Source organism: Platichthys flesus, chromosome 8 (assembly GCF_949316205.1).
Source record: "Platichthys flesus chromosome 8, fPlaFle2.1, whole genome shotgun sequence".
In the NCBI taxonomy this organism is placed as follows: domain Eukaryota; kingdom Metazoa; phylum Chordata; class Actinopteri; order Pleuronectiformes; family Pleuronectidae; genus Platichthys; species Platichthys flesus.
Genome location: NC_084952.1, coordinates 4,219,690 through 4,341,979, shown reverse-complemented (window position 1 = coordinate 4,341,979; position 122,290 = coordinate 4,219,690). Strand labels below are relative to the sequence as shown.

The following is a 122,290-nucleotide window of genomic DNA, read 5'->3' as shown; positions in this document are numbered from 1 at the left end:
AGTATATTACATAGAATAAAGTTTTTTTTTACTATAGTGCAATCAACATCAACAACAGACACACACATTGTATATTTATTTCCAATTGCATCATTCAAGTAGCCAGCCTTAACTGTGTACTTTGTACTACATATTCGTAGTGTATTATGGGCAAAGGCATAATGAGAACATCTAATATTCCAAAATACAACGCCAAATATTGAATAACAGTCAGGGCTGAATACTTGAATGATGCAATCGTAAATGAAGGCACAGTGTGGGTGTCTGCTGTTGATATTGATTACACTACTTTTTGAGCTCGTATGGCCTGAGGGAAAGGGCTTACTCTCTGGTGTGTGGTGGTGCGAGTCCAACGCTGATTAGTCATTAGTTGTCCATAAATGAATCACGATTACTGTATCTAGACATAACTTATTCATGTGTTTTTATTTATGTGCTTATTTAGACATTTTATTTGGAGCTGTGTGTTTGTGTCTTTACCGGCTGCATGTTTGGTTACATTTACAAAATGTAGAAGTGTTCCAGATTTAGGTGAAAGGGATCTATTGGCAGACATTGCATATGAAATAATCCTATAGTTATGTTCCTACTAGTGTGTTTCATCTAAATTGTTGTTTTTCTTTAGCGTAGAATGGACCCTTTATATTTAAATACTTTATATTTACATCATGTAGCAGGTCCGCTTTACGTAGGCCGCCATGTTTTTTATAGTAAGCCAGACTGGACAACTGACTTTATGCGGAGGGTGAAGTGAGGGGTGTTCTGCTGCAACATGCTACTTCACCACTAGATGTCACTAAAGTCTACCCACTGCACCTTTAATATTTTTTGGAGCATTGTATAGCCACAGCCATAGAGCGAACAGTTGATGAATCAGGGGTTGTGTGTGGATGCTGAACATATAACGGTCACCTCATTATGGCCCCTGATCTAGAAACATCCTGGATCACCCACCCACTAGTGACATGAGCGTGTGGAGAATAAACCATAAAGTATAAAGTCTCCAGACAATAATATAAACCTTCTGCAGACAGTGGACAGTGGCCTGGGACGACCTCTGCAGCTCCGCACCTGATTCATAAACGTCCTTCTCCTGGATGTACCAGTTGTCTGACACGGGGTGAGTGTTTACAGATCTACACCGGGGCAGGAGAGGTGTGCGGCGCCGCAGCAGCGCAGCTTTGTGACGCGCACATGAGTCCTGGTTATGAGACGTGTTTTGTAAGGACTGTGATTTTGTAACAGAGCGACTGTGTCTCCTCGTCTCTCCCGCACCTCGGCGTCCCTGAAGCGGATCTTTAATAACAAACCCACGGTCCGCTAGTGAGCTAACGCTAGCTGACACACCATGTTGCCAGCTAGCAGATACTCCAGTCGAGGTATGTCTGCTGTTAGCATTGTTAGCTAAAGTATTTTTGAGTATGTTTTGATGCTTAAAGTTGTTAAGCTAATTACCAACAGTGTTGTTAGCTCACTTATTCACACACAGGTTTTAAGTTAGAGGCTGAATAATCTTTTAATATCTTTGACATTGGTTCAAAACAGTCCAAACAGTCCAGCTTGTGCTAGCATTATGCTAACATGTAGGTGAAAGTTGAACCAGTGTGTGGGTCACATAAACTGTGTCCTTGTCCCGGGTTAAATGGCCCGTCCACACGTGTTTCATGTATTCACTAACCCTGTCACTGACTTGTTGTTATTGTGAACGTTTGTGTGACGTTATAATGATTTTAACCTGCAGCAGGGAGCTTGAAATTAGCTTAGCAGCAGTCACACATATAGCTTGGCTAGCTAGCATGGTGCCACAGCTGCAGCTTCTTGTTATTCCCACCACGTTAGCCACTCAAATAGCTGTTCAGCTTGTTTCTGTCACGTGCTTACTACAGTGTCATTTGGTTGCATGCATTATGTCACCTCTCTGAACCGCTACGTGCATTTGTTGTATTTCCCGAGTATCTTATCACAGAAGCACTAGATAAGACTGCACCCAACTGGTAAACACAGCCTGTAAAGTACACAGTCTCAGGTCTGAACTGGTCTGATCGTGTGTTTGCAGCCCACAGGTGCATCAGGGCATTGAAAGCAGTGCAGACGGATCATGCTGCCCCTCAGCTGTACACAACACTACACAGCAGATCCTGTTCCTCGGTGTCAGCGCCCCGCATCACAACACACTACACAATCCATCCCAGGGAGAAGGACCAGAGATGGGAAGGTAAGATACATCACTTGGGTTTTCTGCCTCATGATCAAGGCACTGTTGAGTGATCCAGTTCAATCTTATTAATATTTGTGATGTGTAGGTTCAGGAGTAGTAATTTTGTTATCCTACAATTTTACCCGAGAGTAAATTTCACAGGGAAACTCATAAAAAGTTTTTCGACGATTCAAAATATAACTTGCATTACACGTCTCCTTTTGAGAACCTCCTGTAATATTTGGTATAGTCGTATAGTCTTCGTTGGTAAGTTGTTGATTTCCTCTTCATGTCCCAATTGATCTATAAATAAAGTTGTGTTGGGGAAATAAGCCCGTGGCCCTCGCACGACTGTAATAAACACAACTAAAGATATTTATTTATCTATGAATAAAGATTATTGTATCATTGGAACTACATAAAGTTATTCACTGTTGAACCTCTCTGACAATAACCGACATTCCTGCCCGCGCTCTCCCTGCACATGACCAGAGTCTTCAACCAGGAAGCCGAACACTTCAGTCCTGGAATATTGCACACTGAGTCTGAATGTATTACCTCTCTCCTTCATGGATAGCCTCCCTTAATATGTCCCTCTCATGTTCTGGTTCATTCCCAGGGATGGAAATGGAGCGGTTTGCCGACGAGGCGGATGTGGTGATCGTCGGTGGGGGCCCTGCCGGCCTTTCGGCAGCCATTCGTCTGAAGCAGCTTGCCAACGAACATGAGAAGGAGCTGCGGGTGTGCCTTGTGGAGAAGGCCTCTCAGATCGGAGCACACACTCTGTCCGGAGCTTGTCTGGAGCCTACGGCACTCGATGAGCTCTTTCCTGATTGGAAGGAACGAGGCGTGAGTCTTGTTTAACATTTCTTCTTTTGGTATTTAGGTATTTACAAAGACACTGATCTATGTTGTGTATTATATCTTTTGTGACTGTACAGTATATGTTTATCCAGGGATATAGTACTGTTTATTCATCATCATTTGCATACACATACACTTGCTATTTGTATGCTAATATTAGGGAATGTATTTATTTGAATAGCAAAGCGTGTGATTGGATTGTAATTTTATTTATTGATAATCACAAATCCTTGTGAGCTCTCAGTAACACACATTTTGTTCTCAACTCAGGCACCTCTGAACACTCCAGTGACTGAAGATGTGTTCAGCATTTTAACAGAGAAACACAGAATCCCAGTCCCCATATTGCCAGGTAAATAAAACTCTACGGGATTGTCGTATTGATGTCATGGTTTCAGTCGGAGATTAACGACGGGTATGAGTTATTTACATTAGCGAACAGACATGTTGTGTATCTAAAGTGATGGAGAGAAAGATGCAATGATCTCCAAAGGCTCAGCAAACATTATAATCAGTTTTAGAACATATCTGTAATCCATATGGTCAAAAGGAAAATCTCAGAAGGATTATTTAAATGGTTTAAAGATAAATCTATTTGTTTTTATTTCTAATAAAGCAGAACTGTGGCAGCTCTCCATCTGGTGCCACATGTCACAACTTCATAAAACACTTTTACCCTCAGCAGTGTTGATTTACGGAGTGCATGCTTTTTCTGCCTTTGTGTAGGACTGCCCATGGGGAACCATGGTAACTATATTGTGAGGCTGGGGAACTTTGTGCGTTGGCTGGGGGAGCAGGCCGAGGAGCTCGGAGTGGAGCTGTACCCGGGTTACGCTGCAGCTGAGGTGAGACCGCCCTCCAATTTCTTTGATGTACTGAATATTTTAACTCTCCCCCCTCTCATCTTATATCTTTATGGAAATGTGCTATAGTTGGTCAGGTTGAGTTTATGGTTGTGAAGTCAAGTCAAGAAACCAGACTGAGATATATTTTGTCACACTTGTTTTACTTTTCAGTTTCTTCGAATTGGATTAAGAAAGATCGGTCTTTAAGTTTGTAAATTAGTGTTAAATTACCTAATTTGATTTTTTATAATTCATCAAAGAATGAAGGATGGAACATTGTTTTAAACCCTTGAGTCATTTTAATTAAAAATGTTAACAGTTCCCACCCCTCAAATTAAAATGTTAAATTGTATCTGTCTCATTTTGTCAAGGTTTTGTTCCATGAAGATGGAAGTGTGAAAGGAATTGCCACTAATGATGTAGGCATCGCCAAGGATGGTTCACCAAAGGTACCTCTTTTTATTTAATAACATTTCATTCAAAATAATTGTTTCACTGTTTGTTTTTTTGAGCTCTTGGGCTAAATCTTTGACTATTTATTAAAAATAAAAGTACAAATTGCATAAATTGATCAGGTTAAAGTAAGTATCTTTTATAATATACACAAGAAAAGCTTGGATATACAAAGGCTTTAGAAAATCATTATTAAAACTAATATTAAAAAAATCTAAACTGACTCAACAGACTTTGTGCGACATTACATGACATTTTAGTTCCTGTTAATCAGTCCCTGGCATTTACTTTTAATGAGATCACACAAGTCATGATGAGATGGAAAGCCATTATTAACCAGGTAGCCACATGTAGTCCATCATGTCCCTCAGCCAAGTTTCTGCGAGAAGTTGTGACATTAAAATCACCAAGAGTCTCTTTTTCAATTTTTGCTCATTATACAAGTTTCTGTCTTCATGAAATGTCTTCATGCCTCCTTTTCCTCTCGTCCCTCAGGATGTCTTTGAGCGGGGAATGGAGCTCCATGCTAAAGTCACGCTGTTCGGTGAGGGCTGTCATGGCCACTTGGCCAAGCAGCTCTACAGGCAATTCAACCTGCGTGAGAACTGTGAACCCCAGACCTACGCCATCGGCCTGAAGGAGGTAAACAACCCGTAGAAACCACATCAAGATAAAGCCACAGAAACTGGTATCCCCCCCCTTAATCTGGTTTATCTGATCATTCGTAATGTGGAATGTCCATCCTGAGGAATCAGACTGGAGATTCAGCATCACAATCACCATAAAGTAAAGTTAGTGTGTTGACCCTGATGCGTCTGGGTCGTGCAGAGTTAAATGTGCAACTGTAGTTCCACACAAACATTACCCACATAACTATATTGTCTATACCTCCTAAATATGTGTTGTTTTTGTTACAAGAAACCAACATTTTATTCTGATTAGAAATAAATATAATTGTGTGAAATTAATGAAATTTCTTCTGCCTGTTGGCAACTTATGTCCTCTCTGTTCATTTTATAAAGGTGTGGGCGATTGATGAGAAGAAGTGGAGGCCAGGCAGAGTGGAGCATTCTGTGGGCTGGCCCCTGAACAGGAACACATATGGAGGATCTTTCCTGTATCATCTGAATGAAGGAGAACCACTTGTGGCACTGGGCTTTGTGGTGAGTTGCTCTGGAGACGTCCTTGTGAATGATATTTAGATTTGACTGCTGGAAGTCATGAATACAGCAAATGACCAAAGAATAATTATTGAGTTTGTGAAGCAGTGAAGCTGTGGTTAGATTTTAATCATCAGTGTATATTATTCATTCTGCAGAAGAAAACAAAAACATGAAACCTTGAATTTATTCATTGCATTTATCAGTTTATCCATTGGGGACATAAGATGAGGATTGATGATGGTATTCGTGTAATATGTTAACAAAATGTTTGTCAGCGTTAGATCTGTTGAGTTTATTTTAAAATGCTGACATTTAACAGTTAAAGAAACATCACACATACAGGAGATGAGCGAATATGAAGTTTCCTCACACAGTTTGTTTCAGGTCAGACTAAAGTTTTCTGTCTCAATAAACCACAGTGTAAACAGTCTCTCTGTTAAATGAGTCAGTTGAGAGTTTTAACAGGAACCTCACAGGGACACACCGCCATAAATCTCCGGCAGCTTTCAAATCCTCTCAGACCAGTGTCAGTGACTTTGGCCCGACATCAGAAGAGTCCCGGTCCCTCCACACATCTCAGTCTTTAATGCTTCCCTGGTGACAAGGTGACCTTGGGCGACGGAAGAGTCAGTTTGATTTCTTCTCTGTTGACACCAATAAACAAGCTTTCTAAATTAAGATTTCTGTTAGCAAACTTCAAACTTGTTGTAGAGACATCAAAGATGATTAAAGCTGAACCTGAGGTGTCATAACCAATGTGTCTGGTTATGCAAGAGTTTTAATTCAATACTACAGGCCAGGACGTTCGGGAAAAATTACAATAATGAATGCAATTCCAGGTACTTGTCTCCTTGGTGTCTTAGACTCATTTGGTTGATTTAATTAGAACCTTTTCTATTTCCTGCTCCAGGTCGGTCTGGACTACAGCAACCCTTACCTGAGTCCCTTCAGAGAGTTCCAGCGCTGGAAGCACCATCCGTTCGTAGCACCAACTCTGGAGGGCGGCACCAGAATCGGATATGGAGCCAGAGCGCTGAACGAGGGAGGGTTACAGGTAATGAACGGTGGAGAGTCGCATGGCATTGTGTGTGTGTGTGTCTGTCAAACTTGTGAGCAGTGAACCAGCCCTCGCTGTGTCATTAACGTCATTAAACAGACCTCATCTAAATTACATGCGGCTCTGTCACTGGGGAAAATAACAAAGATGTACTCCCAGTTAATTTGTTTACATGGGTAGAGACTGTAGCACACAACTCCTTCCCTGAAGGAAATTATGGACTCAATTTATTCGTGGTTGAAAATTCAAGTAAGAACACAAGGATTTTTAATACGTGAAGGCTTCATATCCACTGGTGTTCGAATTGGGTTTTGACAATCATGGACATTTCATGGTATCGGTATCGACTACAACATCTTTGGTTTCATGACACTCCCAAATCACATTAAGATAATGTGTGACAATGTAGACAGTTTGAAATAATAGCACCTTATCTGCACTGGGTAACCTTTATTCTACGTTTTATTTACTGGAATAAAATTAAAAGTGAGTATTAACTTTGAGAAACGTGGTGAGCAGGAAAGCATCTTAGAGTCCTCTTACAGGAGTTGGAACAGAAAGTAGAACGTGAGAGTTTAAACCAACTCCTCTTCCTCTCCAGTCTATCCCAGAGCTGACGTTCCCTGGAGGGCTTCTGATTGGCTGCAGCCCCGGTTTCATGAACGTCCCAAAGATCAAGGGCACCCACACGGCGATGAAGAGCGGCATGCTGGCTGCCGAGGCCATTTTCCCCAAGCTCACAGCCGAGAGCCTGGATTCAGCGACAGCAGGTACACAACATCCATTCATAGCCAGGATCGTAGGGATTGTCTGTAGGGAAAAAAGAAGAAAAATTATTGCATTCATAAACGTTAGTTCAGGTTCTATGTGCCAGGGATGGAATCAACTTATGCCTAAACTCCAATTCGATTGAGTTGAATATAATTTCAGCTGTGCAGCTCATAACACTGAAGAACAAGAAGGGCACTGAGAGCCCAAAACTCCCCCAAGGCTGATTGGCTTTCAGAAGATATTTACAAGAATGTCGGGGGGAAAACACAATATCGTTCTTTTGTAAAGAAAGTATGGAGATGAATCCTGTATTTGAGACGATGCCTTATCTCGATATGTTAAAGAAAGTAATAAAAAAGAATCCGGGATATGTCGGTTCGACTGCCAAAATGTGAAGAGTTCTTTCTTGGCCCAGGTCCCATCCTTCCATCAAGTGTCATTGAAATGAGTGGTTGTTATTTCTTAACATTAACATTTTCAAGTTCTTTTATAAATATATATTTACCAAGGTCGGGATTACACAAGGCCATGTTCCATAGAATAGAAATCTTACTTTTCTTTTCTTTCCTCCCAGGTCTCCATGTGCCGGAGTACTCTGAGGCCTTAAAGAGTTCGTGGGTGTGGAAAGAGCTGCGCGCGGTGAGAAACATCCGGCCGGCATTCCACAATTACTTCGGCCTGTATGGTGGAATGGCCTACACTGGTATTTTCTACTGGATCTTCCGAGGAAAAGAGCCGTGGACACTCAAACACTGTGGTGAGTGGCAGGGTACAGAATCGAATAAGCTGCTGTATGAAGAGTTAACAAAGAGCTGAGGGAAATGATGGCCGTGAAGAATCTATACTGAGCATGAACAGATTAGTGCACTGAATAGAAAATCGCATGGGAGGCCTAAAAAGAATGTGACCTCCTGTATTTATATAATCTCATTGGGAAAAAAAAGTCTGTTGCTTTCTTTCTCTATTGATTCAATAGAGAAAGAAGAATGCAGCCTTTCCATGTAAACATGATATATAAGGAATAAAGCCCGGTGTGAAGCCTGTGTGGCATTCATGGCCCCAGGCGACTGTGGAAAGAATTCTTATATGTACACTACAGTGCATCAGAAAATACTTTCACCGTGTTTATCTGTACTGCTGATGAGCCGCACAATGCCAGCGGGTTCCCTTCAGGTGAGGTATGAGGGCGTCTTATCTCGGGCAGAGAAAAACCAACATTTCATAACCGGGCTCCGCTCCATCTGTCTCAGGCCTTGATGCAGACCAGCTGAAACCGGCGAAGGATTGTACACCGATCGAGTATCCCAAGCCCGACGGCAAGATAAGCTTCGACCTGCTCTCCTCTGTGGCCCTGAGTGGCACCAATCACGAGGGGGACCAGCCGGCCCATCTGACCCTGAAGGATGACAGCGTTCCAGTTTCCAGGAATCTGGCCATATACGACGGGCCCGAGCAGCGCTTCTGCCCCGCAGGTAACTCCCTCACCAGCACTGAGAAGCATCACACATACAATCTATATATATCAATATAATACATGAGTTATTCTCTTCTCTCCCAGATTGTTTTTGTGACTTGTGGTTTTTCACCAAAATCCCAAGTAAAAAGAAACTGAAGAAAGTGTGGAAGTCCAGGTTGAGCAAAGTTAACCACAGTTTTATTTGGAGATGACTTTTGAAAGAAGGCCAAGTGGCAAACAATCAAAGTACAATAACGGAGCAAGCACTTGAACGTTCAGCCGGGTGCAGCAGTTTGGAGAAGTTCTCTGTTCCACTTGGACAGATTCAGGAAATGAGGGATGGGAACCATTTGATCGCTTATATACCCTGAGATAACTGGGCTGGAGTAGTGGCTGATTTCTAGAGGTGTGTCTCTTTTTTCCGTTTTAAACTTATTTTGTGGTTGGATGTACAGATTGCTGTAGAGACGAACTGCAAATGATTAAAACTTTCCCTCGTTTCACACACAATCTCCAGAAAAATGCTTATGCTTGATTGCTGCAACAGCCTTTGTTCAAAACCATTATCTTTCATTCATGCCCTCAACGATGTGCCGGCGCTTTTTATCAATAGGAGAAAAGCGAGCGAGGGGACTGAGGCGAGCAGACTGTGCTGTCTCGGGTTATTGTCTGTGTTCCCAGCAGCAGTCGTGATTGAAGAGCTGAGCTCTGTATTCTGTCCCAGACTCGGGAACAGCTTGAATCCTGTGGAAACTTGATTGAAGGTTAATGACGTGTGGTCAGCAGCTAAGCTAGCGCGAAACACGGAGAAGCCAAATGCAGCGAGACAGTGTCTGGTCCACAGAGGTGAGCGCTGATAAAGAGCTGAAGAGATTGGATGCAGCACAGTATCTGAAACTGTAACAGTGAACAAACTCCATTGACACAGCAGCTTCGTTTTCGTTCCCCTGGGATAGTGTGTGTGTGGGGGGGAGATCGGTACGTCTGTAGTCTTTTCATTTCCAGAGCAGAACTCGTACCGTTTGTTGTTGTCAGAGGTAAATCTATTGTAAATCGTATAGAAAGCTTTTAATCGATATTTATTTTCCATACATTGTCGAGAGGATCCTGCAGACAAGGCTACATGTAGAAAGAATCTATGAATTTCTATATATCTAATACCCTGCTAATGCAAATTGATGCTTTAAAATGCGTTCTACTGGTTTTGATAGATTTAACAATATCTTCAAACCTGTGATTTCAAACATTCAGAAAGACAGCCTCCGTTTGTGATCTGTGAAAGATGTGTGTCTCATCACGTTCAATCAAAATGTCCTACTTTCAAAAAGTGGGATTTTTCAAAGCCTTCCACAATCAACTGCACCATCTCTCATGTAGACGTCTGGTCGCTGTGGGGAGGGGGGGTGCAGTCACGCCTGCTGTTCAGCTGTAGGATACAAAGCCCTGAGCTGCTTATTTAGGTGGATATATCAGTACCACTTGAAACAAAGCACGAGTTTTGACAATAAAAGGCAATGGTGATGCATCTTTGTCTCTTGAGTAGAAAATAAAACCCTGTGGTGGCTGAGAAGTTTGTCAAAAGCAAGAACAAACATGAATGTGGAGCACATGCGACCACCAAGGCTCAATATCCCCCTTTAAATGTTATGAAGAGGCATATCTTTTTAAATCCCGATCCATAAATCATTTCTCAGGGAAAACAGTAAAAAAGTCAGACCCCATATCTTGCACCGTTGAAGTGAAAAGTTAAACTTCAATAGGCTCTTTCGTGGATCGCTTCCCTTCCACCAAGTTGAATGGAAATCCAGTTTTTTTGCCATCTTGCTTACAAAGACTGAAACCCAGGAACAGACGGGTGGAAACACATCGTCCTCACATAGTTATACTAATGTTATATTACTTTTTTACAGCACTATGAGATATGTAACCATGACATTATTCAAGCAGCTGTCGACCCACTCGTGTTCCTTCACCATTTAGAACCAGTTCATCAATAACACATCAGGCGATCATCTGTTCTGTCCCTCCTGGTCAACTCGGTTCCTTTGGACCTGTTCTCTAACCAGTTTACTCTCTTTTTAACGAACCGTCCCAGGTGTGTACGAGTACGTTCCAGTGGAAACAGGAGACGGGATGCGGTTGCAGATCAACGCTCAGAACTGTGTCCACTGCAAGACCTGCGACATCAAGGACCCGAGCCAGAACATCAACTGGGTCGTGCCCGAAGGCGGCGGCGGACCCGCCTACAACGGAATGTGAACCTCAGGAGTTTTATTTAATATTTTGTCTCGACTGTAAGTACAAAGACATATTCAGGATTACTGTCTGCAGCGGATGTGCCGAAGTGGGGAAAATAATCTATGTAGCTGGTTTTGAGTTTAAACATAAGTAATAAATTATCAAAGAACTAAAGTAGTGTTTTGTTGTTGAAATTCAAGTGTATTGAGTCGGAGGTTGTGAAGCAGATTCAGGATCATAATAAAACTCGCGTGGAAGCAGAGATCACTCAGTTTCTGGATGATTCTCTCAATATCCACAACAACGTGGGCATTTAACAGTTGAAAACATGAGGTTTTTTTCAAGAAGTACTTGATCAGCTGTCATAGATAATAAATTTCCTTCATGATCTGTATAGGGTGTTTTTAAAATCAGGCTTATTACAGTGATGCACCGATCTGATAGTGATATTGATTCAAAACAGCTGGACCGGCAATCTGTGACACTACGACTAGTATGTGTATGAATATATTGACATTAGTTACGCCTGACGCTGCCTTACACACATGAAAGAGCCCAGTTTTTTTCATTGAATCAATAAAACTAAAACCACGTCAGATCGGTGCATCCATGTTTTATTTTAGCATCATCACAGTTATAAAGGTCCACACAGTATTGTACAGATATAAAAAATATGACCGGAGTGAATAAAGAACTCGTGACTGCTGTCCCGTTTGATTTATTGACATCTGTAAAAAAACACACATGATGTACTGGCCGTGTCAGCGAGCACGGATTCAACATTATCTTTATTATCGTCTTTCAGACCCCAGAAAGTTTTAATCCAGTTTCTCAGAGCAGTGGAGTCAAACTTTTCATTACAGTGATAAAACTTGTCATAATGATAACAGGTCAAAACTTACAACTGTTATTCCTTCATTGGAATACACACACACACACAGAGAAAAGTGCCGACTGGAGAATAAGAGAACGCCTGTCAACTTAAACATACAGCACATTTTCACCTGGTTACACACTTAAATCTTTGCCAGTGCACCTTCATCTGTACAGATGATTTTCAAATGTTGATTAACAACTAATTGCATCGTTGGGTGAAATGTTCACGCAAACATCTTAGCGTAGATCTTCTTCTCTTTCTCCTTCTCCTCCTGGATCTTCAGCTGCACTCGCCTCAGCTCGTTGTTGATCGCTGTCGAAACCAAAAAATCAGTTTCACTCAGTTGATTGAACAATGTAATCACTTCTAGTTTGTGTGAGATATTTGTTTTTGGTCCACTTTGGAACATTCTGCCTCTTTCTGCTAGCTGTCAGTTTCATTTTAAAGAAAGCTTGCTCCCTAAGACACAGGGAGAGCATCAAGCTGTGACGGCTCTTATCTTGCAGCCAGCAGCCAATAAAGTGCATATTAAAATATCAAAAGAGCAGCGTGGCACTCTGAGAGAGATTTGCAGAAGCCGGATTCCACCCTGAGCCCGGGAGCTTTCACGTATTAGAGGAGTATTACTTCTTAACTGTTCCCCTGAACAACCAGTGCTGATGGAATATACGCTTGTGCTGAACACGTGAGTTTGTGGTTATAACGCGAAACTGGGAACACATCTTCCAGGCAGCATCGACATGGACGAGTAAGTGATGTCAGAGCACTAACTATGCCTTAGATGTCTCTATTAACAGCCATCTCCATATGAAGGCAGATAGTTTGGTCAATTTTGCTCCTCACGTGGACCTGCTGGCAACTAGAGCCTGCTCAAACGTGATTGGTCAAAGTAGAAATGAAAACCAGAAGCTTCAATCTTGTGCCTCCCAGACAGCTTCTCCACATTCACAAGCACAAAGTGTTTATAGAAATTAGGAGGCGGGTTACGTGCAGTAGGAAACACAAACATATTGTCAACATTTGTCAAGTTAAAGTAACAACAACTAATTAAAATCATTGTAAATGTCAGCACACGAATTTCTATCGTATCAAACTTTACAACGATAGAAATTCTACAAGAGGGAGGTGTTGATTTCTTGTTACCGAGGTAAATGTGATTATTTGACAGCAGCAAAAATCCTCCAAACCAGTAGAACTACTCCAAAGTAGCAAGAAGAAATAGCAACACATGCTCTTACACATGCCAATATTAACATATTTGAGTTCTCAGCTTTTAACAATCATCTGTTTACGCCCTAGTATTTACTTGTTCAATTGTTTATCTCACAGGAAGAATTTATCCTTTTAGAATGTCACTTACTTGAATATTTGAATGCATCAGTCACTAAACACTGAAGAACTGATTAACCTTCATGAGTCACACTGACTTCACCAACTGGCAGCTGAAGCACTTAGAGCGTGTGTTTCTTTAATCCTATTTGTTCTAGACGTGACTTTAAATGAAAGCCTGATCGATTATCAGTTAGCAGCTAATATATGCATTTGTTTGACGATATTAACATGGTGCTTGAGCTGATAGTTTGGATCATGCATGTGCTTGAATCGTATATAGACATGTGGAGGAAGGAGGGAAATCTTTGCAGCATTCTTGGCAGGGTAACAAAACAAGGCTCTTGTGAAAAAGCTGAACAAACAGAAAAGTTCCTCACCTTTGTCTTCCGGAGCGATTTTCTGAGCTTGCTTCAGATCAATCTGTCAAGTGAGAAAACACAGAAAACTGTTTGTGAGCAGATCTGTGCTCAGTTTCAACACACATGGATTCTGTCTGTTCTAAAGAGGCCGTGTCAGTTTGAAAGAACTCAGAAATGTTACATCTGTCAACCAACTCTGTACAAAACAGAACATAATCCATCTATACAGACAAACAGGACGTGTACATGTTGAGCTTCTGTTGTACAATATCTGATTTTTAAATGGGTCGACAGTCACTTCAGTGACAGAGCTGCTGTTGTTGACGTTACCATGGCTTTGCTGTTTTCCTTTAACCCCTGCCACGCCTGGGCCCTCCGGAAAAGTGCCTTAGTGTTCGCTTGGTCCAGCTCCTGAGCCTGTGAGACACAACAGAAATACACATCAGACACCCCCTCCTCGTTGTGAGTTAATTTATTCATTAAGTATGCATCATGTATTCTCTGAGGGTGTATTAAGGTGTAGGAGAGATGGAAAGAGGGATTTGAGCAGCGTCAGCAGTCATCTGGACTGTTATGGTGCAGAAGGAGCTGAGCAAAGCTTTTCGATTTATAAATCAATCTGCGTTACGACCTGCACCCATGAGCTCTGGGTAGTGACCTAATACAAATGTCTGGTCTCAGCCTTAGATAGAAGTAAGTTTTTATTTTGCAGAAATTAAATTATTTCCATACAAGTCAACAATGCACTTGCTTTTATCGCTGCCTGCTCAACAGCTCACTGCTCCATGACTGAGCGTTAAATGCTCTTTTAGATCGATTTTTACCAGTTTACCATTGGACAGAGCCAGACCAAGCCCCCCTTTCCCCTTTTCAGCCTCTGTGCTCAGCTGAGCCAAGAGGCTGCAGACTGTGGCTTCAGATTTAGCGACAGGAGAGTGGTATTGATCTTCCTGTCTAGCACTGTGAAGGCCTACAGTGTTAGAATGGGGGGTCTTAACAGCACATGAGTCGCTGAACCAGTGAGCACCATGTTATTGTGATGCTGTGGCCTGTTACCTCATTGCAGCTCTCCAGGGCCTCCTGCCACAGCTGCATCTTCAGCTTGCATGCTGCCATGTTGAGGAAGCAGCTGAGGGCCACTGGTTTCAGTTTCAGCTGCACCTCCTCCTCCAGCACATCTCCACCCACCTCCAAGTACCTGGAGAGGAACAAATCAGCCTCATGGTCAGTGACAGCATTGATTACACTCACTGAGCCTTGTTAAACCTGAAGTGAACCACAGGTGAAACTGCGGTGGGACGATGAAAGGATGATATTGTGCCTGAAGTCATGAGATGCTGTTACGCCATCAACCTGCTGCTGCTGCTACTTCAGAGTACAAAATGTCTGCAACATTACATGTATACAACTATATAACCTTTATATAAATAAGCAGTTGCTCAATCACAAAGTGTTTTTTTTGTTTCATAAAAAAGTGATGTGATGAAAAATGCGTTTTCCTCCTGAGAGAACATCATTTATTAAAACTTGCAGTGAAAACAGATGAAGATTCCTCTTCTGTTAGAAAAGATAAAAGATGACTTGGAATAAACCACACACACCCACACAGACACACAAACACTATATTACCTGAGGGATTTGCTGTATTTCTCGACAGCACTTTTCCAGTTTTGACTCTTAAAAAGGTTGTTTCCAATATTCTTCAAATCCTCAGCAACCGCCAGGACTTTTTCCACCTGCAAGTGAAAATGCAAGTTTGAATAAATGACTGCCGGCATGAAAAATAGAACTCTTGATTTTGCCGTTATGGCCTTGATTTCGATTGGTTGTGTCCAGCACTGAGTTCAGAGTCAGGGCTCAGGCATGAGAACATGGAGATTGAGACCTGCTTAAAACGTCTGATGCTATCTGCCAAACTTTGCCTGTGTCCTTGAAGATCAAAGATCTCACTTACATCTTTAAAGTCGATTTCGGAGTCCTCGGGGAAGTCTGGGTGGGCGTCCCCTGATCCGTCTGCTGGTGCAACGCCCAAGCTGTCCCCTTCCTTATGCTCACCGCAGTCTGCTATGACACAAGGCTGCAGAGAGACATTCGAAAAAGTGTTACACGGAAAAAGTGTTATTTATAGAAACAGGAAAGTCTTATTCAGAGTGCAGACACAGCTACTAGAAACAGCTAATTTACTCTTTTGTGAGGTTAGATGCAAAGTTTGAACAACTGTACGTACTATTTCAGAGTAGAACTTTTAAAGTAATTACCTTTTCAGGGGCATCATCCTTAGTGTCCACTAATTCCAGCATTTTTACGATACCCATTCCTTTCAACACTTGTCCGAAGACAACGTGCTTACCATCTAAGTGAGGGGTGGGGACAGTGGTGATGAAGAACTGCGAGCCGTTGGTGTCCGGCCCGGTGTTGGCCATGCTGAGCAGGCCCAGTTTGTCATGCTACATAGGGGGGGTAAATAAATCAGAAAAGGATTTTAAATGGAGATCACACATATTTGCAATGAAAATAAGTATAACAAGCACTTATTGCTAATAAAGAAATGCACGTGTTTTAAGAAAAAAACAAAATCCATCCCAGTACACTTAACAAAATGTAAGTGAGGAGTGCCTAAGTATTGCTTGATAACTGAAAAGTAGCTGCTTAGATAGAATCAGTGAAAGGAAACGTATTGTAAAAACCACCATTTAAAAACCACCTGTGGTGGACTCATACAATTGGTTTGTATTGAAGGATTAATATATAGAAGTTAATGGATAGTTTTACCTTGTAGTGGAAATTTTCATCGTCAAACTTCTCCCCGTAGATGCTCTCCCCACCGGTGCCATTCTGGTTGGAGAAGTCACCTCCTTGGATCATGAACTTCTTGATGACTGCCAAAAATAAATTTACAACAACTCTTAACTTCAAGATTAACCAGACTGAACGCCAGCTCCCGAAAATACCATTAAATCAATTAACTTTGCATTTTTAACGATATACTTTCTTATGACGTTAGAAAAAGCCTCAGAAAGTTGTTTTTTTATTCCCTGAATATGTTCTCATTCATCCCCTGTGAAATGTAGCCATATGTAATATATAATTCTGTTCATCACAAAGTTGGGTGAACTCTCATCTCAAAGTTTGTTTTCAGTGGTTCACAGGCGAGGGAGGGTTCATGTGTGAGAACTCAAACTTCAAGGTGTCCCTCCGAACTGAAATGACACGATATAAGCAGATGTGAGGTTTACGTACTTCGGTGGAACGGGCATCCTTTGAAGTGCATCAGCTTCCCTGTCGATTTGCCGATGCCTTTCTCTCCAGTGCACAGAGCCCGAAAGTTCTCCGCAGTCTTCGGGGTGATATCGGCAAACAGCTCAAAAACTATTCGGCCGGCTGTGGACAGAAAACACAGTTTAGTTGCAGATTCGGAAAAACTCAAACACCAACAATATATTCTACCCGAGTGCAGTCTGCACCACTTTATCACAAACGGACAGGTGATAAATCAAAGAAAAGGCCGACCGAAAGTGGAAAAATAGGAGGTTGGGCCACGAAGAGCCGCCAGAACAGCCTTGACATTTATTCGACAAGTCATTAAAACGTTTATGGGGGAATGGAAACCCCTTTTCAACACATGCACTCACCCTCATGTGGAGAGCATAGTGAAAAACGGCCTCATCCGACCATATCACATATCACACATCTCTATAGATAACAGTCCAGGTTATAATTTCAAATGGGCATTTATCTTTGTAGTGAGAGGTTTATGCCCGGTAGCCCTAAGGTCAAATACATCTAACATCACCACATGTAATCGTTGACATAGGAACTGGGAAATAAAATCATTTTCCTCAGTCACAACATGACAAGTCAGATTTTATGAATACGATAGTTAACAATACATAATTCATCTACCTCGGATTTGTAAGATGTTTTTAGGGTTAAATTAACAAAAACAACAATGTAATGTGTATTGTAATAATTATCAATATCGTCCGATCGAGTCCTGCACTGACGGTCGCCTGAGGAACCCGAGCTTGGTCTTTGTCCCCTGAAGCTCCTGTGATCTTCTGAATCAAAGTCTCTGAGATCCTTGCATGCTCTCTCCATCTTGTTTTGGGATCTGAGTGAATGAGTCTGATCCCCATTTTAAATGTATAAGTATTAACCACTCAGTTACACAGAGGCAGTGCAGCTCATTCATGATGTGCCTCCACTCATTCATCCTGGGGTTTGTCTTGTATTGTACTTGCACCTTCAGATGGAGCAAATTATAGATTATTGTTGTCTTTACCCAATGAAAAAGGTGTATTAGGATATTTAAATAATCCAAAATCACTATAATAACCTGATTATCTCATTAGCAAAGAATAGGCCCATCCAAGCTGCAGCAACACAATAAAAATCTAATTGGTGATGTTTAGACGAGTCAAATAGAAGCTGCTGAATAAACAACACATGCGATTGTCAATCACAGACTTCAGTATTGTGTTACGGTGGAAAATGGCTGAATGTAGAAGTCTATAAGGAAACCACACGTGGTTCATTCAAACAGGCAACACATACATATACTACACAACTTAAAGCTGACCTCACGATACACACACACGCGTGAGCTGCTACTTGAACCGACAACTACGTGTCCGTGAGAGGTTTATTATCACGTTATAACATTTGTGTCTGTTGACTAAATGACTCAGGTTCTCCTGGGTGGTGCTAAGCTAACGGGGCTAGCGGCTGCAGAGCTGTGTAAGCTAACAGTGAAATCAAAATGAAAGACTGATGCTGACCTCTTGCTCCGTCGACGTCTACATCGAAGAAGACTCGGGGGTTCTCCGGGTTCGAAGGCTTCTCGGCCGGCGCTGTGTGAGACATGTTTAAAATAATGACTGGACCACTTCACTCACTTGTTCCGGCTAGCCTAGCTAAAGGCTAATTACTTCCGGTTGTAGAACTTCACAGTAAAAGCCTACCGGGGTGGAGTTACCATAGATATCTATGGGAGTTACGGTGTGAATAACGGAGGAATACGTTTATGTTTTAATAAATACCTATTGTATTGGAGATTAAACAAACAATAATGATGCAAATAATAATCACACAGCAAAGTGTTTATCTAGAGTACAAAATCGAGGCTGTGTCCGGGTTCACTTACAATTAGACTTCCGGTCATTACAGGATGATTAATAATAGAGGGAGATTTCTTTTTATTGAACACATTTACCAATGTTAATAAGAATGAAATCTGTGGATAAAACATTAAAATCCTCACAGGATATTTGACTTTATGATCATCATCAGTAATGATAAAGCCTCTGTTCCTGCAGGTCGGGTTTTACATACACCAAGTATAGAATACTGACTTTTTTTTAAATTGACTCGCCAGAATAGTATTGTTTCTTCCTACAGATAATTGGCTAATTCATATTTTCAATACACAAACTGCCAACTTAGCCTTTTGCACATCAATCCGTTTTTACAAAATACATATCCCCTTTTTTTAATCTAACAAACCATTGAGCAGCCACAAAACAGTGGAAAACAAGGGAGCTCATTTTCTACATCTTTGTTTTAAGATTGTCTCTTCCCCCGCTGCATAACGTACAGTCTACTTTCCACAGTCTGTTGTCAGCTAAGCACTCAGGGATCTTTGCTTATTAGATGGGTTATGTACAAATGAGTGATCTGTACCATGTTCAGTGTTTATCATTGTGAGAACATGCAGCTTTTGTTTAGTCCATATGTCGTCCCCAGTTTGTTTTGTGCAGATTTAGATTCTCTAAACACATATTTACCTTTTCACTGTACAGAACAACCTGTGCAAACCCGAAGTCACAGAACAATGTGCATACATCCTTTGACCAGGCATCGTTTGTTTGTTCCAGATAAATATTTGTCTTGTCCACCTCATCCAGTAGATCCTCTGTCATATATGAATCCAGTAACCCAAGCTACCGTGCCTGATTTGCTGCACTGCCCGATGGATCCATACATACATGTATCACAGAGATAATAAAAGCTTACATGCTTATACAAACAGTATAAAACCTCAGCATGCCTTCAAGTTGCTGTCAGACTGAAGGCCTCCTGTTGTTCTGATGGTTTTACCGGCAAGTTCCAGCTGATCCCATAGGATGTCCTTGTAGCTCACTTATAAAAATGGTCAGATTCTATTGTAGTAAACTATACAGTTATAGACTCTCTATATATATTGATATGATTGCCTTTAGCTTGGTGGACGGATACAAGGTGCTTCTCTTTGAACAGGGATGGGCAACCCGCGGCTCTTCAGCCCCTCTGCAGTGGCTCCCTGTGCCACGCATAGTTTTCGCGAACAGTGAACTTTACGAATCTGTTTTCATAAGACGAACGTGAAAACGTGTTAACAGAAGTGATAAGGATTCCTGGATCTGCCCCTTTGTCCAGATCTGCAACAAAATTCGAAGGATTCTTCTTTATTATCCATCCTTCTACCAAGCTTCATGAATATCCATTTAGTTGTTTTTGTGTAATCTTGCTTAGAAACAAACAAAACAACATAAAACGGAAACAAAACAGGTGTAGTAGGAAAAGGAAAGTCCTGCATGTTACACAGAGGGAGACATTTGAAGACCTTGACTGTGATATCGCTTTTGTTTTTTGGAAATGATCTCAAAACTCTATCTGCCCTGTTCCAACACATTGAGCAAATTCCCTCTTTGCCCAGACTTTAGTGCCAAAGCTCCACACGAGTTCAGAATTCCAAAATGATTTGCAATGATCGTAACTAATGAAGTGGCTTCCTGAACTTTCCATGAACTTTCACAGGTGTGGGTGTGTGTGTGTATGTGTGTGTGTGTGTGTGTGCGTGAGTGCGTGTGTGTGTGTGTGTGTGTGTGTGTGTGTCGACTTGTGCAGGACAACAAACTGAGGCTCTGTGATGTCGGGAATTTATGTGAAGTTCTCTTTCATCATTCTGGCTGCGGGGGGAGTGACAAATGAAAGTCCTGAATGCTCGACATGTTACAGGAATTAAAAGATGTTTAATCCAACTCGACAAGTCTCATTAGCAGCCTGCTCCTCTAGCCTCCGTGGGTGGTGGGATGCCATCTGCTGTTCAACCCGTCTCTGTGAAAACTTGACTCGTCGTCAGTTATCTGCCATCTTCTTTCTGGGAGGAAACAAACAGGAAGTCATTGGAAGTGACATGGAGTCCATGAAGGAAACACATCACTGATCTACATTTAAATCTTCAGGGTGTGATACTTTATAATTGGCTCAATATTATTTCTCATAGGTAATAACTCATCACTTTCAGAGATGTGTTCCCCCCTGTGATTCCTCACACGACCCCGGACTCCAACCTTATCAAACTATTATTGGAGGCTGATGGAGCAGAGCTGATTGCACAGCAGGAAATATGTGCAACAGGGTTCATTAGTCATTTGGAATATTTAAAGCACGGGTTGGTAATCCTGGAAAAGCAATGAAATGAAACGGATACATCCCACCTCTTCCCATTGGAACTTGTGTCAAAGCTCCGCCTCCAAAATGATGTAAAGTTATGTCACCTCACAAAGACAGTTAATATTTATTTTTGCTTTTAATTTGTTGGTTACACTAAACTCCACCAGCTACACCAATAAGTTTGAATTTATGTTTTCTCAAGAACACACTTACTTTAAAGAGTTTTATGATTATAATCATGAAAAGTATGTTTTACAGATAAGTCAAATTTAACCATTTGAATTAAGTAATTAATCCGCAGACTTCAGATCTCACAGACAGACAATTATCTTGTAGAACAACTGAGCTTGTCCAGCTGAGATAAACAGCTTTTATATTATGTTGTTCACCTCCTCAGTGGGTTTTTCTACTTAGAGTTGTTGAGCCTCACGAATGCCTCTCAACGGGAGGACATAACAATATACTTCAAACTATGTACTATAATCATTTTTAAATTGTATATTTTCCTACATACAGTTCAAACCTGTTATTTTCACTGGAGGCGGACATCTGCCGCTTTAAGAGGCTGTGCTCCTTTGTGTCGGAGGCCCTCGCTGTGTGTCCTGCTCCCCTGGACAGACACACAATATTGACTCGTCTATTGTTGTGGGTGATTGTGTTGTGCATGCTGACTGCATGGATGCTGAAGGGCGCGATTCCATGAAACCAATTTTGATCTCTTCTGAGAAACTGTGAGCCTAATAACAAGCCCTTTCAACAAATGGGCCCACTTGATGAGCAGAGTGACACTCACATGTTTCTTTGTGAGCTCCTCTCATTACTCGAACACCCGTTCGTTTTATAAAGACAGTCCAGTATTCAGCCTTAGAACTTGGTTTCCTCTCTCAATATGTTTTTGTCTCCCCAGATATTTTGTCATGTGAGGATTTTCTTGTTTTTGTCATATAGGTTATTTTTAAAGAACAGCGGTTGAAAGTGGGTTGTTTTTCTCTTCCTCGCACTGAAGCAGTGACATAGATAAATGTGTGCTGTCTCTGCACAAACCTCACAGTCCTGGTCCCACGAGGCTCTGATGATAAGACCAGAAAACAAGAAAACATGGAAAATGTGGAAAACTTCCAGGGTGACACATCAGAAAATATAACCTACATGACCCATCTGTAAGGTGTTGGGCTGATTAGTTATATATTCTTGAAGTCGGTTGGACTACTGCCATTGAGGATATTAAAATATCTTAAAATATGAATTTGTTAAAGGCATAATATATTGAATTAAAAGGGGCCCGACTTAAATTGTAAACATAAGTAAGTAAAGAATTGTTTTATGAAACATGATTTAAACCACAATGTAAGAAAAGGAACCCAAAGAATGTAAAACATGTATCTCTATCCAGATTTAGTTTAAGTTTAGTGTACTTATTATTTTCCAGTAGTTTGCTTACTTTTTGCACTGTAAATGATTGGGGAATAACATGCAGTGGCTTGTAGATACTGTGTCATTCAAGAAGATAAATTTACGATGTGAATCTTCCGAGGTGTTTGTTTGGGTCAGTGTGTGTGTGTGTGTGTTTTGACAATTTCTGATTTCCTGTCTGCAGCTCGAGGCAGTGTTAGTTCCTGCAGAGGTGTACATGTTGCATTATGAATGGACAAGCAGATAACCTCCAACGCATTCACTCAACACTGTGGAACATGCTGTCACTTGTCAATCTGACACAGCACCAACCTGTAACACGAGTCGAAGCGATTGAAACATGAAGACAAGAGTGAGGGTACGAAATTCTGTCTCACTGTTGGTTCTGAAACCTGTGAGCCACTCTGTCCTCCACTGCCGTCCGTATGTCCGTCTTCTGTCGGGAGGGGAAGACAGGTCTCGGTTATTTCATCCCTGAAATGTTGTTTTATTTTATTTACCTTATGACAACCAGTTTTCCAGAGAAAAAAAAATCCACCTCCGTCCTCATTCGTCAGAAATCACTATTTCTGGGGTCACGACTAATGATCCAGACTTTATAACTCGTCCCTTCAGTACCTCTGCCAATGACATTATGTTTTCTCTGTGTTTGTTAAAGTGTCCGTCTGTTAGTTAGCAAATTAGCAAAAAACTACTTTATGGATAAACACAAATTGAAGCTTGTGGTATGGATCTGCAGAAAACTCATCAAATATTGGTGCATTTCCAGATCCTGGGGCGAAGAAACTGTGTTTTTAAATATTTTCACTGATTTCCCAGGACATATGTATGTATTTATGGTAATGCTTTCTGTAGGTGTGTTTAATTGGCTGCAGGCTGCTTGGATTTCCGGGGACGGTTGTTATTTATCCCAGTATCCTGATTTAAATGAAATGTCCTCCTCCATTAGTGAATCTCTGTGGTGCATTAAGTGAAGATGATGATGATTCCTCTTCATGCTCATTTGCACACAAGCAGTACCTTGATTTGCATATTGCTGAGCAGCGCCCCACTGTTCAACAGCTGGTTGTACTGCCAGCCCCAGCCCACCTCCCCCACGTAGCTCTGCCTGGGCCTAGGAGGTGGGGCGCTGGGTCCAGCTCTGCACAAGTAACTGAGGTCTCCTGTGGCCTCAGGTGACGAGGCGCCCTCACCGATGTGCCGGGGGAAATAATTTGATCTCGGCCTGTAGTCTCCGATTCCATCTGGACCTTGACACACACAGGGGACATAAAGAGAAGACATCTAAATACTTTATTGAAGAAATGTTCATGTGTGTTCGGTCATATGACAGAGACAGACAATAACCTGTGCATTAACAATGTAATGTTACGCCCGGTGTGGGGTAACCCGAAAATAACCCTTTTCCCCACTCCCCAGGATCTCCAACAATAGGTTTTTATTTTTACAGCATAAATGAAAAAATAAAGATATAGGCAACACAAGAAGCAAAACAGTCTGTAATCTATCCCCACAATCGTACCTAAAGGAAACTACAGGTGGTCTTACTGGCCTGCCCGGCATTAAACAACAGAAAAAGGTATTTACAGAAGAAAAGGCCTCCCACCCATATTTACTCTCTGTATAATATTTACACAAACAGAGCAGGAAACTCAGATGTATCAAACAAGTTCATTTAAAATTCACAAAATCTTAATGCACATACAGAATACCTTTTTATTTCTCACTCAAGCCTGAAAACTCACAGAATAGGTCCACTTACTTGTGGCCCTGGTTGAAGCGCCACCGTGTGGCCAGTTACATTCACAGTTGCTCTGACACAGAACATATGTTTTGATATTATATTATTTCAGCATCATCTCAAAGAAATGTAACAGCAGCCTGACAACGCACGAGTCCCAACTAATTAACGGACTTGTTTATAATAACAGGTGTTGCATATTAAAGACCAAACAACCGACTAATTGCTTTAATTCAAACTCCATCCTTATCCGAACATATTTATCTTCCTACCCTCACATTAACACAATACAAGAACATCCTCTCCTACCTGTGAAGATCATCCTTCTTCCACACTGTGACCGTCCCTCTGCCGCTTCACTGTCTCCCATCATTTCCCCACTCTTGCGTACACCTAAATAATGGGCCACCCTTGGCGATAACTTGAGCCCAGCGGTCTCCTCTGTCCATGGGGTCATGCTCAGTTGTCATGCAACAACTGGTTGTTATGGTGTCAGTGCTTGTGGCCTAGTTACATTCTAAAAGCAAGGGGATGTTTCGTCCATTGAACCTTGTCCACTGCACACTTGAATGCTGTTTGTCCCAGATACCTTCATGACATAAATCAACATGGGAGCAGAAATGGTGCCAGTTCTCTTTTTGCATAATAACACCATTATGTTATTATGCATAATGTCATGAAGTTTATAGTTTTAGATCATTTTGTATATTGCACATAGCTACACCTGCATAGGTATGAATGAATGTATTATAATTGTTTTTCATCAGTGTGAATGTGTTTTTGCAATCGCCTTTGTGAGTATCCTGTGTCTGCTTGTTTGTCGAAACACTTTGGGAACCATATTTTCAAAGGTGCTATATAAATAAAGCTAATATTATTGTTATACTTATAATAGGCCTACATCAGCACCTCCTTTCTTATATCATCTTGTATTTATTTAAAGAGATCTTCCTCTGTTTTCTTTTCCACTTAGTCTCTCTACTGCTGTAACACGGGAATTTCCCCTCGTGGATCAATAATGCCTTACCTTTGCTAATCTTATCTCAGCTTTTAACACCCTATGCAGACACTGGGCGATAAGTCAGTCCCTGCAGGCTCTTAAGTTTTAAAGCGATCACTGCAGCCTGAAAATAACAAGAGTGCTTTGGCCAGAAGAAGACTTCTACCAGAGAAATGCACTGACTGGAAAAGCAAATGTATTCATATGAAGTTTTTGAATTCAGTGATTCTTTTTGCTGCACATAATAAAACATTTACATAATTGTTTACTATCTGCTTATATCGCTACAGTAATATATTCTATGTACTTATATACATTCTATGAAGATGAAACATTTACGGTTTAAGGAGAACTAGGTTGCTGTGAAACCACTGACCGCACCTTGCTTTTTACTGGCTGAATCCACCTACATGAGTGTTCCATAATGAGCCACTAGGTGGCGTTATAGCACTTATTTTTGACATTGCACTCGCCCTCCTCGTTCCCATGTCTTTTTCTTTTTTGCTGAATGGACTCGCCCCTTGTGACTAAATCTCTGTCAAGTCACACGGAGACAACAGCCGCCAGACAGGAAATGAAAGATTTGTCCTTCAAATAAGATAATTTGCTAAATGAACATTTAAGATAATTGTTTAAGAAGAACAATGACATTGAAGCACAACAGGACAGTTAAGAGAAACTGATTAATATGAAACGATAGTGGAAACACAGTTAAAATGATTGTGATGCATGGTGGCAAAACTAGAGCTCTATGAGGACTTTCATTGTCCCCCAGGGTTTAATTTACCTTTTCTTAATGGATAGTGAAAGCATCTATTATCTTACCATCCAACCATTTTGTGTGATGCATTGCAAATTGTATCCATAAATCTTAAATACGTCATCTTTCATGGGGTGAAATTGGCACATCAAATACATAATGTCCTGTCGAGATATCAGCAGATTATGTGACCAAACTTAATTACAGCGGAGAAGATCATCTAAATGTATTAGTGCTACATGTATACAGAGATGGTCATTGCTATTATTTTTTATAATAACTTGCTTTTATTTAAATGTAATTATTGCACTGCTGGGCTGACCTGTTTCTTCTCCTCCAACATTTACTGTTAACACTTACATGACAAATACAACCTTATCCTTAAATCTTAAATATTTAATCTTCATGGGGTGAAATTAACACATCAAATATATAATGTCCTGCAGGGATGTGAGCAGATTATGTGAAATACCTACGCTAATTACAGCAGGGAGTTCCATGTAATATGTACGAGCATGTGCACAATGAAACGCTTTATATAAACCACAGACACAGCCACAGACACCGCCCTAATATGCCGTGTCCTCCATTGTCTGTGTATTTGACAATGAAAGCACGTTGCGGTCAATGGAGCTTTGTTCTGAAAGGGACTCCCGGAAGTGTCACATTTAAGTGCGGCCGACTTGACCGCGGGGGTGTCAGTCACCATGGTGGCACACAACAGAGCGGACCCGTGTTCACTTCCAGACCCACCGAGGGGGGGGAGAAAAATGCTTGGATCATGACCGCGTCTCAGTGACTGTTTCCCCGGGCTCTGCCTCTCGACAGGGACCGCCAGCTCGTCGGTTGTAGCCTTTAGCCGCTAGGCGCTACCTGTGTTTTGTTTTTATAATGTTTCGTTCCGACCCGTTGTCTTTCTCTCTTTCCGTCGCCCCGCAGGAAAGCTGAAGACACAGGGACAAGCTTCGGAGACCGTCCGCGGCACATGAAGGGGACATTTTCCGCGTTGAGAGATTAGTTGGAAGAGGCTGTTTTTTGTATTTTATAAGAAAGGGGGGGGGAAAGTAGTTTTCCAGCGTCGGAGGGGACTTGTCGCTGGCTGCCGGTTCCGGCTCGGGGCAGCGGAAAGAGCAGCAGACACCTCCCCCCCACCCCCTTCCCAGAGGAGACTGCTCGGCTCGGCTGTCTGGCTCCAGTCGTGGCCTGGCTCCGGGGGCACTCCCAGCTCATCCGCTAGCTCATCCGGAGAATAGCGCGACACACGGCGCAGAGAGACAGAGAGAGAGGGGGCAGCTCCTCCAGGTTATATCCGCATCCCTGGATACCCAGCACCGCGCTCCCCTCTCCGGGATAAAGACGTGTCCAGGATCCTGCACACGACGTCTTTCCAAAACAATGGCGTCTTATGTGGATAACAGCTTTCGCCAGGCTGTGATGATGAACCCGGCGGAGCGGACGCAACAGGTCAGTGGGAGAGGTTTACTCACTTGGGGTCCGAACTGGTTTAAAATCAGACAAAATGTCACTTGTGTGTTTCTTTACCGGCAACACCCGCTGCTGGTGTGTTGCTGGAGTACCCCCCCCCCGTGTGCAACTGTTGCCATTCAGATAGCAGCTCGGCTACATCCCGCTTAAGCTCCGTATCAGCTCCGGATCATCGAGGCCACTTAACATAACAGGAGCTGCGGCCACGGTGGGACTCTGACCCCCCAAGCCCGGAGTCCGGGTCCCGGTCCTGCTCTTTGCACATGTCCGGGCACTGTGCATGTTTCTTTAGTTTCTGCAGGAGCCTGGACTTTTTGCATTCTGCATAGCTGGCACGTGAAGCCAAGTTGCAGGGATGTTCGCTTCAGAGGCTCAGACTAATCCCAAATTAGCCAGTAGCTCATATTAGCCCCGCACAGCAGACAGATACAGGAGATACACTTTATATTCAGACATGCACATCACACACACGAGTGCACAGTAGAACGAAGAAGTTACAGAGACTCCAGCTCGTGGATGTAATAATAATGCTGGGGTTTCCTGACTGGGTATAAAAGATAAAGTAAACAGTGAAATACTTACTAAAAAATATCGATTTGGCAATATATCGCCATCCTGAAATACAATTATCAATATGTAGGCACTAAACATCGATATTTACTTATACTGTATATAATGGGACAGTGTTTAGTTTAATAAAGAAATAAAGGTAATGATAGTAGCCTGTCAGATTCCCCATAGCCTGTCAGCTTACCCTCAACTTCGACCTGTGTCGTTCATTACAAGGCCACAAAACACTTGAGGACACTGAGGTGCACAACTGAAGATATGTCCCCAACATCCACCTGCTAACGTCTACTGGCAGTTGGTTAATTCAATTATGCAGAAGACCTTCAGAACGTACAGGGGCCATTCACCATCTTGTCCTATATTCTAAAATAAGATATTTGTATAGAGAGATCCGACTTTTATGAATTTGTGGTTTGACATTGAACGGATGGCACACATAGACATTGCTTCAGCTCCATTTGTGTCTGTGAAAAATAGTTGTGTCGCAATATATCGGGTATTGTGATGTTATCGTAATCGCTGGCCATGTTAATCACTTATTTTCACAAATGCCAATTTGTCTCAATTATACCAATCTCCATTTCTGATAGAGAAAGGCAGAATCTAAGGATTTTATGATTTAGATTTCTCTTCCTATTAATCACCATTGATCAAGTAGAGTTTTATTATTGGTTGCTGCAGACCGTTACTGTTTCTGCACTGTGCAACCCAAGCATCACTCTAACTGGATGTCTTCTGAACATGCAAATCCTGTGGGCTGTGGTTTTTGCCCTTGAGCCACAAGCACACCAGCACCCAGTATGCGTGTATGACCTCAGATATGATCAGCTTAGCTTCACAGATACACCCAATAAATCCACTTTGTCTCCTGGGATCGTATTTGTTAATTCATTTCAGCGCTGCCTCTGCTGCACAGGGATGCTGCGAGGTTGTACTGTAGCAGAGGCTTTACACACAATGGACAATCAATAGACCACCACTTAAACCAGTTGGCTGCAGTTAGTGGCAGAGCCATCTGCCCGTTTGTCTGACATTGAGGAAACAGTTACTGGTGTCACTGATGGCTTGTTAACCGCACTACATGAGGTCCATGGACTTTACAGCCGGGTGCAAGGCGCAGGTGAGCGATGCCTCCACGGTCCAGGGGGAAGAAAGATGGAGGTATAGATTTTGGCTCACATCAGTAGGAGAAATGTTCATGTAAGACAGGAGCAGGCAGAATAGTTTGTTGTCCTGAGGCTTCAAGAATTGATCGTTTCCTGATTTATCTTGTAAAAATGGAAAATATCTGAAATATATTTGGGTTAGAAGCGAAGTGATATCTTGAAATGACTTCTTTCATCCAACCTTAATGTTTAATTAACTGTCATATCAAACACAAGAAAGAGATGTGTAACCTTATAGAACATTTTACATCAAGACTGGTGACAGTTGATTTCTGCTAATTAACTAATGAGGTTATTTATAAGTTGCTTCTGTTGCTCACGACATTTGATTGACCTTCAATTGCCAATCTTCAATTTCTACCTCAGAGGAGGAAGCAAAACAACACATAAACAACTGACTTGTTTTTCATGAGACCTGGTGGAAGGATGCTGAGTGAGTCAGGGAAGACTAATTTACATTTTGATAGAAGAATCTTTTTCTTCACTTTCTTTACTTAAACTTTCACCATTTTCCTTGTGAATTATAAATGGAGCTTGATGGAAAAACATCAGGCAAATTTAATGAACTGATATCCTGAGTATACATTTACTTAAACTCCCCTCAAAACGGGATATTTTTCAGAAGGAAATAGTTTCAAGCAGTTTTCATGATATCGACCTTTTAACTGATAACAAGAACGAGCTCTGCAGCGTTCCCTGCTGTGGGTGTGGAAGGGAGAATATGATCCACATCCGTCATACTTCTGATATATAACGTGCTCCATCCTGCAAACACCTGAAAGAATTTACAGTTTGGTGTCAAAGGGAATTCTGAATGCTGTTTTCTGAGAACATCTGAACCTGCCAAGAGAACATATTCTTAATATGAAAGACCGAGGCTTGCATGATCTACGTCCCACTTGGTTTGATTACTGTGGTCCTTCAACACTTGCAGCGTGACCTGGTGCTGAGTCAGTGCGCAAACATTTCATTCAGTGATGAAAAATGAATGCAGAGGCAAACTATGCCAGTTTGAACAATGACTAATTCTCAATGTTTATGAATGGTTTCGTCTTCGGGGGGAAAGGTGGAATGTGATCACAGGACTTATAAATCTATAACAAATGAGCCTGTGGTCATTCTATAGAACGTCCGGAATCTATATGATTTATAATTGAGAAGTCTTGTTTTTTTTACATTAATCTTCACGGTGCTGAATCTCATGTGACCCTGAGTCCCGGTTGCTCTTCTCCCTCTGTGTTTTTTAATAGCAGCACCTTCCCAAGTGTTCTTTTACCGAGCGTCCAGCTCTGTGGCGGCTGACACCGTTTTCCCTAATGGTGTTGGCAGGGCCTCTCGGTCAGGATTAGCCAACGGTCAGAGGATCTGTCTTTATCGCTCAAGAACGGACCACAGTGGGATTTGACCCTCTGCCTCAACCCTATTGTCACACGGCAGGTTAAATAACCGGCCACTTGACAGCTATAGTGTTAGCGCCAGGCTTTGTCAGTTCGCTTCTCTTCGGGCTGTTACTGGAAGGCTACAGGATTTTTGACAACGGGCTGAGGAGGAGGAGGCAGTGGGATACTCGAGGAAGGGGGATGACACAATTCTTCTAGAGAGCGAAGCTGCATATTTGCTGAAGTTGCGATAAGAATTAAGATAACATGACACGGCCGTTTGATCAGTAATTTATTTTTTCAGTATTTGTGATTAAAATTACATCCATTTGAATTTAACTGAAGTATATCTCTAACATGTGGCGTGGTTCTCAGAAACATTGGACTAGACGATTTCTGAATTGGTGATCATCCATGTATTTTTGCTAACTGGCAGACCAGCCTCACATTCAAGCTATTTTTAATACAATTTTAAATTCTGTTGTAGGGTGGACATGGTGTTTGTTCTTACAGGAGCTTCTCTTCTGTTGTCTCCTTTTAGAAATGCGTTTTTATTCACTTAAAAGTCACTGCAGCAGAACATAACAGAAAGAGGGTTATTGTCAGATGTGGAGGTGACACAATGACAGTGAGTCTGCTTCAGAAGATGGTTCCACATCTAAGTCATCTAAATTAAATTTGACTTATCAGAGATATGGCAATGATCTTGCAAGATATTATAAACTCTTTGATTCATATACACTGCCATGAAATGATCGAGTAGAAACTCCAGCCACCTAATCAAATGTGAGGAGTTGCTTCTTATTCTTCTTTTAATATGATTTAAACATTTTATAGCTTGCATTTCCACTATGGTTTAAAAGTTATGTTCTCGTCTTCATTTACAAATCCATCCATAACCTATTCTATTTTTATCATTACTATGTAAGTGAAAGTACTATGTTTTTTTTTTATATTCAACAGAAGTTTTAGTAGATGCATAAGTTGAAACATTCCACACTGACCAGTTGCAGGCTCAAGTCTACAGTCTGCAATTACCTTATAACTCTGAATAGTCGTGGCTGTGTATATGTGTATTGAGAGTCACTTGTTTACGTTCTTGAACATTTAATGTCATTATTTTGGGCCTCAGAGGAAATGAACTAAACCAACCTCGACCGATTTGAAGTGCACGCTTTGCTGCAGCATCGCTCTCTTGACTCAACGGTGTCATACAGAAAGAGTGAAATCACATTCTGTGGTATCACAGGAACTGAAGTCAACATGCACCTGGGCCCTCGGGGCACACTGACAAACTCTTCTGCTTTCACTCCTCCGTTTATTTTCAACTAGAAACTGGGCTGGGGAGAGACGTCTCTTCTCTCTTCAAGCCAGGTGGCAAAGCCAGAGGCCACAAGCAACAGTCCTCTGCCGTGACCCTGGTTTTTACAGCTTCATAGCTGGAGGGACAGGCTGCCTACTTTACATTGTTTCCACATATTCCGGACCTAATGAGGGGGATGAGCACCGGGCTGCAGTGTCTGTACGCAGACAAGGAACATTTAGAGGATATTTATACCCCTGAAGACTTGTCGTGAATAAATAAGGTTTAGTATCTAGATAATTAGCTGGTCGTCAGCATAAGAAAGCAGCAATGAGGAGTTTAAAGCTCATGCTAATATGAGAAACGACTTAAATGTTAATATGTTAGTAGAATGAGTGTCGAACGTGTGCTATAGACAGATAAAAAATAGAAGTGCTGGCATGCCAACATGGACATACCATTCCTGTGCCCTGTTATTTGTCTGTTATATAACAGACAAAGGCTGTTCCTCTTTATTGAAATATTTATTGAAGCATGACATTTAGTTTAATCCTTTAAAACTGGGCAGGATATTAGCAGAGATCCTCAGTTTATACTAGAACAAACTAATTACAGCATATAAATGTTGCAGAGCTCTTAATGTATTCAGCCATATTATTTTGAATTCGCAAATGGCTCGTGGGCATATGTATAGATATGTGTGTGTGTGAAGCAAATTAAATTGTGCGTCGTACTCTATTGTATTTGAATAGTAGAAAGAATAATTTCACCCTATTCTCAATATTTATGCAACACATTACATTTAAAATAACTACATGAAAGATTCTAGTCCATTACTGTATTGCAGGCAAACTTTTAGAGCCCAGAACAGAGTAAAGTACAGCTGATGATCGACCTGTACAGGAACCAGTTGCTACATGTTAAGTGACTGATGAGCACAAAGCTGCCTTGTCTGTCAGCATCCTGCTCGGTACAATCAGGAAGAGGAAAAGCGTCAGGATTTTGTTTGAACTCTGAGGCAGGAAGACTGACTTAAAGTAAAACCCCTTTCCCCCCCTGAAGCTGTTTTTATTTTCTGAAACTGGGTGTTGTTTTGCAGCCGTCTGCCTATTTTGGTCAGAAGCATGTGAACAACTATTTAAAACCCAACTCCTGGACTTCGGCTTAAGCTGTTAACCTGGACTCCTGTCCTCTACTGCCGTCATTATGGTGTCATTTGTCTCCGGCAGCACAGGGTTTATTAATTCCGCACAACTCCCATCCATCCTGTAAACTTAGGTGCCGCCTGCCTCGGTGTTTGCTCGTGCTTGGCAGCACTGTATCCCGGTAGAAATGATGTCACATGTTATTCTTGTGTTGAGAGGGGAGGCTGAGCGCAGGCCGAAGTGGTTACACGCACACACAGCGGTCACAGTGACGTATTCCTCCCCACTCTAAATACAGGGTGATCATTTCAAGGGAAGAAAAAAAAAACAAATGCTCCGACGTGCAGTGCCCACACACCAGTGCAGCTCCTGATTGGCTCGTTTGAAACGTGCTTTGACTTTCAGATCAGTCCCTCTACTCATTAGATTGTGATGGCAATATAACAAAGTCCAGACTGGTGGTCAATGGGCTCATAAAAGCTATTGATTATTGTATTAAAAGCATGGAGTCTTTAGCGCGATGACTGCACAGGGAGCAGCCGATGAAAAGGTCCTGATCTTAAACGTATAAATAATCACCCTACTGCAGGAAGATGGCTTTTATAGCAGGTATTTACAGTTTAATTGAACATATGAAAGTCTGATATCATGGGTGACTCTGAGCCAGAAAGATTTTGCATTCCAGATTTGTTCCCTACCTGAATACACCAGGATGTTTGTGCAGCCCTGTGCTCCTGTTACTCCCTAAAATCTAATAATGAAAAGGCCAATCCAGACTAGTTTGTGTTTGAATGCACCACTCAGACTGAAGTGAGGTTAACGAAGATAAGCTTTCTACCATAGAGCATCATTTAGTAGTCGTGAACCACAAATCAAGCTACCACTCCTTATCATTTGATAACAACATATCTACTTCTGCGATTGCACTTGTCCTTTTTTGTTTATTCACGATGAAGGTAGGTTCATACAATCTTTTATAGATAAACGCTGAAACCCAAAGTGAGATTGCATCTTGAGATGTTCCTCGTGATAATTGCGTTCCAGCTGTAATAAAATGCTTAGTTATTTACTTCTTTACGATTAAGTTTACAGCCTGATTGTTCTTCGAAGACACATCTGCAAGGATGTGGTACGAGGTCGTAATCTGGTCGACAGAGACGCCGCGCAACTTTTGTCTCTTGTGCAGCAGATAAAAAAAAAAAGCAGCTTGACTCCGATTTTAGTGGCGAGAGAAAATTTGTTTTAACCGAGTTTGAAGTAAATTCCTCCTCAGGAGGTGCACGTGAAAAAAAAAAAAAGTATCCTGAAATGTATCGGTGTTGCTTTTACAACAATAGAGGGTGAAAGTGTTTATCAAGAGACTTCACGGAGGCTTCTCAGTTGCTAACACTGCTCTTCTCTCTTCTATACTTTCATTTTCTGATCTTTACTCTGACTTTCTCACTCCGGGTGATCTCAGGCATATATTTGTTGCTTGGGTTTGCACATTACTTTTCCTATCACCATGCAGAACTTAAAAAAAGAACAAAAGCTGGCCTTGTGGCTGTGATGATTGCTTGCTTTGGTCCATCGCTATAATGCTGCGTTTGATTGTAAATCTCATTTTATCTGGTCAGATGCGTCATGGATTTTGCCTTCGGGGTCACGCTGTACATTTGTTGCATGTGAACTACACAGATTATGATGTAAAAGGCATGTTTCACTTCCCTGTGTTCACATTCCCAGAGATATTTTTAAAGCAAAGAAAAAACAGCACCCGAGTCAAGGCTGCAGAAATTCCACTGGCCCTCACAGCAGCAAGGCAACAGACATCATGCCACTGAGCGACCACAATCTTTACATAACTTAGTCCGAGACCCACTTGGCTGCTTGGAGAGCTTAGAGAATAAACCATTCCTGACGTGCAATATTTACATGACCGCTATTGAGTTACGCTACTTGCTGAGGCTGTCATTAAAAGCTTCATTCCTAAACGGCAGCTTGGAAATTCCAGCCGTTGGAAAAAGTGACACCTAAGTTTGAGAAAAGAGTGATAGCTGATTTTTATAAAGCTCAGTAAGCAAAGCTTAAATCCTTGGCTGACATAAAATACACCATCAAGAGCCACACTGTCTTTAAGGGTTAAGATGAGCATTTTATGCCAGTGTTTGTGACGTCATAGATGTAAACAACCAATACACTTCTTTGAGTGAGTTTGCTTTTTAGCCTCGCTCTGTATAATCTGCTGTATAATCCTCCCTCCTGGTGAACTGCTCAGACATGACGTGCATCAGATGAAGAGCTGATTAATTTGCGTGATTAGCGATCTCTAAATCTGCGGGTTCACCATGCAGCTGATACTTGTTTACATTGTTCGTAACAATGGCACTTAAATGTGGTTGCTATCGCACGAACAGGATCAAGTCCAGGGCAACATTTTTGGCAGCGCGACAAATTTATAATGCTGCTGTCCTAGGAGATTTTAATTTGGAGATTAATGTGTGAGCGGGGCTACATGTACTTACAGCTGTTTCAGTGTAATTTGTTTTCTCAATCCTGAACAATTGAGAGTGAAACAGGGTGAAACGAATGCTTTAACATTTCCAATTGCGTAGGTAGAACTTAAAGATTTTCTCTGACGTGCTCCTTAGCACGAGGCCGATCAGGCAGTAAAGCAATTGCTTGTTTAATTATATTCATTGCACAGAACCTTTCACTACCACAAGTGTTGTTTTTCAACCGTAGGAAAAAAAGAGCCAAAGTCATTGGCACATTATTGGCATCCTACCAGTCAGCTGTGGAAGCGTAGCCAGCTTCATTAGCATTAAGACTCCACAGGATGTTCTTTTAGTGGGAACCAGAACCAGTTTCATTAACACTGGGTCTGCATTGCAGTCCTCACCTGCTTCAGTTTGGGTTTCAAATATTTATCAGCTTCCCTCCATTGTTCCTCTTTTTGTCTGAGCATCCTCCTCACTATAATCTCTTTTAGGAGTTTGATGCACAAACATATTCAGCTGTTTAACTACATAATTCAAACCCTATAATGTTGGTTTTATGATATGAACATTTTTATCAATAGTGTTGATGTGCTCGGCCCTTATCAAGACCATTTCCACCTCATATGCTGTTACTCTTAAAGAATGTGAGGTAAAATAACTTTGTATGGGGGTAAATTTGGTCAAAGAAAATTGGCAAATAAACCAAGTTGAATAAAAGGACACAAGTGATCCATGTGTGTGTTGCAACCGCAAACTAATACCTTTCCCTTCTTACTCTTATTGCATAAGTGGAGGGAGGTACAGGAAAGTCAGGGCAGAGATAAGGGAGGACATGAAGCAGGAGGGCTCTCAGAGGGGCCAGAGTTCAGGCCACTGCGGCAAAGACTTGGCTTCAATGCAATGCGCTTTACCAGGTGAAGCACTGGGGCACCCAGATCACCCTGGTCAAAATTCACCCTGCACATTGCAAGCATTGGAGTAGAGCCACTCTTAAAGCCAAAAACAACGAGGCAATACAGTAAATCTTCTTCCACCAGCCAATTGTGTGTCTGTATGCAAAGGAAATCCCTCCCTTTCTAGTGTAAACAAATGCATGCAGCATCAAGACCAGGAAGAGTGTAAAGGGAAAGTGTGTGAACGAAGTAGATAGAAATATCTGTTCTCGTCACATCACTCAACCAAGGCGTCTTTGACCCGATGGCTAATTTAACATTCTTCTGTAAAAACCCTCCAGCCGGTGTTTAGCTCAAATGTCAAGTCATTACACAAATTTGCTGTATGTGCATTGGATCCTGATGTGTCCTGTCATGTTTCATGCAAACTGTGGTTTATTAACAGCTGTGCTGCTGGTAGGCAGGTGATTACTTGCCATCTGAGCTAAAAGAAGTGATTCATTATGATGCTAGCATGAGCAAAAACAGCTGTGCTAATGGATGATGTTGTCAGGAGGGGAAACTGTGATAGAAGCAGTCCTCGAGCCCGGCTGGCAGGAATACGAGGGGCAGTGGACGACCTAATAGAGAACGCTAAGAGGGAAAGGAGGGAAAAAGACTCGTCACAACATTGTTTTCCCCATTTAGAAATCAGCGATTAGGACTGCAGTTGTTCCACTTCCTGTGTGCAGTGGAGCGGATTGGTGTAAGATATCTGTCTTGTTGAAACCTTATCTTTGTAATTGGTCCCTGGGGGTTTGTCTAACCTGTGGTTGGTCACGTTTCCAACCCTCCAGCCCTCTGTTCCCACTGTTGCCCGTCAGGGAAAATGTCCATTCATTACCGAGGTTTCAACATAAACTGATTCTCATTGGAAGGTTTGACAGTTTCTCGTTCCCTCTTGCTTTTCTGACAGAAGGGGGACGATTATTCTAGCTTTCCTGAAATTAACCACATTCTCTTTCCAGTGGCTCCAGATCTGCTTGGGTGCCAGTCGAGAGATTATCAGGACCAGTAAACTTGAATGTGCCGGGATTAATTTTAAAATATAGGATTTGTCCTCTGGAACAAGTTTGTGGAAACACATTTACTGCCGTGATGCAACATTCCCCTTGTAGAGCAAATTATATTGATTTTACTCTGCTGACATTGTGGTATGCCTTTCTTGCAGTCTTACAGCAATCATTTTTTCTCTTAATGGTGCAGCGTCAGTTGCATCCAAGCATTATTTATGAAACGACATTAGCTCATCTGCACCTCAGACCTTGACCGGGCTAATTGACAGTTGCCTTGGCTGACCTCAAACAGCCGTCCGCCACCAGACGTTTTCCCATATGGCCCGATATTTTCTTTGCACTTAAACCTGCCTGCTGAGACCAAACCCTTTTCATTAATCACTCTTCCCATTACCAGCGTACAGATCTCCTTATGTGTCATGCAGCAAAGGGCGAGCATCAAAAATAGGCTTACATAATGCAAAATTAGCAGCTTGCTTGGGAAACTTAATGCTTGTACAATCCTCTTAAGGCAGCATTTGCTTATTTTGTGATTTGGTTACAGTTCCTCTGTTCTAGTCGTGAGCAAGAATTCACAGTAAAAAAAAAGGATGCACACCGCACTCTGCACGGGAAGTAGTGTTGGGCAAAGAGGCTTTAGTCCGAAATGTACAAGACGACACAATGGGCACCCATCAATCACAGTAACAAAGGAGGCTCAAGGCATCGGTCAGTGTGACAGGCGGCTTATGGCTCTGCAAGAGTTTACTGTGAAACCTCTTGTCCAAACATGCATCAGCAGTTGTCAAGCACTGTGCATGCTTGGGTTAATACAGTCAATCTCAAGAGATGACTGTGATTACCACCTGACCCTATCAAGAGTATATTTAATACTGTTTTGTTCTGCAAGGTGATATGAAGTATGTGACTCACGCCGGGATAATGTTCTCATACGTTACTGAAGTTGCTCCGCTCGCCTGCGTGGGTCCGACTGCTGGAGGCTGTTATTGCTGCGTTAAGTGAAGACTGTATTTGATTATAATTGGAGGGAAGGATGCCGACCATTAAGGCAGGCTTCCCTATATGCACTTTGAATCCGCCAGCAAGTGAGGTGCTCACCCAACACAATGACTCCCTGTTACAACCAGCTTCTGCTTGTCACAAACACTTAAAATCACACCGATTATATTGTCGCTACTCTGGGAATGGCATTTTGTTTAGCTTAACCGCACCAACCGCATTTGTGAACATGCCAAGTAAACCTAAACAATGGTTTGTATTTCAAGCTCATTGACACATAAGTTACAGGCGATCACCAGGCTTAATTTTATTGGACAGTAAGGTAAGATAAGAGAACCAAGATAATCAAAGAATGCTAACTTTTGCTGACTAGCAACATAAATTGGAGCATTTAGAGTGTTTTCAGCTTTGTAATAATGCATCTATTTAAAATTACCACACATGCAATAATATGCAACAACATTAAGTGAAATATAATTACTAAATAGAAGATGAAATCTCTAGTAAATGTACAAAGATCTATTCAGTGATTTCCATTAGTTTAAGGGATGCAAAGGAAAGGGAAAACATTAACTTGTGACTGAAGTCCTGAAAGACCACAATGGTTGGCCATGTTTCTTTTGTAAAACATCCTCAGGATATAGCCTGAAATCCCCGTCCATCCAGAGCTCCGGCCTATTTTAGTCTGAGTGAAGTGAAAGGCCCTGGGTGGGATCATAACGCAACGCTGTAAACAGGAAGCTTCTATTCAAGACGATGGGCGTGGCGATGTGGTGCAGGGAAGTACTGTAATCGAGAGCAGTGCACCTTGAATCCTTAGCGGGGCTTAAAGAACTGACCGTGGAAACAGGGATCATCTTGTTGATGGTTGCATGACTTCCACAAAGGAGACACAGTTGGCCTTACACGGATAAGTGGCGGTCACAGCACCAATCTCTCTTTGTCCTGGCAGCTCACCAGATACTTCATCAGCTCACATAAGTGGTTTGAGCTTTATTTACCCCCTTGACCTTAGTCACACCATTCTCATTGTCTCGTCTGCGATGAAGATTTACAGTGCGACAATCACAACCTTTTGAGATAAAAAAAGGTGAGGTGTCACACCTTACACAGGCAGGCGCTAGACCCCCGCTCCATTGCGATGACAAACCATGGAAGGGCATAGATGACAATGTTGTCTAGCTTCTAACAAAAGGCAACGCCGCTGGCCCGCTCCCAGCCCAGAGGGAACACGCTGTTCTAGTCCTGCAGCCCAGAGACCCTCTGGAAACTCTCCAAACATGAGACCACTGGCAATGCCATGGTTTCATTCAAAATTAATTTAGGAATTTAGTGCAACTGATTGAAAACAGTAAGTCACATTTATTTAAGTATTTAGTATCATGCATGCACGCTTTCCTTTTATATGTCTCTTATGGGTTTGGGTTGATTTTTTTTTAGCCACGTTTCAGTATTTCTTTTTTGTATCACGTGGAATTTGCATGTACTTGTACAATGTAGTATGACAATTTGACTTTCAGTAATAAGTACATAAAAAGTAAGTAATGGTAGTATTTGGATAACTTTCATTCTTTTTAATTCAAAAAGGTGCTCAAAATATAAGTCAAGACGGAATAGCGACAAATCTTTTTTATGTTCTTTCTCTCGTTTTCAAGAGGAACAAAAAACGCAACCCCCTTTTCTCTATGCCGCAACACCATCTGCACTGCATACTCCTTAACAACAGTATGTCAGATTTTAGCTGAGATTTCTCACAAAGAAACAACAAACTATAATGTCCCCCTGGTGACCAGGGTGTGTTCGTAGCCTTCATGGCCCTGAAAAGAGAGAACTCTGGCTCGGTTGAAAGTAGCCCTCGTAGTGAAAGAGTTTCTCCGGGTTGTTCCCTAGCAACCAGCAGCTAGAGCAGCATTGTAATGCTGGATTACTTCATGCAGACGGCCATGGCAGAAAGCCACAGAGATTTAAAAGATTGATTATTGAATTCCATAACTATTTCAAATGCAGCAGCGGGGGGAAGGTTTGAGATTAATGGCTCCGCGTTTTAGAAAATAGACCAAATGGATGCAGTCACAGCAAAGTATTGAACCCAGACTGGTAGGGAATTATGTTATTTTTCTCCCATTGTTGAACTCTGGGGGAATTCATTAGTAACTCTCCTCCTGCCTTTGGCTTCTATTTGTGTCAAGTTAATTGAACAGAAGAAAGGAGGGGGAGGCTGGAACTGGGGCGTTTTTGGATCATTTGGGCCACCAAGAAAGCCATTTGCCCTGGAAAGATTAAAGCACATCCCCATCCCAGTTCATCCCCCATACCCCTTCTCCCCTTGCTCTTCGCTTTGAGCTCCCATGAATTGATCTTTATATGATGTTGCGTAACTTTGTGATGATTGCGCGGCTCCTCTTTGAGGCCTTTGTTTGAGCGAGATGGAGCGGGTTTCATTTGGCCGGACAGTTGGCTTTGTTCCCGGGCGCAGACCTGCTATGATGAGGTTCAGTGACGGAGCTGAGAGATCCCTTTGTGTCCGGTATCGGTCAGAGTCCACCGTTGAGTCCACATTGCGCCATTGTTATGGTTTGGGCTGCATATTTATTTGACTTAAATGCAGTGACGAAGAAAAAACAACAAATGTTAATGTGTGAGGATCAGATGTTTCATATTTCAGCTCGGAAAAATGTATGATTATTAAATTGTAGATCTGCATATGGTATACAACTTTCACAGTCTTGTTTTTCTTTTGGAACTCCATTGTTTCACACTAAACTGAAATCTCAACACAGGATTTATTGATTAGACCCACAGTAAACACGTGCACACAGGCTTACATTTCCCTACAGTGGTTCAGTCTGAATGAGGCTGTGGTGAGAGGAGCGCTGCTGCAGTGCTACGGTCACACACTTAGTCAAGGCTGGAGATTGGATGTTTTTGTTTGCTCACGTTGAGTAAACACCAGCAACAAAAACTGTCCCGGTTTCAGTGTAAAATGTGGACTTGTGTTCGAACCAAATGGAGACCAAACAACAAACAGCGTGATCGAGTCAAATGTAGAAAGTGTTGAGCCCTCTGGAGGGAGGAAGTCTTGTCAACATATTAAGTTACCTAAAGCAGCTGGAGTGAAACAGGTTCTTACATGATGACTTCCTGTTTTTGTGATACAAAAATGGAAATGTGAAGAAAAGAAACTCAATCTTAACTTTTCACCTCAGGATTTCCTCAAGGTGGAGCCTACACATCAACATATAGGTGTTTTTTTTTTTAAAACAGTCTTACAAAGTCATGCAATCTGGCATTGTCTTGCAAAACTAAAAGAAACAAAAGCATGTGTATGTGATGCTGTGATGCTGTTGATAGCTTTGACTTCTTGCCCTGTGTGAAAGTACCCTGGTATCATGAAGGTGCGGCTGAGTCAGAATATATCATTCGGTGCTAATTAGATGGAGCTGTGAGATCCTGTATCAGTGTTACTTGACTAATTTCGTGTGGATAATAGTGAACTGGTGCGGGGAACTTCATTCTTACTCATAGGTCAGCTTAGCTCGTTTTTACCCTTGAGGATAACAGTGCAGTCCTCGCAGTGCTCACTGCAGATTCTGAATTAATAATCACCTCGACTGCCCTTCTCTTCTTTGTGCAGTCCTTTGTTTAAGTCATACTGATGTTGGTTAGTAAATTAATTTAAAAGTTACACTTGGCTTGTGGTGTGAACAATGCAGCGGCTCTTTAATGCTGACCAGAAGGTACTTCCACATTTTCCTCATAAATAATTGTCTTTATTGTAGAGCAACTCTTCACTTTAGGATTAAGATTGCATTATTTTTCTGTTCCTCTGGAAAAACAAAGCTTTTAATTAGTTATTTAATGCATTTTTACATGATCAGTGATAAAATACTGATTAATAAATCATCCAACTGAGACACGAGTCTCAGTTGGATGATTTGTTAATTATTGAGACTTTTTGTTTTTTACTCCACTGTTATTCAGAAGGATCATACAGCTGTGTTTGCAACACTACCTTTGCAGTTCGCTGATTCTGGTTTAATTGGTGTTTTGCTTAAAGTAGTTATAACAACATCATCATGAAACATCCTGTAATTTTTTTCCCCTGAAGGTTGTTTTTGTTGTTAGCTTGTGCTGGTTCTCTGTAAATGCAGCAGTCAGAGTGGGATGGGGAGCTGCAGCATTAAGTTGCTCTCAACTGCTCTCAACACATTTCTTTGGCCTGTAAACATATGAAAATGTCTGGACCTTATTTTTCCAGACATTGACCACGGTTTGACTTTTAGATTTGAAGAAGGCTTCAGGAGATAATCCAGGTTTAACGTATTCATAACAACAGGAACATTCCTGTTAAATTCAGGCGAGGGGCGGCAGGACATAACATAATCACATGTCTTGTTCTCTTTTACATCCTAAGATGTTGCATTCTATTCTCCCTGTTTCAAATTTGTTGCGCTGTGAATTTTCCAGACATCTACTCGGGAGCTGGCGGGAAAAGTACTGCAAACCGTCTGCAACAACTGATTCAGACATTTGCATTCTCGTATACAGGCCCTCTGGAAAATTTCAGGAAAAGATCTGGGTCTTTTCGAAAGCAGCTCAGGGTATATTTCGTCATGCTGTAATGCTACTCAGGCTGATTCTCTGTAAAAAACAAAACAAAAGCTTTATCCTCAGAAGAGGTCACGAGCTTTGGCTGCACATTTCCATCTTTCAAAGTGCCAGGACATTTGAACTCGCATCCAACAAAACATCTGTGTCAGATGGTTACAGCCCTGATCAAAGCAGATGGGTCGGGGAGGTCAGTGAACCCTGAGCCTTCGTCTTGACATTATTACAGCCAAGACAAATTGTTGGCGTTCTGCGAAACATGCCCACGTTTTATCTTTTAGTGAACATCTTCTTCCGAGAACACTACCACCACTGTGACTATCTGCAGCTACTTGTGCAGCCCGGCATGCACCTAATTTGCATGCCTCTAGAGATGGAGGGCATTTTCGGTCTTGAGGGTTTTACACCGGCAGGCAGCTCAAGTAGGTGCTGCTAAGCTCATTCACATGCCTCTGTGATTCCTGTTCCAGCCAGTCGCCGTGTCCGCCAGCTGCCTAAACCACGGTGGGAAACAAACAGCAGCTCCCGAGTGCTTTTAAATGTTGGTCTTCAACTGCAAAATTGTCCTGGTCCTTAAGCCACTTCAGCCCCCGGCCATCATTCACAGTTTTAATTTATTCATTAAGTTCCATCAGGCCAGTGTACACAATTGAAAGTAGAGGATGGGGTTGATGCGTTGAACGGCTTCCTGTAGACAAAGAGGATGTCTATTTTCTTCCTAAGCATGTCTGAGCAGGTGGCAAGTAGAAGTGTAACTGTTTGTCTGTTGCTTAATTCCGCATCCGAGCCAGAGAGGAGGACGGAAAGGGCCATGTGCTGTGCTAGCTTAACCCGTTGAGTTAACACCAAGCGCTTAATGTTAAGAGGACCGGTAATTAGCTTTGTGTAGTATGTGCCAGCTTCATTCAGGTGGCTCACGGTTCTAATGCCGTCCCACTAGCAGTTGTCTAGAAATGTTTGTTTTTGAGTTCTCTGGAAGGATTTGCTCCATTGCATAGTTTTTTTTCTTTCTCTCGAGGCAATGAGTTCAGTGCTTTAGTAACGAACTCTGCTGTGAGTGACTCCCTTTGTTACAGTCACATGCTGCCTCTTTGCAAAAACAGACTTTCGACCTCGACTTTTGGCCAAAACAGCCACAGATCTCAGCGCAGTGTCGCTCGTCACCGTGTGACCTTGTTGTAGCCCACAAAGCCTCCACCTGCTCTCTCACACAGGCTAATGGATAAAAATACCCAGTAGATCTCACACTCTCTGTCAATACAGATTCAAGGACAGCTGCCGGCCACCCTGTTAACACGGTGGAATGTACAAACAAAGGCAAGGGAATACACACATGCACTCTCACGTATTAACGCAGAGATGGACTGTGCATGTGGCAGCACGGACCGGAGCATCGTACCGCTGCCCCCGAGGTGGGTGATGAACGTGCACATTTCGGGATAAACTGCCACCGCTGCTGTTCTGGCTGTTTCAGAGGGGCGGGCCTCCTCAGTCCCACTTGGCACACTGACACAGACATGCTGCGGCGTTTGTGCTGAACAGACAATATAATGCAATATATTGCCATTAGCAGATAGTGCATCGTAGGCAACATGACCTTTCCAACCTCCAACACTGGCCGTCTGACTCCCAGTGGTCTGTTTACCTTGTTACGCCTGCTCCAGGCCGTTTATCTCCTCACACAGCAGCTCTGTCTCCCTCATTACACTCCAACACCGACCTTAAAATAGTTATCCAGGCTCTGAAGCCGACATATGCTTTTTATTAAGCAGCAAGATGTCGATTAGTGTGACATTTCATGTCATGCCATGCATCGTTAAAGTCCAGTCTGAAGAATTTCAATAATGCCTCGAAGCCGACTTTATGCTTTTTCTCACTGGAAATGGCCTTTTACAGTTTTACTAATGAACCAGTAAACATATGTTTTTATGTGCTGTCGTCTGAATTAGAGTCACAACTAATTATTATTTACAATGTTGATTTTAAAGTAAAAGAAAAACAATAAGTCCTCACATCTGCAAAGGAGTAGGCTGCATTTCTGCTTGAAAAATGTGTAAAAACATAGGACACAAGGACCAACATGCAAAGTTATACTTTTAATGTCTGGCTCTATCATTTTCTACCATTTGTTTGTTGGCAACTGCTGCAAATTGTGAGAATAGTAAAACTTCGAGCAATGTCACAGAGAAGAAAGAAATTCAATTTAAATTTGTGTCTTTTAAAGTGAAACAATTTGTCGTTTCATCAGTTGACAAATGTTGACACATTTAATTTAGTTTTCGCCACATTTTATGGAACAGAAATGTGTTCAGCTATTTAGACATAATCAGAAATAGCATTTACTTGCAGCCCTGGTATATTTTAAGATTGGTAGCATCCCAGCAGAAACCCACATGCACAGTTACACTCGACCCAGATGGCCCCTCCACTTGGTATTCTATATAGCACCTTCTATAGGTTAGTGAGCAGTAGGGGGTTGGAGGCAGGACTCCGATGGCCTCCTTTGGCTTCATGTGTGTCTCTGAGTGTGTATCTGTGTGTGTGTCGGTGGTGTGGACATGGAGACATTATCTAGCCAGTGTCATCTGAGGAATGCAAGCCTCACCCCGGCCCGACACACAAGACGGCCCCTCCGCTGTCACAGTAACAGGATCCAGGAATACCAGCCCATCTCTGAACGAGGGGTCGTTGGCACAGAAAGGCAAACCTGGAAAAGGTCACAACTTCAAAAGAATGCTCTGTATCATGAGGTGGTGTGAAGGCTGCACAGAATTGTTGAATGAATGAAGGAGATGCTGAATATATACAATCAGGAAATCTTTTGGCATTATTATGACTTAAATATCTATTATATTAGTAGGTTTTGCTTACGTAGTTGTACGATTCCAACCTTGACTCAGCCTAACACAAGTTCAGAGGGTGAAGGTACAGAGTGACAAGCTCCCCCCGCAGTGACAAGTGAGCAATTGTTGTAAAACTAGGTCGTCCTCACCCCCAAGTCGCGGGGGATTAATTTGTGCTCTTTGCAGCTATTTTCTGAAACAGAACGACAACAACTCCTCCCAGCGCAAAGTGCCGCGATTAGAGCGGCCATTCCTTCTTTGACGCCAGGGATCAAGGTCGTAAGCATCTTAGACCTGGAAGGTGTAATGAGCCGACTGGTAGAAAGATGCAGCCTCCTGCTAACGAGAAACTGCGACAATGTTCCAGTTTGAATGTGATTTTTAGTTGAATTAGCGAGTGAAGTTTCGTACTGAAGTTTTGTGCACTTTGTCAGCTCTTTCCTGTTCCCTTGTCATGTTCGTATTTTGTTCCAGACAAAGGAAAAGTTCTCAAACTCTGAAGGATCCAAGCTGAAGCTGATGACAGAGTCTGTGTCATGTTCTGTAGCTCAAAGGGCTGTTGGGGTAGAAAGAGTGTCCCTGTGGTGCTCCTCGGTTTGGGAATCCAACTAGAGTAGTAAGAAAATCGGACATTAATATAAAGGCAAGTAAAGATGGTTGCCTTTGGGTTGTGGGCAATATCTCTGCATCACGAACTTCAGCACCCCAGATTTCTCAAACCTTGCTCATCACGTTCTCTCATTGGTCTGATTTGAATTTGGTCCAGGCCTGCTCCTCTCACTAGCACAGCGGACAGAAGGAATGATAAGAATTTGCTAGATTTCACAATTTGCCAGCGAGACGTTCCCCCGTGAAAACCCATTCGGACAAGTTCTTTACAATTTGCCCGGCAGCGCTGACGGAAGTATATATGCCTCCCAGTGGGCGTCCGCCGTGGTTTCTCCCTCTCTCTCTCTCTCGCACTCAGCCTTTCTCTGTCCCTCTCTCTCATTTGACTTGATACAAATAGCTTCAGCTACATTTGGCAGAAAAACACTGGTACCACACATACAAGAGAAGAATTTTGAGATTTTGTTAATGAAAATAGTAATTTTTTGCAGCCTTGAAAACGCTTTCCCATAACATCTTGTTTTTGATAATTGCCTCATGAAAACAATTAAATGATTCATTGGTGAATCTTTTAATCTATGAAAATATTCCTTCTAGGGCTGTAACAATTATGTGTGGTTTGCAATTTTCACACTCTCTGACTTTTCATTGGCTTAACTATGAACCACATTTTTTTTATTCCAATTAGTTGCAACCCCACAACAGTTATTCTGTATTTGCATGAGCAGTGAGGACTATTGCACCAAATTTACCTCTCCTAATTGTTTCCCTTAGCATCATCAACAAATGTCATGACTGTATTGACACACCGTACGCACACAGGCTGGTTAGAACCAAAACCAAAACTGAATCAACTCAATGGCGTGAGAATCAAGTATCGTCGTGAAACAGGAACAACAAAGCTTCCTTTTAGGATGAAGAAACATTGTTCATGAGGCTGAGGAAGAAACTAAACATGGTTTTAATACCAGAGTAAAGGATCGTATTCGTTGGAAGTTGCACAAACGTGCAGCTCTATAGAGTTAAACCTCAAGAATTTACTCCAGCACCACAAATGTCACCATGCGATGCAATAGGAAACTGTGAGCAACTCAACAAGCACCAGAAAATTCCTGCTCGTTGACCACAATAACCTACAGTGCCTTATTAAACTAAAACAAAATGTAATATTCAAAAGGACGGTGAGACAGGGAGTGATAAATGATAAATTATTTTTAGGTGTTTTGCAGCTCAGCCAAAAAATATACATGAGACACACAAGATTAGTTCCATTTCCTCAGCAGTTTATTTATAATAGAAGATGGTCTGCATGTACAAAGGCAGACGTCTGGAGATGTTAACGTTTTCTACATAGAAAAATACGATCATCAATTTCCTCAGTGAGCGCTGCTCCTGAAACATAATGTCTCTGGTCGTATGGTTTGACAACACTTCATCATCAGTCATTCCTACAAAATATAATAAATAACATCATCACCTGCAATTTGCTGCTTCTGTCCCTCAGTCTTGTGTTTGAGTTACTGCTCCGAAGCCGTGGCGCTCTAACTCATTCCTGTCCTATCTGACATTTGCAATGAATTGTGTGTCTATTTTGGGACGGTAGACAATGATGTCAATGTAACATGTCACACATTATCTTCAGCTCATGCCTCAGAAGCAAATCTGGTGTCTGAGCATCCATCAGACATCTCAAATGTCCTTCACCTCCCGACACTACCTTTTGTTTACGTCCCCCCCCAGTGTCCCATTGTTATTGAAAGGTTGCACTCGCCCTTTCTTTAGGATGTGCGTCTGACAGCGGCTGATAGACGCATGTGGAGGTTTGCTATCTACACTCAGCCGCTGCTAAATGAATAAGTGGATTGTCCATTTGGGCCACAGTGAAAAGGCCTGAGCAGAAAAAAGCTTCCTATCAGATGAGCAGACGCTGTCGTTTCAAGAGATAATAAAAAGCAAAGGTGCTTTCCAACATGAGTTCAGGACGACCAGGGCTGTCAAACTAATTAAAACAAGCACAACAATTAACGCTTGTTTCATCATTATGATCAATTTATCAAGCAAAACGTACTTCACCATATTTATTTGATGGTTAACCGAATATCTTTGTGTTTTAGACAATTTCTCTGACAAAAAAAAAATCTGTTGAATCTAATATACTTTGCATCTGCTATTCTGACATTCTCTAGACAAAGAAATCAATTAAAATTATTAAAATACACATTTGCAATCATATAGCAAAATTAAACTGGGGCTTAAACAACAAATGATGCCCAAAAAGTATATTTTTACATTAGAAGTTAAACAATTAAGTCATTATTTAAGTTAAAACATGCATAGTTTGTACAGTACATAATACATTTTATAAATATTCGGATATTCTATGACACCATTTGCCTAAAACCTGCAGTCTGTAAACTGACCTTTTTGAAGTCGCTGCATACAAATCCTTTTTATTGTCTCCTCCGTCTTCACAAACACAATGTGGGAAAAATCCGCACAACTTCCTTGACCTCTGTTTGCCCATTCAACGCTTTGCCACTCAGCAGGCTGGCAACAGGCCCGACACTGCACCCTCTCCCTCTGGGGCCCGAACAGAATGGGTAGAAAATGGAGGATGTCGTGTTCGGTTAATGTGTGTGTCTGTGTGTGCATGTATGTTTGTTTGTATGGATTTAAGCCCCAAACGGGGTAGACAAGGGCTGCTATTGTTTAATTTCTATTCTGGAAAGGAAATGCCTCCACTGGTTTGGCAGCATTGTCCTTCTACTTTCTCTCTGACAAATGAAGGTGCAAAGTGATGTCATGTTATTGTTGCACCAAGGAAATGACCGGGGGGGAAGTTGACAGTCAAAAAAAAAAAGAGCTGTTATTAAAGTCTGTAACTGGTATGCACAGTGCCATCAGCAGTTTTGGGCGAGCAGCTTTGAAATACCCCTGAGGATTTCTCTTATCGAGAACAGCATCTCGATCTGTTTTCCCTCCAGCGTGGGGCCACCTGTGTTCCTGGAAGGATTCGTTTGGAAAAGGAAGGGGCAGGGATTAGATGGTGTTACTGGTGTTAGCTTAGAAGCCTGAGCTGCTTCCCAAAAGTCCAAAAGCCAGCAGTTTTTTTTCTTTTGTCTTTTATCCAGCTACACACAATGAGCAGAATCTCAGATGCAGCCTTCATCAGCGTGCCCCAGTTTCAGCTGTACCCACTTCTATTGGCCGGATCTCTCTCCTTCCTGTTTCTGCTCTGAGTTTTTCCCTTTTTCTTCCAAAAGACTGGAATAAACATGAAGATGAGAGCGAACATGAAACACCTAAGTGGCGTTGAAAGCAGACATCAAACGCCCTCAGCTTTGGATCTCAGCACTGAGAGGAAAAGAAGCGTAAAGAATCATCTGTTAGAATAAATCTAACTAGGGTGTTTTTATTATATGTTAATCGTTTGAAACGATGCAAAAGAAAAATGCATGAGGTTGCTTTGGATTCAATGCTCTCATCTCTATGTCCTAAATCTTTTAATATGTCCTCTCTCCATGCACTTTGTGGTGATTGTGTTTGGCGCCGTCTAAAAGAAGACAAGTAAGAAAGGAAGAAAATAAGGGGGGGAAATTAGACCGGCAAATGCAGGGCCCACCGAGTGGAAAGGATGGGGTCCTTTACATTCTTTCCATAGAGTCAATCTGAAATATTTGAGACTCAAGCCACAATTGATGGTTTTGCATATTTCTCCCTGTGAGGCTGCATTTGAGAGGCGCTGTTGTATTCACCCTGATGTCACTGTGGCATGGGGGAGAAGAAAAAGAAACCTGCAACACTGCCACCTAGTGTTGCCTTTGTGTCACGTTTACTTAATACTTACTGATACAGAGGTTAAAGGAAGTTCTTCCTCTTGTACAGTCAACAAATTGATCTCTCTTTGACTGACACAGGTTCCCACAGTGACATTCCTCCTGTTCTCTTCGAGTGTCTGATTGAATTCTGTGACTTGATCCCAAACTACATTTATGAGAGTTATATCTGGGGTTAGATGAAAGGTTTTGTGTTAACAAAATGTTTTTTTGTTGCCTCATGTTTGTGCTGAGCAGCAATGAGTGAAGAATGAAAGAGGAAAAAGGTGGTGAAAGATGAAGGGTCTCGGTCATTGACCTGTTGTGAGCACACAGTTACATAAGTGGGACGTTGCCGTTACATAGGTGGTTTGTGTGTTTTTCACAACTAGGCCACCTCACCACCTCAGAGCAGGTGTCAGCGTGTGAGAGGTAAGAGAAAAACACATTTGGTGTTATCCATTTGGTAATTTCTGTGTAAAATACAAGTATAAGGTCGAATTTATTTAATTAATGAATAAAACCGATAAAAACACAGTATCGAATCACAACCTATGAGGACATAGATGAGCCAAATTCCACTGTGCAAGAAAAGATGCACTCATGGATTCATTTGTGAATATATTTGAAAGGATTCTCATTGTTAAAAGTTAAAGCAAGGAGGACGACATTGTGAGTGACGGCTTAAATGTAAAGGATCTAGTGTATGTCAGCGTTTACCTCCTGTAAAAATGTGTAAATCAGGTCGGCCCCTGCACAAACTGAAATTACTTCTACACAAAGTTAACTGAACACATGTTCTGTACATACCTTGTGCTTGAAACTGAAACTAACTGGTGGACTTCATCATCACATTTAGGAAGGACTTATAATAGGTGCCCCAGTTCTCAGTCCTCCATGAATCACGTGGACATTTTAAACTGCTGCTGAACGAGTCAAGGCTGCAGTTTCTTGGTTCTCCAGTAGGCAGCAGTAGATGTTAGAACATAGCCTCTGTTATGCTCATGTTCAGGGTTTCACTGACCAGCTACACTGTAAACATGAGGATGTGGTTAGTAAGTATCTTGCCCCCCCCCCCCCCCCAGGACAATACAGTTTCCTTCCTAAGTCTATGTATTAAAGGCCCAACCCAAATAAACCAATAGTAATTATACAGGTTTAGGCTTCTTCAAGGGGCCGACACTTGGGTGTGTAGTTTCACAACATAGTTTTGATATGAATTCATAGCCTGTAGTAATGTGCTGCATATTTTTGGACTTCACGTGTTTCTGCTACTCTTATTATTGCTTATTTGGTTTTGTTTATCCAAGGTCATGAGTCACACAACAAAAACAAGATGGTTCTGTTATTGTTTTCTGCGTGTTTCCCATTCCTCAAACCCTTTTGAACAAATTATTGACGAACCTTTAAAAACACTGACAATGTAACCACAGCTCATCCGCACATCTTGTGAAATCAATCCAGCACAAACCAAATCACAACAAATCATTTTGGTCAACAAATCACACAAAACTTTCCCTAAGCGAACGATTGTTGCTCTCAGAAACACAACCCAAAGACAAGGTGGCCATTCTGTGAAGAGCGAGTGTACCACAGAGAGTCTGTTGTGCCTCCGGTCCGCTGTCGCCACGTCTACCTCCAGTTAACCACCGACAAAGAGATCCCAGTAGCTGCAACCAGAACCGCAACACACGCACACACACAGACACACACACTATCTGTCAGCGGCCCAGTGTGTACCAACAGACAGTGCTGTAGCTGTGCGGGCTGCCAGCTCTCGGAGAGGGCCACTTTGTTTCACCTCTGACTTGGAGTCAGGCCAAACAATCTGAGAGTGGCTCACTGAGTCACTTGATGAAGTAATTGAATGGGGAGTTTATAGTTGTGCGGCATAGTTCCTTTATTTTTCTCCACTCTGCAATGTACTTTGTCTTTTTATTCCAAAGTTCAGTCAAAACAAACCAGTGTCCTTTTTAAACGTTTTCTTTGGTGGGAGAAGCAAGTGCGTCGCCTGCTGAAGGAACAAGTTTCAATATTTGGGTTATTTGGGGGGATCTGTATCAAACAAATATGATTATTATACTAAATTATAAACTTTCCTTTTTGCCTGAATAAGAACAATCTCTTCTTACCTTGATAAGGATTATTAACCGATCTGTGCCCTTTATATTGTTGGTACAGTTAATCTGATTGTTTTTGTAGAAATAAGAAAGCAAATGGTGGCCGGATAGTCTTCTGCAATTGATTAATTTACCAAATCAAATTATCATATCCACTCTAATATAAGCCCCAGTGATGTTTGAGTGTTTACTTCTTCACCTCTGCTCCTGTCTGATCACACGTTTGCTCTTCCTCTTCAGGACCTGGAGATCGTCTACTCGTACCTCCACGGGATGGAGGCCCTGTCCAACCTGCGAGAGCACCAGCTGAGGTGAGTGTCTGCACACGTTCCCGGCATTTAATTAACTCAAAGCTCGATAGCCCCAATCATACACATTTAAAATGCAAATTAAAACATAGTGACAGCTCCTCAGTTATAGTCGGGTGCGAAAATTAACACGGAGCCAAACACCAGTGGCATTTGTCTGTCGCTATAACAACTTAAAGGTTGGAGTGGTTTTACTCTCTAAAAAGGAGATGCGGCGGATTTTAGTTATTGTGTCAAAACTCTCAGGAGATATCATGTCAGCAGTCATTTTTTTTGTATTCTTTAGTTTTTCCCTGACATTTTATACATTAAAAAAAGTATTGAGAGCAAAATCAAAAGACATTTTTTGCTTTAACTTTGCAGCCCTAATTTCCCTAAAATGGTTTGGTATATTTAAGCTGTTTTACGAAGAAAGAAAGGGGACATGCAGTTTAAAAACATAAATGACAAGTCAATACAAGTTTATTTTAGTAAAACCTATATAAACCTTCAAACCTGAAATGGCGGTAACATCCAGTCCAGCCCCTCTTATGATTTCTACCTTCATCTCTCCTGTTACCACGTTGGCTTTCCCGACTTTCCCGTCTGGCGTGAGCTATCCAAACAGTGCATGTCAGAAGTCTGTTCCCAGCATGCCTTGTGTGCATACATGTGGATTATACTGGCGAGGGAACAATGTAGCAGTACATGACCCGCGAGCTGGAACATTCCTCTGCATGACCCCTCAGAGGCCTCCCACCCTGAAGTACCCCCCCCCCCCTCGCTGTTTGGATCCTGCGGAATGTCCCCGTGGTCCCACAGACCAACCCACCACCACCACCACCACCACTGCTGCCAACTTCATCTGAGCGGTTGTGGGTTTTCCTATCTTTGAAAAAAAAAAAAAAAGAGGGGGAAACGAAACTCCCAGCCAACCAGACATCACACCAACCATGGGATTGTGTTATACTTCATTCTTCTGAAGGAATGTGTTGTTTCTCTTCTGTGGTTATTGTTCACGGCGACTTGTTTTTTAGTGGCAGGATTGTTTTTCTGTACTTGTGCAGAGGGGGCTACACAACGACAGCCGCCTCAAGCTACTCTTAAAGCCTCTTTTTGTTTTGACCAGCTTCTGTTTATTGTAGTAGCCTGCCTGTAATGTTGAGGCTTTCTTGTCTCCTCTGGGAAAGCCCGATATGGGTGATTTATTTTTTTTCCCAGTCTTCATGTGGAGGAAAGGGGGTTTGATTCCAAATATCAGACAGTGTGTCTAATACATATAGTTTAAAAATAACGGCACATGAAAAGATATTTCAAACTAAGAAAAGCATTTCACTAACAGGAGCTGTGGGAGCGCAAAGTACATCTGTGCATAAATTATAAAGGGAAAGTAATGCACAGTGTCCGCTTGATGAAATGTCTAATCCCTTTACATTGGCATGAGGAGTCTCGTGACTCGTCGGTTAATTGTCGAGATCCCAACACGTAACTAACGGTCTCTGCTGCCCTTAAACACGGCACTAAACTATCAGCTGCCACACTGGAGCCGCCTGACTTTAATTGGCCTGGACGCGTTCCAGGTGACGCAAGCGCAACCGGCAGTGTGAGGCTAATTAAATTGAGATGTTTAGCACTTGTTCTAAACATCTCAATTCAAATCAATCAGTGTGTAATGGGTCAATTGATTCTTTGTTATTTGAATGTTAAATGCACATAAAAAGATAGACGACATACAAAAGATGCTTGGTGATATAATTGTCGTAATTTTATCTAGAGCTTAATCAGTAAACCTAAAAAATGGAGGTTTTTCCTTTTTAGTAAAGACACACAATCAACAGCAGAATCCATTGTAGAAGCGGCAGAAAAAAGCAACCTCCCCACTCAGCAGTAGACCCACAACATAATAGAATGAGTCACAATGAGCTCACTGCTATGCTCTTGTTCTTTATATGGTGTCACCATTGTTCTCTCCATCTGTAGTACAACCTACTACTTTCCACTCAACCTTTTAAAGCTGCACTCTACTTCCATGTTTTGTTTATCAGCAACAAGCTCAATATGAGTCACTGAAATTTAGAAAATCGTCAGTTGTATACTATTTGCCTGAAGGTAAAAGATAATAAAAGCTACATTTTGATTCTATTCTTTTCTTTGTCTGTTAATCAACCTTTTATTTAATTAAAGTTTCTATTACTGTTGTTTTCTGACCATCACCTTCCCTTTCTGCTCTGTCCCTGCAGGATAATGTGTGAGACGGTTCGTTATGAGAGACACGAGGCCAACGAGGTGCTATACTAGTAAGTACCACTGTCTCTGTGTGTGTGTGTGTGTGTGTGTGGCAATTCTTGCTTCTCTAGCAGCATATGAAAGCAAAGACAAACTGTGAGCAGCCAATGTAAGAATATCTAAATTCAGTTTGATCAAAACACACTGTGGAACGACCAATGTAACATACGTCTTAATGAAGGTGAGTGTGTTTCACTGTTTCCAAACCACTGAGGACCATGAAGTGATTCCAAGTCTAATTTCAGCTTGGTTCTTTACGTCACTGTTTACCGAACTTAGAAAAGTAGCTTATAGCCCCTAAAACATTTCACCCAACGGGTAGAAAACCAATTACTTGTGTTGTTTTAACGTTTCCTCCCTTTGAGCTATGTGTTGTGGAGGGTTAATATGATTGGAAAGCTGTTTCAAGAGAGCTTGCAAGTGTCTTTGGATCCTCGCTGAAAGGCTGCCACAACTGCATTAAGCAGAAAAACACACACAGTTTGTTTGACTGGTGTCACATGTTGATGTCTTCCAAACACCCATGGTGAGAATTAAGACAGTTAATTAACTCTATCAGCGTCTCAAGGAGCTGGAGAGGGCACCTCGCTGTCCCCCCCTGCATCCTGATTCCCAGCATGTGTGTGTCCTGTGTGTGTGTGTGTGTAGTGTGAAGGGTTGATGAGGAAGAGTCAACACCTCATTAGAAGCCCACTTGTCGGTGTGGGAGCTGATTAAACAATAGGAATGCAGATTAAGCAGTGGTCGCATAATGGACTCAAGTTCCTGCAAGATTCCCTCAGGCCCATCACACACACACACAGTATCAGGCCAACTTTACATTGACGCTAACCTACTCTATAATCATTATACATGTCAAAAATAGCTTCTTACGGCAGCAGAACCAATTACCAGTTGTGTTGTCATCACACTGTTGTAATATTTGTCTTGTCAGATAACTTTGTGATCATGAAGAGTAAATCAATGGTCGTCTCAGTGCAGCTATGCACGAGTGACGGGCAGAATTTATAAGCTGCGACTTAATCACTATGTTCGACCGGTGACATGTTACAACAGGAACAACGGAAAGTAATATACTCGCACTAATACGTAATACATATACTAATACATTTTAGGATGCATCACTTCTGCTTGATTTACATCTTGAGTCCATGATATTCTGGAGTCCCAACGCCTCTAAAATGGAGACTTTAGAAAAGGCTTCTGTCCTCAGTCAATTTGAAAATGTCTTGACGGACAGATACTGACTCTCACAAATGCACATGTTTTGTGTTTTCTGACAGAAAATATTTCCGACTCGGTGCAGAAATCTTTGATGAAAACAATTGTAGATAATCTTTGGTGTTACATGCATGCAGTGATTTCAATGGCTTCCTGTGGAAGCAGTCAAAGAGAAGGACATGACAACCTGCAATTTTCTTAATTTGACCTTCGGCAAAAGCACAGAAACACAGCAGGTCGTTTTCCTTTTGGTTTATTGGTTCATTTAATTTGCACTAGTCTGTACACTTTGCCATTTCTTTCTTCTTGGTACAACTGTTTGTTCGCATTGAATTTGTGTGCGTCTGCACAAGTGTCTGCGTGGTTGCATGTATTAACCTATAAAAGCCAGTGGCGGCTCCCCCTGATAAGAGCTGGGTGTTAAACAGCAGTCGATCAGATTGAGTTGCCTCCTTTGCGCGATCCTAATCAGTCTCCTCTGAATATACAAGCTTCTAACTGCCTGTCTTCGTTTCCTCATTCGTTTGAGACGACGGCACTAATCTGCCGGGGAATGGGGTCTTTAAAAGTCAATGGGGGAATTTAATGTGATCCCATCTCAATTAAGTTGTAAAAATTGTATGGGTTGTACATTGAGATGCTCGTAAAGAGAGTTAATTTCCTCAAGTCAAAGGGCACCTTCAAATTAAATATACTTTTAGTAAAATCTATAATGACATTTGTTAAGAGGAAAATGTCATCAGTTACCATTTACACCGTTTACAAACCACAAGTTATTTGGATACTATAGCATTGGCCGCTTAAAAATTGCCTTTTCTCAGTCAGTGAATCTCACTATTTCAGCTCCAGATTTTATTTGAGTTGAAATTCTTGAATAAGCAAAGCAGATTCTACGTCGACTGGAGAAAACAATGATTCATCGCTGAGCTGTGTTATATTACTTCCCTTGCTTCATATAAATCCTGCCTTATATCATGTGCTTATATGATTTAAGCAAGATAATATCCAGGAGAACATTTATCATAGAAATAAATCCTTTATATATGTCTGTGTATTTACTGTTCTGCACACTGCTGGTTAAAACCACTGAGATTCATTTAAGTATCAGAGTTAATGTTGCACACACTCAGCGCCTCACTCTGCCATATCGCTGACAGTTGAATGTCCTGGAGGATAATACTTTAAAAAGTACTCGTTTCTCCTGCTTGGGGCTCTAGATGGCCTGAGTGCAAACACAACATGCACAGATACAAACACACAGTTCCACTTAATATCTCATGACAACATCCCAGAGCCTGAGCCCTCTCAGGATTTACCACCCAGAGATTATAGTGCTAAAGCCGTCCTGAGATGGAGGCTGACCTGGCACATTTTATAGTGGCCGGTAAAGTGTTTGCTCGACCTTTGACCCCCTCCCATGTCGGCCCTTTCAGTGCAGGACTTGGCTTTGACCTGAGCTAAACCGGAACGTCTGTGCTTATACAACCATATTCACAAATGCTAATGTTATAATATTTTGTTGGAGTGGTGCAGTTGATTTCTTGGCTGTCTGTGCTTGAACCATTGAATAACCAACGAACCATTTAATCAAAGCTGAAAGGATAATTTTTTTTTAAACGATGAATCATTTGAAAAGACTTTGAAGCTAGGAAGCTGATAATTCAGGTATCGGTCCACTTACCAAGCCATATTTGATAAATCTCAATGAAATCGGTTAAGTCTTGCAAGTTGAAGACATTTAATAATTATTCCTGGAGCAGAAGCTTTGTCCAGATCTTCACCAAAACACTCTTGAGTGCATTTCCCATCCTTCCACATGGTTTAATGGAGATGCATTTTGTTAACCAGCTGATAGACAAACAAATAGATGAAATGCAAAAGCCTCCTTTGCAGAGGTTGTTCTGCACATCGCCTCATGTAATGCAGTCCATGTTTTCCCTCCTCTGTATTATTACGTATAATGAATGTGAAAGTCAGGCCACACATTGGAGGTTATGTCAGTTGTTATCAGCTGGAGTGGAAGTGCTTTGAATGCCACCTACATAGCACTTCATGAAAAACCAATTAATGCAAGCAGCTCCATCGACCAGTTGCATAATGTCACTTCATTACTTGTTATAATGAAAACAACAACTGAGTCTGAATACATTTGCCCTTTTCCTTTATTTTGTTCTTGGTGAACATGTTGTCATCATGTAATAAAACGTACCTGCTCATGTCTGATTCTGCTTTCCTGTGTGACTGTCACAATGAAATCCAATTTTTTACTGCCACAGTCAGAGAGCTATATGAGCTGATTGAAATTAAATTATTAAAACAGGAAGAATCCCAATTTGTACGTTGGCACTGAGCTGTTTCGGTCAAAAAATCAGCAAACACATTCCATCAAACTGTCTCCAGAAGAAAAGAGAAACACCTTAGAACCGGTTTGATATTTTAACCCCTGGTCGAGGTTCATAGGCAGTTACGACGCTCCAGTGCAGCTGTTGGAAACGTTGAGCCCCCCACCCCCCCACCCCCAGCCCAGTGCAGCTCCTGTACTCACCATGAATCTGCTGGCCTTCAGACGAGGGGTCACTTCAGGGTAGACCAGGGAATTGATTGGATGAAATAACTGGAAACAAATTATCACAAACTCCATTACAGACGGTACAGTGTGGCTCAGTCAATGTCAGAAAGTATAGTTAAATATATATATACTTCTTAGAAAGCAGTTTCAGAACAACCCTCGAGATTTGGGGTTTTTAAATCGTGTAAATCCTAATCAGAATTGAAGTTGACACCAAGTCCCATCCCATAGTTTTATTCTTCAAACCTTTAAAATGTGTTATGAATACTTTATTTCATAAAGTCACCCACTTTGAAACCCAGTTTCATTGTGAAAGCTTCACCACAATAACAGATTAAAATGCTACTATTTTTAGTTATTGTTTATACTCTTGCCTCTGAATGTGATTCTCAGGAGAAACATTTCTTTTGTTATGAAATTTAGTTTAGTCCAGAACATCTTCGCCCCTGTGTTTTGTTGACATTGGCTTATTTTACTGAGTGTAAAGGGCATCACAAACTTTGCTGCTGTATCTGCACAATCAGCCATATCTTATAATTTTTTTTACTGACCATGTTAAAAACTACAATTATTATTTTGAATGCATACATGTAATATATACAGCAATTTTAAGATCAAGCTGGAATGAATCATTTGGGAAATTGACAAATCACATTTAACAACCAAATTATCATGTCAGACATTTTTCTTGAGCAAAGATCTGACACATTATACAGAATACACGGATCTTATGGATTTTAGACTCTAAAAACTCACCTTTTGACAACTTTTTCCGTATCCTAAATTATTTTAGAGACCAAATGCTTATTCAAATACTCAGGAAAACATTAGTTGTCAGATGAATCCATAGTAATATAACAAAAAACCTCATTTAGAGACAACAATGGACAGTAACTCATTGTACTTATGACTCACCTTGAGGATAATGAACAAACGAAAGTTAAATAACCTAATTAGACCTACTTTAGTGTAATAGTACCTGGTGTCCGGTTTTCTGGGTTGTTTCCCTTGATAATTGTGATGCATCATTTTCTGCAACATCTGTTTTTCGTTTCCATTTCCCTTTTTAAAATCAAACTGTTCATTTTATAAGACTCATCCCGTGAAAGTCTTGATGCAATAATCACTTTTCCCTGGTCGTCTTCCTCCCCTCCGCCATCTCCATGGCTCTCACATAACCTGAAACCCCACTGTTAAAGGCTTCCCAGTGGGGGTCTTGGTGGATGATGTTTAGTGTTTGACAATCGCTTCCAGTACGCGTGACCCAGTTCAGTCAAGCTGTCGCGGCGCGTAAGAGTCTCCTATCTCCTACTTTTTTTTTTGGTGTTGTATCTTCTATTCTTCCTCCTCCTCAGACTCTTCCTTTGCTCGCCGCATCTGCTTGCGTGCAATTAATAATTCAGCGTTCCATTCGTCGTCGTCGGTCGTCTCCGAATGCAAAGAAGAGCCATGAAAGGATGGAGCGAGTCTGGAGGGAGGAGGATGGGGACCAGCGGAGGGAAAGAGAGGGAAAGCGCGATGGTGTTGGACGGAACAAGGGAGATATTTTTGCTGTGTGTCAGTAGGGCGTGCTGTTTCCAGCCTCATTAGCTGTGCGAGGAGGAAGGCGGCGGCGAGACTTTGTTCTCAATGATTAAAAAAAAAAAGTCTGTCAGCCCAGTGGTGCTGGGTGTGGATATACGTGTCTGTGGAGGATGGATGTAGAGTAAGTGCAGCCATACTTTACCTTTCTGTAAGCAGAAAGCAATCCCGCCCTGCTGATGTCTGGCTGCTCATTGATTTTTCCTTCTCCCTCTGCTTTCAATTAAGAAGACTCACTCAGACCAGGTGATTCTGCAATTATCACACAAGCTGCTGCTTTATTTACACCAGAGCAGCTTCACCTGAGTTCAGCTCGGTGTGCAGACGCCTGTCTTCTCTGAGGTCACGTATTCAAGCTCAGACTGGAAAACACACACAGACGCATTGAATTGAATCGTCTGGGGTAGAGCCTTTCAGAGACATATCAGCCATATGATATGATATGAAAACTTTATTTATTTGGTCGTATTTGTATTTTATTTTACTCCCTGTCTCCGTGTTAATATTGTCCCCCATAAATCAGTCAGGATTTTATTTATATACCTGGTGCCCTTTCGAGTTTAGATTTGAGGCACATTAACTGTTTCTTTCCACTTGTTCTGCTCAGCTAAGCTAACTAGCTACTGGCTGCAGCGTTATTATCACAGAAATTATATCATAATAATTTACTTAAATAATCATATTGTTATGAAAATGAAAGCAGTTTTTCTTTACTGTCATAACTATTTTCCCACCAACGCAGCAGAAACTTCACTCTTCCTGTCAAATTTCCCAGCTCTGTAGAAAGATGGTATCAGTGTTGCGTGTCATGAGGAAACTTCCTTCTTTGAGTTACTACTTCCATTTTACTGTCAGGGGGCCTTTTCGTTGAAGCCTTTGAATGACCATCGGCACCAACACATTTTTATTTTATTTCTTATCACAATGATCCACAATTTTTTTTAAATACTACCCAGAAAAACACACACAGGGAAGTTAATTTAAAAAGAAAATGTTATTTATCGAAATCCGGGTTCGACAGAGACTCAAAATAAGAGTACCACAAACCAAGTTGGTACAACAACAGTTGGTATTTGAACTGACCCGCACAATGTGTGCATATGTTCCGTTGTGTCCTTTGAGCCTTTCGACGGTTTGCATCCAAATGTAAGGCCGCATTAACCTTTTTATCCGTCGCCGTGGCATTTGTTTACAGTGCCTTCACAGTAGGTTAACATCTCTGATAATCCTGCGTGTACCGAGTGTTCAGTGAGATTCAGAGTATCTCAGCCTTGTGAGATTATCCCGCTGCTATCCATGAAGGCCCAAGGGTAAACCAGATGAGCGTGGAAATGGAATTACTGAATTTAACAGCTATGTTATCAACATGCCCTATTAACACTGACAGCCCCTATTCAAATACTGAAATGTATGCTTTTAGTTTATCTTAACAGATTTACCCTCTGGATGACCTCTGACTTTCCTTCACCGTGTCTGTGAAATCACTCGTTAAGTCGCGTAAATCCTAAAACCTGAAACAGTGCTGACGATTTAAATTAAACCTGCAGAAACGATGCCTTGACGAGCGTTAATGTGTCTCCACTCGTAGGTGTTTGTTTACCCGTCATGTTGTACAGACATGACAGGCAACTGCATCATCCAGGGGTCAGTCAGAGTTTAGTTTGTCTGAGATGCCCAATTTCCTCGTCTGGTGTGTTTGAGCAGGGCCATGGGTGTGGGTGGATGAGAGATTACGCCTTAGTTCATTCGTAGGTCTCTCTCTCCCTCTCCCTAACACTCTGTCTCTCTCCTGTTCTCTTTCTGTCACTTTCTCCCTTTTTAATCCCAGTCCTTGGCACGATGAGCGCCCTTATATTGCCAATGCATTTAAACCGCAGCGTTACATAAACAGGTAGATGCAGCCAATGAAAATAGAGCAGAAATAATACATTTAACAGTGTGGGGCTGCCAGGCACATGGATTAATTTATGATTGATTAATCTGGGGGAGGATTTCCCAGATCAACAGATTTATCCCTTTGTTCTGTGAAATGTCAGAAAACAGTGAAACTTGTGTAAGTCGACCAACAACCTAAAACCTAAAGGTGTTTAGTTTTCTACTGCACACAAAAGATATTCACTCTAACCACTTATCTAATTCGTTACTTGAATGATCTCACCTTCCATTGCAATACATTTATTTCTTACTTCAATCTTTTGTGTAAAAGTCTAATTTGCAGGGTTTTGGTGTCTATATCTTGTCAATTTGTATTTCTTTTATTTCCTGTTTATTCTAAATGTCTGCCCTGTTTTTTCTTTCAGTCCTGACGACATTGGAAGCTGCTGGTACATCCTGTTGTCTGGCTCCGTCTTCATTAAGGAGTCCATGTTCCTGCCCAGAAGCAGGTAGGATTACTGTCAAGCTGCTTGGGGTCAGGGTGCTGTTTGATGGCTTGAACTTAGTACTGACATCTCTCCCTTCAAAGACAATTCAAAAAAGTCACAAAGGGAAAAGAAGAACATGGACTTAAAGAAAGAGCCAACCTTAATTTATTCTGTCCTAAAAAGTTCCCCATCCTATCATCTCAATTCCAAAAGACTTAAACAGAAAACATAATTTCTAGTAAAACTGGTTACAAAGGATTAAAAAAAAGTATAAGAGTCAAGCAGATGTTTGTTGGACTTCTCATGAAGAAGAGTACTAAGCTGATATAGCTCTTTTCTAGCTCAAAAATCTATTTTATTTATGATGCCACTGAAGAAAATAGCTGAGGAGAAAGTGACCCCTGCTGCCAACTGTTGTTTCATGTCTTTCCAACTGCTGCACAAGATCTGAACGTTATGACTTGAACATTTGTCAAATATTTGTCAGCAACTTGATGCACATGCTTTCAATTTGCTCAGCCTGCTGGTACAGTCCAACAAATCCCAAAGCTTCTCATATACCATCCACAGTGTGGTCGCCTCTCTGAGCTGAGGAATAGATTCTGGGACGGTGCCTTACATTTGGTTTTCTGCAAGAAACCAGAGGTGGTGTGATAACTTAATTCTCTAATCTGTCCTATATCCCGCATACACACACACACACTTGTAAACTGATATGGTACCAGTAGAGTGAATAACATAGCCAAGACTCAACAGTCCAAATTCATGAATATGTCAAAAAACGCCCCATCTCTCAATGATAAAGGAAAACCAACCTTCTGGAGCTGCCCCGTTTATACACATCTACACCAAAGTTTAATGTGTTCCTTCTCCAAGTTTTTGCACAATCTTGCTGACAAACTAACAAACACACAGGGGTGAAAACAAAATGTCCAGGGAGGAGGTAGCAATGTCACGAGTGAACAAAACCCAGACATAAAGCCACAAATACCTGCAGCTGTAGACAAACCAAGCATTCAGGGACAAACTTACATAAACGTTTTTGTTGCCATAACCAGCCACAAAATGCTCCCCACCAGCCAACATGGTCTCAACAGTACACGGTTACACACAGGCCTCCACAAGCCTCTCTCCTGATCAGCAGATTTAACTATGAAACTAAACAACCCCTCAGTTCCAGACTGTAGAAACTATCCAGTTTCACAACAGCTAAGGAAATGTGCACATCCCACAGAAACAGTCCAGAAGATAAAGTGAATTAAAACCAGTTTGTAGATAATTTTTCTTCATGAACATTTTAAAACTACATTAATAAACATGAACTCACGTATTCAATAATGTTATAAGCATAAGCATTTACATAAACATTGCATTAGTGGTATACAACCCAATATAATGTACCTTTGTGACCCCCTGTGGGTACCCACTAGTTGAGGCTGGTGTATTAAGACATATAAATTTCATTATATTAAACACAGTTGCAATATTGTTAAATGTCCCTCGAGGGGAGACGTTTTAATTGCATATTACTATATCATATATCTTACATTAAGTTTTTACAGCTCTCTAAAAAGCAAAGATTAAATTATTATTTCTGCTCGTAGTAAAAAAATATAATTTAGCACAACAATATCCTACAAGTACAATTAAATATTAACATGATTCGTTATGCCTAGAAGTGTGTGTGAGTCACCAGCTACTTTGATTGAAAAAGAGAGCGTGCAACACTGACGGGGAAATATAATGATCTTATTCTGTTTTCACACAGCCCCCAGCTTTGTTGAAAGTGTTTGAAGTCACACTCAATATTTCATGATTTACATATAATTCATCCACTTGTACCGATAAGGTTGTGTGCACAGGGAAACACAAATTTGAGCACTTGAGGAGAGGTATAGGATGATAAGTATCTGCGACAGATGCAGAGGACTAAAGCTTCATGTTCCCCTCTCCGTCTCGCAGCAGCGATCACCACCTCCTGCAGCCAAGTCCCAAATGTTAAAAAGCTGTGATTTCACAAGCGGATCTGTTACATGAACCGTTGCTGTGGGCGTCGTGAAAACAATGATCTTTTCATCCATTAAGGCTTGCATAACACACCTACGGCCACTAAGAGCTGGAGGCCGTCACTTTGCGGTACAGCCTGGTGCCAGCAGCCCGGTGGGGGTCGGCGGTGGTCATTCTCCGGATTCACGGGAACGTGGGAGGCATTTAAAATGCAAGGCCTGATCGGAAATGTGCCAAAAGGCTGGTCCCCCTCTTTAATATAACCTTTTCTGATTTGCCAAGGTGAGAGTGTGTGTGGGATGCTGCCGGGGGATTTGCAGATATTGGCAGATTAAAGTTAATGCCCGGCTTCAGGTGCTCGGAGAGGAGAGGGCTTTGAGAAATGTTTACTAAGCATATACTCAGAAGAAGCCTGAGTAGGGATCCTCCTAGCTGCATGAGACCATATAGGTGTTGGTAATTAACTCACTGTGTTTTAGGGTGATGCCAACTGCATTGCACAAGACTGTTGTGCTGCTGTCAAATGCACTAAATTACATTTGATGCACAATCTGATATTGAGCAATATCAATTGAACACACACAAATCTAAAGTCTTAGTGATGTTCGGGGAAAACAAGCAAGTACAATGTGTTTCAGGGACATGGATACACAAACCCAGTGCAGCTGCATTGGGCTCAAGTCGGGTTCCTACTCTGTTGGGTTTGGGTCACGCTCAGTTAGTTTTCTCTTGGTCTTGGATTGGTCAAAAAACCAACTCAATTGACTGAAAACATCTTTGAGAACATGATATTTGTCCTGTTCTTTGACATCTTAGTGTGGTCCATGTCCCATTCACTAACATGGGGGAGGGGGGGGGCAGGGTTTATAATCTGTACTGCAGTTAGCCACCAGGGAGCAATACAGACACTCTGGCATCACTTTTCTGGGAGCTGTCATGTCGTCTATCTCTATAAACATTCTATGACCCAAGCTGACAGTAATAAGACGGGGACCTTGTATCATACAAGTGCTGTCTGCACATTAACAGCCTCCATTTGTACAGTTTGACAAAAAGTCCTCGCCAACAGTATCTGTCATTTCTTTTGACGTGCCGAAAATTGCGTCATTTTTCATTTCTCTGACAACGGCCTCTTGCGGATTTATGAATATTAACTGTTATCTGTCAGGAGCCAAAGTGGAAGTAGTACGATGTTTTTGAAGTTACAAAGGGCCATGACCTTTGAGCCATGACCACGATGTTTGCTTAACTCAAACCGGGCTCATTAAAGCATAAAGGACTTCGGAGTACAGTCATCAGAAGCCCATTATACTCCATTATATGACCTTAATACTACAATATGTCAGAGTGACACATTTACCACGATAGCGACAAAAGTAAGGATAAGTTATGTTTTGGTTAATCTGTTCTTGTGTTATCTCCCTTCGTGTGACCCACTTCTGTTGAGCTTCTTTTCATTTACACTATGAGGAGTTGCAGATTCTAGATAGTGGCTGGCTGCTAAAATTTGTTTGTGACAAAAGAATGAAAATCTATTTTTTGAGGTGCAGGAGGACCCATTTCCTCTGTCATTTTTTAAATGACTCATTCAAAGTGAAACACTGCAGTGTCAGGGTTTCAAGGACTTAGCTCTGTGTAAATTTCCAAATCAAGCATGAAACTTGTGTCACCTGTGGTATGACTGAATTTACTCCGCATCTGAGAGATTCTTTATAACAGCGTACCACAAGAGTTCCAACCTAACTGGACGTCATCATAAGTCACGGAGGACACAACTGTCACATCTCACACGTACATCGGTGTCATCACAGGAAATGCATGTGTAAATATTGAGGTGTTCTTTATTTGATTAGTAATTTCCATATAAAAGCGAAAGCTGTTGTATTAATCTAGGTATCAAGTGTATTATTTATATTTATTTCCAACACATTGGTCTTTTTACTCCACCAAGTCTCTTAAGAGGAGGAAAGATGAGTTCAAAAAACCTTAGAGGGGAAATTGTTTGTGACACGAGGAACTGAACCGAGTCCAGCGGGACTTCCTGAAGCTTTTAAAGATTCAGTGGAGTTGGGTTTCAGCCCCCGTCCAGAGATGGCTGTCCGCATCCACACTGGCAGCCCGCATCCACACTGGCAGCGAGGTTAATAACCTGATACGACTCCATCGTTCTCTCAGTGCTACTCTCTTGCACTCTCTGCTCCTCTCGCCTCGCTGGTCCCTGTAGTGAGATGTGATCCAGAGGGAAGATGAACGACTGTCTTCAAGTGAAGAAGCAAGCATGCAATAAAAGTAAAGTGGTAAATTGGGCCTTTAGTTCATCAGGCTACAAGAGGACGATTCTTGTCAGATTATGTGATGGTGGAGTTATATACTTGGACTTCAAGGGTCAACTTGATTTTTCTGCCAACAACGGAAGTTGATAAAAAGTTAAAAAAAATACAAAATATCATCGGTCATTGGTGGAAGGAAGCTCGGTCACTTTAAAGAGCAACAAGGCAAGTGTTCGAGTGAGCAGGAAAAATGCACGTGACGTCATCCCCTGGTTAATGTGGTAAAATGCTGCTGTTTTGAGCGCAATGTAAGAGGGGGGCGGGGTTTCAGGTTCACAGGATAGAAGTAGTTAGTCGGTCATGATGATTCATTTAGGACACCTTTCATGTGAAAGATGCAGCTTAGAATACATTTAAAAAGAGTAAGTTAGTCAAATAATAGATCAGTAATGAAATAACACATTCAATTCAACTGAAAATGCATAGTATATATATATATACACAATATAGGCTGTGTATATACTGTATAATGATGACCACATCTATCAAATATTGATCAGCAGTCTTTTTGTGGTGTTGGTCGTTATCCATGATAATGGGATGGAAACAAGTTGCTGCTGCACCTGTTCTATTTTCTTCTTTTGACTGAGCCAGACTGTTCTTCTCAAGTCTAATCTTGGCATTTTCTTCAAGTTTATATAAATAAAAGTGTGATATTTCTGGTTTTAAATATATATTTTGGCACAGAAGCTGTGGTGGAGTTGCATAGAAGTTGCAAACATGGTGACATTTCTAAAATAAACTGAATCTAAATAAGAAGTGTTGATGCTGCAACTCTTGGTTTTTCTGCAAATATGCAATTTCTTCCAAACAATAGACAAAAGTCTTAAAATACCCAAAGACTCTAACTTAAATGAAAGGGTTTAATAGTGATTTAAATAAACAGCAACAGAAAGAGCACCTCAATCATTAGTTAGCTTCCAACTTCGGTATTCAATAAATATTTTGTAATATTTGTATTAATATCGCACTGTGTGAAACCTCTGATATGCATTTTAACCCTGGTACTGTTTTCACTTCCCTTTCTGCATGCTGCCGTTTGCCTTTTAATGACAAGTGGAAATCTTTTGTCAGGTCATCAACCCCATTTCCTGATCATCAGTCTTAACATAGACAAACCACAATCACATGTCTCCTGAATCAGCTCATAACAGTAACCAGGATTTGTCCGCTTTACTTACTTACATTATCTGAACAGTGGTTAAGTAGCTTGCAACATTTCTTGACCGCAGCAGCAGCCCAGACAGACTCATCTGTGACTGTAGATCACAATTCACTGATAAAGTTATTCTCCAATTGAGTGAATGCAGATCTTACTCGTGTGTTTCTCAGTGTTCGATTCCCAGGACAGGAATGATCTTAAAGTGTGATTAAACTACTCGCATGGATAAAGGACAAACCTTACAGTTTCATGCTTTTCATACTTAGATTAAAAGTTTAACACAATTCCCGTAACTGTTATTCCAGAGAAATAATCCATTCAGAGCATGAGACGCTCCCTCTGGACAACTCTTACCATGTCCAACAAAAGTTACATAATATTTTTTTACGAACTGTTGTTACACGGCATATGGCTGCTAAAGCTGGGCATCAATACTTTAATATAAAAGTTAAAGGCCCCTTGATAGGAAAAATGTTCCCCACCCCAGGTTTAATGACTTCAGGTATGTATTAGAGCTGTTTGTTTTGGGAATTGATGGATCCAGCTTTTTATTTTTATAGCTTGACCAAGGTGGAATAGAAAGTTAACTTCTATTCCACTGTTGCTTCTATTCTGACCTTCATTTCCTTTCTTTGTCAACTTCCCCAAACTTTATCAAACTGCACCATTAAATCCTTTAAGGAGAACAAGTTGGACACGTGAAAAAGCAGGCGATGGCATGTTTGTGTTAAGGATTGACAAAATTTGTTTGTTCGACTTTATCCCTCATTTATGTTTATTTTTGACCACTAAAGCAGTTTTAAGTCTAATATAAGCCTTTCTGCCTAATCATACCATCTTTAGCTCTTTTGTTAGCGGCCACATTCAGACTGGGATCAGAGCTAATTGATATGTATGGTTCCAAGTTTGTTAAGGGGATATCTCACTACTCATTATTATTACTGTGCACTCGATGAAACTGCAAAGCTGAAGTAAACAGTACATGCATATTAAAAGAACATTCCTTATGTAAAATACATCAAATAGTTCTGATAGTAGTAGACATTTTAAGTTCAAGTTTAAATATTTAAAAATGAGTCAGTGTTACATTGTGTACGTAGTTGTCAGCCTTCATGAATAACTTCTGAAAGGGTAGGACTGAGGCTGTCCCCACATACCCTCCCTTCCATAACACACGCACGCACACCCACACGTACACACTCATAACTCAGTAGCAGGAAGTGAGTCGTACGCTGGAATGCTGGATGGAGTCAATACACCACATTACACAGTGAGAGAGGGCGGGACGAGAGAGAGAAAGGGGGCAGAGCCATCGGACACAGGCTGATTCACACACCCTTTCAGAGTCACACACTCTCATTCTCACACACAAATCGGAGGCAGCAGCACTGGGGCGTGCACAGGACGATATGCCGCAGTCACACCAAAGTCTCGGGACTCGGAACGTGCTTGTGGGACTTACTGTGGACTAACAGCAGGGGGATAGAAAGACGAAAGAGGATCCAGGTTTATCTTATCAGGTGGCCGTGTCACTCCGGGAACAGCGTGGACGGGCAGTGGGGTGAGTGTCCGGGACGACGGAAGTATTTAAATCCTGTGTGTGACTCACGAAGCTCTACCGAAAAACTTTTTGGTGGGTCATAAGTAAAAAATTTGACTGGTCTTCAAAACGGGAGCTGATTCCAGTAAATCCTTCAATATGGAATGTGGAGAATGACTTTGATGTTATTTTAGAATTTGAGTCGGCTGCCAGGGGAAGGGGTGTGTGCTCTTCGTGTCTGAGGGGGCGTCAGGTGCAACTTTTGAGCAACTTTGAAACCAAAACACCGATGGAGCTCCTGCTGGGGGGGGGGGGGGACGTGTTGGACATGAATGATTGATGGGCGATGATTGATTGAAAACATCTTTGAAAAGTTTTGAGCTGGTGGGCCAAGTCGCTCTCAACTCTCAACTCTCCTCTTTGGTGGCCTTTTCTCTTTGCCAGTATAGCGTCAGTGTGGCTTTATTTTGAGAATTAACAGTCACGAGCCAGTGGCACTTTCTTGGCCTTGTGTCAACTTCTATTTCCGAAGTGGCATGGCACAGGTTTGAGGAATCCTGCCCGTGTAGTGTGGCCTCGCTGTTACTCCCAGGAATCTTGTTTATGTTTTGGAGGGCAAGAGGTGGCTCAATGGTCAGCTGCCGCTCTGTGGGGATGTTGGTAAACCCTTTGAAACTGGATGCTCTTTTAATTAACAGAGCAATCACTCCAGAGAATCTCCCCCCCCTTCCCCCTCCTCCTCCCATTCCTGACCTCCCGTCCTCTGTGCTGGGTCCAAAGTCTTGCATAACCGGGGAGTTTAATCTTCATCCTTCTCAAGGGTCTGGTGGGTTAAAAAATCTGTTTTGATCTCACCAGTTACTCAGCTAAACAGCTTAACAGAGTGAGGAGACCCCCCCCACCCCTCCCTCCTCTTCCTTGCCGTTCACCTTCGTCCTCCGGCTCAGACCGGGGGTTGCAGATTAGGGATTTTGCTCTGGTTCAGTCAGTCTGCAGAATGGATCTGAGGCTCTGGCACTGGGCTGTCGGGCTCGTGGAGCGAAAGGCCGGTGATGCATGTGGAGTGACATTCCAGACACCCGGGCCTGTTGTGTAACGGGGGAAGAATGCGAGGCCGCTGAGGCAGGAGAGCTGTCAGTCAGTCAACTGAGAGAGAGAGAAAGAGCTGAAGGGTTTATTTAGTTAAATGAGATACAGGCTGCCTGTCTGCAACCGGCTCACACATAATACTCATAAGTGTCTGATGTCAGAATAAGCTAATTTGGGAACAGTTTAATGGAGCAATCGCACAGAAGCTGTAAAGGATCTCTCCCATGTAATAGCCTGCAGCTGTTAATCTGCTAACTCTAGAAATACAAATTTTGTTGAGTTTTAATGGGAACACTGTCATTCTCTAAAAATACACTCTTACCAAGATAAAATATTTTTAATCCGGATAACCAATTGCATCGACTACACGTCATCTTTGGGCAACAGGTGCAACAGTAAGCCAGAAACGCAGAGGTCAGAATTGCACTTTTACATGAAGAGTTTTAGATTCTGTGATTTTTCCAGCACTTAGGTTGTGCTATTCCTCTGAACATTTTTTTTTTTTTTTTTAAAGCATTTGAATATTATCATCTGTCAAGTTGGATGTATTGGCACTTTAAGAAAAATCTAAGTTTCAATGCCTAGATTTGGATTTTTGATTTTTTATGCTATAGTTAATTGTTTGTAAGATCAATGTGATTATAAGTTACTAAAGCAGAAAAAAACACGTGAGGCAAATTCCCCTTTCAATCAAAGTGGAGATAACCATTTGTTCAACACTAGTATGTGAAGTACTCAGATATAAACAGAGTTAATGGCTGCATTTGGTTTCTGAAAGGCCCGTTGTTGTGCTGTGTTAAAAAAGACTTGTGTACCTGCTCAAGCAAACTTCCTTATCATTTCCCATCATCTCATCTGGTTTTGTAAGTTCTGTCAGCAAACACATGCACACACTCTGCAGTTGGAACACAAACAACTCCCCTCTGCTTGTGTAACTGGATTCTTCAGCACACACTTTGGCATCATCTGCTAATAAAATTAAATTAAATATTTGCACGGGTCAAACTTTGCAGTGTTTGCCGTGTGACGGTGGTGATTCCCGCAGAGATTCCCACACCCGGTCCCACCAAGTGTTTGTTGGGAGAATTATGTTTGTTTTCTAGCATACATTCAGCCACACAGCAGGTTTGGTGTTAATATTTGCTCATAACTAGTTATAGAGCAGTGGAGGCTATAATCACCAAACAAGAAGTTTTTTGTGTTGGGGAAAAAAAACCTCTCATGCTTCACTTTCATAATCCCCTCTTTAATATCTCACATTGCCAGTGGCATTTGCCTCCTGCAAAATGGAGGATTAGATTATTAATGTCAGGAATGTAATGGAGGAACATGACTGAACGTGTCACCCGGGTGTTTGCGTTTGGTGGCCCAACGTGTTTCCCGACGCATAAAGGGTGGAATGGCTGTGCTCCCTTTTTGAGCCAAGGGAGGCTCGACAGGATAAGGAGCTGCTTCCGACTCCAGATGCCTGTAAACCCAGATCAAATGCATTCGGTCGTCCTTCTGAAGCCGCTGCCCAGCTGACAAATCATCTTTCGCTGGAAATAAGTTGCAGGAGAATTACAGCAATTGTCTTCTTGCTGGAACATGAGTGAAAGTACAGCGTAAGCCCTGTGTTTTGTAGCACTTGTTTGGCCCTGTGGTGGAATCGGAGGCTTGTGTATGTCGGGGATGCGAGCGGAGTTGAAAGGCATTAAACTGAAGCTCAGGCAAAGCAAACTGCAGCCATCAGCATTAACCCGCCGACTGCGTTTCTCTTTTCCTCCACTCGCTGTGGCCTGGCCAGTCATTCACGTTGTCTTTGATTTCAGGTTATCCTCAACAGTAACTATGAATCATACAGAGTTATTTGTTCCAACAGCATCAGAAAGTTTATCAAATTAAAAACAAAAAGAGTAAAAAAATCGCTGCTCTGGCACAGAAACAACAGAACGGCTGACAAACGAGAAAAAGAAAACACAGAACCCCACAAAGGCTCGTCAGTGAAAAGGAGGCAGAAAGAGAAAAGCAAAGCCAGCTAAATGGACTCGTGGAAAATGAAAGGTACCACAAAAAAAATCATTATTTGTCCATTGCCAAAGTGGCAGGTAGAGAAGCACCCGCTCTTTGCAGCCGCCTGGTGTTTATTTCACAGCTTGATCGAGCTGTATACCCGCTGCATGTAGCCACAAGCCCCGGGCTCCAAAGCATTTAGACCACGCTGTGCCCGAGGCCTGCACCTGTCGGCATGATTGATGAAAACCTCCACCTCCACGGCCCAGGTAGCCACACACCGCTCCTCATTGCTCACTTCATCTGGGAGCACTCAGGAAAACTCAAAACTACTGCAGTTTTATCAATTTGAAGAATTTGTTATATATGTAGAGATGCAGTTTTTAAACTGAGGACAATGTTATCAACTTAGTCTGTTAAAAGTCGTGAAATTGCTCATTATGTATTAACGGTCAGTCAAAAATAAGGTTTAATTTGCTTTCAAATTTGTCAAAGATAGACTGAAACAATATCAACCAAAACATTTTAATATACATATTTCTCCAATTGAAACAATTAATATTAACAATTATTTCAGCACTAAAGGTTCTGTAATAATTTATTGTTTTAGACTTAGGGGCCACCTTGACTTCAGTAAAAAATGTATCTCTAGTCTATAATCATGGCTCTTCAGTCCAAAAAATTACAAGGAGGGAAAGAACACTAACTTGAAGGTATTCTGTTCTTTCTTGGTCAATGGAGTTTATCTAATGAAGCAATCAGCAAACCAACAGGACGGGGGTCACGTTCTTTATTAAAAGACACTAAAAATAACAAACAAGGACGCCCTTATGTGTCTGCATTGAGGTCGGGCGCTGGACAAAGACGCCCTTCTCTACCAAACCCACAAGTTTTGGATCTCCTCATGCTCAGAGTTTCCATGGCCGCTGCCTTTTTCTTAAAGGCACTTTTGGTCTGTGCTGTTTTTAATATTCCCCCGGTTGCCCCCTCATCGGGAGCGAGGCGTACTTTACAAACTGTGACGTCATGAGAGGGAACTTTTCCAGAGGCTTTCCCTCGAGGTGGGAGGGATGACGGCCGAAAGAAGGAGCTGTACAGTCAATGCTACACATTTATAAAGCACAGTTCCATACTTCATATTCACAATGTTAGGCACAGTGGTTCTTATAGTCTCATGCATACATTGACGTGGCTCAAAACGAATTTGCGAAGGTGCTTTCAGTTATTGAATCTTCCAGCAAATATAACTTTCTCTCCACTTTAGGTTGACTTATTAATTATTTGGGTTTTTCTTTTAATGATTTACATTTCTTTCTTCTAGTTTTGGGAAGAGATCAGCGGGCAGCCTACGCCGCGGATGTGAGTGCATCGTCCTGGAACCCTCAGAGATGATTGTGGTGAGTCCCATTGTTCAGACTCTTTTAAAAGTGTCAACAGCACCAAGACTTATTCTTCTGTCTGCTGTTACTATACCTTAAAATAACAATCCTTCATTTTGTAATTCCATAATGTGAGAAAACCATTGGTCTAATGATTTTCTCACATTATGGAATTACAAAATGAACATGTGGGTCAGCAAGTGCAGGCTGCACACAACAGAGTTATTTAGTGTAATGCCTTTGACGGTTTGCCCCGTGATGTTTTAGAATAATCTGTGTAAGCACCACCTATCGATATTTTATTGCCACGTTAAAGCACGGGCCGTATTTTGACCGTGTCTTTGCTGGAATCCTTCCAACGTGTGGGGGGTTATGTGAGTGCACGCCTGGGAAGAAGCTCTGGCCCACTTCTGATGGAAAAGCAAACGCTGACTCACAGAAGAAGCTTTTGAGTAACTATCGTCAACGGCCCTGTGGGGCACAGAGGCAAGAGGTAGCAACACAATGGAGTCATCTGTGAAGCACAAACCCAGAGGGCCGAGAATCACAATAAATGCAGCTCTGCTAATTTATTTTGCACCAAAGGAAGCAGTGGTTGGCTATATTCCAAACAAAATTGACCTTGTGCAAATTTTCGAACAGCTGTTAATCTCAGATCGCGATCAGATCTGTCTTTGTGATGAAACACCACAAACCAACAAGAGAAACCAGAAAACCGCTTGCAGGGACGACATTAAACCACAGCGATGAACAAGGCAGCTAATCAGTATTGTTATTATCTAGTAATCTCTAGATTAATTTGTCCAATAGCCGATTAATTGTCTTGTGCATATCGTGTCCAAGTAACTGTCATGACCCTAAATATATTCAGTTTACTATCAGAGGAGACAGGAAGGAGAAGCTAGAGAAAGAAAATGTTTAGAATTTTTACTTGAAGTAGGATTTCAGTCTCCAATAATAATGTTTTCTTTCTCATCAACTAAATGATTAATTCCTCAGTTATCAAAAGACTGAAAACCAGCAAACGTTAGAACTGGTTTGGAAAGATGTTGGTTCCTGTTTATACCGGAACACATATGCTCAGTGTATGTTAATGCCATGGCAATGACTTTAGTTAAGTTAAAAGCTCATCTAGAATAACATTTTTTTTATTTTTACAACAAAACATATTATTCTGGATGTAGCCCCAGTGTGCTGAGAGCTGTGACCAAATATTTTGACTACATTTTACTTCAACCAGCCAAATTGCAGACTCTTGTTAATTAAGCCGGTATAAGACGCTTTTCTTTCTCCAAACTGCTAAATACATATTTGTATCTGGTTTCTAACGTAGCTTGCCTCTTTAAACTCACACACCCGCACCTATCTAACATATCACCATTTATATCACATACAGATCCATCCTAGGCCATATTAGTAAAGCAAAGGCATCAAATATAACCCAAGTCTTGAAATAGTTTGAAATAACGACTGGTTGGCACAGAGCATGGCAGTAATCTTCCTTTCACATGTTGTAATTGCTGCATCTCCATGAATGTGTGCTGTAGGGGGGGGGGGTGCTTCTGTTAACTGAGCCTCTACTGTATCAGACACACAAACTCCCAGTAATAACACCTCTCTGCGCTGCTCACTACAGACAATTGGTGGCCTTACCCCACTTGCTATTATAGGTGCCAACTCGCCCTATAATCAGAGAGAGGTTTTTTTTTGTGCACTGCTGCAACATAGAAACACAAAGATCACACACAGGAGAGATGCACACACGCAGACCTGCAAAAGAACTTAAAATGATCCGCTTGTGTGTCTGTACTGTACACACACACACACACAAACACACACTGCTCAGATTTGCAATTAGACACACAATCACACTTTTGCGCTTGCTCGCTCGCACAACTCCCCTGCCGTTGTCATGGCAGCAGTTGGTACGGCAGAGGGACGGAGGGAGGGAGGGAGGGAAGGAGAGAGGGAAGGAGGGAGGGAGAGAGAGAGAGGGAGGGAGGGAGGGAGTGAAGGAGGGAGGGAGGGAGGGAGAGAGGGAGGGAGAGATTTTGGCGGTGTAATCCCGAAGGCTCAGCGGTGTGAAATGTGAAGCCGCAGTGAAAGTGGCAGGAGAGGAGGAATAGTCCCAAAACTTAAGGAGGAGAGGAAATAGAGAAGAACTTAGATGTGTCCTTCCATCCTGACCCAAAGCGTCCAGGGAGCAGTGTGGTCTCATCTAAGGAAGGTTTAGCCAGAAACACTTCACAAAACTGTGGAGCTTGACTTCACCGACTTTCATGTTAAAAGTTATTTCATCTCTAATATGTTTAACAGAGTCGGGAGCAATCTCTGTTTCTGTGTTCATCTTTTACTCTGCCAGCCTTCGTCTTCGATCTATTCCCCATCAGTCCTTTCCATCCCAAATCCTCACTCCAGCCTCTGCTGCTTTCCCCTCTCTGTCTCTTATCTCGTTGCGAGCACCCTTTGACGTAGGTGTGCAACGTGAAGCCCACACACACTTCTATTTTTATGCAACGAGAGAGGCAGAAGGCGGGGAGTAGGAGGAGGAGGTGGAGGAATGGTAGAGTATCGGAGGAGGGTGGGGTTTTTGGGATGAGTGTGAGTGTTTTTCAGGATGGGAGTGGGGATGGGCGTGAATGAGGACGAAGACAGTAACTCCCTCTCTCTCTCTCCCTCCCCTCCGCTCCCCATCATTTCCAGGTGGACTATATGGATGAAAATGAGGAGTACTTCCAGCGGCAGGCATCGCACAGACAATCCCGTCGGCGCTTTCGAAAGATCAACCAGAAGGGGGAGAGGCAGACAATCATTGACACAGTGGATCCGTACCCCACCGGGAAACCGCCCATAGCCCGGGGATACCACACGGTGAGTTGCACATGCAGTTTTGTGTTTGCCCCTCGCTGCAGCAGATCGCTGTGTACCCACTGAAGTAGCGTAGGTTTGCTGTCTTTTGCCATCTTTGTGCTCTTGTTTGTGTGTCAAGCTTCTGCATTAGTCCCTGTTGTGCAGTTCCACTTCAGAGCGTAGCTGAAGCTGTGTGTTGTTGTCCTGTTTCCTCTGTCTTTGCTGGTCATAGCTAGCACTGGGTTGTAGGTTGTTGTGTTTTTGTCTGTCGTCCCTTGCTTGATAAGGGAACTCTTACTACAGTGGCCTGATTTCCTAATCTTTGCTGTGATCTATCCTCCCTGCAGTGTTGAATTTTTGTCTTTACCATTCTAGCTACATTAGAGTTGCGGCTCCTCTGTTTATTTTGAAGCGCCTGCTGGCTTCAGTTTGGCACAGTCCTCTCTCTAATAAGAGTATTTGCAATTCTTTGAGCATCACAAATGCTTCTTCAAAAACCCTGTTTGTCTGTGCTTGTGTTTTTTTAGAAAAATCCTCCGATATTTGATGTTGTTCATGTTTTTGCAGTGTTTTTGTCCAGCAGATGCACTTCAACTCCCTGCACACCCTGCACAACACACTAAACAGCATCATAGCAGTGAATGTTTTCTTGGCTTTACAAGTGACGAGTGCCCAGGAGAATATATTTTCTCCAAAAGCATGTTGCTGTGTGATCATCATCCAGCCATCAAACCATTGGAGCTGGAATTAGTTTAGTTTGGAAGCATTGTCTCTGATGTGGTGGGTTGAGATCTCAACAAGGGGTTTGAGATGAATATAACATGATTGTTGGAGTTGGAAATAAAGAATTACATCAGTTGTTGGATGTTTCTCCAACACGCCTTCGCCTTGTTGTTAAGTTGTGCAACACTACATCTTGTGGTCTCTAAAGTAGTAAAATTAAACTGATCTGAAAAGGAGAAATCACTCACAAATATTATAAGCACCGGTAACAAGGGATCACAAGTCGTTTTTATTGAAAGGGTTACAAGCAAAACAGAATGGACAAAAAGTAGCAAAGCAGTTTGTCTCCTGATGCATCTCAGCTTTAATAGAATCTGTTGATTTCATCGCATACAGCTATGAACAGCTGCTAAGAATAAACCAACCTGGTTGACTGTTTGTAAATGACATACGAGAAGTATGACTCTGTTTTGTCAATTTTATTTCCAGTCCAGTACCGATTCATTCAGGGACACAGACACAATTTAGAAAAAGTTTGACGTTTTTTCAATGTATTGCAATTAATGTCATCTCAAGAAACAAACTCTGAACAAAACTCTAGATCCCTTCATATTTATTTAAAGATGAGAATATATTGTGACTGATTTGTTGGTTTTAGAGGAGAAGTTTGGGAAAAGAGAAAGTTGTGGGAGACAGGCATCATCTTTCTTCATGGATCTTTCTCATTCACACGCTGCTTCTTTGCAGTTTTTCCTATCATACATGATCATTCACATATATAGCCGTCAGCGGTAATTTGGGGTTCAGGGATTTTTCCAAGGACACCTCAGTATGCAGACAGGACAAGTTGGGGATCGAACCCCCGACCCTCTAGTTAGTTAACAACCCCGCTCTCCCTCCTGAGTCCCACCTGACAAATGTATACTGACTTTTAAAGATCCAATCATGGTGCAGAGTATTGACTTTACCCATCTGAAGGGATTCGACTCCAGCAGTAGGAAAATACAGTTGCCTGTTGTCTTGCACCAGACGTTCTCCCCACTGTGTTCCCATTCTCTGGGAATAGGAAGCAGAGCATGTTCACATTAATGATGTAAATACCCAGCATGCAATTGCTGCACAGAGGTCTTCCTGTTCTGCACAATTTCACTGCATTCCCTTCATTCCCGACGCTCCCGTGGGGGGGGCGGGGGTTCTGTCAGAGTGCGGGTTCCTCTCCTAACAATCGTGCTTAAAAAGGAAAAACTGTAGTCAACATCATCTTTCCTCCTGCCTCAGCGCAGCCCCACCCTGCTTTCTAAATTTAGACCGCCTGTGTTTTTGGATTCAGGAGACCGCACTGAACTTTCTCATGGCCCGACGTCGCCCGTCACACACTCCTCTTTTTTCCCTCTCTCGTATCGTTCCTGTGGGAAGGATGGAGCGGTGCCATGGCAACCGACGGTCCCAAATGGGCTGTGCTGGAGTGCACTCAGAAGTACAGTAGGGAAGGGAGCTAACTTAACTCGAGTGCAGCCTGCCACCGCTGCTGCAGCTGCTGATGACAGAGCGGGGGGGTGGAGGCGGACAGAGTGACAGAGCAATGAATCTGGACGGATGCTAAGCCCACATAGCAAAGCTAATCTCCAGCGTTTAGAATGCCAGGCACCGCTCAGATTTTCCTCCCTCCTACCCCGAGGCATATTTAGGAGGTGAGACATGCGGCGAGGAGCAATTCGGGATTGAGGAAAGGAAATCTCTTCCAGTAGGAGAGTTTTTTTTTTATTCAGCTTAGTCACTCCTGTCAAAGAAAACAGGGCCATTAGAGGAATCCCTCTTCTGAAGGCAGCCCAGCGCATTCAGTATGATTCCGTCAACATAAGTTTTACGTAAGGCCGAAATGATTATCGTCACAATTAATCAAACTGCAGATAAACTTAAATGTAAGAAAATACTGAAAGATGTTTTTCCCAGAGATGAAGGACATGCCTTTGAATTGCTTGTTTTCTATAAGCACCAGTCCAATACGTAGAGATATAGTTCCAAAACATGCAATTGACACCTTATTTAAATGTTTTAGTAGATCTAAGTGATTAACCTAGGGAAAATTCCAAATATTTTCTATGTAGCCTATGGATGTAAGCCATAGAACTTTGTCTAAGACTAGATTTCTTTTTAATTCAGGCCATAGTAACAACACCACTTTCACAACATGATACATTTCAAAGATTACAAAGTAACCAAAACTGCTTTGTTTCATTTCAAAATGATACAACTGTAATGTATCTGATCATGCAGTTGCTGCTATAAAGGCAACATCATTAGGGAAACAAATTTGAAAGTTCAGTTAAGTGAGGAGGAGATAATTTGAAATTAAATCAATTATTTTATAATAAAAAAGCAGAGTGAGGCTGTTCATGTGAAACTTAATGGCTTTTTGAATATGCTGAGTTGTGACGGGCCAATGCCAATCTTTGCCCTCAGTGCTGCATCAAGTCATTATCCTGCTATAGGAAATCTCTGCTCGCCACAGGACGGCCTTGCATGCATGCGGTGAGAGCGGGTTGTAACCGCAAGGTCACAGGTTCGATCCCCCATAGTGACCAGAGTATGAGGATGTGAGAACAGCTGCGTGAGCTGCTGTTGTCTCTGGGCAACAGCCTGAACATGCTCAGTCATTGTATGTTGCTCTGGAAAGTGCCAGCTTAATAACTAAAATATGTAATGCTGACCCAGTAGTGGGACTCCCAGTGGGAGTGCGCGCGCACACACACACACACACACACACACACACACACACACACACACACACACACACACACACACACACACACACACACACACACACACACACACTTGCACAAACCTTCCCCCCATCCTACACCAAGATCTGAGGCACAGCTATTGTCTGATGTGAGGATTTTGCTCTCAGGGTTTAAATTTAATGCAAATTATTTCATTAATCCTTAAATACAATTTCATTTAAGTCTGTTTGAACAATTACTGTCACTTGAAAGATTTGGATGAGACAGTTTTTCTCAGAGCTCATACAGAACCTTAAAATTGTCTTGACATGAACTTTTGTGTATTGATAAGAACAACAAAACACAAAGGGGCCTTATAATCAGGATGAATGGACATTTTGTTTTCAGGTCATTATTTAGCAGGGTTTTCTGCTGGTGCACACATCGCCCAGCTGGGTGAAACCAGTGGCCAGCCCTGTGTGTGTCTGTGGGTGTGTTCATTGTTTCAAGAGTTGCTTCTTTCTTACAGAGGTCTCCTCCTCTCCAAGACAAATGGACCTGGTAATTAAATACACTTAAAACACAGTGATGTGCTTTTCCATTCAAATCTGTGTTCTCTGATGCTGTTCAGGAGACAAAGGACTCAGTTATATGATAATAAAATGGGACCTAAAACACTAAGAAAGACTGATTTAATATCTGACTTAACAATGTTGTCTATGGGTATATCGGAAGGAACATGTTATGTTGCCCTAATCAATCAGATGTGACTGACATTTCTGTCCCGTCTACACAATTAAGCGATCAACGTTATAGGGTAAAGGTTAAAGATTAAAGGCTCTGTGGTTTCACATCTGTCTAAGTCAACAGAAAACTGAATATATAGGAGCATTAATCAACCATCAGTGATGTTTTTCTTCCTCTGGCGCAGCACGATAACATCCCCGTTTTGAATCTGACCTACAAAACTTAAAAGATAGTCTCAGTAGAGTTTGCAACTTTGAAGACAGCTGTCTCGAGGAACTGCGACCGAGTTGCACCAGAGCTTCTCTCTTGTGTGCATTAGTGTCTCAGCTTGGTCCAGGAAGGATTGGATTGACCTTTGCAATATCTCTAAGGTGAAAGACGGCAGCTTTGGCTTAACGGCACTGTTTTATTTACTGTCGAAGACCACGCCTCAGTTTCCCTCTTGTTGGGTAATATTAAAACCCTCTGATTTATAGTATAATAAGTTACTCCTGTTATTATAGAACCATAACTTACTGAAGAAAGTTATGCTCTTTCCCAGAGTATCGTGTCATTTGATTTCAGTAATGCACTTGAAGCTGTCACCTAAAACGCTCGAGAAGTAACGTGCACTTGTGGTTTTGACTTGAATTATCATTAGAAGCAAAGATGACAACCCAGGGATTTAAAGAGCTAATGACAGACGTGTAAAAATAAATGTATGTGCTCGTGCCCTGGTTAAATCAGGGCAGTGAAAGAGGACAGTGTTTAGTATTCAACGTGTGTCCTGTGTGCTCGGAGCTGCGGGTTAACACTCGGGCGCCTTGTTCACAGTGGACACCGGTTATTTCTAGCATCACTCTATGTGTCTCTCTGTCTGACACAGACACAACCCCACACTGCTTGATTTTTGTATTTTCTCCCTCGCAGAGGCTCGTAATCTCCATTTTTCGGCACCTCTCCATTTTGAACTTTATCTCGCGCATTATCTTGCTCTTAACTATCAACAGCCATTTGTGCCGTCGAACCACGTACGCACACACACTCGTATAAATATGCACACGCATGCATACACATATTTCCACTGTGATCTCTCTCTCAGCCGCTCTCTTAAGGGCTTTGTCTGTCAATCAGTTTGAAATGACATGGTGCTATTTGCTTCTGTTAAGGATTCATGTTTTCTGAATGCTTTGTCCATAACAAATTATAATATAGTAATTTATAGTAATCTCCTTCACCCACTGTCGTCATTTTGCCTCCCTTGTCTCTACCGCTTCTTTTAAACACCTCCTCAGCTCCAGACACGTCTCAAAGCAGAGGAGTGTTATTCCTCCTCTGGGTTAACTCCGTGGCAAGGAGGGCATCCAAGGCCCCGTACACAGCTGTTCTATAAATATACAAGCAGCAGGAGGCAGACAATCAATACTCCTTTCACTCTCTCCCTCCACCCGGGCTACCTGGTGGTTAGGGAGGCCGTCCTGTAATCAGAGGGTCACAGGTCTAATCCCCCTAACAGCCAATATGTCCATCGGTAATCATGCGCTCTGTTGGGGTGTCCTTGACAATGACATTGCTCACTCATCTACTGACAACTTAAACGGCTTTCAGATGTTACTGCTAATAAAGTTAGCAGTTTCTCCGATGCATATATTTTAAAGTTGCCCTTTCGATGATTCCATATGTAACATGCTGTCAAGGCTGGAAGATGAAAGATGAAAAATCAATCATTGTGTTTTATACTTAAACATAATTGTAAAAAGGACATTTTGTGTTTCTTTTATAGTTCTAGATCAACTGTTCCCCCGTTTCTTCAAACTAGCTGTGGCCTCCATATTTTGAATACAGACAGGGCAGTAGTATTGATTTTCTTATCTACGGGGGCCAGACATCCCAGTTTGTCTGGGATCGTCCCAGTTCAAAGTCTCTTGGGTCAAATATCAGTAAAAAAAAATAAAAAATTCCACATTCACCACCAAATAGTCTCATGTGTTTTCAGGTAATTCAACCAGTTTTCAAGGTGAATTAAAAACCTACTATACATAGCACATAATGATTGGAGTATTAATGTGTGGTTAGGGGTTAAAAATGTCCCGCAGTGTTAATGAGGATGAAGTGGTCTGTTCAGTAATCTTCAGGCATCTTCTAAAAAAAAAAAAGGATGTGTGTGCAGGCCAGAATAATAATAATGTGTGTGTCTGTGTGTTCTCTACCAGTCCTTGAGTAAGAGCAGTGAGAAAGTTGAATTTTCACCTTGAATATTCGTTAATGTGCTAAGTCGAAGAACAACGAGAGAGACTTTGCCAGGAGATTGATATAATCTTTGTTTTCATTGTGAATAATGTTTTTTCTGTTGCTCACTGAAATTGAATTTTCATATTTATTATTACTACAGAAAAAGAGCGGGTGGCTGCGGTTCTTTAAAAGTGTTTTTCACTCAGTTTGCTGCAGAATGTACAAACGGGGTTGTCTCATTCAATCAGAGAATCATCAAATCTATCTCTCCATTCACTCAAAACACACTCAAGCTTATACTCAGAAGAGAGTGAGTCACTCTCCTACATGTCAACATGTCAGTGACGCTTTCACCTGCATCTCTCTCCTCCTCGACTGGCAAGCGACATGTTTGATAACTTTCATCTCCTTCTCTTCTTTCCATGGCTCTCTCCTTATTCTGGCTCCCAGGAATGCAATAAACCTCAGGTACTGTATCTATTAACACTGTTATCTGTTGTGTTTACTATATGTCGGCGTGAATGTGAGTGAGTGTGTGTGTCGTTTGCTTTTCTGCCTTTTCTAGGCGTCTGTGTCTGTGCTTCTGTCAGTTGGGTTTATCTGTGTCTGTTCCCCCTGTTTGTTGTGTCTGTAGACCTCCTGAAAAGTGATTTGATTAGGGAAGTTCCATCGCCTCAACCGCACAACACCAATTGAATTATTCTATAAGAGCCCTGATAACAATAATAAAAAAAATCACTATCTATTGCTTCCATACATATTATCTTGTTCCGGATCAGAGAATAAAAATGCTTCTGTGAGAACAGGCCTCATCACGTTGGCGGGTGATGACAGAGAAATGATAAACATCACTTCTGTTGCGGTTTATGGTCTTGTAAACTGAGATAATGGCGACTATTACGCTGATTGAGGTGCTGAAACACTGCTGACACTCCCGATAAGGATCTGGACTTGTCTTTAGGCTCTTTGGATCATTGCTGTTCCCGCTGTGTGTCTGCTTTTAGCTGGTCTTGCGTCAGTGTTGCGATGATCTTCCGATAGCACCGTTAATATGCTAAGTGTTTGATTATGATGGCTTTTAAAGGGAGTTATCCGAGGATCAACCAGCTGTTTAAAGACATGTCTGATATTCGTGGCCCCTTTCCGCTTGTTCTGTAACTGACGTTTCATATTTCAGCATGTCGTCAGGCAGTCCTGCGATGTCCAGGCCGAAAAGGATGGCAGGGAAGCGGTAGCAAAAGATCAGAGCTCAAGGTGTTGAGTAGTCAGACCTGCTGAGAAATGCGAGAGCACATAGAGCAAACCTGCCACTCTCGAGCGAGGAAAAGCCGAGCTCCTATTTTTAGAGCTGTCCTCTGTGACAACCTGCTCTGCTTCAGCTGTGCACGGATACAAAAGCCTGCGTTTTGAATAGACATTGTGTCTACGCTGCAGCGGTGAACGCAAACGTTTCATTGTACACCCCTTTTTTTTTATTATTATTATTGCTTTCTTGCCTCCCGCATTGCTTCATCATTGAGAGCTGCAGCTTTTTGTTTTCTCTATTGTTCAATTATTTTCTCAATGAGTTAACAAATGTTGACTTCACAAGTTTCTTCTGTTAAAACACATTCAGTTATACTATAAAACTAAACTAATAAGCAAATAAAATGAAGATCCATCTCATTTGGGTTGAAAATGTCCTGACAAGGTTCAATCAATCATTTCAGTTTAATTTAGTTTTGACCAATTAATCAACTTATGTTTCAGCTCGAGGTCTCTATTTTTTAATTAGCAAAGACGATGAAAATGACTCGACTGGAAAACGTAGACATTGTGACTGATGAAAGACAACTCCCTTCATTTATTATCAACAATATCTAATGCAGTTAATAAGCATTTTGAGTTGCAGTAAATTTGTTCCATTGCTTCTCCAAAACACCTCCCTTTTAGCACAGACGCCAAAAGCTGAATCTGTGTATATAGTTATTCATAGCAACAAATCAGACGTTTTGCTTTGATGGAAATGGAACAGATATTTTTGGGTGTTTTGAGTTTTCGGCTCGATAGTTCCGGTGAAACTTTGCCTTGTGCCGCAGAGGAAACGGAGCTACTCATTTACAGCCAGCTGTGGTTCATTTCTCATCCGGTGTTACAGAACACACTAACTGACATTTGATGTGCTTTTCATGTCAGTTTTGACATTCAAAGACCTTTTTGAAAGCTGAGTATTTTTCAAAAGGGTTGACAGATGACATTTATTTTGATGGTAATGAGAACGCGTGGCAGGATAACAAAGCGCGCTTGTATTTGTTGTTTGTGCCACTTAAATCTGATCCCAATCTCTGCGAACAATTGGAAGCAGAACTGTTTGATCTGCTCAGTGCGGAGCTGAAGCAGCTGCTGCAGGAGATATTTGAGATATTAATAACGATGCTTAGTCTCAGTCGTCTGGGTAAATAAGGGTTAAAATAAAATTCTGTGAGTCTAAAATACAATTCGTATATGTGTCTCGTTTTGTGTTGGGTGCACAGTCGTCATATACAAACCTTAATATTGACTGAGACATGATAGAAGACTGTGATCATAGTGGATTGGTGTTTTTAATTCAGTTTTATACAGTAGTCTGGCACATACGAAGAGAGACTTAAATCAAAATTTCATATTCTATTATTTAGAGCCCAATAATCTAGGGTTTTAGGGCCAATGCAGCAAAGAAAAATCCGATACATATATTTTGGTTGATCTAATACATCGTTATCCAACCCTTCTGTTGATGAAGCAACGTTTGATATTTTACAGTTGAGCCAGAAATGTTCTTATAAATAACTACAAATAAAAATAACCAAATGTTTACTACTTATATCATATACATAAAGGCATCGTTAAGTCTGTAAAACTAAGGTTTTTATACTGGCAAACAAACACAGGTATACTTATTTGTGTGAAACTTTCAAATCTACTGCTTTTTCATTTGCATCTCATGAAACGCAGAGGAAACAGTAACATTGGGCAAGAAACACAAAGGTTAAAGCTCACTCCCTGTAGCTGCCTGACACAATAAGACCCCCTCACTTCACCTCCTCCCCCACATGACTGTAAAGTTAAAGACTTCCAGTTCATAACCTTCCACAGTTAGTCTATAACCCCATCCGGAAACCTCTTGTTCATTATCAACTTCTCCATCTTACTGACTAACCACTGTTTCTCCAGAAGCCTCTCTTTCCTCCCCCATTCTGACGTGTGCACCTTGCAGCATGGGTACAGCAGATGTTTTGCCCCCTGTGCATGTGCTAATAAAACATTTTTTAAACACGCTTGGCTGCACGTGATCCAGCCAACATTCGTTTCAGAGCAGCACGCAGGTGACAACAGCGTGATAGATTAAATAATGCCATGGGCTGCAACACGGCTGCAAAACCCTGTCTCTTCATTAGATCATCTTTCTCACTGTAACAATAGTGATTAGAAGTGTTGTAAATGGGACTGGTGTCAGGGATTAATGCACCTAGCTGGCAGTCAGCAGTGCTGTGTTTCCTCTGCATGTGGCTTTCTGTTGGCTTACACACACATTCAGCCGATCGAGGGAAGACACAGATCAATAAGTGAGAGTGGGGTTGATCCTGAAATAGTCGGCGTGTGTCCACGAGTGGAAGTTGGCTTGAGCAAGATACTGAAGAATTACTGCTCACTCATTGCAGGTCAGATAAGGCTGGAAACTGAATTTTTGCTTTTGCAAGATGTAATTTAATTTGTTGAGATTAAGACTGCTTGATTCTAATTCTTTGTGTCTCACGTGTCCTTTCTTGAAATCATCAATTCTCTATTTTTATTACAGTCAAAAACCCATTAAAAGACCATTACCAAAATGTATTTATACTTCTAGCGAGTATTGTCTGTCTATCCAAAACCTGATATAGGTCTCATAGATCTCCACTGGTTTCTATGCTGTTGCACTGGGTGACATTTTCCTTCACTGTTATAGATATAGACTCTTTGTTTGTTTCCCAATCACCATCATGCTGGTATAAATACTCACTATCATGCTGGTATACATACTCACTATCATGCTGGTATACATACTCACCATCATGCTGGTATAAATACTCACCATCATGCTGGATTTAAGTACTCACCAATGAACCAAATGTGTATTAATCTGAAGCTGAAAATAGTCATGAGCAGTGTACTCCTACACCTTGAGGTATTCAGACACTGGTGTATTGTGTATTATAGTGGCATCCCTCTGGTCATTGTGTATTATCGCAGTATTTCACTCCGTGTTTACTCTCTGGCTGTCGAGTTAGAATGGATGCATGAAGGTCATGAAAGACACAAAGGATATTGTTGGACTGAAATACTGGTTAAGGAAGGGAACCTCAGTCATGCATTCCAGATATGACAGAGTTGTTTGGCTGGCTTGTGTGTTTGGTGCCTGATACTGCAAGTATGCACCTGATGGTAAATGTGACTGCTTAACAATGCTGAAATACTGTGTTATCTCCGCTGTGTTGTGATTGTGGTTCAGAATTTGAAATTTCAAAATGCTTGAAATGTGTGCGGCTGGGTCCTCTGCTGTTTTTCTGCTGAGTTGAACAAAGACGTTGAAGGATGCTGATACAATTTGAAGATGCCATGTAATGATCGCTCTTTCTATCACCCCCTGTGTGAGTGTGTGTGTAAGTGTGTGTGCGCATGCTCATCGTGTGGTGCGCTGGTGTCATCCTGCAGCGTAATGGGGTTTTTATGGTTTTAATGGTACGCAAAAGCCATCACATGTCCTACGCTGTAAATGCTCGGAGCAGCCGGGTTCACAGACTGTTTACAAATGGCAGACGAGGCTCCACCCCCCTCTGCCTCATGCATTTAGCACACAGGGCAATTGAGCATGAGTGCATTTGCGTTATTCTCAAGTTGCGTTTTTCACATCACTGTCACAATCCCCTAAGATCGATGCATCCTGCCTCTTTAGCCTATACATTCATGTTGTGATTAGTCAGTAAAAAATGGCCCGTTTGTTCCTAGAAACAGAGAGGGGGGGGGGGGGTTGTTGGCCAGAATGGGTTTGATATTCCCTAGACGCACACCCCGTTGCCGGGTGATGTAATGATGCCTCTCCACCCCCACTGACCCCCCCTGGTGATTGTTGTAGATGTTAATGGCTGCACAGCCAAGCACCTGAGCTTTTTTGTTGTTGCTGGATACATTACATCATGGCTCGGGGCAGGAGAGGTGATGTCATACCCGGGTCTCCAGCTTCCCTGCCCCCACCCCAACCTCCCACTAACCTCCCCACTGCTTTGACTGGAGATGCTCCAAAGCCAGCCAGTTGTAAATGTATGCTGCTTTCTAGGCATTGTCTAGAGGCTCAGCAGCCCGGCTCTTTATATCACCGTTACACAAAGCTCCAGCCTCAGCTGCTCGCACACACACAAAATGAATGTGTCAGATGTTTGGTTGAAATTGTTGGACTTTTTCAAACATGCTTCCTTGTGGAAAGAGGATAATTTGTATAGATTTCTTTGTATAATTTAAACCTTAACTTGCATGAAGATCACAAGATGATGTGCTGATCAGTAGTGTTGATGTTAACAATACATTTTGTTATTTTGTGCACAAAAAGCCTCGAGTGTTTTGTTTGTCATTCATCAAGACGTCAAAATGACAAGAAAATAACATTGATGGAGCAAGATGAAAGAAATCTGTCCGGCAAAATGCAGGATGGTGCTTTGACAGCCAAATGACAAAACAACGTAAAAAAATAAATAAATGTGATGTCCCACTTTTTGGAGGCGATGTGCCTCCTTCGTCTTCTATAGAATGAAATGTGATGTCTCCAGTCGGCTACTTTGAGACCTTATTTTTGTTTTTGGTTGTGAACTGAGGTGCTGGCTATTTTGCGGTGTGGCTCTGATCTGCTGATCTGTTGTTTATTGTCTTGGTCCACCTTTAAAACCTCCGGTTTTTTAATGTGATGTGTGTCAATTTAAAGCATCTCCATCCTTGTATCTCCATCTGTCAGAAGACCTCCATATAAAGGACTGTCTCTGAATCCAACATCCAGAGTCTCTAGAGGCAGAGGCCTGTCACCTGCACACACATGCACAACACACACACACACACACACACACAAACACACACACGTTTTCTGTCTCGATCTCACAAAGCAGAGTGTTGTTTAGTTGTTATTTGCCACCCTGTCAGTGATGCCGCCCCTCGCTGTACTACAGTCGAGTGAAAGTGAAGTGGCAGAGTCTATTTTCACTGTCTCGCTCTCTCTCTTACAAACACACTTGTCTCTCTCTCTCTCTCTCTTACAAACACACTCGTCTCGCTCCCTCTCTTCATTTCGCCATGTCTCGCTGCCTCCGTCGCCACAGCAACTGAAGGCCCTGGAGGGTGTGTATGGGGATGGGTGGGTGGGTTGGTGGGTGAACTGGGTGCGGGGGGGGGGGGGGACTCGAGCTCGCCCAGTTGCCATGGCTATCCCTGCTGAGTGACGGCGACAGAGTGACATCACTGCCGCCATGTCCCCTGCGTTCCTCTTCCTCCTCTGGCCCCCATCCTCCAACTGCATCTTCACTCGATGCCACTCTTCCTCTCCTCTGTCTGTACTCCTTTATTTCTTTCTCTGCTCACTCTCTTTAAGAGGAAGTGTGCCTCTGTCTCAGTTTCTGTCTCCTCCCCCCGCCCAGGAAATGGCTTTTTACTTTATGTGGTTGCCATGCCAACCGGCTCTAGCCGCTCGCTTGCGCCGGAGCGAGCGTGACAATGGCGTTACTCGCACTGTCCCCCCCCCCCCCCCCCCCGGATCCCATCCATCCCTCTATCATCTATTCCTCAAACCATTTATTTTTGTCCTCCTCTCCTTTCATCTCTCCATGATCTCCCTTTCACTCTCGGCCTCTCTACCGCCCTTCTCCTCTTCCCATCTCTCCATCAACCCTCCAGAGGAGGCCAGTGGCTGCTCCTATGGCATCACTGTGGTGCCCCCCCCCCCCCCCCCCCAGCTCTCTGCCACCGCCACCTTCCCTCCTTCCTCCCCCTCCTCTGACACACATATCCCTCCTCCTCCCACCCCCTTCCTGCTCCCGTTACACACACACACACACCGCTGGGTTTTAACGTACAGTACTTCGCTGGAGGCTGCAGGCGTCTCGGTTTTCGAATAATCTAATGGTGCATATAACGACGCTGGACGTGCATGTGCGTGTGTGTAGCTTCACAGAGGGAGGGGAGAGAGAGAGAGCGTGAAGAGGCGGAGGAAGCAAACGTGAGTGAAAGTGTTGTCAGCCATTTTTCTCATCTTTTTTTCCTCCTCCTCCTCCTCCTGCTTTCTGCTTTATTATCGGCGCGCTGCTGCTGCGCTCCGGCTGTGGATGTGATTGTCAAGTGCGCGCAGGGAAGCAGCTGTTTTTTTTTTTGTTTTTTTACTTGCGCTTGTATAAGGGGATATTTCTTCTCTGTTTCACCCCCTCCTTCTCCTCTAAATACGTGGGGATTTTAAGACATTTCCGCGGGGAGGCAGGAGATGAACGCCGGTGTGGAGAGTCTTGAATCAGGCAGAGGAACAGCGGATACTCCCCAAAAAACTGACAAGACGGTGCAGCCAGCCGAGGGAGTGGAGAGGGCAGGGGGGGGCTTGGCTGGATACGATGGGGGTTCATGCCGTATCATAGAGCAGCTCCGGGATGTTAGATTTTAACCCGGTGAACATTTTTTCATTATGAAACCATTAGCAGCGTCAGACAGCCATGGAGTCCCGAGCCAGCAAGATAAAACCCCGGTAAGTAGCGCTATCGACGTGCATCGTTTTCTCTCCATCGCTCCTCTCCTGTTTTTTTTGCCTCCCCTCGCCCTCATTTATGACCCAGTAGATATGATTACCGGCTGTGTAATGGATGTGCATCGGATTTCTATCGAGCCTGCAGAAAATGAATGAGCGCAGGGCGGAGGAAGGGCGAGACAGGAACCTGGACGGGGCTGATCGGAGGCTGGTTATCGCCCCGTCGAGCCTCCGATGTGTGTCAGTGTGTTGTACTAGAAACGGCCGCCATGTGCTTGCTGTCACTCGGAGCAGACGCGCGCATACACGCGCACAACGATGTTAGAGACTCTATTGGTCGTATGGGCCCGTAGCACATCGTGGGGATTATTAAAATATAGCAGCGGGTCCTAAACTGGGTAAAACATTATTTAAGTGTCATGCAAATATAACACGCATGCACGCAGGGCTCCGGTGGTGCAGGTGTGTGCGGTGCAAATAACGCCCACATGCACGCGCGGACCAGGTGGTGCAGGTGTGTTCAACGACCGACGCCTCTGCCCTCGTTATGTTTTACGAGGCACCGAGGTGACAATATTTGATCGTAGGTCCATAAGCTGACATTAACTACGCGAGCCAGTCAGCCGCACCACATGTCGTTAGCATTGCAGAAGAACAACAGTGAAAGCTGTAATAGATCAGGGTGGTTTGGTCGAGGAGGTGATGTCATGTGTGCAGAGATGAAACTGCACTAAATTCAGTGATCCAACCTTTTAGCCCCTCGGAGCTGCTGCAGCAGCAGACGTCTGAATCCTGCGTGAACACACTGATCAGTTGCATGAGTCCTTCATTTTCTAGTCGTTGTCTTGTTTTGTGGGGAGCAGCTGAGACGCTTCAGCTTTGACCCTCCGGGCTCCTCTGGTCGCCGGTGGCGCTGTCCGAGGTGCTGGAGGCGGCTCCGGCAGACGGAGGCCCGAGCTGATCTGCACTTGAACGGTGAACGGATTGATCGGCTGCCTGTCAGCGCTGCTGGCATCACTCACACACACACCCCGGGACCACACAGACACACGCCAGCAGGGTTGTAAATCAAGCTGATGGACGGTTACTGGATCATAGAGCACAGCCGCCAACCTAAGATATCACCGTAATATTCCTATAATAGTAATAGATGTAGTACTTGTTGACGCTATACTTCATCTGCTGTCTCTGTGAGTCCTCGTAAAGGCTAAGAGCCAGTAGTAGTCTCTGCAGGTGTAACTATTCAATTTCTATAACTTCTTTATGTACATATATCAGAGTATGAGTGTATGTGAAGTATGCCTTTTTTTTTTTTGCTGGTACTGTTAAACCTAAATAGATCTTTCAACATTGATTGGACTGGTTTTACAGAAATTTCTCAAAAAGCACCCGGTGATTGGTAGCAGCTCTACACAAATAACAAAAACACTTAAAGTATCGTTAGACTCTTATTGCGTGGTTATTAAAGTTGCTTTAAACAGGGAAAAGCAAAACAGCACAGTTGCCTTCAAATAGCACATTGAATTCAAGAACCCTTCACTGGCAGGATGCCATCATTTTCTGCAGCCAAAACCTGATTAAAGTCCAACACACTTGCACGTGAAATCAGACTAAGCTTTTATTTCAAACATTAGTAAATAGAGTGTAACGATCTCAGTTTGGCTCATTTATCAATTGGCATCTTTCAGATTGTGTCAGTTGCCCACATCTGGTATTTTGCACTCAGGACAGACAGGCATTATTGTATATTTTTGTTTTATTTTTGATTTATTTTAATATACAATCATGTTAAAGGTCTTAACGTTTGACCTTCTGTTTTTCTTCTCCTCTATCTTTCCCTCCAGCCCCCTCATTCCTTTTTGTTTGTTTGGCTTTTAGCATATAAATGAAGGTTTGTGTAAATATTCATTTAGCCCAGCAGGAAACCCACCATGGGCAAAGTCAATAACAGCCACCAGATCCTATTACAGTAATGACATCACCAGAGTAGGCTTCTGACCATTGGCTGCAATATGTATGTAATGTACAGAACTCTGCAGACCTGTGATTTACATTCCCACAGCTGCACTTTACCTTGACACCAACAAGGCACATGTTGACTCACACCATCACAGTACATTTCATGTTGATTTATCAGGTTTTATGGACCTGGCTGTGAATGCCGTCTCCTTATCTTTGAGCATTTTGTTGAATTGATGGTGATATACAGAAGACCTGTGCACAAATGCTTTAGCCTTGCTGGGCCTAGCTAATAAATCTGTGGGTTGCATTCAGGGACTTGATGCTGGTGGCCGTCTTTGTGCCACTGTTACAACCTGTGTTTCCTTAGGTACCTGTAAATGCAAGAAAAATATATAGATCACATCATCTGTATCCTTAATCTTGTCAAAACTCAATAAGATGAAACTTGTGCAAAGAAACCTACTTTATGGAGATTTAGTGTTTTATTGCACTTCCCACTTGTATACTCTTTACCGTAGCTAACATCTAGTTAGTCTAGTGGACTGTATTCCTCATTATAGATAGTCATCTCCCCCTGTCTAGCTTCTGGATTGTGTGGTGCTGACTGGCAGCGCTGTAGGGAGAGGAAAGCCCACAGTGCATATCAGGTCCATTTAATCAGACACCCCACCGAAAAAGGTTTTAATCTTTTGATCCGTGAGGCTCGGGGAAAACGAGAAACTGCCACCGTGGTCAGGGGGAACTCTGAGATGTGCTTGATGTCTCTTTAAACAAGCAGAATTAAAAACCATGAGAAATGTTTTAAGAGGCTGGCAGCTGAAGACTAGTTTGTCATTGTGTTTTGTTGAATAATCTAAATCCAATAAACCAGCTCTTTTTTTCAACTTTGCTCAGAGAAAGAAGGGCTTCTTAATTTGAGACTTGTCAACGCTTTGCACGCCACTCAGGGTTGCCTTTCTGAGCTGGGCCACCCGCAGCATGGGACAGCTAGTGTCGTAGTACAGATCCACCCCTGGGCATCGAAAGGCGGTAAAGAGATTGAGAGCCAGCCAGCGCTTCCACCCAGGGCTTCCACCCAGCAATCTAGGTCATTAGGTCTACAGTGTAATTTAAGGAGCGCCACATCTGCTCACATGTAGGCAGAGCTGTGGCAGGAGCATTAGAGCGATGCTTAATCCTCCTGCGACAGCTGATTGTACGCATTCTCGACTCGCGCTTCTGCAGAGCTCACTTCATTTGTTGTGGAGAGAGTGCTGAATTTGGAGCACAGGAGCACAGAGGGGACTGCATAAGGTAGGATGATAGTCTGAATGTTGAGAGCTGTGGTTGATGCTGAGTCTTTTAAAACCTGTTATTTTAGACTCTGTAGATCGATTGGATGTAACACTGCACGGTGCATGCATTGCCGTGTTCTCGTGCCACTGATTGGAAAATCTTAATGGCTGCGTGTCATTATTGTTGTGCTGGCATCCATCTTGGCCCAATATCTTACATGCCATTGGGCCAAGGAGGTCAATGGACCACATGCTTATAGACTGAATGGACCCTGGTTTATTGACCAACAGACGGATGACCTAAATGAGTAGAGTGAAAGGATTAAGTGTTTATTATCCTCTCCCTTCATCCCTCTTTGCTGCCCTGCCTTTATCTCTCTCTCTTTCCGGGAGGAGGGGCTTGTTCGTATACAAAGGGCAAATGGGCGGGGGCTATTAGGAGGTGGTGGGACGTTTCCGAGCTGGTTGTGGAAACCAGTGGGGATGTTAATATTGACATGTAGACCACTCCAGTGCCCGGCTGGAAGGCCTTATCGACACAACTCCACATGACTGGTCTTGTACTCAATAATGAGTATATTCAATTAATTTAGCCCCAGTGCCCTCCCACTTATTGAGTGTGCAACCAAAGTGTTAAGAGTATGTTAACAATGACATATTACACTTGATGTTAATCCTCAAAATGGATCAGGAATGTTTGTTTATTTTTTTAGGTTGTGGATGCTGGGTCATGTAGTTTTGTAGCAAGCATGAGCCTCCTCAAACATAGGTAAAATTATTTGTTTGGGGCTACTGTCTCAGATCAAAACACATCCACGGTTCAAGCTTTTATCATTACAGTTAATTTGAGCCCATAGACTGTATATAAAGATCAGTGTCATAATGTCAACCGTAAATTGGAGAAGCTACTTTTTGAGAAAATATCTCTACAGGTTACTTTGGCGACTGCTTCCTACTTTTTCCGGTTGTGTTATGTGTTATATGAGAGCAATGCACTGAACCATAATCCGTTTAGGTCCATAAAGTCATCAAAAGAAAATGTGTAGTGGCTTTATCACTCCACTTCCAAACAAAGACATTCATCACACTAACACAATATTGTCCAGCTAGAGATAATAACGTAGGAGTCAGCTGGAGGCACTCAGGGTGAAGTCGACCAGACGAGGGAGTGGAAAATGGTAGCCCCAGAGCAGGGGGGGGAGCTGGTGACTGACTGGCCCCTCTGGTCGTCCATTTTGATTGGTGCAGCCAGCCAGATAATTAAACGTGATGGCAATCTTTGACACAGTGTAATCACATCACACCTCAGTACCACAGGAGCTGCACTGTCTGGCCCTCGGTCTCTCGCCAGCGACCCAGGAAGACTCTTTGTGAATTGAAATATCTCGTATTCTAATCCTACCCCAAACAAACAGCTTTTTTAAAATTAGTTTAGTGACTTTAAACCCTTTCAGGTTGTCAGTTTTTATTATAGCAGCTCATTAATATTGAGAAGTCTATCAGTCATAGATTCGAGTTTTCCAAATTGCTAATTCGCTTTGCCTCTCATCTCTATTAAGCCTTAAAGTACACTGAGTGGCAGATGATTGTGTACCTGCTAAATAACCTTGTACGTATTTCTACCCAGTGTGTTCCATTTGTCATCCAGGAGAATTCACACTGTTTCAGCTGATGAGACCGATTTCCATAACAACCTGAGGCAGTGTAGATATTTACAGCACAAGGTGCGTTCTGAGGTGGATGACGCTGACACCCAGTCGACTCTACTTCAAAGACTATTCCAGGTTTCACAGTTCAGGATGTAAAGTAGGAAAAGACCTGGTTGGTGAACACGAGCCGTCAAATGTCACAGTTACATCAGGATATAATCAAGTTTTTCCCTGACCTTTTATTTACTGGCATTCAAAGCTCAGTTAATATGTTTTCCCGTCAGAAGGACGAACATCTGAAAATATCCAGCGTGTGTAAACTTCCTCTCAAGATGTTTAGATTCAGCTCTGATATCCAACAGCACGACGGATGAGGCAACCTAGTTAAATCAGCCACATTTGACTTTTAGGTGTGAAAATGTAATATTGATGAGTTGCCACAGCCAGAAGTGAAGTTGAAAGTGGGTTCGGAGCGGTCTCCCTGTAGAGTATCAAATATATATTGGTAAATAAAACATTTAGCCATGAAATATTCACATCCATACACCCTGTGAACCAGTTTATGCAGTTTGATTAAATTCATTGCTCACCCCTCTAGCATCTTGTCAGATATGATGAATTTCACCGAAAAGATATAGAATAATGTATAAAACATCACTTGAAAGAAAATATAGTGATAATTTTTTTTTATTTATATTGATTAAATTATAAAAATGTTAGTATTGTTTTAGGTGAAGAGGTTTAGAAAGGGGTTTAGGGACATTACAGGTATAATTTTCACATTCTTTAACAATACATGTCTTATTTCAGCCAGAATGTTAATGCATAATACTGTAATCTTCTTATAAGGAATACAACTGTTATCTTAATTATGGATTAATCTGACAATTGTCTTTCCCAGTTAATTGATGTCAAGTAGAAATACTTCAGAGCCTAAGCTTACATATTTCCATCTATTTGCTTATTGTGTCTTAGAGCCTGAAATAATCATTTATAAATATATAAATGAGAAAAGCAGGAAAACACACATTTATTTGTTGATCTTTTTTGCTTGATAACTGAATCAAAACCTTTTAAATGTTTGCCAACTCTTTTCCTTAATGATTTCAGCTCAACGGAAAAAAAAAATGCCACACTTTTGTTTGATTCATCCCCTTCCGATACTTTCAGCAGGAGGTTTCTGATGTAGTTTACATATCAGGTTATACTCCATAGCGAAGTGGGGTTGGCTAAAAATATGGCTAATCACAGATGGGACTTTCGAATCTCGAAGAAGGGATTCCTCCAATTACTGCCTGGTATTCGTTCAGATTATCCAAGTTGCTTTAATTGGGGTATTTCCTTAATGTATGCAGCACTTGTTGTTTGTTTGCTCGGTTAAGGAAAATGGCTCTCCTGTATTTAATGGCTATCCTATGATATCTACTGGTTTGTCAGAGGAAAATGTGTCACTCAGTTTTTGGCATCTTTCTATTGTCAGTTAAGTTTCTTGCAAAGTGCTTAGACACTTTAGATTCCCCCGCTTTAAACCTCCCCTTTCTGATGTGTGATTTTACCCAACAGCTCTTTAACTTGTCATACAGAATGGGGGTTGAAGCGGAGGGGCCTGTTTTTCAGTCCCATATTGTCCTAAATCTGATAAAGTTTTTTTTGACGGATCCATAAAGTCGAGTTATTAACAACTTGTCTTTTCTGCCTTTTCCTTTGCTTTCATACTAGATTATGTGTAAAGGGGAGCTCTTGCAGTGGGAGTAATTCATGTTTCAGTTCTGTTAACAATGAGTAATCACAACAATTGGAGAAATCCTTTTTATTCTACCCTTTTGCAATTAACATTTACAGGGCTGTTTTATAGTTTTTGTTTAAAGCAATTGCAGATAATCCTTTTTCATTAAACAGCTATTGACTGTATGTCCGCTTCACCAAAACATTTTATATTTCATCAGACTTTTCAAATATAAAATAGGGAAGAATTGCAATATCATCCAAGCATAGACGGTTCCTAAAATATCAGTCAAACCGAAGAACCACATGCTGCTAAGGCCTGGCAGTCAGCATGAGTGTCAGTATGAGTGACCAGTGGTGGTTGCTGGACTGGATGATACTGACCATGTGTGTATGTTGTGTGTGTGTGTATGTGCAGCTCCCCGCAGACTTCAGCCGACTTCACCTGGCCGACGGCTTGCACCCACAGGTGACCCACGTCTCCTCCAGCCACTCAGGATGTAGTATCACCAGCGACTCTGGAAGCAGCAGCCTGTCAGACATTTACCAGGTAAGCCCCCCCCCCACCACACCCAAACTTGGTGCTGGATCCCCCCCCCCACCTGGACTCCCCTGGATAGTTGAGTAGTATTTCAGTAGATGAAGTAATAAAGAACTTCCATCTGTTAGGCTCGGGTTTGGTGTCTAATGTTGTTTACTTACATTCTTAAACATTAAGTATCTTAAGCTGCTTTCAGACATGAACTGTCAGATGCTCTGGATGTTCTCTCCTGCCTGCCCCCCAGTAAAATGTCTGGGTGAGTCAAGGTGAGAATACAACAGGAAAATGTCCGGAAAATTTAGAGAGAGCAAGTGAGCGTGTACATGATTTTTCTCTCATGTTACGAACACAAATAATAAAAATATCTCAGGATGAAAAAGAGACGTCAAACGCGTAAAAGAAGCTGATGATGTCGACCTCTCTGTGATAAGACTCGACGCTGGTGATCTTCTCTGTTGCCGTCCCTCACCTGAATGTTCCAGACATTTTCCTGTCGTTGTGAACGCGTCTGATTCGTAAAAGACAAATGCTCAGACACAATTTTCAGGACATTTTCCAGAGTTCATGTCAGCTTTTAAATATTCTTCCAGCACTTTGGGAAATAACTTTATTCTCTTTCTCACCTGAAGTTACATGAGACCACTCATTCCGGGAGCAGCCATTTAGCTTAGCTCAGCATTTTTTTTTTGAATGGCACATGTTTTAAACAAATTAAACAAAATTGTTGTTTCCCCCCCATGTTTCCAGTCTTAATGCGAAGCAAAGCTAACCTAAGTAAACTGTTTGTAGCCGGCTCAGCTTTATATATTTACTGTACCAAAACAAGAGTGGTATCAGTCTTCTCCTCTAACTCTCATAGTCTCATGTTTGTAGATAGGAGAGTGGGGTTGTGACCAAATAGGGAGCAAGTAGTTGAGCAATATATTTTCTAGAATAATGTGTTAATAATATATAATCTTAGTGGATAGATTAAGTAAGAGGTTCAAACTGATATTAGTCTCCTTAAGTACTAATAACACGAGATAAGCAGCATAATAAGCCATTTCTTGACTTGCAATTTTATGGTAAAATAATTCCCAAAAATAAGTTAAAGGCAACCAGAAAGAATCAGATTAGCATTGCTGAAATGATAACACTTATTAATGTCAGTAAAAAAGAAACTGGTCCGACAGCTTCAACCCCCCCAGTGGTAACTAAAACACGATACAGCTCAGAAGAACACCCACACACATGCACAAATTCTCGTGACTGTGGACGTGCCCCAAACCCTGCAACTAATCCTCTTAACATAGCACACCCACCCCATTGGCTCCCAGTCCAGTCACCTACTGTGAGCCTATTTATGTGTGTGTGTGTGCTTGTTTGTCTTTGTGCTTGTGACTGTGCTCAGGGGCATCAGTCAGAATCCCTTCACTTTGTTCAGACTGATTCCTGGCTCGTGTTTGTGTGTGCAGGGGTGTTAAAGTGTTTAAATGCAGCTGTATAGTTGCATGTGTGTGTGGGGCTGGTATGAGTGAGCACTACTGTCGAGTCTGTGTGAGTGTACGTGTGTCAGTGAGTGTTATTGTGTGCGGGTGTGTGTGCTCGGCCATGCTGTCGCTGGATGGGGCAGGTTGAACAGGCTCTTCTGTCCCCAGTCTGTGATCCCGGTCTTACAGCCATCTGCTAGCAGCTCTCTGGCTGTCCCTTGATATCTCTGTCTCTGAAACTCACACACACACACTAACACACAAACACACACAACTGTCCTATTTATCCTTGTTTGCTGTATCCCTGCTAACGCAGCTTTTCTCTAACCTGTAGAAAAACCTCTTTGCCTGCTCTTGCTTACCGGTTCTACTCAAACAACTCGCTGAAACTTTGCTTTGCCTCGAAGTCCTAATCTTTTCTTGCTTGTCACAGTCTATAAAATGTCTCCTCAGCACACTGTTGATCTACTTTGTGTGTGTGTGTGTGTGTCAGTGCTTGTGCGACCTCTAACACTGAAGTTCCTGTCGCGTATCCTTGCTGTGTTTTTGTGTATATTCAGCTTCAATCCAGTAATAATTCAAGTCCTTTTTAAAGCATAAAATGAGCCGGTTTGAGTTCCTTGGATATGAGGATTCTCTGAGAAAATTTGAGGGGCTTGAACAGTTTGGTGACAATGACAGTTTGAATCAATTAATCCTTAAAATGATCATCAGATTAGTCTATAATGAAAATAGTCAATCATTTTTCATCCCTAGTTCAATTCAATTACAGATTCATGAGAGATATTATTCTTGTGTTTACTTTTGAGTGACCGCTTGTCCCAAAAACTATTTATCCTAACCTCCTGAGGTAACTACTGCTCCACCACTAATGACGATTAAATGGTAAAAGTTAACTAAAGAAGATTGGTCGTCATTTATCAGTTCAGATAGATTCAGCACACAAAATTTGAACCTCCTATCATTACAACTTGGTAATTGATGATTAAATCACATCCGGCAGGAGTCCTCCAACTGTTGGTTATATGCAACATTACTTTTTTATCGTTAACTTAAGTTGCACCCTGCAGGTTTCCGATTTAATACAGAAATGTAATAGATTACCAGAGATGTTTGTGGTCCTCACTGGGGATGTTTTGGAATAAACACATCACAGGAAGCCTGGTTCTTTTCACTTGAGGACACAGGAAGTTGCTGGTACACAGAAACATGTTGGTATTAAAGTTTAATCGTAGTCTTCATCACAGTTTTCAGCGTTTAGCCCATGCTGGTGTGAAGAGTTTCTGAGCAGATAGCGGGTGTGGAGTTTTTTTTAATGGAAAGCACTGAATACTTAAACCTCTGGGCTGCTCTGATCTCAACAGCCACCGCTGGCCTCCACCGGTGAAGCACCATATGAAGAGGCGCTCCCACGTCACTGCCAACATGGTGCACTGTTTTGTGTCTGAATAAATCATGAAATTGGTCCTTCAGAAGGACTTTGAAAGCATTGATCCAAGAATAGTGTTGATGAAATATTAACAGCACCTGACTCGCCCCCAGACTCTTAATGCTCGCTGCATATTTATGGATTTCTGATGTATACATAACACGGAAATGAGATGGCACGAATACAAAGACGCACAGACGAGCGACCTTTGGGTAAATACAGGACGTCGGCTCACAGACGTTAACAAGATGTCTCCATGTGGAAGGCTGAGCGTTTGTTTTGTACCAAGCTGAATACTATGACGTCATTGCAGCACAAAGGAATACTGTATGTTCGTTTGTTCTGTAATTTATGTTCTGGGGTTCAAGATCAGATATGCTGTGCTGCTTTTATTGTTCCCTGCTCCTTTCTCGATCTGTGTGTGTCCACGCCCACATCATCTGTGCAGACCCTGTCCCTGCCCCACCCGCCAGGGTGTGTGTGTGTGCGCTGGTGACGCCCCAATGGCCACTCAGACACTGGCCTGAATCATTGATGAGCCCTTTCACATGGCATTTGAAGAGAAATGACATGGGCTTTCGGTGAGAGACGGGGTGCTGGGACTCAGAGCTTTGAAACATTTACAGCCGACTGACAAGCTGTGAGGTGAAGATGCGTCTGGCACTTGGATTTTGTGGACAGTTTGTAAAGACGACCTTTTCTTCGCTTTCTGTTACGCATCTCGACTACGCCGAGGTAAGAGGGTTCGCTGTGGTTGGTCTCCGGTGCAGATGCTTGTTTTTATCACTGCTTTGGTTTATTCTGAGAGGGTTTCATGTTTGGAACCAGGCGATGTGGCCCCTCTTTCATTTTCATAAGTATTTTTCTTTGATGATAGCAGGAGCCCTCTATTGCTCATGCACAAGTATTTGCATTGCTTTCACTTCTCATCTTAGTTGATGTTACTGGCTCCGCACATGTTTCATCTTGTGCTTTCAAAGAACAGGATCTGGCTGTGAGGCAGGCGCTGGAGTTTGCTGGGGAGAAGAGAGGGAAGTTGGGAGTTAATTAGCTTGGTACCATGCACGGCAGACTGTTTGGTATGGAGTGTTGATGATCATACATTACTGAATACCTCATCAATTTCGTGAAATGGCTTAAATCTGGAGGTTTTTTTTTAAATGCAGTATGTCGCAGCAGAGGTTTGTGATGTTGTGTGATTTGCGCGGTTTGTATGTGCCTGCTCCTCTGCATCCACTGGCTGTTTACAAATTCTGCTCTGTAGCTTGTAGAGTCGATCGTGAGTTTGGTGTCTGGCTTTGTCAGCAGCTGACAGCTTTTGAAATGAACATGTGGGTGATTTGTTGTCTTGCTCAAAGACACTTGCATAGATTCAAACTCTGGCCTGATGGTTGTGTTTACAGCCGGCTGTATGTTGCCAACCGCTGACGTTGGATGGAGAAATCCCCTCCTATGTTAATCAATAATCAATGACTAACTCCTTGTTTGTTTCCCCTCTTCGTGTAGGCCACAGAGAACGAACCCTGTGACATGGACCTGAGTGGCCTGCCGGAGACCGCCGTGGACTCCGAGGAGGACGACGATGAGGAGGACATCGAGCGAGCGTCGGACCCCCTCATGAGTCGGGACATTGTGCGCGACTGTCTGGAGAAGGACCCGATGGACAGAACCGATGATGACATAGGTGAGCGCCCAGTCAGGAGTTCTAAAGCATAGTGTTTGTGTTTAGCTTATAAATAGATTTATTTGGATTTGTGGTGCAGTGTATTTTTAGAAGTCTATTTCTGTGGAAATCTGAAAGTACAGTGTTTGCAAGATTTCTTGAGAGATTGATAGGATTTAAAGATGTCACCGAAAAAACACAGAGCTGCTCTAAGCTGGGACCAAATGGGGAAACGACTGGGACAGTGCTCGTCCCAGTTTACGCTTAATTCAGTTATCTGTGTAAAAAACACACCCTACACTTCTTATTTAAATCGGTCACAGCAAATTTACATTTGTTTGAAGTCTGAACTGCTCTAGTTTACAAGCCAAGCTTTCGAGTAATTCTCAAAGCCACATCAGGCTTGAAGTATCATATCCCTGAAAGCTATGATGACTCAACTCCAATGAGAATGATAGGCACGTTGGAAAGAAAGTAGAGTACACACTCTTAGAGCTCAGCTACAGATGTGGACTGGAGGAGGAGGATGATGCATTGAATGCAGAGAGCGTAACAACGAGTGCCAACCCCCTCCTCCCCCCCTCTCTGCTGATGCCCCCCCTCCCTCTGCCGGCAGGCTTTTCTAGGTCACTCCGGCACATCCTCTCGCCTCACCTCTCCCAGCACATTAAACTTTCAGTGCTTCCATAGCTTCACACACAACGCTGTCACCATGCCAAGCACAGGTCAGCCTAGACGCCAGACTGCTGCTGGCCAGCCAGTGGGGGAGACAGTGATGGTAGACAATACATTCAAAAGAGTGAAAACAGAAACATTACTACTATTTGCATTAATATATATCTCTAAAGATTATTAGGCAGCTGTAGAGATTCTCAGATACATCTCGAGATTTCAAGATAGGATTAGACCATTGATTTTTTGGGATCATTTGTTTGAGCACATCCGTTAAACCTGTTCACCGCTGACGGAGCTCTCAGTTTGATTTCTGTCGCAGTTCAGTGTCTCCAGTGAACCCACACAGGGGTCACGGAGCGAAGTGTCAGCGATTATTCTTGGCTCGCCCTGAAAGTTTTTATCAATGGAATTGATATTTGGCTTGATGTTCTCCAGATAATGATTCCTCTGTTGGCTATTCATTGTGGTGATGATCCATTTTGATGCTCGTGCCTTCTAGGCTGGAAGTGAGGACGGGAGCGGGCGGGCCAAGAGAGCTGCACGTCCTCTCTCTCTCTCTCCTCTGGGTGTCAAGACTCTGTTTGCTCTTTTGTTTTTTTCCTCCTAAACTCCCTCCACTCACTCCGCTGTCTCTCCTCTCCTCTCTCCACCACACAGAGCAATTACTGGAGTTCATGCATCAACTGCCAGCGTTTGCAAACATGACCATGTCAGTGAGGAGGGAACTGTGCGCTGTCATGGTTTTTGCTGTAGTGGAACGCGCTGGAACCATCGTTCTCAACGACGGAGAGGAGGTGTGTGTTGCTCCACATTTGTGTTTAGCTGAATAATCCTTGTCTTGTGACATTGTTTGCCTTCAATTGTATTCATATATATGTGTGTGCGTGTGTTTCTGTGTGTGTGTTTGACCTGCACAGTAGTTTCACCTCTTCACGCCAATGAACCTCTATTTTTCCATTTGATGTTTTTCTGCTCTATTAAACTTGAATAGCCGACATCTCTTTATCACCATGCCCCTCTGGGTTCCCTCAGGCTACGAAAGCAAGCATCACTTATTCTCCTTCTCTCTGGTCAGAGCATATCAATGGAGACAATTCGATCGTTTTGCTATAATGCACTCAAACAATAGAGAGGAGAACTTGCCTCGAAGGCCTGGAAACTAAATCTCCAGTCACAGGGAACTCAAGGTTCACGGAGTCGCTGTCGGCTTTAAAGCTGTGAATCTTTAAAATGTGGGTCAGCTTTTCAGGAATTCTTAAAACAATCCCAGCTAATGAAAAATAAACGAGTAACCTCTTTTCAAATCAAGCAATTGCAACTTATAACAATACTTCTAGTGCATTGTAACTTATTCTAGTTGTGTTTCGCTGGGCAGTTTTAATATTCTCCTGCTATTACTGAATCTTTCAGAGGAAAGTTAGAAACCATCTGTTAGTTGCAGCAACATTGTGTAGTTACTGCATGTGGTTCTTTTTGATTAATAACTTGGCTTGTTCATTGACAACAGCTGTTGGGAACCTTAGTATTAATTATTTCATCATTATTAATGTTTCTCCTGCTGTTTTCTTTTCCTGCTCTCGTTTCTTCTTCTAACGTCTAACCACCATCGCCTGGTGTTTTTCTACAGTTGGATTCCTGGTCAGTGATTCTCAACGGTTCGGTGGAAGTGACGTATCCCGACAACCGAACGGAGATCCTGTGTATGGGAAACAGCTTTGGTGTGTCACCGACCATGGAGAAGGAATACATGAAGGGTGTGATGAAGACCAAGGTGGACGACTGCCAGGTAGGATAATAATATGTTTGTACAGGACCACTGAGCTCTTCCACTGCTGAGGTTATCGAGTCAATTTCCTCTTCATCTTGGTGTGAAATCATGGCGTGACCCCTGCTGTCACTGAGAGCCACTTGAGCTAAAGGTGTTGGAACTCATGGAGCTCAAATCATCTTGGACAGTAGCATCCCCTAGATATTTTGAAAGCGACTCGGTCGACACATGTAAAGAGCAAGTGTGTTTAATGGGAGTGAGGTGAAAGTAACGACAGAGAAAAGTTTCAAGAAAATCTCCTTCTTAAACTGTCATCAAGAGATGACACTAGATTAGAAGATTAAGAATGAATTAATACATTTTTTCAAATCTGCCTGTAACGCTTGTTTTTCCGGGTCTTGTCCAGTTTGTGTGCATAGCCCAGCAAGACTACTGCTGCATCCTCAACCAGGTGGAGAAGAACATGCAGAAGGTCGAGGAGGAAGGTGAGATCGTCATGGTGAAGGAACACCGCGAGCTGGATCGCACCGGCACCAGGAAAGGACACATTGTGATCAAGGTGAAAAATCTGCCCTCAGTCAATTTACTTTAATCCCAAAGAAATGTCAGGAGTGCTTGGTTTGGCATCAGATATCTGAGGGATTATGTCTAAAAATATATGACCAGACCTCTATTATATAAAAATAATGTTTCAATGTTAAACCTCAGGGCACGCCGGAGCGTCTCACCATGCACCTGGTGGAGGAGCACTCGGTGGTGGACCCCACATACATCGAGGACTTCCTGTTGACCTACAGGACCTTCCTCTCCAGCCCCATGGTCGTGGGCAAGAAGCTCCTGGAGTGGTTCCATGACCCCAGTCTCAGGGACAAGGTACAGCTAGAAGTAATGAATAAATTATTAAATAATAAATACTGCAATTAATTGAATGATTGAGTAGATTGCATGCACAGAACATTATGTCTACACAACCAGTAAACTGTATGTTGACCTGTGCTGATCATGTGATTGCTCCAGGTTACACGGGTAGTCTTGCTATGGGTAAACAATCATTTCAATGACTTTGAGGGTGACGCTGCCATGACTCAATTTCTGGAGGAGTTTGAAAGCAATCTGGAGAAAGAAGTAAGTGTAACAAATCCACTTTGTAGAGCATTTTGAAGGTGTGAAACTGCATTGGGTCAATTTGTGTCACGTTTCTCACATCTGTGTGTTGTTTTTTCCTTCTCCCAGAAAATGTGTGGGCACCTCAGACTGTTAAATATAGCATGTGCTGCTAAAGCCAAGCCGCGGCTAGTGACACTGACCAAGCCATCCAGGGACTCTCCTCTGGCGTTCACCCTGCTCGGAGGTCAGGAGAAAGGTTTTCGCATCTTTATCGATGCGGTGGAATCCGGGAGCAAAGCAGCAGAAGTCGGCCTTAAGCGCGGAGATCAGGTAAGAAAGCTTCCCCTTAACACCTTGCATATCATTTAAGGACACTGGTACCATCCTCCATAACTTCCTCTACGTCACCATCTTTATCAGTCAATATATATACAGTTCTGGGATTTGATTTATTCCATTTTAGTGTTGTAGCTGCACATAACCTCCAACTTTTTAAAGTTCATCAGTCTCAAAAAATTCTTTCCCACAGTCGTCTAAAACTGAGGAGAAATCCCTCCTGTCACACAGAATTTAATTCTTCTTGTGAAACCGGTTTTACATTTAGCTCCAACTTGAATTGAACAGGGTTTCATTCTAAAACTCTGAAATTGAACTCGCCAGTAGCAGCAGGCGCCGCCCCCCCGTGTTGGCTTTCTCCTCGCAACCGAAACTCTCAACTGTTTTCACACCCGGCCGTCCTCACAGCTTTAAGCAAAGTCTCTTAATCCTTGAAACCATCTTGAGAGTGTCTGGATGCGAGTTAAGCCCTCCTGACTCCACAAACATCCCCTGCAGCTGTTTCCCCAAAAGGAAGCGGAGAAGCTGACATGTTTGGAAGCATTCACTCTCTCATACCCGCTCTCACGTTCAGTTTTTTTTTTTTTTGGACACTTCAGATTCTGCCTCGGTTACTGTCGTCGTTAACTCAGAACATTTCAGAGCTCCACTTTTAAGGAGAGTATTAATCTCACATCTCGAGTATTAGTCCCTCTGTTGTAAACCTCAGCATCTCGCTAATCGCTTCTCATCCCAACACAAATATTTAGTCAGTCTTTACTGGCAGAAGAGCAGCAGAGGGTAGCCAGTGCTTAACTTACAGTCAAAGGTGATTTCCTCTCCCACTAAAGAGGAGGGGGCGAAGCCTGGTTGGCAGATTGCATTTGAATGCAAATATCCGGCCCTTATACAGAGGTCAAGCTGTAAAGACCAAGACGAGACAATTTGAAGGTGGCGCCGCCCTCGTTAATGTCAGAAACACATGCTTGTCTAAATGTCGCTTTGTAAAACAAACCAGCTTTCGACAATTTATTACCTGCCTTTGTTGACTACAAAGAATAAAGTTCAGAGGTCATTTCCTTCAGTTTAAGGTTTAACACTATTCGGATGCAGTCTGACAGAAGGAGTCAGTGAGATTTGTTTAATGTTTCTCTTACACACCAGTTTAACAATGGAGTTTAATGACGGATCTCTTCTGTCTGCAGATCTTAGAGGTCAATGGGCAGAACTTTGAGAACGTCCAGCTCAACAAAGCCAACGAGATCCTGAAGAACAACACGCACTTGTCCATAACTGTGAAAACAAACCTTTTAGGTAAGTAAATAGATTTCACGAGTCATCGTTCTTTTGTCATATGTCCCATTAATGTAAATAAATGTGAGCTCAATGATTTGACGCTAAAGAAAGGCCTGGTTGGCACCTACTTTAAGAAAGACAGAAGTGCTTCAAGATAAATGAATAGAGAGAGGGACTGACAAGAATTCACAAGGTGGCCATTAGTCAGAATGATGTCATCTGCACTAACACCAAGAATATGACTCATCCCTTTGAATCTGCTCTTTGTCTCTTACCTCTAGTGTTTAAAGATCTTCTAACGAGGCCTGAACAGGACCACGACTTAGACGGCGAGGAGGAGCACGACAGGAAGAACGGGGCGCCACACCTCCCGAAGATCGGAGACATCAAGAAGGCCAGCCGCTACTCCATCCCCGACCTGGCGGTGGACGTGGAGCAGGTGATGGGCCTGGAGAAGGTCAGCAAGAAGGCGAAGAGCAACTCGGTGGGAGGACGCAACAAGCTGAAGAAGATCTTTGACAAGACGCTCACCAGCATCCTGCCTCCCAAACCATACAAGTAATTAGACATATTTACTTTTTGTGTAGCATGGCTAATTACCAACTTGATTAATTACGTTTGAGGCAGACGTAAGACGTGATTGATGGTGTCCCTGAATCTGACAGGTCTTGATGTATCTCATCTTCTAGCATTAATGATGCAATAATATACTGTTCAAATGATTAACATTCAACACTAAGAGTTGCCTTTTGATTTAGCAAGAAAAACAAATAGAAGTTTATAATAAAGGTGTATATTTTAAAATTGTTACAAGAAAAATCTGAGATACTTATTTCATTCTCTATTGCAATGTTGAGTCTTTCTAACTGTGATTGCTAAGTCATCCGGTTTGTTGTTCTAATGAACCAGCACAGATCTTAAATAGATGTTTCTGTTCACTGACCCGCATGTGCTCCTGTCAAAGCACCAGTCAACCAGCCTTAGATGTGAAAGGAATATATTCTCTACAGCCAGAGTCCACACCTCCAATTCTATCCAACACAAACATCGCCCTCTGCCTGTTGCTGACAGAACTGCTGCCTCCCCCTCCCTCACGCTCTGTCTTGTTTCCATAGTGACGTTTGCGTGGGCCAATCACAGGACGACAGCATCGTGGGGATGAAACAGTCCAAACAGATCGCCCCGGCTCTGCCCGTCAGTGGGAACCTGTCGTCGTCAAACCCCGACCTGCTGCAGTCGCACCACCGCATCCTCGACTTCAACAACCAGCCAGGTGCGTTTTCAACTGCCCAGTAAATGTGATGTGGCAAATATCACAGTGGAAAGTGGATCTCTGAGCTTGAGAACCACAGTATGATGAGGAGAGTTTAACACCTTTTATAGATCCAAGTGTCTTTTCAACCTGATCCCACAACTCTGTGATTAATTTACACTGATTAACACAGATATAGCTTAGGTATTTCATCCCTCAGTATTTATATGAAGTCACATTGTCCAGCCCTGCAGTACATTTTGTCCACTGCTGTAAAGCTCCAGTGGTAGAACTATAACCTCTTTATTTTTCACTGTATCTTTATTAACTCCTGTCCCGTCACATGTTGTTTATGTTCCCTCCAGTTCCAGTCATACTAAGTGAGTATCCATTTCTCTCCCCGTGATCCTGCTTCTCTTAGCACAGCAGAGTCTTTGTCAATGTTCTCAGACTCTCAAACTTAGCAGCATTAATACATTTGCTGTACTCTAGTTTGCAGATGTAACATAAACTCAATAAATCAGCGTATCTGCTGTGTAACGCTAACTGCGCTGCTCTGACAACTGATCTCTCAGATTTCTGTGGACACGTGGGAAGTGATTTTAATCTTTGGAGACTTGGGACCATATGATTTTTTTTTTTTAAGGTTTGTTTCCAATCAAACTAATTTATGATGGGAAATGTAGTTTTCAGTTGACATCACAATCAAAACGCTGGGATCGAATGGCTTTGGCAAAACAGAAGGGATGGGTGCTGCTTAGATTCAATCTTCTGTTCCCTCACAGTAAAATCTGATTAGCGTTCAGCATTCATCCTCATAACCATCATGTGTCCTCCACAGATTTGTCAGACCAGGTATTACGAGTCTTCAAGGCCGACCAGCAGTCTCGGTACATCATGATCGGGAAGGACACAACGGCGAAGGAGGTGGTGGCCCAGGCTATCAGGGAGTTCGCCCTGACGGCAGCACCGGAGGCTTATTCGCTGTGCGAGGTGTCCGTCACGCCGGAGGGCGTCATCAAGCAGAGGCGATTACCAGACCAGCTTTCTAAACTGGCCGACAGGATTCAGCTCAGCGGCAGGTAATGACGTCTTTAGTTTGATGGGCTAATCCCTAATCACAGCCCTTTTCCTCTTCTTTCTTACCTGAAGGAGGGGGGTGCGCTTCGAACCTCCAGAAACCATCCTGATCAAGTATTGGTCGGATAAGAATAGATGAGTGCTGCAGTTAACAGTAATTGCCATTATTGATTAACCCCAAATGATCATTTAGTCTATAAAAGGTCAGAAAGGCTAAGCTTATTTTCCAGGACCCCAGGGTGAATATCCAGAGTTCCTGGATTGAGAATGACATAAAAATCAAAATAGTGGTTTTCTCGATCGATCATTAGTTCCAGCACTAAAATAATCCAGTTTTCCTCCATCATTAGATACTACCTGAAGAGCAACATGGAGACAGAGACGTTATGTTCAGACGACGATGCCCAGGACCTCCTGAGGGAAGGCCAGATCTCTCTTCTACAGCTCAGCACGGTGGAGGTGGCCACCCAGCTCTCGATGAGGGCTTTTGAACTTTTCTGTGCCATCGAGCCCACCGAGTACATCGACGACCTTTACAAGCGGCGCTCGAAGACGGGCTCGTTCAGCCTGAAGCGCTTTGAGGAGAATCTCAATCACGAGACCTTCTGGGTGGCGACGGAGGTGACGCAGGAGCCCAACCAGCTGAAACGCATGAAGAACGTCAAGCACTTCATCAAGATCGCCCTGCACTGCCGCGAGTGCAAGAACTTCAACTCCATGTTTGCCATCATCAGGTTAGAGGGAGCAATGGATGTGATCTGTGAACAAGTTCAATTTTGGCTTAATTACCTTTTGAAGATCATATTCATACTGCATATCTGACGATCTCTTTTCTCCACAGTGGTCTGAACCTGGCTCCGGTCTCCCGACTGAGGGGGACGTGGGAAAAGCTACCGAGCAAGTATGAGAAGCTGTTCGGGGACCTGCAGGACCTCTTTGATCCTTCCAGAAACATGGCCAAGTACAGGAATCTGCTCAACAATCAAAACCTCCAGCCACCAATCATCCCCTTGTTCCCCGTCATCAAGAAGGACCTCACCTTCTTACATGAAGGTAGTTATTTCGTAAAAATCCTGAATATCAGATTGTAGAGACCGCTTCGGTTGGTAATGGCTCATATGTGGTCATTGCTACAAAGTTATAATTGAGACAATAAAAGTCTTAGTCTATCTAGACCAACTGTGTAGAGTCTAAAAAAAAAAATTTTTTTTACGTGAAAGCAGTGAGCATGTAGCATCTAGATTATTTCAATAACCCCTAGATATGAATTCTTACATTAAAATGTAATATTTAGATGTTAATCTGTGTGAATTCCACTTTTTGAAGCTAGGTTATACAGAAAATGTCAGATTCTGATCTGAAAATAAGTTGCACCTAGTTCTGACATGTCCCTTTCGAAGCGCAGTATTAATATCACTACTCTTGCGGTTCTCCTGATCCGTTCTATCAGATGTGTAACCCCCCTTTTCTTCATCTTAGGCAATGACTCCAAAGTGGACGGGCTGGTGAACTTCGAGAAGCTGAGGATGATCGCCAAAGAAATCCGCCATGTTGGTCGCATGGCGTCCGTCAACATGGACCCGGCCCTCATGTTCCGGACAAGGTGAAGACCACTTTTAAAAATGCTATCGCTGGATTTCAGGTTATTCTACGTGATCCTTCACCCTCCCTGTAGCAGCAGTCAGCTCACCTCCGACTAACCAGGCTCTGTTGGGGTTAGCCGGTTCACATAGATTCAGTTAAGATTTCTGCATCACGCTTCTCTTCCAAGCAGCTGTTCCCTCTGGCAACTGTTTTCTGTGGCAACCGTCTCCCCCCCCCCATACACATTGTTGGCATAAGATGTGCACAGTGCTCCCGTGAAAGTGTGTCTTTGTCTAATGATGTCTCTTCCTGGTGGAGTTGTTGCCATTTGATTCCCTCTCCGCTGACTTTTCATGTGGGTGAAATTGCTTCTCTTTGGTGATCTTGGTGGTCTTTCCTGTCCTAAGCTTTGTCTCCCTCTCTCTTTCTCTCTCGTCTCATCCACCCTTTGCCCCCCATGCTTCTCTGTTCATGGCACCCGTCCTCTAGGAAGAAGAAGTGGAGAAGTTTAGGGTAAGTTTGGTCACCACCTGCACCACGGCCCCTTCACTCTGCCAATTTGCAAGCTGCTTTTCTTCTTTGTTTCCTCTAATCAGTTTGAGTTTAATCCTCCTGCTAACACTGCCTGAGCCTAACCGAAGGGCATGAATTCAAAAAAAGGTCACTTTTGCTTACGTTAGTGGGAACAAAACACATAAATTGAGCCACATTATATTATATTACTGATACAGGCATCTAGCCTTGCATAGCAAATGTGACCTTTTGTTATATGTTGTTTTAACTAACAAATGCATGAAGATTTAGTTTCAGAATGTTGACGTTGAGGTTTTTATCTGTTTGTCAAACCTCCGAACAGCCAGAGATTCCTGGATATCAAGTGTTTGCTTTTTTTTAAGTCATGCTTTACATTCTTGTGGTCAAATGGGAAATCATTGCATATGCTGAGCGCCCGATGGGGAACATCACCTAAAATGAAAAGGGAAATGTTCTCATAATTATGATTCAGCATCTTGTAATTATGAGAAAAATGTCTCGTAATTTATAAGATCTGCATCTAGTAATAACAAGATAATAAGGATGTAATGACATGAATGGAGTCATAGTTACGAGAGCGTTTTCTTCCCGTGCAGAGGCTTTGTGTTATGACAGTGAAAACCACATTTTTTGATAAATAATCCACATTGAAAACACCAAAGGAAAATACAACTGGATGCGTCATTAACAAACACTTTTGTGTCTTTTGTGTGTGTTTCGTTTGACATGAGTCATGAGCCAGAAAAGGCTTTTTACTACCACTACAAGCAGCTCTGACTCAAGCCACAGAAATGTAAACTATGACCGTGTTACACTTGTAGAACTCCCCTCCTTTCTACTCGCCCCTGTTTGGCTGAAAACACCAGCTCCCTCCTCACCCCCCCACTCCCATGCTGCCTGGAATGTCTGGAATGTTTTGGTGTTGAGAGGAGCTGCTGTAGCCCCCCTCTGCATGTCCTTTTTTTTAATTTAAATATACCATGTCCTACGTGCAGAGCAGTAGCATATCTATATCCATACTCACCTGTAGGTTCATTTACAATCTGAAGCCATATCTAACTCTCTGCCCTCTTCTGTGTTTTTCTGTGTTTCCTGTCTATAAATCTACGTTCCCCCTGTGTGTGTATATGCGTTATCCTACAAGCAGCTCTCTTAGTCAGGGTAGTGCCAATGCGGCGGTGCTGGACGTCACGCAGACGGGCGGGCACAAGAAGCGGGTGCGTCGCAGCTCCTTCCTGAACGCCAAAAAGCTTTACGAGGACGCCCAGATGGCCAGGAAGGTCAAGCAGTACTTGTCCAACCTCAGCCTGGAGGTCAACGAGGAGAGTCTGCAGACGCTCTCGATGCAGTGTGAACCCTCCATCAGTACGCGTGAGTTTGTGATGCAGAGTTTTAGACACAAGGACTTCACAAATATTTTGTACTCAACTGGGGACACACACATGTTCCCAGGACACACAGGCCAGAGACAGACTGCTGTAGTAACGAGACACACAGTCTTACTTACAGACTCATTGGCAGCGAATAGAAATGGCTAAACCAGCAGGACGGTTTCACATGGTTGATGCCAGTTTTACTTGCTGTTTGCTGCTCACAGACACAACTGTCCATCATTTCTCTAGCTCATACACTACACACCAAATTCCTTCTTCTTCTTCTTATAAATCATTGTCTTTCTTCCCCCGTACTCAGTGCCCAAGAACGCCGGTGGGAAGCGACCAGACACGTCCCCGGTCGTGTCTAGAGCTGCCAGTCAACAGAGGGGGCAGCTGACCAAAGGAAATCAGGCTCTCCAGGTCCCTAACGTGGCACTTTACCCATCCCGGAAGAAGGTCCCGGTCAAAGATCTGCCGCCTTTCGGTAAGATTGAGATTGAGGTTCATGAATTTTTAGGTACACTAAGGATAACTATTCATTTTTACTTCTTTACTTGCATCATTTTCATGATATTATCATAACCTGTTCAATAACAGGTGGGAAAAGAGTGAATACAAGTCAGACACTCGCCTAAATCACAAAGTCAAACCAGAACAATGCAACAAAGACAGAACCTTGGTTCGGACGTTCAGGTGTGAAATCACCATGATAGGGTTTTGTTTTAATAAATGTATAAAGCTCAATTTATTAAACCAGAACGCATGAGAATTAAACTCTGACTTTAATGATTATACCACCAGTACAGAAATATTTGAACATATTTCTTGTTTTGATTTCTCTTGACAACCGTGTGATTATTGACAGAGTAAAAAACAATCCTGTATAAATCACCTGTTCTCTTCCACCCTCCACTCTTCCCTTGCTTTCTCCTCCACAACCTGTTATTTCAGATGATAGCAGAGGCAGCCTGTCTTAGCGTCTGTCTTTACGCCATTGCTGCCTCCTAGAGGCTGTCTGGCAACAAGCTTATAGAGGAAAACAAATCCCAGACAAAGCAGTTTAGCATCCCGACAGCCTCGGGGGGGAAATGGCAGCGTTCCGCATGCTAATTCTGCTCATCTTCTCGCTCATGTCCACAGGCACCAGTTCTCCGCAATCTCTGAAGAAGATCCTGTCGCTGTCGGAGGAGGCGAGCGACAGGCACCGGAGGCAGCCAGAGGACACAGTGTCCAACGCCTCCTCCCAGCTCTCCTCCCCTCCCACCTCCCCCCAGAGCTCGCCCAAGAAGGGTAAGTAAGCCAATAATCCTCCTTCCCTCCCCCCTCTATCACACCACTCCTCAAACTCCTGCTCTCTTCCATGATGTGCCACCAATGCCACCTGGTGGTCGCCTCTGTGAATTTAGTCTCAGATTATTTGCTTTATTCAAACCAAGGTAATGTTGTTACTTTGTAGATCTTTGTAGATTAAGTTAGCAGATTCATGCACAACCAGTCTCGCCATAAGAAAGGCATTAAGTAACCAGGACTGACAGTCGTCTATAACTAGAAAACATGTACTTACATGGATCTGCAGACGCACTTTACTGTGCAGCTCTGGATCCTGTTACACTTATTATTTGAACGTGTTCCACACTCCTCAGGGTTGTGTCGCATTGTAAATTGACTTTTAAGACTTGGGTTGAATATTTTCCACATTTTGTTTTAAGTTTAGAACATTTCTTACATTTCTTTCTTTTTTCTTTTCAGGTTACAACCGGATGGGCGACGCCTACTCCGACTCTGGTCACAGTGAGATCTCGTCTCGCTCCAGCCTCGTCAGTAACTCGTCTTTCGACATGGCTCAGGATGAGAGGCGGCTCCGTCACTCCGGAGGAGTCGGGGAGTCTCACATCGTGGGAGCGCGGCTGGAACGAAGAGCCGCCACTGACCCGGACCAGTACAGCCTTGGGTACAGACATTAAGAACTCAATTTGAAAATATTTGTTCTGTCTCAGGTGATTTTACGTGTAGTCTAACGTTACTTGTTTTTTCATCTCACAGGTCATATTCCTCGATGCAGGACTGTCGGGGTATTTACGTCGGCTGCCCGACGGTGCTCTCTTCGCCCAGCTCAGAGGAGCTGACTCAGGATCAGGGCGACCGTGTTTCACTCGACGCTGCAGACAGCGGCCGAGGCTCCTGGACTTCGTGCTCCTCCGGCTCCCACGACAACATCCAGACAATGCAGCAGGGGCGCAGCTGGGAGACTCTGGCCTTCGGTGGGGGCGGAGGTGGAATCGTTGGGCTCCCTCCCGGCGGACCAGAGGCCTTCTTGGGAGGACCTGCAGCCCTGTGGGCGGCACAGGCCAGGGGGAGCTGGGCGTCTGCCAGCTCCTCGTCATCCTCCGCCGCGTACTGGGGAGAGGACTCCGAGGGGGACACCGGCACCATCAAGAGAAGAGGAGGGAAGGACGTCAATGCTGACCCAGAAACGAGTAGCATCACATCCACCGGGTCAGAGGAGGCCAAGCATCTCGGCCGGCCGTCCCCATCACCCATCACTGCTGGGGGTAAAGGCCTCATTTGTGAGTGATTGCATGTAGCCGTGCTGTTTGAGCGCTCTTTCTGGGAGTTTCGTGCAGTAGAACAGATAAAGATCTAGCCTGGAGTGTCCTGTGACCCAGAGGTTCAGGATCCTTGTCTCACCACTACCTTCAATGTATTGTATTTGAAACGTGCCTTCATCATTATCTTCTCTTTTGTGTCCACTCAGCACGAAAAGAGGGCCGATACCGGGAGCCTCCCCCAACCCCCCCTGGCTACACGGCCCTGAACATCAACGACCTCGCGGAGGGTCAGCATCCGGCTCAGTCGGTCCCCACGACCACAGCGATCCACTCAGGCCGCCGGCCACCGGACTACTCCACGGCTCTGCAGCGCTCGCGTATGGTCACCCAGTCCCCCGACTCCCACCAGGCCCAACAGGGGGCAAAACAGCGGTTGGGCGGCCTCCACCGCACCTGCTCGCCAGCCGGGGACCAAGAGCGCAATGAGGAAGAGGAGGGTGAGTCCTTGTCTCCCAAACTAGTCGCTCTGAGGAAGCCAAAGCGAGTGGCACAGCACACACCTGGGACTCCCAGACCATGAGTGTGTGTACGGGGGTTAACAGGCAGGGCCCCTCCCCCCGAGGCAGGTAAAAACTAATTTATCAGGTTGCCCCCTCCCCTCTCCATTCCAATGAACCTGCATGTGAACAGGAACACACACTTGGACTGAGACTGCCCATTTCCTTCACACGAGCTGGCACAGCACCAGTAGCACCAGTAGGACCAGTCCCATTTCAAATCTCCATCTTCTGCCAGTTGACTGTCAGAATGCATGAGTCATCCTGGTGGGATCAGACACTCACCACTTCTCTGCTGCCACACACTCTCTCTCCTCTCACCTCTCACACACGGTGCCGTTAGGGTCCCCCCCCCCCCCATGCAGTCTAACTCAATGCCTGAAAACATGCACTTCCATTCTCCCGCACCCCCACGCACCTGACCCGCCTGCACTGGTTGAATTCTGTGATATTGTAGTTTCCAGCTGTTGAAACAGAAACAAAGAGATGTTTCCGGACGTGACGATGAAATCAGAATTCCTACTTTCCATACAATCAATCATTGAAATGTAGTAAACATTAGTTTTCCGTTCAGATGATAATACGACTCGAAACGTCCCTGAGACAATTAAACCATCACAGTGAACATTCTGCTTTAAGTTGTAGGGACGAACAAGAATCAAACTTTGATCCTATAAGAAAGTTAACAAATGTTTGTTGAAAGTAAATGTTGCTATTGAGCATCTAGTTCTAATTAAAGAACTTTTCAGGCTGATGAGGATACTCAGATTTATAGATACTGATATTTTGGCCAATATATAAATATTAACAATTTATGCTAACACGTTGTTCTCAAACCCTAATGACATAAACTGTATTCTAAATAACTATAAATGAAAAGTAAACTCAAATATATCAGCAGATGGTTGTTGGCCGACTCTTCTTCTGACCCTCTGATCCGTCACAGCTGTGAGTTTTTAATAAACTGAAGAAAAGACAGGAAACCACAGCAGGGAGTTCAAAGTTATTAAACAGAAATGTTCAGCCATAAGGAATCTGTAAACTTATCTGAATCTGTTAAGGTTTAGTCGAGAAACCTTTATTATCCATAAAAACGTCATCGCAAACGCCGGCTTCAAGTGAATACAGGGACTTTGACGAGCAAGTGACAGAGCGCTGCACGGCAGAGTAATTCAATATATCTGATGTTGGTGCATCTGTGAGTAAAACCAGCCGGGGACTTTTCAAAACCTATCATAACTCATTTGTCAATAAAAAAAAAAAAACAGAACGAAATCGACAAAATGTCCTTTGTCTCTGTCAAATTTCAAGTCGCTCCGAGTTGATTTTCATTTGCGCTGACATGAGCAGGAGGCAGGAAATCAATCTGAAGGCGTCTGACAGTAGATCACATGTGATTCATGTCTTTGACCTGAAAGAAAACCGGCTTCAACTGTCACTCGAGTGAACTTCTCCCTACTTATAGAAAGTAAAATGTGTCTGTGCTGCGTCCGTCCTCTGACCGTGTGTCTGTCTGCTCTCTCCACAGAGGACGAACAGGTGTCAGCGGTGTGAGGGACCACGTGGACGTCCTTCTTGCAGTAACTTGAAGTCCCCCCCCCCCCCCCTACCGGTTCGGGGTGGGCAGGATTACAGAGACAGACCAATAGACTTCATCATCAGTTACATACGTGCCTGCCTCCTCCACTCGGCTCCCCCCCAGCCCCTCCCGATCGTTGGACTCCTCTGCTGGGCTCCCTCCCCTGCCTTAAAGCATCATGGGGGGTTGAATGACCCTGCATGCAACAAAAAATACTGTGAAGAGGAAGAGGAGGAGGAGGAGATGGAGAGAGAGAGAAGGTCAAAGACGATGACTTAATGCCTGGCACTTTGAGAAAAAGACTAACTGGCGTCGGGGGAGGTCGTCCTGGACGCACAAAACACACACGGAACCACAAACACGTCGCTGTCAGAAACCCTGTTCACACAACAGCACCATGACGTGTTGAGCTTCATCTGCACTTTCTCATTTTCTAGAACAAAACAGACTGAAGACGGAGAGAGACAGAGGTTGACTTGACTCTTCATTCAGATTTCATTTCTCTTTTTTCTTTTCGTTTGACTGATTGCACTCTGGGGGCCGAAAACGGGGAAAAGAGAGAGAGGGAGAGAGAGAGGGAGAGAGAGAGAGAGAGAGAGAGAGAACCCAAGTCAGCCCATCGTTTCTCTGCCTGGACTGAAAACAACCCATCTGTCGTTGAGTGTTTCGGACTCGGACAAATCCAGTATTAACTCGTGTTTCACATGTGAACGTTTATCAAGTGTTGGTTCAAGTGGAAGCTCAACATGCACAGTGTACGGACACAGACACACACACACACACACACACACACACACAGAGTACATGTTGTTGTACGGACACATAGACAAAAAAGACGGTTTATTACAGATTTAGCACTTTCAGCACAATCCCAGATGTTACCAGACGTTTGGCCTGGACACCAGGGTTTGATCCGACCCCGGAGCTGGTCCTGGTCACATGGGTCTCTCCTCATCATCCTGTGGCTTGCTGTTACATCGAGAGCGTGCGCCTCTGTCACTCGCCTGTTTGTGATGTTTTAAGCAAAAAAAAAGCACATAGGCGATCAAGCGCCGGCTGAAACCTGGGGGAACAAGTTGGTTTCTGCAAAATCACAAAGGAGCAGAGGGTTAGGGTTAGATTGGTCCTGAGTTCTCGTGTGAGGTTCAGACGCTCACAGGATCGTACAATTCAAGGCTTGAGAGCGGTGGCCTCTTTGTATTTGGTCGGAAGGGGATCAAGCAGGGTAGTGAACATCAGCAGCTGCCAACATGTAAATTGTGAGTGTAGCTCAACTTTTACAAACCAATCTTGTACAGAGTCTTACGATACACACACACACATTTCCATTTTTCAAAATATAAATACCCATGAATTGAGATTAGGCTTTTTATTTTTTATTTTTTCTCCCCCTCAACTTTTTTTGTGAATGTCCAAAGCGCCTTACGATGCCATGATTGCGTACATTTCTTTACGTGCTCGTTCCTCGTCGTGAATCCCCTTGTTTCAGGAGCAACTCTTGAATCAAGCAATAGTGGAGAGAAAATGCCTTATTCAAGAAACTTCCCTGGACGTTTAAGACTCGGTACAAGATGAAGTCAAGACATTTCTCTTTGTGTTACGTGGCTTCGGACAGCGCCCTGTTACGGTGTGGTACACACAAGTGACCCTGCGCCTCGTCCGCTGCTGTCGATTCATCTCAAGAAAAACAAAAATAAAACCCTCTCACCTGTTACAGACATCAGCTCCATGGACGTTGGGTTCCTCCTCCGGCCTCCCGTCGAATCGCGCCACCAGGGGGAGTGGCTGAATTGTGTTTTTTTTTTTGGGGGGGACTCCGGTGCGGAAGCTGACAAATGAAGAATTTCCTTTTTTATTTTTTATTTCCCAAGGCTGCCAATCAGAACGATCAGATTTCTTTTTTTCTTCTTCTATCACTGATTCGCACTGATCACATTGATCAGTCTTGGAAACGACAGACTGAGAAAAAATAAGACGTATGAGTGCAGTGTGTTTTTTTTCCCCCGGGGGGGAGGGGGATGTTCCTTTTTGTTTATTGTAATATTATAATTTTATTTTTTTTGTAATGGCTGCAGATAGATTGTTAATAATTTGTTTGTATTACAGTGGTGACATGCATCATTCACTTTCATTCAACTCTGAAGATAATGTGCATATTAGCGGGCCGAGTCCTATTTCGAAAAACAAAAAGTTGCACAAAAATGTACAAGCGTAAAGATAAAAGTGTAGTGGGTAGAACTGCTACTCCGTTTGATGTGTGATGTCAGTGAGAAATGTACATTTAGCTGGTGATGACCTTCTGTTCTTCATTCTTTCTCGTACTACTTTGACCTGTGTATGTCTTTTAAAAAGACAATCGGTGGAGTACGTATCGGTTGTTTTTGTATTTTTAATACAATAATTGTAAATATTGGTTATATTTTTGTTCAAATGTACTATGTTTATGCCTCAACATCCAGTTTATATGAAGCTGGGAATCAATAAATACTGCATAAAGAATCAACACCTAGGTTTAAATGCACTTATTCATTTATTTCTGCATTTTGATGTCTTTCTTTTCTAAATTGTTTTTCCTTGAGAGTTTTTTTTTTTTTTCTTTCTTCTTTTTCTCCCAGATACCGTCTAGTGTTTGCACAAGTCATGGAAGCAACTTGAAAAGTGTAACCCTCATACTTTTCTATCTGACCCCGCAGTGTGTCAGAATTAATAAAAAAGAGATATTGAAGTCTCGCCTTGCTTTCATTTACTCCTCTAGTATTGTCTTGTTATCCGGAGCTGTGAGAATAGCACAAGTCCCAGCTCTAATTTTTCCTTTATTAGTGTTGTTTCTAAATTGTTCCTTAGATTAGCTGTTTGAGTTTAATATGAAAGTCACCGCATCCCTCTCGTCATAAGTAAGATCTTATTACCTCGGGGAGAACACACACACACACACACACACACATACATGTGGGGCGGCGTGGCCTGTAGGGGGTAGAGTGATGGTTCTCCAACAAGAAGGTTGCCAGTTCAAATCCCACTCTTCCCCATCTGCATGCCGAAGTGTCCTTGGCAAGATACTGAACCCCTAAATGGCCCCTCATAAATGTTGAGTGTACTAATTGTAAGTCGCTTTGGACAAAATCCTGTGCCAAATGACATGTAATGTAATACACACACATGCTGTGATATTTATTTCTCCTTCAAGAAAACATTTAATTTGTCTTATTTTTTAACAAATCTGACAAGAGATTCACTTATATCCAGAGAGAGATTCCTGCTCTATGAATAAAACATAAGGAAAACATTTTCATTACATTAAAAGGGAAACATCTAAAGTAGTTTGCATGAAAATGTCTTAACTGCACAGAACTGGAGCTGCAGTGGTTTCAGAAACACAGCAGTTACACCACTAGAGGTCACTGTTACTCCCCTGAACTCTTCACTACGAGTTTCCAAACTTCCTCAGATCCATGAAACAAAGACTCCAGAGACTTGAGATCATCACTAATAGAATACAAGGTTATTTATTATGTGCACATGTCACAGTGATTCCTGTGCTGCTGCAGATGATTCTGCTTCTAATCCGTAATCGTGTGGGGACAAGAATATGTTATGAATATATTATGGCCCAAGTACTCTATTTCTAAATACTAGTACATTTCATTGTGT

The 122,290-nt window shown here is 42.6% G+C and overlaps 4 protein-coding genes across 16 annotated transcripts; 2 read left to right on the top strand and 2 right to left on the bottom strand.

Annotated features, from left to right (window-relative positions):
• Nucleotides 1-1,176: 1,176 nt before the first annotated feature.
• Nucleotides 1,177-11,750, top strand: etfdh (electron transfer flavoprotein dehydrogenase). Its single transcript, XM_062393497.1, has 13 exons — nt 1,177-1,379; nt 2,057-2,215; nt 2,817-3,046; nt 3,332-3,413; nt 3,788-3,906; nt 4,278-4,355; nt 4,855-5,001; nt 5,382-5,522; nt 6,433-6,576; nt 7,181-7,349; nt 7,925-8,107; nt 8,601-8,822; nt 10,902-11,750. Exons 1-13 carry the CDS (start codon nt 1,349-1,351, stop codon nt 11,063-11,065), a joined length of 1,869 nt encoding a protein of 622 aa, XP_062249481.1. The 5' UTR covers nt 1,177-1,348; the 3' UTR covers nt 11,066-11,750.
• Nucleotides 11,751-11,792: 42 nt separating this feature from the next.
• On the bottom strand, nt 11,793-18,536 carry ppid (peptidylprolyl isomerase D). Its single transcript, XM_062393499.1, has 10 exons — nt 18,391-18,536; nt 16,853-16,993; nt 16,385-16,491; nt 15,871-16,059; nt 15,567-15,689; nt 15,242-15,348; nt 14,669-14,810; nt 13,943-14,029; nt 13,631-13,673; nt 11,793-12,233 (listed from the first exon to the last, which is right to left on the bottom strand). Exons 1-10 carry the CDS (start codon nt 18,473-18,475, stop codon nt 12,145-12,147), a joined length of 1,113 nt encoding a protein of 370 aa, XP_062249483.1. The 5' UTR covers nt 18,476-18,536; the 3' UTR covers nt 11,793-12,144.
• Nucleotides 18,537-22,743: 4,207 nt separating this feature from the next.
• Nucleotides 22,744-24,573, bottom strand: LOC133959142 (protein SPMIP2). The gene is made up of 4 exons (XM_062394239.1): nt 24,510-24,573; nt 23,480-23,709; nt 22,837-22,895; nt 22,744-22,771 (listed from the first exon to the last, which is right to left on the bottom strand). Exons 1-4 carry the CDS (start codon nt 24,571-24,573, stop codon nt 22,744-22,746), a joined length of 381 nt encoding a protein of 126 aa, XP_062250223.1.
• Nucleotides 24,574-26,676: 2,103 nt separating this feature from the next.
• rapgef2b (Rap guanine nucleotide exchange factor 2b) lies at nt 26,677-121,364 on the top strand. 13 transcript variants are annotated; one of them, XM_062393285.1, is made up of 31 exons: nt 26,677-27,424; nt 52,671-52,741; nt 54,958-55,014; nt 62,675-62,758; nt 74,179-74,254; nt 76,940-77,107; nt 83,941-83,958; nt 98,284-98,415; nt 102,811-102,988; nt 104,300-104,436; nt 105,270-105,428; nt 105,817-105,969; nt 106,119-106,283; nt 106,428-106,535; nt 106,644-106,847; nt 108,038-108,146; nt 108,410-108,686; nt 109,244-109,401; nt 109,746-109,760; nt 110,222-110,462; nt 110,811-111,194; nt 111,302-111,513; nt 111,940-112,063; nt 112,534-112,557; nt 113,726-113,949; nt 114,271-114,438; nt 115,095-115,244; nt 115,704-115,905; nt 115,998-116,521; nt 116,710-117,129; nt 118,589-121,364. In XM_062393285.1, the coding sequence occupies exons 1-30, from the start codon at nt 27,356-27,358 to the stop codon at nt 117,081-117,083; spliced, it is 4,965 nt and encodes a 1,654-aa protein (XP_062249269.1). In that variant the 5' UTR covers nt 26,677-27,355; the 3' UTR covers nt 117,084-117,129; nt 118,589-121,364. The 13 variants fall into 13 exon arrangements, with proteins under 13 accessions (XP_062249269.1, XP_062249278.1, XP_062249279.1 ...); XM_062393294.1 differs by having other exon boundaries at nt 106,119-106,295; nt 113,726-113,943; nt 116,710-117,000; XM_062393295.1 differs by having other exon boundaries at nt 106,119-106,295; nt 115,998-116,506; nt 116,710-117,000.
• The last annotated feature ends 926 nt before the right edge of the window (nt 121,365-122,290 follow it).

What these genes read in the sequence shown, in the direction of transcription:
- etfdh (XM_062393497.1), top strand. Translation starts at nt 1,349, where the DNA reads ATGTTGCCAGCTAGCAGATACTCCAGTCGAG. An exon ending in CGGGTTACGCTGCAGCTGAG is followed by an intron (nt 3,907 to 4,277) that starts GTGAGACCGCCC and finishes CATTTTGTCAAG; the next exon opens with GTTTTGTTCCATGAAGATGG. An exon ending in ACGCCATCGGCCTGAAGGAG is followed by an intron (nt 5,002 to 5,381) that starts GTAAACAACCCG and finishes CATTTTATAAAG; the next exon opens with GTGTGGGCGATTGATGAGAA.
- LOC133959142 (XM_062394239.1), bottom strand. Translation starts at nt 24,573, where the DNA reads ATGATGGGAGACAGTGAAGCGGCAGAGGGACGGTCACAGTGTGGAAGA. An exon ending in TCAGCAATATGCAAATCAAG is followed by an intron (nt 22,896 to 23,479) that starts GTACTGCTTGTG and finishes CCCTCCCGACAG; the next exon opens with AAGACGGACATACGGACGGC. An exon ending in CACAGGTTTCAGAACCAACA is followed by an intron (nt 22,772 to 22,836) that starts GTGAGACAGAAT and finishes CTCGTGTTACAG; the next exon opens with GTTGGTGCTGTGTCAGATTG.
- rapgef2b (XM_062393284.1), top strand. Translation starts at nt 27,356, where the DNA reads ATGGCGTCTTATGTGGATAACAGCTTTCGCCAGGCTGTGATGATGAAC. An exon ending in TTCTCAACGACGGAGAGGAG is followed by an intron (nt 104,437 to 105,269) that starts GTGTGTGTTGCT and finishes GTTTTTCTACAG; the next exon opens with TTGGATTCCTGGTCAGTGAT. An exon ending in TGGGGGTAAAGGCCTCATTT is followed by an intron (nt 116,522 to 116,709) that starts GTGAGTGATTGC and finishes GTGTCCACTCAG; the next exon opens with CACGAAAAGAGGGCCGATAC.
- ppid (XM_062393499.1), bottom strand. Translation starts at nt 18,475, where the DNA reads ATGTCTCACACAGCGCCGGCCGAGAAGCCTTCGAACCCGGAGAACCCC. An exon ending in AGGATGCCCGTTCCACCGAA is followed by an intron (nt 16,492 to 16,852) that starts GTACGTAAACCT and finishes TATTTTTGGCAG; the next exon opens with TCATCAAGAAGTTCATGATC. An exon ending in AAATACAGCAAATCCCTCAG is followed by an intron (nt 14,811 to 15,241) that starts GTAATATAGTGT and finishes GTTCCTCTCCAG; the next exon opens with GTACTTGGAGGTGGGTGGAG.